Source organism: Dendropsophus ebraccatus, chromosome 7, assembly GCF_027789765.1.
Source record: "Dendropsophus ebraccatus isolate aDenEbr1 chromosome 7, aDenEbr1.pat, whole genome shotgun sequence".
NCBI lineage: Eukaryota > Metazoa > Chordata > Amphibia > Anura > Hylidae > Dendropsophus > Dendropsophus ebraccatus.
Window position 1 is genome coordinate 35313470 of NC_091460.1, and position 144179 is coordinate 35457648.

Genomic DNA, 144179 nt, shown 5'->3' on the forward strand with positions numbered 1-144179 from the left:
AGGCGGCCGATTTTCATGTTTTAAAAACATCCGTTTTTGAAGCGATTTAACTGACTGCAAAGGCAATGCATTGAAGTCAATGGGAAGACGGACGTCCAATGCACACAGTGTATTAAATAACGGATGTTATTGCCGGGGACATCAAAATAATGAACATGATCATTATTTTCGGACGTTTTTTGCAAACAGCGGACGGTTTTTATTAGTAGTTCACACACAGTTTTTCTTTTGTCACCGTTCTTTCTCCGTTTTTACTCTTAAAGGACAACTCCGGCGGGACCCCCCCCCAAAAAAAAAACACAGACACACACAGACACCATACTCACCATCCCTCCGGTGACGATCGCCACTCCATTCGCCCGCCATCCGCCTCACCGTCACCTGCCTCCGCCGTCCAGCGATGTCTCTTGCTTCCGGGTCCATGAGAGAGAAAAGGCTGCCAGTGCGCTTGCGCACCGGCAGCCTTTTCATTGGCTGGAGCGCATCACATGGCTTCCAGCAAGCTCAGCCAATCAGGGCTGAGCAAGCTGGAAGCCATGTGATGCGCTCCAGCCAATGAAAAGGCTGCTGGTGCGCATGTGCACCAGCAGCCTTTTCTCTCCTATTCACTCTCAATGAAGACGCCGAAGAGGAAGGAGACCCGGACCGCCCCCCAGCTCTGACGTCACCCGACACCAGAGAAGAGGACCGTGACGACCGTAATAGGTAATGTATACATTCTTTAACTTCCGGGGTCGGGGGTTGGAAAGTGGGGGAAGGGGGCCAGACCGGGTATTTAACCACATTACAAAGTTATATAACTTTGTAATGTGTGTTAAATAAGCCAAAAAAAAAATTCGCCGGAGTTGTCCTTTAAATTCAATGGACTTTTCAATTAAGACACACCCAAAGTCCAATTACTAATCCCAAACTAAAATAATGTGCAAACACCAGTCATTGCACTAAGGGGAGGCCAGACAGGCCGTCATTTTAAACGGAGCTGTAAAAACGTTGTGTGAACATAGCCTAACAGTGACAGCTACAGGACCCCCAATAACAGTAACATCCACAGGACCTCCAGCAATTGTAACACCTGCGATAGCAACAGCCAGAGAACCTAGTAAAAGCAGCAAGGCTCCAAGTAACAGTAACAGCAACAACCACAGTACCCAAATAATGGCATCAGTAGCAGGACCCAAATACCAGCAACAGCCACAGTACCCCTAATAATGGCATCAGCAGCAGGACCCAAATACCAGCAACAGCCACAGTACCTCTAATAATGGCACCAGTAACAGCTACAGTACTCCAAATAATGCCATCAGCAGCAGGACCCAAATACCAGCAACAGCCACAGTACCACAAAAAATGTTATCATCAGCAGGACTAAATAACAACAACAGCCACAGTACACAGTGCTCTTATATCAGAATTTACTTGTAGGGAATTTGAAATGTTTCTTCCCCCCCCCCCACTAAACTCCTTTAAGATATATATATATATATATATATATATATATATATATATATATATATATATATTTCCCCCTGTGACAAAGTACTGGGAGGTATAGTTTCTCCTTAGGGAGATACAATGTATTACAACAATGCTCCATGGGAAAAAAATATGCAAATTAGCTCCTCTCCAGATTAAAGAAAAATTGGCTTTCTAGTGTCACCTATTGGAGGTAGCTACCTTGAAGTTGATGTAACATGATTAGGAAGATAAGCCAAGCAGGAAGCCCATCTGTAGGCAACTGTTTTGTAATTATTGACCCTTATCAGTACAGAAGTGGACTAAAGTGTGGATATCATCCCTTTTGCTGGTAATATTGTTCATCAGATATGCTCTCTGGTACAAAATTTTATTATACAACATTAAACTAATAAATAAGTCAGTCCAATGCGTATAGAGCAAAACTATATAACCGAACTCAGTATTAAGAAGGAGCAACAAACCCCAAGCAGTGTTGCCTACAAATTGTTGTCTCTGGTTGGTCTGATGGCCCAAGTCATGTTTGAAAACTTTCCAAGTACCCACCTTTTAGTGACACAACTTCCTTGTTGAAGCTACACTTCACTACGTTGAAATTGCAACACCAAGAAGGAAAAGTTGTGGAATTATGGAAATGACTGGGTTGCCATTAATGATATGCAAATGGAAAAAAAGGAAACAAAATATTCAAAACATCTCAATTTATTCAGTATCAAGTAGAAGCACCATGTGCAGACATACACACCTCGGCCTTTAACCGATAAGGTTATTATTGGTTGTCTGAGGAATGTTCTGCCACGCTGAATGCACATAGACATGAAAATCATCAAGCTTCTGGCAGCTCCGTATGTAATTGCCGACCAATGACATGTCCGATAGGCTCCATGGGAGACAAATCTAGAGATGCTGAGGGCCAGGGTAGCATGTTTAGGGCACCCAGGCTGCTCACAGTAGCACTAGCAACATACGGCCTGGCATTGACATGTTGAAAAATGACTTTGCAAAATGGCTGCACCACTGTTTCCATGACCAAATCAATGTAGCACAGAGCTGTTAGTGTACCTGGAAAAAGGACTAGAGGGATCTGGTTACTATGCCATCCTACGACATAATCCTAAAAGTAGGACTGGTGTAACATTCCCTCATAAAAGCATCTTCATGGCGTTGCCCACATGGTTTCTGGACCAATCTTTGGCTCTCATTGTGCCCGAGAAAAAAAACAGATACATCGCGAAGAGGACAGACCTCCATTGCTATCTTGCTCTGCACCACAATAACCTGTGAGAGTGATGTTACAAGGTCAATGAAACACATGTACTGTAGCTGGATGTGTGGCCCGTAACTCAGTGCCTTCTGATGGCTTGTACCGACGCTACTCGATGTTCTTGGCTTCGTATGTGGCGTCCAATTTCACTTGCAGTACAGAATGGATCACTATGCGCCATTGTTCTAATCTGGTGGTCTGTCAGTACAGAGGTTCTCCTCTGAATCAGTAACTTTCTTGTCATTCACGTGACCATCTTCCGAACAGTAATGTCATAGCTATTGGCACTCCATGTTCCATTGATGCATGTCATATGAATGCGGTCTACTCTGAGATAGTATGAGAAACTTTATATGGTGCCGCAAAGACGGGAAGGGCCCACGGCTAAGAAGCCAAAAACGAACTGATATGTTTATTGCGAGTTCCAAGATGGAACACAAGCGGCTCATTATTCTGGATGTCTTACTTTTCTTGAGAAAGAAATCAAGAGCTTCAAGTTATTAAAGATGTGGCCGCCATCAATAAACATGCACATTGTAGTCATGTTAAGACAAACATAGTACTGTTACATGGAAACAAGGAAAACAAGTTAACGTGGTGAGAGTCTGAACAATGTCTCCTCTTATTATTGAGGAACTTGGAATGTTCTTCAAAGAACGTGCAATTAGTAGAAAGGCAATATTTCTTAAGTAGATGCAGATTGTGAGACTTGTTATAGAACATACAACTCATTGGGTTGTGATACTTATCTTTTGTATTTTTCTCTCTTTTTGATATCACCCTAACATTTCCTTTAGATCAAAACCACTATACGAACTGTATCCGCTCAACAGCTTGTACAGTACAAAATGTGCCACCCTTATTCCTAACAGGAAGTGAATGCACATATAGTGCTCCACAGACTTCCTAAGTTCTAAAAGGGGCTGTGCAGGGAGCACAGTGCCAAGGCCATTACATGATGGACACCAACAAACCCAATGGACACCATTGACTTATAATAGGGACTGTCAAGTTCTGGTATGGTGTCCATTGCTTTGATTCAAAAAATCTGATGGCAACCTCCATTTATACTGACCATGAGCACAACTAGTTTCTACTACATTGTAAACTTTGTTGCTAAGATATTACCGATAGGATCTAATGGGTTATTAGGGAATCATCCCGTAAGAAATAGACTATAATAGCAAGAGATTGGCACCAGAGTCACCTCCAAATAGGGTTGCCTTCTAACGTAGGAGCCTGGGCTCACTGAAGGGCTTTCTGGTGGGACAATCCATCCCATGTCTGCCTGCTATATTTGTTTTCATCATCTCATCCTAGTTGTAAGTCATAAAGAATATATTCTAGTCTTAGGGCTTATTCCCACGTCCCATATTTTACAGATGCTACGGACGGGGAAGCCCTGTAGTGGAGTGTTTCCCCGCTCGGCATAATGTATCAATATCCTGCCGGGAGTGGGGAAACTATTTGAATCTCTGTGTCACTGTGTCACTACAGTGCTGCAGGTAGTCAAACAGTTTCCCCACTCCCGACATGATATTGATACATTATGCCGAGCGGGGAAACACTCCACTACAGGGCTTCCCCGTCCGTAGCATCTGTAAAATATGGGACGTGGGAATAAGCCCTAAGATAGATGTTGTAGGAGTACAAATATTTTGGTTCTTATAAGCTTTAGCCAGTGGTGTCCACTAAACTAGGTGGTCAGTTGAGATTTTCTTAGAAGGAAAAAGTTGCCACATACTGTATAAGGAACTGAAAATTTAAAGAAAAAACTTTGGATTTGCCCCAGAAACATATCAAAAGTTTTTGTCAGTCTGGGCCTGAGTGTTTAGACCAAAACCGATCAGGAGAACGAGCCGGGAGAAGTACACGTTTAGTGCGTTCACTCCCAGCTCTGTGCCACATGACATGGACGGACCCCCTGCAAATCGGCAAATCTATGGGGCTGTTTAGGTCTCAAAGATACAGAGCACGTGGCAGAACAATTGTGTCCTGTGATCAAGAGATGGTGGATTGTCCCAATGATTCGGAGCCCTGTTTGTGATTGCATTTACACTATAGACCTATAGACTGAATATTATTGTGATATGGGTACCTGGCAGTGTTTTTATCTGCTTGTGGTTAACGGCAGCATCCAACTAGTGTCATGTAAATGTGCCACCTAGTGTGAATGTAACTACTAAGCAGGTCTTTCTTAAATGAGATTTACAACTACTAAGCATACTATGGCACTGTATGTGAGAAAGTTCAGTAAACTTGTTTGTCTGGATTACATTGGTCCTCACGTGTCCAATTTTAAAGGGAGCCAAGAGTGAAGATGGAGACCAGGACTCAGATTCAAGCAAACTATAGCTGTTATATTACTGATGAGCTACAGTGTACTATCAATGTCACTGTTACTCAAGGGAAACCCTAACTGGACCTCCTATCCCTATAGACGTATGCCTGGTAGATGGAGATGAGAAAATCTAAAACATGCTTGGGTCCGTCCGAACCCAACCGTGTGGCATTTGATTACCAGTGGCTGCAGAAGTTGGATGCAGCTCTAGGTAGTCCTAAAAAACATGGATACAGACTATGGCCTATGACTATCCATTTTTGCCTGGCAGCCTTAAGGCTGCATCCAGCTTCATCAGTCACCAGTAATCAAATGCAGTTCGATCAGATTAGGATGGATGAGCGTGTTTGAGGTTTGCTCATCTCTAATGGTAGACGTTAACTTCAACAGTACAAAAAAGTACTGCAGTACCGGCTAGATGATCTTCATGTCTGATGAATTTGGATGCGGGCGCATCTGTGTGCGACTGCATCCCAATTCGCCGTGGCACACAATGGAGTGTGCGGCCAGAGCCGCACGCTCCATTGTGTGAACTGACAGGTTCTCTGCCGCTATTCAATGAATAGCGGACACAGAAAACGGACAGATGGTCAGTTTTTCCTGCGGCTGGATTGGAATCTTAGCCGGAGCGTATACTATGGGGGAGATTTATCAAACATGGTGTGAAGTGAAACTGGCTCAGTTGCCCCTAGCAACCAATAAGATTCCACCTTTCATTCCTCACAGACTCTTCGGAAAATAATAGGTGGAATCTGATTGGTTGCTAGGGGCAACTGAGCCAGTTTCACTTTACACCATGTTTGATAAATCTCCCCCTATGTGTATACTCTCCGGCCAGGATTCCATTTATTCACATACAACGTATCTGTTGTATAAATCACGGCCGTTGTATGAACATGGCCTTAAGGTGCAGTAGTTTCTCCCTGTAGCACATATACATGACCGACTTCTATGACGGAAAGGAAAATTAAATTTGCTGAACACCATAGAGCTTGACTTGTGTGACGAAACAAGTAAAGACGCCAGATGTTGCCATTTCAAATGCTGGAGGGAGTTTGCATGGGGGAAGAGAGACGCCATTTACATAGCTACTTATGTAGAAAAAATGCAAACACAAAGAGGCAGCAGTTCTCTCCGGGAGCGGAGATATTTGCAAACAGCATTAACAACATTTTTACTGTACGTTAAACAAGAGGATTATGAGAGTCCACCCAGACAATATAGCAACTTTACCCAGAGCCAATGAGGCCCCATTCAAATCAATGGGCAACCATGTCATACATTGGCAGGCCGGCTGCACCAGAACTAAAGTGACTCTACGATATGGGTCTTGGTGGACTTTTGCTCTGGTGGATGCTTCCTCTGGCATTTAGGGGAGCAGGAGATTTCCCCTATAGGGTACTTTAATGGAGCATATGGAAAAAGCTGGTTTAGAGGAGTAGTCCCCTTCTCGTAATTTACTTGTCAGCTTTTGATAAATGCTTTCATACTATATTTTTTCTGTAAGCGCCTGAAGCACAGATGCAATTTTTTTTAGAATGGACATGTGTTTTTTTGACACGTCCACCCACCCACGTTCCTTAGATATGTACATAACTCTTGCTACTGCCTGGGACTGTCACAGGCAGCTTCTCCATTAGTAATGCCTATGGCTTAACCATTAGATGCTGAATAACAAGATATGGATGTGACTTTTAGAGGTTCACATACTTCAAATGGTATTGATGACCCTGCCTATATAAATTATCATTGGACTGGATAGAATTCTATACCTTAGGGATCATGCATATTACCGCATATATGGGCCTTGTATGGAGGCCCATGGAGATCCTAAGGGCCCCTATTATAGGTATGTAAAGCACGAGAGAGGGAAAGGGTTCAGAATGGCGCGAACAGGATGGCAGGTTGATAAATGGTAGAACATACTGTAAGTCATGAAAAAGCACTATATATGCCTTTTAAAAAAGGCTTAACATACTGTACCCCAATAGAAAAAAAATTGCTGCGCCCCCTAAAAAACAATATTATCCAATGTGTCACCTGCGATACTATATACTGTGCACCAGTACAAAAAAATCATTTAAAAAAATTGTTCCTAACAGAACGTCGCAGAATCCGGTGTCTGCTCCCGCGACGCCGATCATCTCCATGAGGACGACAGAGCTGTGATTGAGCCTTAAGAGGACTTTTCCGTCTCTCACACAGCATCGGAACTTTATGAGCACGAGTGTTGGGTGATACACCTTATGTGCATTGTTATCCTGAAATAATTTTGGATAAAGAAACTGGAAAGAATTCTTGCTGTGTATCTTCTATTTTCTTGGACCCTAACTATATAATACACTCTTCCCCCTGACTATATAATACACTGTGCTCCCTTGAATATACATAATACCGTGTGCCCCTAAGCTGTATAATACCCTGTGCCCCCTTTTGCCTGCATCCCAGGAAAAGCACCGAATGGCCTGCTGGTAGACACCTAAACGTTCAAGCGTATTTATGTCCTAAGGACAAAGATACAAGTGAATCCAGAGGTAACCGGGTTGGGATTCTGCTTCCTCCTGGTCCCAACCATCTGTCAATCACTATACTTCCTATTATGATGTTTTTTTTGACGTTTGATCATTGTTCGGTCAGGCTATGATCTATGACTGACCGCCTTGTCTATGGGGAGGCTGAATGACTTTTATGTTGCGATTCTGCCATGCTTTACACTGCAGCTCTACTTCTTCAGATTGGCTTCTATGTTTAAGTACAAGAACATAAAACCTGCTTCTTTACAACATTCTAGGCAATTTGCAGTAGAGGAAGGCTTTGATGCTGTGCTTGTCACAGAAGGGACGTGTCCACTTGTTACAACATAGCAGATAGTAAATAGACATAGTCTTGTGACACCTAAGGTGGTGTTTGCTTTCACCCACATATGATGTGTAGGTATGCACACACCTTTCTCCGGCATCAACTACCTCCTGTGTCTGCTGCCTACCGCAAGTCTTACATTGCCCTAATAAGCCACATTCCGCACTCTGAGGTTTAGCATAGAGGTGGCTGTCGTATGGACAACAACTGATACAGAGAAATTCAAGGGCGTGTATATGTTGGCAACCATTTTTTTTTTTTATCTAGATAAAAATTAAATCTTAACAAACTTAGCAAATGCTCTTGATTTAAAATATCCTACCGTTTTAAGTACACAGCACCATTGCATTGTAATGCATAGAAAAACATCAACATGGTGTGTTAAAGGGGCACTCAGCGGCCACTAACATTGATGTTGGGACCTGCTATGATCAAGCACTGCTGCACAGCACTATGGATACAAAGCAGTCCCCCCTCCCGTGTACTATATATTCTTTGATGGAGAACATATGAGGATCCAAATCATCAAATGGATCATAAAATGGATTAAAATGAGAATTTCCGCAATTTAGAAAATCCTGCAGCCGGCAGGGGCAAGGGGGAATTTGATCAGGAGTAGAAACTTACCTCTCCCTGTGAGTGGCTAGACCAGCTCCGGGACCCCCACCGGAAGGCACTCTCCACCAAATTGTGATGATGTCACAACACGAGGAAAGTGCCTGTCCCGGCTGATGGACTGGCCGCTAAGCCAATCAGTCACTGGAGCGGCGTTGCACTCCAGTTCATCAACCGGGTCCCACCCCAGTCTCTAACTGGCTCAGCAGCCAGTCCATCAGCCGGGTCATGACGTGTCAGCACTGGAGATCCCAGAGCCAGCGGGTTCCTGAGGCTAGTCCCGCCGCTTACCATGGACACGGGGAGAGGTAAGCGCCTACTCAATTTCCCTCCTACCCCTGCCGGCTGCTGTATTTTTTAAATTTCCGGACTTCTCCTTTAAGCCAGGCAGGATGTACATATTGATGTAGATCAGGGATTGGGAACCTTTGGCCCCTTCAGAAATGAAGAAAATTTTAGTTTTTCAGCAGCTGGAGGGGCTAAAGGTTCCCCATCCCTCATGTTAGATGGTGATTTGGTGTATATCCCATTAATCTCCACCTCTTGGCCCCATCTGGACATACAAGAAAGGAAATACCTGCACAGTTAAAGGGGTGATCCAGCGCTACAGAAACATGACCCCTTTTGCCAACTCTTGTCTCCAGGTCAGGTGTGGTTTGCAATTAAGCTCCATTTACTTCAATGGAACTGAGTATCAAACCCCACCCAATCTGGAGACAAGAGTGGTGCAAAAGTGGCCATGTTTTTGTAGCGCTGGATAACCCTTTAATGACTGATCAGAGCAGTGATCGACACCTCAGCCAATGACTGATTAAGCAGATATTTCCTGTGTGTTCAGAAATTGGAAGTCAATGGCGGCACAATGACCAATAACTAGAGATGAGCGAACCTCTAGCATGCTCGAGTCCATCCGAACCCGAACTTTCGGCATTTGATTAGCGGTGGCTGCTGAAGTTGGATAAAGCCCTAAGGCTATGTGGAAAACATGGATATAGTCATTGGCTGTATCCATGTTTTCCAGACAACCTTAGAGCTTTATCCAACTTCAGCCGCCCCCGCTAATCAAATACCGAACGTTCGGGTTCGAATGGACTCTAACCCGAACCCGGTTCGCTCATCTCTACCAATAACCCAAAGAAGACTCTAGCAGACGATTGAGCTGGTAACAACGATCCCTTTAAAAAATAAAATAATCCCCTCAGTCACCTTTAATGTGCAGTATAGGGCATGTTAAAATGTCATTCTAAATCAAAATTCTATACTACTTCAAGCAACATAATCAATAAAGAAGTTCTTCACTTTGGACAATAGTAGAAAGTACCTTAAAATAATGAAGTCTGTTCCGGGTAGGCCCTGCTGTGATCAGCTGTAAACTGTGTTGAAATCTGGATTTAAAGGGGTTTTCCAGGCAAAACATACTAATGATCTATCTACACAAGAGGTCATCAATCACTGATCGGTGGGGGTGCCGACACTCGGCACCCCTAACAATCAGCTGTTCCATGAATGCACTGCAGAGTGAACGGGCCCGGAAGCCTTTGGCTCTGTTCACCGTGTAGTGGTGGCCACTCATAACTGCTCCCGTTCAAGTGAATGGCAGCTGAGCTGAACTAATCAGGTCCATCCACTACACAGTCAATGGAGGCCACTGCTTTTGGCCCCAATCACTATGTCATGCCAGCACCCAACAACTGATTGGCAGGGGTGCCAGGTGCCAGATCATCAGTAGGTTTTGCCTGGAAAACCCCTTTAAGTCTTCTATTTCCATGCAGTGCTGCCCCTAGGAAACATGAAGCATTGCACAATGTCAATAGTCAAAATATGGGAATTCTGAACAGGGGATTCCTTTCACCCCAATATTAAAACCATAAAACAGCGTATGACTATGAGTTATTGAAACTGGAAAGCCTTCTTACTGACAGTCCCTTTAAGTGAGTACAATGGCATGTTGTATAGAGACAACCATAGCTATAGTTGGTGCCTGGGCTATAGACAGTCCCTGCTTTACAATGCAGCTTTGCTTTTTGTATATAAGCTACAATACATAGCTAGAAACTACAATCACCTTCTAGGCTTTCACCAAGGAGGGGGCCTAGATATGAGATCACAGGTTGTCACACACAAAAAACTACACATAGAAACACTTGTAATGTAATCCATTCATAGTATAGTTTACCCTACCGTGGGTCTCCTTCCCCACACCCCTGTACACAATGAATGTCAGTCAGCAGGCATTTCAGTAGGTATCCGTAGGCATCTTATAAGCTTGTAGACCATTGAACTGCGTGTGATGTAATGAGTCTGCCTTGTAAAGTATACTGTAAAACTACCTCCTATATTATCATCGGAGTAAAATACACCGGGAAGTGGGTTTTATTACAAGGCATGCATGTTACTGTCTGTAAACAACATAGTTTTATAGTTATATTCTCAACTCTCAAGAAGACATCTACAAAAGCAGCAAAGAACAGTAAAAAAGTTAAGTATACAGTTAAGGAAGTGTCGCTGACATAGTTGTCAACAATCCTATAATGCCTGGGAGACTCCTAGAGAAAGAGGCCTCCCGAAAGGGTAGGAAAGATTCCCAGGTGACTAAATACTCACCTCTGTGGTCTTCCTCATCCCTGGGTATCACTAGAGCTGGTGTCAGGATGTTGAGCACTGTGTCAAATTGTAGTCACAAAACTGCAACCTTTAAATTACTATAGAGTGCCCTAAGTCAATCTGTATTACTCCCCCTCCCCCCCCAAACTCTATGTACCTCTGCGTAGCTTGCATGAATCCATGTCCTATCGTGGGGTCCAAATCACTACAGGTGCCAGTAATTCTGTAAAAAAAATATATATATATATATTTTTTTCTGTAGAGTGGGGTCAAAGAGGCGGGACCCAGAGCTGCCATGCCCTAGGCCTAAAAGGTCTCTCGGTCCTTCTTCCCTGCCTTTCTTCATAGTAGCTACACCCTACAACCGATCCTGTGCATACATGTTTGCAATGGCGCTAAAGATAGAAATCCAGCCCAGGGACATATCTACTATAAAGAAAGGTGGGGAAGAAGAACAGAGAAGGTGCCATGCTCTAGGCCCCACTTCCTTGACCTCGCTCTGTGTTTTTGTAACAAAATATTAGCACCGGCAGCAAGTTGGCTCCCAGGACAGGACAAGGATTCATGCAAGCTACACCATGGTACCTGAGGATGGGGGTTCAGATTCCCTTTAAACTTTTTAAACTTTTTGAGGGACCGTAATTTTGTAGCTTTTAGCTACAATTTGATAAAGTGCTTCTTCAGTCCCCCCTTTTAAGCTTTGACTTTCGACCCCAGCTACCTCTTTCTGCAGATGTTTTGCTTGTTCTTGCTTACTGAAATGTGTTGACGTCGACAGAACCATTAACTCAGTAGTTCGGGTCACTGATAACCTACCAGGCTTGCACTAACAGTCCCCTTCCCATTTGATATCTTTGCGAGGACAATAACGCCTCCTTTTAGGTATTTAGGCAATAATTTCAAAATGGAAGTACAAACTCAAAAAGGACCATTAAGCACAAGGCTGCATGATAGTCACTGTTCAAAAAACTACAGGTGCATGTTAAATGGTTTGGATATTTGATTTCTGAAAATAACCCTCAAGCATCTACCCCTTTCTAAACCTCAGACTGGCCCAACCCCAGCCTGACCCAACACTTGCCAACTTGCCAACCCCCTATCCTGAGACCAACCATCCTAACAACCGCACCACCTCCCACCTTGACCCCAGACTGGTTACCCTGTCCCCTTCACCCTAGACTGGACAAGCAGCTAAAAAGGTAAGGGGATTAGATGAGAGTCAAAATGAAATGGGTCGTCTGATCCCAGACAAGTTTGGTGCCCAACATCCCTGGTAAACAAGTCATGTTACCATGACTTTTCACGTTTCCTGCAGTGAACACTATAGGAGAAAGGTAGTTTAGTGTAGGCCCTCCAGATGGCTAGCTGTCGATGTAGTACTTAGTCGGAGCTGGTTTACCAAAACACTTGTCCAAAACCTGGGTAATAAAGGGGAGTATAAAGTGATTAAAAAAATATTCTACATCTAACACATAGATAATTATTGTTTGATGACCACCATAGTGACAGTTTTTAAGGGGCAGGAAACACCTTATCATACCACAGTGTTGTATTGAAATGTTTTGGACCCACCAAAAAGTGTCCCCTGGTGACAACAGCCGATTGCCTTATACACATCCATAGAGCACCTCTTCTCGATGACCCTAGACCTGCAGAGCCCCTCTTCTTGAGGACCCCAGAAGACCTACAGAGCCCCTCTTCTCAAGGACCCCAGACCTGCAGAGCCCCTCTTCTTGAGGACCCCAGACCTGCAGAGCCCCTCTTCTCAAGGACCCCAGACCTACAGAGCCCCTCTTCTTGAGGACCCCAGACCTGCAGAGCCCCTATTCTCAAGGACCCCAGACCTGCAGAGCCCCTCTTCTTGAGGACCTACAGAGCCCCTCTTCTCAAGGACCCCAGACCTGCAGAGCCCCTCTTCTTGAGGACCAAAGACCTGCAGAGCGCCTCTTCTCGAGGACCCCAGAAGATCTGCTGAGCCCTCTTTTCAAGGACCCCAGACTTGCAGAGCCCCTCTTCTTGAGGAGCCCAGAAGACCTGCAGAGCCCCTTTTTTGAAGGACCCCAGAAGATCTAGTGAGCCCCTCTTCTCGAGGACCCCAGAACACCTCCATTGGCTGGCTCTATGGAACGTACACCTCAGACCACCAATGGTGAAAGCATGCAGAGTCTCATAACGCCAGTCAATCGCCGGCTTCTCTAAATCAAGCCCTGAGGGTCAATAATTTTAGTAATTAATCTCCTCTATAAATGTAATAAATGATTTTATATCTTCCATGTTGTACTTGACCTTTGAAGAGCTTATAACCTCATTGGACAGAGTGACAGCTGCAGAGTCCTTGGATCGTATTGCATGGGAACCCCCTGGAACAATTCTGAGAAGTTGTTTGTAAGAAGATTTATGGGTAAGTTTACAGTATGGCACAGAGAACTATAGGAGGCCCTACTCTCTAGTCATTGTCTGCCTGTAATACCTGCAAGTCTGTTGGGACATGCTATTCTCGTCTTAGAGTCTATCCTCAGTAGGCTAACTATGCCTTTCATCATACAGGGGCTTGTTATAATATAATCCTTTAATTCACTGTTTCTCAACTCTTCCCTTTAGCATTGATGTGTGGAGCTTTTTATGAGATTGTTTGAGGTAACACCTAATACCAGAGGGGCCCGCAGACCCACATATGGTGTCATTCATTCAATTATAGGTGAATTTGTTTTCACTACGGTGCTACTTACATCCTGTAACTCCCTAGGATAGAAGCATATCTACTATTGCAAGGGTCATTGAAATATTGGGGTTGTACCCTAGAGCCCATGGCCAGAGATGATCCATATAGTTAAAGGAGAAGGAGAAGAATGGCAGTGAGGAAAATTGATTGCAAGTATGGACTTACCTGTCCCCGTGCCCGTAGTAAGTGTCAGGATCGGTCTTGGGACCCCCCTGCTCGGCTATGGGATCTCCGCCACTGACATGTCACGACCCGGCTGATGGACTAGCCACTGAGCCAGGCAGTAAGTGGGGTGGGACGCCGCTCCAGTCACTGATTGGTTGAGCGGCCTGTCCATCAGCCGGGACAGGCATTTTTCCCCTGAGTCGTGACGTCATTAAATCTCTGGGGAGAATGCCTTCTGGAGGGGGTCCTGGGGCCAGTCCCACCGCTCATCCTGCACACGGGGTGAGGTAAGTCCGCACTTGTAATCTAATGCTGGGCTTATATTTAGGGAATAAAGGGTCCATTATAACCCAACATGCCAGACCCTTCTTTTATCAACATCATTTATCGGGAGAGATTTGAGAGGCCCAGATAAATATTACAGAAATGGAATAACCTTCTAAAGCCAGCAAATTTGGCCAGTTGTTGACGAAGGTGCATCTTTAAGGGGTTATCCAAGATTTGAGAAAAACATGGCTGCTTTATTCAAAACACTACTTCTGTCTCAGAACGACCGGGGTCAGAGAAGATCATCCCGGCCTGTACTGCAGTACCAGACGGATAATCTTCATTTCTGATGAATTCACCCATGCACACAATAGAGCGTGCTACCGGAGCCGCATGCTACATTGTGTGAACTGACATGTTCTGTGCGGGCACTATTCAATGAATAGCGGCTGCACAAAACTGACATGTCAGTTTTTCGTCTGGCCGGGATTCTATTTATGCAAATTGCAACAACGGCCGTGATTTATACAAAAGATACGTTGTGTGAGCACGGCCTTAAGCTGTAAGTGGTATTACAACTCCAATGGAACTGAACTGCAATACAACTGATGGTAAAAGTGTAGCTGTTTTTGGAAAAAAGCAGCCATGTTTTTTGAATTCTCGATAACCCTTTTAAAATACGGCCACACACACCTGTGGCAGTGATTTATCTCTATGGACAATAAAAGTGTAAGTTTATGGGGGCCTTCTGATTCTCACCTGACAGATGATATCGGGGTCCCATACAAATAAGTCAACAACTGACAGCTATGGCAGTTAGAAGACATTCGCAGGGCAGTAGTGGGAATCTGTGGAAGCCCCCTTAACTCCATCTGAGGTAACATGTTCACCATGTTACCAATGGGGCCCATCGTATGGTATCAGTCCTGAGCTGAACCTACCCCACCTAAGACTGGACATGACACAACACTATTTATGTGCAGTAGTGTACGTTTCCTTATGGCTGAACTTTGCAAGTTCAATGCTACGTGTGTCATGAGCATAGAAGCGATAAGGACCATCAGCTCTGGGGAAAGGTGATAAGAACGGCCAGTCTGTCTGAACGCTGGAGATTTTTTTTTTCTCACGTTAGAAAGCGTGTTTTTTTCATCATAAGGTGACTGTGTGAAAGTAACTTATATAACTATCCTAGCACGCATTGCATTAATCTATGTATGCAATCCAATGATTGCTCATATTAGGCCCTAGGGTGCAGGGGTGATTCTAGCCTCCCTGCTGCCCGAGGCGAACTATAGGATGACGCCCCCCCCCCCCCCCCCCCCGTCAATCCGCCCACATTATAATCCAATACTGCCCCCCCCCAATGCTGTCCCCAGTAAACATAACGTTTGGTCCCTTGCTGCACAGAGGATGTCAGGAGAGGAGAGGGCTGATACTATAGGGGAGGACACAGCAGCACAGAGGAGGTCAGGAGAGGAGGGAGCTGATCTTATAGGGGAGGTCACAGCAGCACAGAGGATGTCAGGAGAGGAGGGTGCTGATGTTATAGGGGGGGGCCCCGGAAGCACAGAGGAGGTCAGGAGAGGAGGGTGCTAATCCTATAGGAGAGGTCCCCGCAGCACAGAGGATGTCAGGAGAGGAGGGTGCTAATCCTATAGGAGACGTCCCAGCAGCACAGAGGATGTCAGGAGAGGAGGGTGCTGATCTTTTAGGAGATGGTCCCCCTCTTCCCCCCTTATAGATGGTCCCCCTCTTCCCCCCCTTATAGATGGTCCCCCTCCCCCCCCCTCCCTTATAGATGGTCCCCCTTTCCCCCCTCTCTTATAGATGGTCCCCCCTCTCCCCCCTCCCTTATAGATGGTCCCCCTCTCCCCCCTCCCTTATAGATGGTCCTCCTCTCCCCCCTCCCTTATAGATGGTCCTCCTCTCCCCCCTCCCTTATAGATGGTCCCCCTCTCCCCCCTCCCTTATAGAAGGTCCCCATCTCCCCCCTCCCTTATAGATGGTCCCCCTCTCCCCCCCTCCCTTATAGATGGTCCCCCTCTCCCCCCTCCCTTATAGATGGTCCCCCTCTCCCCCTCCCTTATATATGGCCCCCCTCTTCCCTCTCCCCCCTTATAGATGGTCCCCCTTTCCCCCCTCTCTTATAGATGGTCCCCCCTCTCCCGCCTCCCTTATAGATGGTCCCCCAATAAAAATGGAATACAAAGTGATCAAAAAGTCACATCTTCGCAAATGTGGTACGGACAAAAACTACATATCATGGCACAAAACAAAGAGTTCTCACATGTTAAAATGTTACAGCAGTCACAACACGGCAACAGAATTGTTTTTTTTTTTTCCTAATTTTTTTTATAGTAAAAAAAACAAAACAAATAAAAAATACCCAGGTTTAAATTTTGTCCAAATAATCTTTTTTTTTTGCTTTTTAATACTTCATATGGTAAAAAAAGGAGTACAACTTGTCCCACAAAGAATAAGGCCAGAAAAATAACAACATTAGGGGTATTAAAAGGAGAGGAGGGAAAAAACATATGCCATAAAATCGAAATCCGTGGGTCAGGAAAAGGATAAACTCAGCCCCACTGATCACCCGTTTTAGTAGATGTACCCCCACAGGAGATGATCACATGGTGTTTAATCTCTATAGCGCCGCCACAGGTGAGATGAAGAATTACACAGTTCACTTTGAAATCAGAGTGTTGTATAGGCATAGGAGTGGTTGGTCACTCTCTAGCACTCTCTTTGTAGCCGCAGTGCTCTGGATAATGTAAGAAACCTACAATACGTGTTATCAATAGATTAATGCGCTGACACTTCTCATATAAGAGTTTCTCATTAAACTCAACAAGTAATCCATTTTATTACTAATAACTGAGACCGGAGTCTGGAAGAGAACAATTTACCTTCAGAAGTGGCCAGTAATAGTGAAAGGGTTAAACTTGAACTGTCCAGTAACTGCACGGCCTGTCCTCCCTTCACACATTCCTGATAACCACAGCACAAACCTCTTTCCAGTCATCCGAACCAAATGAACTACTTTCGGTCTAACATTACACCCATGTTCTGTGCAGGGTCAGGAGTCAGTCAGCCGCAAACGTATGTTGTATGTTTATGATCTGCAATCCCCAGTTTCTGTGATGTAACAACACCTAGCATACCAAGATACCTAGAGATTTTTTTTTTCTGGAACATTTCAGCATACCACGTGGTATATTTTTTCTGGAATATTTCATACGAAAATCTTTTGATGGTTACAAATTTTGAATAAGACAAAGAAGTTTGGTGGCTATGGTTCTTTCTACATACTTTCTACAGTCCTTAAAGTGTACCTGTCGTTATAACTTTAAAAATCCAAATCAACAGTAGATGTGATATAAGGCAAGTTTGCAATTTACATTCATTATTTTTTTTTTTTTTAGTTATCATGAAAAACACAGCACTTCCTGTTTTCTGACTGTTTTTTTTTCTTAAAACAACAGGAAACAGTCAGAAAACAGGAAGTCCTGTGTATCCCAGGTTATCTGAGCACTCACAGAGAGAAGGCAGTTATGTGATTGATTGACACATTGAGCCTGGATTTCTGGTAAGTTCAGCTTTGTTTTACAGCATGATATCATTATGTCAGCGATTGTTTGCTCGTCGTTCCCCGCTTGCTGCCAGCGCTATTACACTCAGTGACAGCAAGCGGGTGAGAGCCGGGGGGGAGGGAGGATGGCGCAGAGAGGTGCGGGGGGGCTGCCCAGGTGATTGCTAGATCGTACAGGCAGCCCATAGCACATAGCAGTGGTCTGCTGCCACCGCTCCTATTCCGCGGAGTGACGGCAGCAGATCGTTGCTATCTAAGTCGTTTGTCCTTCAACATGTTGAAAGATAAACGACTGCAACAAGCAGCCGACACCGTTCATGTCGGCTGATCGTTGCCTTCTATTCCACAAGACGATTATCTGCCGTAACGGCCGATAATTGTTTTGTGTAATAGGGCCTTTAGATTTTGAAAGTTATAACGACAGGTACACGTTAAAATAAATTTATAGTTCTATCAGTGGCTATTGTTGACTTCACATGGGCCTTAGGCCTCTGTTAACTTCCCACAGCTTTCCAGGACCTGGCACAGTTAATTAGTAACTCACAGTTCAACTACAACTTTGTGGGTAGAAACCGGATGGTCACTCTTTCTAGCAATATTCCTTTTGGAGGCTAACTGAGTATATTTGATTGTAAGCTTTCGAGAGTCTAGCTCCCTTCGTCAGACAAGATGTTAACAAGATGTTAAGATGATAGCATCTTGTCTGACGAAGGGAGCTAGACTCTCGAAAGCTTACAATCAAATATACTCAGTAAGCCTCCAAAAGGTATCGCCTGATTTCTTCTCTATTCTACTAAATTCTATGGCTAACACGGTACAACAATACTCTACTAGCAATATTCCTGACAGCCTGTTCCACAACCAACCCCTCCTAACATGCATACATTCAATCTACTCTACCTCAAGACAAGGCCAAACTACAGGCATTTCTCTTCTACAGACTTCTCACCAGTGCCACTCCTATCCCACATAGTACCTATCATGACTTAGCTGTACCTCCCCCAGGTAAAACGGAAAAATGAGCAAGAAACAGCAGGGCATGTCGGCATGTAGCACTTCTCCAACCGCTTTAGATGCGTCCATGATTGTCCAAAACTTGAGTAGGACAATCCCCCTCATGTCTGGTTCCCTTGCCTGTGGTAGTTAATCCCTCTTTGCAGGCCATAGCTTAGCTTTCTGGTAAAAAAGGGCTCAGCAGTATGGACTTCTCACTGAACTACTCTCTTGTCTACACTACACTGTTCTGAGCTGTTCTAACCTGGAACTGAACACATGGCCCTCTCTACCTGACTTATATATTAAGACCGGGACTAGTTTACTATTGGTGGAACAGGCTCTGAGGTACCTTGGCACCTTATAGTCCAGAAATGGAGGGAAATTTTACAGGGCTGTGATAGGCCCATGGGTAGGGAGGTAGCTGACAAACTTCCTCACAAGCACCTACAGACTGGCACATATACGCTTCACCCCTGCAGCTCCTTCAGTATGTGCTTGCTATGGAATAAAAGAGATAGTGACATCTTGTGACCAAAATTGAGTATAGCAACTTCATCCACAGATTACATTGTAATACACACAGCATCACTTTCGACCTACAGATGTGTATACTCAGCAGTGGCAGATGGGTTCTGGGACACTGCAAAGAGAACAAGGTTAAAAAGAACCCTGGAATGAGTAAAGTGGAGCAGGAAGCTGTCCACTAATGTTGTGTGTGTGTGTGTGTGGGGGGGGGGGGGGGGGGGGGCAACGCATTCTAATACATATCAAGGCTTTTACAGATGTATTTTAATTTGACTCCATTTTATGTAGTTGGGGTCTCTGTGTTTTCCGCTATATGCAGTCTCAGTACATCACCATATCAGTTACCAATGCTCATAGAGAGGACTATCCCTCCATATGTCACTGTAATAAAACAGAGGCTTATGGAGGTTCACTATTAGCTGCTATGCAATATTACTGCTTCATATAACTTGTAAATGGGATTATAATCCCATAGAAGAGTGACACCCTATACAGTCCTATTTATATTCGAACATGAGGGTTTGTTACCATTGCATATCGCTTAGACAGTCCTATGTGGACTACATACATCAGCAGCACAAATCTCTCTCCTGTCTAGTTTGTCACAGTGTATCAGTGCATGTTATAAGAGTCCAGAATGTTTAGTTCACAGGCTAAATATAATAGTAGCAAACCCTCAGCTGTGAAAGGTATGAGGTCTGTACAGGTCTACAGCCTCTGGATGTAAACAAGAATGTTTCCATTTTATGATAGAAGGCAGAGATCCTGGAGATAGTGCTGTATGGCGGTAAAGATTATATTACACAATTGGTGGTATGACGGTAATGATTATATTACAGGATTGCAGAACTTGTTGTATTATACAACAAAAAAGCTTAAAGGGATATTCCAAGAAAAAAAGTCCCTTATCCATGACCTCCACACCCCATGGCAATCTCCATATCGGCCCATAGCGCCTTTGTTTTAAATAGAGACATGGGTACAGCACGTGACCCACGTCTCTATTCATTCTCTATGGAGCCGGAGACAAGAGCCAAGTGCTGTACTCAGCTTTCTTCGGCGGCTACATAGAGAATGAATGGAGCCGCCGGAGGGAGCCGACTACAGCATTCTACTCAAAACAAAGATGCCGTGGGCTGATGTGAAGAGCCCCGGTGGGCATGGAGGTTGGACCCACCGCAATCTCTTACTTATCCCCTATCCTGTAGATAGGGGACAAGTTAGTTTTTCTTGGAATACCCCTGGTTCTCCAGGATTAAAAATACACGCGCTTTCTTCCAGAAACAGCACCTCTCCTGTCCTCAGTTTGGGTGTGGGCTTTGCAGTTCAATTCTATAGAAGTGAATGAAGCTTAGTTGTAATACCACACACAACCTGTAGATAGGGGCGGCGCTGTTTGTGCAAGAACGAAGCTGTGGTTTTTCTAATCCTGGAAAACCCCTTTAATTTAGAAGGAACTTCACGGTGATAAAGCATGGGACGGTTTGAATACTTTCCATCCGTAATGCATATTTACTGTCAATGCGGCTTAATCTTAGATGGAAATATAATAAAGGATCGGCTTTCAAGGTAAGAAAATTATATTTGTGCTTTCCAAACAAACCTGCAGAACATGAATGAGTCCCGGGTGACCTCTCCCATATGCAAAATGTTCTTGTTCTCACAGTAGACGTTCATAGGTAGATGTGCGGCTATACCAGCATGCAAATGTCGCAGAGACGCCACCTCAAGAGAGAGAATAGATGATCCCTATGATGATGTTCAGGTTATTCAACCTTGGATGTAATACTAGCAAAACAGTGACATAATATACTTGTATTAAACTTGCTAGCAGGTGTAGGCAACCTTGGCTCTCTAGCTGCTGCAAAACTACAACTCCCATCATGCCTGGACAGCGGGCATAATATGGCACCAACACAAGTGTGTCGTGCTCTACTTTACCGCCATATGCCTCCCCATCTGGTATAAATCCATAGCATATTCAGTTTTCCGTCATCTTACCCCTAAAAGGGAAAATATTTTTTGAATAACAGACTCATACAAGGCACATAAATAATATCTCCAAACGGTGTACAGAAAATACTACCGCTGTATTGTATATTCAGTGGGGATTTGTAGTAGTTATAAAAAATTAAAGGGGTTATCTAGGATGAGAAAAAGCACCATTCACTTGAATGGAACTGGGCTGTAAAACCCCACATCGAAACTGAGGTCAGGAGAGGAGCTGTTTCTGGAAGAAAGGAGCCACGTTTTTCTAAGCTTGGATAACCCCACACTTGTATTTGTAAAATAATATTCTCATATGACCTGGTTGGCACTGGTGCATGGGTCCTGGTGGCTTGGTCCATTTTTCAAGTTCCCTGCGCAGATCGTGGTAACTGGGCAGTGGTTTGAAAAATGGACGGAGCCACCGCACCGGTGCCGACCAGGTCGAATGAGAATATTATTTTACTAATGGTGCACTCCCAGGTCGTCCAAATAGCTCTTTCTCTTTACAGACTGTTATGAAACTAAGGAATTGAATTTGATTGACAGCCCGGGAGAGATGCAGCGAGACCTGGTGTGATCAGTAAATTTGCCAAAATGTGGTGTACCCCCGGGGTGATGTTACATCGGAGGAGCGGCCGGTCACTTGCAAGATGGTCAGGTGTGACTCCACTCCGGTGGTGGTTGGCCGAGATACAGCCGGACTTTGAAGTGTTAACTCGTGACGCCAGTGCCTGGAGGGCACACAGGTGTGATGGCACGCCTGCTTTTATTTTTTAAGGCCGGTTGTGCCTTTTCCCCCTGTGGTCAGTGTCCTGCCAGGTTGCTACTGGGTCCCTTGGGATAAGGCGATCACGGAGGGCCAGAGTGGTGTAGTGACCCTCCCGGACTATAGGAACCACCACCCACAGAAGGGGGAAATGTCCCAAGGTTGCGGTGTGTGCTGTGTAGGTGGACTGCGAGAAATCACAGAGTCTCTTGGGTGTAGTTAAGCCGGTTTACTATTTGCAAATGTGCAGCAGGTAATACAGGATCAACACTCTGAAGTTTCTCTGGATAAAACACTTGAAAACACACTTGACAATAGTTCCAAATAAATACTTGACAATACAACAACCAGATCTGTAGGGAAAGTGCAGTGTAGGATATAGTCGTGTTGACTGAGTAGTGCTGAGTAGTACGTAGTAACAGAGTAGCAGAGAGGAGGATGCCATGCGAGTCTCAACCCAAGTAGTACTGTGCTCTGCCGGGATGTTGGAGGATGAGGTAGAATACCTAGAAGAAGGAGAAGAAGAACACCTGTGCCCGTGTATTGACTTTGACTTCACACCACCTTATGCCCACTAGACTCGGCTGAACCTTCCTAATGAGTGACACAGGCCCCAGACCCTGTTACCTGGGATGAGCGAATGCTGAGGGTTCCCTGCTGACAGACCCGCGCTGCGAGATAGAGCTCCTAGGCATAGGGCAACTTTGCTCTATCCACGTAGGTTCCTAGCTCTTTGGCTTTTGTGGATACTGTCGAGGTTGAGGTTGTTACTAGTGAAAAGTGGTTAGAGGTGCACTGTCTTGCGTCCTGCCCATGCGGGGTTCTGACTAAGACTGAACTTGTGGTACGGGCACCTAACAGAGGGCCAGGGCCGAGATAGGATCACTGTGGAGAGCTATCTGGCTTGTGTCCTTCCTCCACAATGTCCAACACGAAAAGACCTTGCTCCTCCTCCACCCATGTGATTTACTTCCTCCCAGCATGTAAGGTGCACTGTGAGTGGGTGAAGAGTGCAACAGAAGAAACAAGAGGAGAGGTAATAGGAGAGAAGAAAACAACATCCTACTGGTCTACAGATTCTGGTGACAAACAAGGAAATTAAAGGAAAGTAACCTTTACATTCTTCAGCTTTGAGGCTTCCAAATACACATACATAATACTGCGACATCTAGTGGCGAAACTTAGTACTGCTTTCATCACCATAATAATACAATAAGTACAGACTTTTGCGAGGGGTGTATATAAACGTAACACCTGTGGTAGGATACCACAAAAAGTTAGTCCAAATGACAATTACTATCATGCCAAAAGGTTTGATCACTTGGGGTCTTAGTGCTAGGACCCAACCCCCCCCCCCCCCCCAACCGATTGCTGGATATAGCCAGCGTGTCACTATGCGCTTTATTCTCTCATCGCAGGGAACGGGCTCCATTATATGTCTATAGAGCCTGCCTCCTGCAATTAAGCAGATCAAGTGGCGAGTCGGGGAGTGAAGTGCACAGACATGGTGGCTCTCCCGGCTGTATTCAGCGATCTGTGGCACGGGTATCAGCACTGAGTCCGCAACCGATTAAAGGGGTTATCAAGCGTTAGAAAAACATCGCCACTTTCTTCCAGAGACAGCAGCACTCGTCTCCAGTTCAGGTGTGGTTTGCAATTAAGTTCCATTCACTTCAATTGAACTGAGTTATGGTCTGTTTAGGGTCCATTTACACAGAAGCCAAAGCCAGAAATAGACTATAAACAGAGACCAGGTTATAAAGGAAAGACTGAGATTTTTCCTCTTTTCAAATCCATTCCTGGCTTTGGCTTCAAATCTTTGGCAGATAATCTGTGGGATAATCTTTCTGTGTAAATGGACCCTGACACGGAGCAATAATTTGCTCAATCAAACGATTAACGATTTTGAAGTAAGGATGTGTTTTTTATAATGATCAGCGCTTAGACGTAACGATATGTCGTTTGGAAAAATTGTTATTGCAATAGTTTTAAGATCGCTTAAGCCCATCTCACACAAAGACTGTTTACACGAAGCGTTCTACGAATTTTTAGCAAGTGACCAACGATGATTTGACATATTGAAAGATCAAAATGAACGATTTTTCGCTCGTCGCTTGATCGTTCGCTGTGTTTAGCCAATTATTGCTCCAATGCGATCGTTATTGCGAAAATTCAACCGATAATCGTTCCGTGTAAACGCACCCTTACAAAACCTGCACCCATATAATCCCTTTTTAAAGGGATAATCCCTTTAAAACTTGTAAGAAATCAAAAGTTTTTTTTTCTTAAATGACAATGTCGCTTTAAGAACATAGCCATTTTTCATCTTCTTCTACTAAGGCCCATAACTCTGGCTGCGTTCACACTATGTATATTTCAGTCAGTATATTTCAGTCAGTATTGCAACCAAAACCAGGAGTGGATTGAAAACACAGAAAGGATCTGTTCACACAATGATGAAATTGAGTGGATGGCCGCCATATAATGGCAAATATTTGCTGTTATTTTAAAACAACGGCTGTTATATTGAAATAATGGCCGTTATTTACTGTTATATGGCGGCCATCCACTCAATTTCACCATTGTGTGAACAGATCCTTTCTGTGTTTTTAATCCACTCCTGGTTGTGGTTGCAATATGAGGACCACAATACTGACTGAAATATACTGACTGAAATATACGTAGTGTGAACATAGCCTTATGGTGCGTTTACACGAAACGATAATTGCCCTGATCGTACGATTACCGATGTCGGAGTAACGATTTTTTTTCATAATGATCGTTTAGACGGTACGATACATCGTACGGAAAATTTGTTTTGCGATCGCTTAAGCCTATCTCACACATTGGTTAAATCGGCGAACGACTGTTTACACGGAACGATCTGCGAATTTTTTGTGAACAATGAACAACGATTTGAGAACATGTTGAAAGATCAAAATGAACGATTTCTCGTTCGTCGCTTGATCGTTCGCTGCTTTTACACGTACGATTATCGTTCGAATTCTATCGTTATGTGTAAACGCACCTTTATTTCTTAATTCTTCAATCTACATGCCCTCGTATAAAGCCTTGTTTTTTGCAAGATCAATTGTTCCCCACATTTTACCATGAAATATACTGTGAAATTTATTTATTGGTAAATTAGCAGATCTGTTAGTGTTAAAGGGGTTATCCAGCGCTACAAAAACATGGCCACTTTCTTTCAGAGACAGCACCACTCTTGTCTCCAGCTTGGGCGGGGTTTTGCTGCTCAGTTCCATTGAAGTGAATGGAGCTTAATTGCAAACCGCACCTGACCTGGAGACAAGAGTCATGTTGTTTCTGAAAGAAAGTGGCCATGTTTTTGTAGCACTGGATAACCCCTTTAAGTGCCGCACAGATTTATCAAGCATGGTGTAAAGGGAAACTGGCTCAGTCGCCCCTAGAAACCAATCAGATTCCACCTTTCATTCCTCACAGACTCTTTGGAAAATGAAAGGCGGAATCTGATTGGTTGCTAGGGGCAACTGAGCCAGTTTTACTTTACACCATGTTTGATAAATTCCATTCACTGACAACAAGCGGAGATCCTGACAGTGGTGAGAAACAGGACAAATGGCCAAAGTCTGCAGCAGGATTCTCCACGTCTTCCGGGATGAGGGGAGAATATACACAGTTACATGGAATAATGTGACACATAAACATGTCCCGGACACTAGTATATATATCCTGGGTTTAAGTGCGCGGGCTGTAAAGTGTCGTCTCAGGTCAAAATATTTGCAGATTGTGATATACAGGAGTCCCAGCTATTCTGCTTATAGAAAGGTTGTTATGAAGGTCATAAAGCCTGGAATGTTCTACTCTAAGAAAATTCAGGAAGACTCCTAAAAACATTGCTCATGGGAAGAGCTTCTACTGCCCCCTGCAGGTCCTCTGGGGAATCAGCATGTAGACAATAGGGGGGATTGTAATAAACCATTGCTAGGTGTAGATGCCTGAATAGCAGTTCCTCACTATAAGGCTATGTTCACACAGCGTATGAGACCGGCCGTTTCGTGATCCCGCCGGGTCACGAAATGGCCGGTCTCTGAAAAGATCTTTCCGGCCGCAGTGTTCTGATGCGGGCGCATCAGCGCGCGCCCGCATAAGAACTCTCATAGCACACAATGAAGCCGCTTGCTTCATTGTGTGAACTAACAGGTCTTTCTGTGGTCGCAATTCACTGAATTGTAGCCGCAGAAAACTGACAAGTGAGTTCTTTGCGGCCCCGCATCCCATAGAAGAATAGGCAGTGTTCCACACCGTACAAAGGACGGCCGTACTTTTACGCTGTGTGAACATAGCCTAATGGTGTAATGCAAGGGATTCACATCCATGTTACAGCAGGCGGGATACAGTCCTATTCCTTACAGCAGGGATGGGGAATCTCCGGCCCTCCAGCTGTTGCAACTACAACCTTGTCAGGGATTGATGGGAGTTGTAGTTTTGCAACAGCTGGAGAGCCACAGATTCGGGAACATTGGTTTATACCAGGGGTAGGGAACTTTGGCTCTCCAGCTGCTGCAAAACTACAACTCCCATCATGCCTGGACAGCTTTGGCTGTCCAGGCATGATGGGAGTTGTAGTTTTGCAGCGGCTGGTAAGCCAAGGTTCCCTACCTCTGGTTTACACGATTTCCTTATATGAATAAAACCAAAGTTAAATGTAAAAAAATAGGCAAGACTAATGGTGTGTTTACATCAAGAGATTTATCTGACAGATTTGTGAAGCCAAAGCCAGGAACAGCCTATATACAGAGAACAGGTCATAACAGAAATACTGATATTTCACCTCTTTTCAAATCTATTCCTGGCTTTGGCTTCCAAAATCTGTCAGATAAATCTCTCTGTGTTAATACACCATCAGGGACAACAACATTAAAGAGCTCTCTGGACTTTGTAGTTGTCTGAAAATGACATCTTTACATACAACATTCCGGAATGAATGGACAACTAGGTGTTACCATTTGAAGTGTCAAAGGGATGTGTCCCTATGAAATCTATCACTATCATTGGTAACGCCCAATTGTCAATTTGTACCTAAATTTCTAGAGAATTTTTATATTAACGGGAATACAATGATTTACTAATCTGAGATGTCAGGAGAGGAGAGAGGTCCGGCTTAGTACTGTGCAGGTCCCTTGACCCATCAAGATCTAGACCTCTAAAGGTGTTCTGTGGTATCTGGCCCTAGGCCACAAGCCGTAGATCCTGTAAATCCTGTAGGGTGTGAGGTGTGGCCTCTATGGATCAGAGCATCACATGACCTCCGCCATCTTGTCTTCTTCCCATGGTGCCATCTCCTCAAGAAAATGAGATCATCAGGCCAGGTCGTCTTCTTCCATTGATCCATGGCCCAGTTTTATAGCTCATCCATGTGTCCATTGTAGGCAGTGAACATAGGTCAGCACAGGCGCTCTGATCACTATGCGGCCACACTGCCCCTATATACAGCAAGCAGTGGTGATATTCTGTCTGATCTGACACCTATCTATAAAAGCCAGCAGGAACTTGTTCAGCTATTTGCTTTACAGAAACTTACTGGAGGAATCAGACCGGACAGGCTAGCGTCCACACCCCATACACACCAATGAGCCTAGGGCACCCATGACCCTGTCACTGGTTAGTCATCTGTCCTTCCCTGGAGCACAATAGGTAGGTACTAACTTGTGCATACTAGGAGCATCCCACAAGACTGGCCATTTCTGCCATATTTCGACTCCACCACCACCACCATCACAATTTGGCCCATGTCCTTTCAATACGGCACTATGTTCTTTCCCAGGAACATTCATTCCCCATGGTAAAACAGAGTGGGTAGCATGTATGGCCACAGCAGTATGGCTCTCTACAATACAGACTCATAAATGTCTGCATGCATGAGCTCTTAAAGGGGTTATCCATGCTTAGAAAAACATGGCAACTTTTTTTTCCCCAGACACAGCACCACTATTGTCCTCAGTTTGGATGCGGCTTTTGCAATTGAGTTCCATTGAAGCGAATGGAGCCGAATTGTAAGACCACACACATCCTGAGGAACGGGGTGGCACCGTTTTTGCAATAAAGTAACTGTGCTTTCTCCAATCCTGGATAACCCCTTTATGTAAATTTCTTACTGACAGACTTTAATGAAGTTGAAAATGCGCAATTTCCCTTTTTACCAGCAGAGGTCAGCATTGCACCACAATTTGTACAAGTTTTGCATGAATGTAAGGCCTATACTAGCAGTGTTCCTCCGACCTCTCACCAAGGTGGTAAATGTAATACATACATTGTAAAAATACATCGAACTATACAATCAGTTATTGCACAACCAGAAAGGTGCAAGGTCTAGTGTAGAAGCACAGTGCAGTTACAGAACTACAACTTCCAGCATGAAGAGACAACAAGAGGCAGTCAGGCCATGCTGGTCAGTAAGCTGAGCTCTCAGTTATACAGTTATATATGGCCACCCATTCCCACTTATATTACATTTACAGAGAGATTTGACAGATCTTTGAAGCCAAAGCCAGGAACAGACTATAAACAGAGATCAGGTCATAAAGGAAAGACTGGGATCTATCCTCTTTTCAAATCCATTCCTGGTTTTGACTTCCAAAATCTGTCAGATAAATCTCTCTGTGTAAACGCACCCTTACAGGAAGATGTGCAGGTGACTAGTGGTTTAATGGCAGCACAAAAAAATGCTGTCAGATAATTACTGCAATTATCATGTGGATGCGTTAAAGGGGTTGTCCAGTAAAAATCTTTTTCTTTCAAATCAACTGGTGTCAGAAAGTTATATAGATTTGTAATTTATTTCTATTAAAAAAATCTCAAGTCTTCCCATACTTATTAGCTGCTGTATGTCCTGCAGGAAATGTTTTATTTTCAGTCTGAGGGTATGTGCACACTGCTTAAAACAGACGGGGAAACTCCGTTGTGCAATCTGTCGCTTGCGGACAGCGGCGGGCGCGTGTGTCTCCGCCCGTGTCATAGACTTCATTCTGTGCAAAGAATGAACTTGATCCTTCTTTGGACGGAGGAAAAAATCCGCCCGTGCATAGAATGGAGTCTATGACACGGGCGGAGAGACACGCGCCCGCCGCTGTCCTCAGGTGCCAGCGACTGATTACGCGATGGCGTTTCCGTCTGTTTTAGGCAGTGTCCACATACCCTGAGACAGTGCTCTCTGCTGACATCTCTGGCCAAGACAGGAACTGTCCAGAGCAGGAGAGGTTTACTATGGGGATTCCTAGAAAACCGAGACACAGTACCAGCCAGAGATGTCATCAGAGAAAACAGTGTCAGACTGAAAATAAAATTTCCTGCAGGACATACAGCGGCTAATAAGTACTGGAAGACTTGAGATTTTTTTTAATAGAAGTAAATTACAAATCTATATAACTTTCTGACACCAGTTGATTTGAAAGAAAAAGATTCTCACTGGACAACCCCTTTAAAGGAGTTATCCAGGGTTAGAAAACCATAGCCCCGTACTGCCAGACACCACCCCTCTCCTGTCCTCAGTTTGGTTCTTGTTCTGCAGCTCAGTTCCATTGAAGTGAATGACGTAGAGATGCAATACACTGTATGGAGGTTCCCAAGTGTATTATAATGCAGGTCTAACCACAGGCTATGGAGAAGCTTAATTGTGTATCTTGTTAAGGCGGCAGAATGATCAATACCCACTCACAAATATAATGCATCCTATCATTTCTGCAATGGGTCTAATTTACTGTTTTTCCTTAAGTGTCACGGTCATTATAACTTTCAAAATCTAAATCAACATTAGATGTGAAAAAAAAGTAAGGTTGCAATATTCATTCATTATTTTGTTGTTATCATGCTGTAAAACAAAGCTGTACTTACCAGAAATCTAGGTCCAGCCTCCTGAAGGCAGATTTTCGGACTTGTGCTGGTTGAAAAAAAAACAGTAAACACAGGAATTCTGGCCAGTAAAGAGTCACGGCTCAGTGTGTCCATCAGTCACATGACTGCCTTCTCTCTGTGAGTGCTCGGATGGCCTGGGATACAATAGGACTTCCTGTTTTCTGACTTTTTTTTCTCAGTTAGAAAATAGGAAGTGCTGTGTTTTTCATGATAACGAAAAGAAAAAAAATCTATGTTGCAAACTTTCTTTATATCACGTCTACTAATGATTTTGATTTTATAAGTTATAAAGGACAGGTACACTTTAAAGCACAACTATAAAATATTTTGACGTTTTAGTTAGCTTGGGTCATAAGAATTTTGGCAATATACATTAATAAGCTAAATTGAACTTTGTTTAAAGGGGTTGTCCAGTGAAAATGTTTTTCTTTCAAATCAGCTATTAAAAAAGTTTTCCCATACTTATCAGCTGCTGTATGTCATGCAGGAAATGTTTTATTTTCAGTCTGACACACTGCTCTCTGCTGACATCTCTGGCCAAGACAGGAACTGTCCAGAGCAGAAGAGGTTTTCTATGGGGATTTATAGAAAACAGACAGTTTCGGTCTCGGACAGAGATGTCAGCAGAGAGCAGTGTGTCAGACTGAAAATAATACATTTCCTGCAGGACATACAGCAGCTAATAAGTATGGAAAGACTTGAGATTTTTTTTTTTTTTAATAGAAGTAAATTAAAAATCTATATAACTTATGTTGATTTGAGAAAAAAAAAAAAAAAAAAAAAGATTTTCGCTGGACAACCCCTTTAATACAGCAATGGAGGTGCTGAACTGGTGCAGGTCACTGCTGACTGGAAGGTGACGTTCCCGGACATCTGTCAGGCAGTGTGCTGAGTGCTTCATTCAACCAGGAGGAACATACAGGCATTGACTTCAATGTTTACTGCATCCAGGCCAGGCGGTGGTAGGACTACAACTCCCAGCACAACACAGCTGTAGTGCTTCCATATTAGCACTCACCATCAGTCTGCAGAAGCCGCCCCCCCCCCAATCCTGCAGTGTTATAAAAGCGGGCTATTGTCACTGCATTAGGTCACTACAACTTGGACTACAACTCCCAGCACCACACTCACTGTTCACATAGTACTGCAGCAGGTGACCACCACCCCCCTTAAGTGACAGTGTAGGAGACTATCTGCTGGAGCTGTGTATCTAATCCCAATGTGTGCGATACCATCTGCTAAAGTGCTGTCAGCGGTGAGTGGATGGAGGGCCTCAGCAATGGAGATAGTAGGGGAGGCTGAGTAGATCTCAGCAAACACTCAAGCTAGGGCTCTTTTTAAAGGGTAACTTTTTACATTTTTATTTTTTTGCCACTTAAATTATAGTTGCGGTAAGATCCACCACATCTGAATCTGTTAACGCCCTCCCTAGACTTCACTCTAAGGGAACCATTGACAGATTGGAAAATGCAAAAACACCATTCCACAAAATAGGGAATGACCACACGAGGCCTGATTAGGTGCAGGGTCTTACCACAAGAGGGCGCAAATTGCTTCCCCCACTGCAGACATCTTTTGGGTAGTGTGCTGCTTAGAGAAGTTAGTGACTCAGACATGACTCTGTACAACACTCATTTTCCAATGGACTTGGGGTACTATTACACACCGAATCGGGCCGATTAGCGTTCCGTGTAATAAGTACAACGATCAGCTGGTGATCGTTGTCATCGGCTGATGGCTGATATAGGTTAGAACCTATATTTGTCGGGCGGCGACCGCGCACAGCTACGTGTAATACACTATCCACACTCCAGGGCTGCTCCTGCTGTCCGCTTCTCCCCGGATCCTGTGTGCTCTAGCTTCAGAGCGGCCTGTCAGCTGACAGGCCGCGGCGGTCCCAGCCTGTGATTGGCTGAGCGGCCGGTCAGCTGAAAAGCCGCTCTGAAGCCAGAGCACACGGGACCCGGGGAGAAGCGGACCGCAGGAGCAGCCCTGGAGCGTGGATAGGTAATGTATATAGTTTAAGCAAGGGCTGCAAGGACATTGGTAACGATGTCCTTGCAGCCCTTGTTCAACGATCAGGCCGTGTAATAGGCCCAGTAATCTAGCGGATCGGCACTCGTTTACAGGTATTATCGGGCCCCCATCGGCCCGTGTAATACCACCCTTACTCAGATGTGGATAGGCATTTCAATGAACTGCTCACTATATAGACAGTTCTGACTAGGCTACTAGGAGCAGCAGTCAGCAGGATACGCAGATCACCCATAGAGATAACAGATCAGCCGATAGCAGCAGTTTCCTGAAATCTGAACCACTTTAGACTGGAATTTTATAGCAGGGAATAAGCTTTTACCAACAGAGATCCAGTGTAGAGAAGCCTCCGCCACCTGCCTAATGTGATGGAAGTGTACCCCCCCCCAGGCCAGAACCCATCATTACACCACCTCAAGATTTTGTAAGACCAAAAAGGACAGCAATTGTTTTATTTAGAAAAAAACATTTGTTACAGATGGTTATTAATAGTAATACAACTGCATGTACACACAACATTTACAAGATTTATACAGAGTAGATTAAAATTCAAGTTTGTACCTGCATCATATGACAAAAGCCTATGTACAATGCTGCAGACTGGAGTGTCCTTACACAGGCCATTGTAACAGTGTCCACTAGAGTGTCACGTGTGCGGTCTGGACAAGTCCCGGCCTAACCACAGGTATGACCGCTGTCAGGTCACAACCCATAGCCAGGCCTCCTACACATGTAACCCTTGTGTGAGGACAGTCTTTTATACGATGGGAGTAAAGTGGTGTTGTATCAGGTGGAAAGACACGATGCATCATCAATGCAAAAAAAAAAAGATAACATGAACAGGTTTTTAAAGCAATTAGGAAAGCAACAGGTGTATATATCCAGGTGTTACGCACATCGCTGACCAGATACAGAGGTGTTGCTACAACTACACCTGTCTATTCTCAGCTGCTCGGCCTTACAAATATGGGTCATTCAAATATGGGTCATTTGTAGTAGGTCAGTGCCATATACATTACATACAGTCAGCACATACACAACCCATTTCCATCAGAATATAATGGTGTCATACTTACAGTAGATGCCATGCAGGCCTCACTGGGGTCACTGTATACAAGGCTGATGACTAAGCCTACAGTCCTTTGTAAGATTTTTTTTTTTTCTACTGCTTTGTATGGAACAATGGGCCAGAGCATTTGCCCTCTCAGGGTACGTGCACACTGCAGAATTTCTGCAGAGACTTCAAGCTGATTCCCCCAGCTGGCTTCCATCTGTTCAATAGACTCAATATTTGCCGGCGAATTAAGCCGTCCACCAGACGACTTGTCACATCAAATCTTTAGGTGGACGGAGGAATTCGCCAGCAAATGTCTGAGAGTATGGAAGGGGCGGAACTTCAGACGGCTCCCGCTTGAAGTCTCTGCGGAAATTCCATAGTGTGCACGTACCCTTAGGGTGCCTTAACACAGATTTGACATTTTTGAAGACAAAGCAAGGAACAGGTCATATAGAAAAGACTGAGATTTCTCGTTTCAAATCCAATCCTGGCTTTGGCTTCAAAAATCTGTCCGATAAATCTGTAAAGGCACCCCCTTAGGCTCTGTGCCAATTGCAGAATGCATAAACTACCTCTGCCAGATTAAAGGCCACACAACCAACCAAGCACTATTTAATGGGGAGCAAGAGGAGTAGATTGTGCTAAACCACAGGTGTCAAAACTCAGGCCCCCCTGCTACTGCAAAACTACAATTCCCATCATGGTAATGTGGCATGAGGAGAATTGTAGTTTGGCAACAGCTGAGGGACAGACGTTCCCCATCCCTGTGCTTGACTGTAACAGAATAAAAGAGAAACTTAATATCCTGTACTGTTAAAGGGATGGTATCTATCCGAAGATAGCTGCCAAGGGACCCACAGCTGGGAAGCCACGGGTATCATAGAAACCTACTCATGGAAAGCCACCCGAACCTCCGTTACTATAGCTGCAGGCAGGTGTCCTTTCACAGATCTGACCCAATGTTCAAGTTACCAGCTTCTTGCAAGATGTCAGTCACTACCTTCTCTTGCGCACTAAAGCGGACAGACAGCTTGACCTAAAAGGGTTATCAGGGCCAATATCAGTGGAGGTATAAACAAGTCCCTGCAGCCTCTTCAATGCTTACCTTGTACTTGCAATTGCCTTATTGGTAGCAGTGGTGTAAGGTAATGTAGCGCCGTCCTGTTTACTTGAATGACACGACACTGCGGTACATTACCACTAAGAAAATGCAAGCACCTGTAAATGTTAGAGGCAGAATGCATTCACACCATGGCTACATCAGACTAGCAGGTGTGTCACGAGTTGTACCCCCACAATTATGGCCTATATCCTTAGAATAGGCCAACATTTAAAACCCAGATAACCCCTTTTACGTGGGATCTGTCAGAAGCCCAGAGGACTAACTTTTACATTACTAAGCTGAGTTGCCTGCAATGCATGTTTGTATCCAGCAGGGGTCACTGCTGTGCAGTCTGAATTCACCATAGTCTTAGAGTTCAGACTGCAAGTGTCAACCAACATCCAGACCACCACCAAGAAAAGCCAAACTTTAAACTACTATGGCTGCCATTAAGTCATGACAAGCCTTCAGCTGTAACAATAAAAGGGTTTTCTGGGACTGAGGCCTATACCTCGGATTGGTGCAGACATCCGACTACCCTGCCAGCCAGCAACACTGAGCCTGGGACGCACACAATGAATGGAGATGGAAGCAGATGGCTCAGTCCATTGTGAAGAGGTCATGCTGGGTTGCTGCAGCTCAGATTCCATCAACGTGAATAGAAGCAGAGCTGTAGTAGCCTATAAACTATAAAAATAATTGGAGACAAACACTTCAGACTGTATAACTGGGTGCCACGGCTCTGCACAACAGATCAGCAAAAGTGCTGGGTGTCAGCCAGCGATCCTAAGTATGGGCCATCACTATAACGCATGTCTATTCACACATACAGGATCTGCAGATATCAATGTAACTAACCACTGAATCTGCTGCAGATCCCATGTGTGTGAATGGACTCTAAACAAGCAGCTTGGATCATGCACAGTTTTGTGCCTTATCGATATTGTATGTTTGCAGGAGAAGGTCAGAAACCACGCCAATTCTTTGTCAAATGTGAAAGCAGGGGTCCAGAATTATTTCCTTAATAAATTAAGTATCCAGCAGTAACGTTCAGGTCAAGATGATCATAAAATATCAAATCATCCAAATACATATATAAAAACAGGATATAGGGGAACAGAAAAGAGAACTTGCATTTTCTCATATGACTAGAGCAGAGTGAATGCTTCTCATTGGCCAGTGTCTAGATGAGCCTGTATAAATAAGCGGTATGCATGCCTTTGGTTCCCTGCAGCTGGCCACCATTTGTTTTTCACTTTAAGAGCAAGTGGCAATTACAGAATAGGCATGAAAAGCAAGGTATGACTGTATTCAGAGTCTGTACAATGGGTTACCTGAGATTAAAGTACACCAAGTATATAACCAAAGCATGAACACAAAAAGGTATAATCCCCAGAGACGAGAGGCATCCACTCCATGTTGACAAATCATAGTCAGCATAGTTGTTCCAGTATCAAGTGCTCCATCCAAAAATATATGTATAGCTGCCGGCACCATTCGCATACACTTTACTCAGGCATAAAAGTTTATCTCAGGCTGCAAAATAAGCAGCAAGGTGATCCAACCCAGTATAAGGATGAAATATACCGAGCACGTAGGGAGAGGGTCTCCATCAGCTGACACTTAGCTGAGCAAACTCAGAGCCATCGTCTTCATTTAAGCAGGCGGCTAAGTCAAATCCTCCTGCTGCCTCCACTTTTCTGACTTTGGTTGGAGTGCCTGCAAACTAAGCAAAGAATAACTGGGTTATAACAGAGTACTGCACAATGCATTAACATTGAGGCAAGAGCTATTATATGGAGCTGTGGAGATCTTTGCACGCTGCCAATTTGCCATTGCTTTAGGTATGGCTTACCTCCAAGTGAATGGAGCTAAACCAGCATGCATTACCCATAGCACTAAAGGAGTAACTCTGCAGTTTTCTTTCAAATCAACTGGCATTAGAAGTTAGACAGATTTGTAATTTACTTCTATATAAAAATCTCCAGTCTTCCAGTACTTATCTGCTGCTGTATGTCCTGCAGAAAGTGGTGTATTCTTTCCAGTCTGACACATTGCTCTCTGCTGCTACCGCTGTCCATGTCAGGAACTGTCCAGAGTAGGAGAAAATCCCTGTAGACAACCCTTTGACAGTGCCTGACATAGACAGAGGTGGCAGCAGAGAGCACTGTGTCAGACTGGAAAGAATGCACCACTTCCTGCAGGACATACAGCAGCTTATAAGTACTGTAAGGCATGATTTGTTTTTAAATAGAATTTACAAATCTGTAAAACTGAGTTTATTTTAAAAAAATATATATTTATATAATATAATTATTAATATATATATATTTACATTTATATGATATATTATTATATTTACATTTATATGATATATTATTATATTTACATTTATATGATATATTATTATATTTACATTTATATAATATATTATTATATTTACATTTATATAATATATTTATATATATATATCCCCAAGTGCCCCTTGCAATCACTCGATAATGGGATGTTTTTGCCATGTGAATCAGCCATCTGTGTTTAAGTAATTTCACTTACAAGGTTATCTTCGGACTCCACTTTAGAAGGCGAGCAGATCATATCTTCACAACTGCAAAAAAAAAAGTTTTACATGCTATTATGAACAGATATCCTGACTTAAATCAGAATTAATAATTCAAGGATTTTATGCACTACAGCAGGGTCTACCAAGCATTTGTTTGGAAACCACATGCAACTTTAGTGGATGAATATTGCAATTACAACTGTGTTGAGATTTACCATCTTCACTAAACCTGGAAACCTCATTGCTGGTCATACCTGTGTTTTCTCATCCGATCCATGTGCAGCTGCAGAAAGTTTGAGTTAATATGGATACCACGCCAGGTCAGTTCCATGCATAAGCTCTATTCTGATCCAATAGGGCTCCTGCATGGAACGTATCTCGTGTGGGCAAATCCACAGCCATCCATGCTTCTAGCGGTAGGGGCAGCTGCTCGGCATTCGGGTGAAGAAACCTCATGACAATTTAAAGGGTTAGTCATCTTGTAAAGTGATGGCATATCACCACCCACATAAGAGGTCCAGCCAAAACAAAAACTCTGCTGCAGGCAGGGGACGTTCAAAAATAACGTATGCTTGCCAGTCCCCCGCAGCACCACATCACAAGCTCCTGACGGCTGGGGCTTCATTCTCTCCCAGCTTCCTACTACACCACAACCCAGCAGGAAGGGCTTGTTCAGCCAGTGACTGCAGTGGTGTCTCATCCCAATCACTTGATTCATCAAGCTAGTCAAATCATGTGACATTGCAGGAGCAGAAGATCCAGGAGCAGTAAAGCATCGCTGCAGGGGTACAGGGATGGGCAAGTAAACATTAAGTTCCCGCACCCAACTGCAGATTTTGTTTTGGTCAGACTTCTTTAATGGTGGGGACCAACCTCTGGGATTCCAAGAATGAGGTGCCTCCAGTATGAGTGATTTTTTTTATTTCATAGGAACAGCAATGAAGCTATGTAGATCCAGGGCACTCTTAACTTATGGCTTCAGTATGCATGGGCACAGATGCGTATAATGCTGGGCAAGTGTGGCAAGAACTAGCTATTGGATCTACAAAATCACTTGTGCAGAACAAAGGCATTAAAGCTACTCACAATGGTTGCAGGTCATCAGTTTCCTCTTTCGGGGGGTCCCATTCATGGAGGGCAATGCGCCAACGTTTAATCTGCTGGTCCCAAGACCTGCGGCTGTATTTCTTAAACTTATTTGGGGTTCGTGGATGAACTTTTTGCTGCCTTGTATGTCTGGGTAAATAAAGAAAATTGGAAGATTGAAGTGTAAATACAAGCTATACAGTGTGACTAAACTTGTTGCACAGAAAATACTTCAATTGTGTATGACCCAACAGAATGGATAACCCAGAACCATAACCAACAATCCAATGTAACTATAGTGTTGGGTACAAGATAATACCTTGGCACAGCTTTTATGTATCTGTCATATGCAATTGTGTTCTTTCCATAGTTTATTTGCTTCTGTCTTCTGGCAAGAACCGCTGGGTCACTTTCTATTTCTCCTTGATTTGAAGAATCCTTGGAATCCTTTGAATCAGAGCTGGAAAATAAATAAATAAAGCTTGGAAAATGAATGGGTGGATCCATGCACAAAATGGAGTTTTGTTTGGGACGCAATGCTTTTATAATGATCCCCCATGGCTCCTAGAGACCAGGGGTGTCAAACATCTGACAATCCAACTGTTTTAAAACTACAACTTAGCACACTTGGACAGAAAAAGCTTAAGCTTTGGCTGTCCATGCATGATGAGAATTTTTGTTTGCAAACAGCTGGATCCAGTCCCCGCATGTCACAGCTTCCTACTGTATACGAGGTATCACCATCTCAGCAGGAGCTGCACATACAGTAGGGACTGGCTGTGTATACATTTCCTGATGTGAAGTGTCTATGTCAAAAGCAGATAGAAGCATGCCACGATGGGATCGGCGGGGGACTGGGTAGGAGTGTATGACTGACTCACATCAGACGACATTCAATGGACATAATCACTTTACAAAAGGGAATAAGACACAAATTAGTCAGCTGGGCAGCTACAGTAGTAAGGGGATATAGAGGGCAGACATGGAGGTAGATTGCTGTTCTTGCAGCTTTTCTAAACCAATAATCTCCAAGCTGCAACTTCACAGTCGATGCAAAGCTATAACCCCCCAAAGCATAATGAGCCTTTGGCTGGAGGGAACCATAGCACAAAAACTAGAGAACATAATAGCAGTGGTGTCACCTTCTGTCTGCAACTCTCCAGCTGTTTGACAGTCGTGACCAATCTACAAGGAGAACTTAACCTATAACACAAAAAGAAAACCCCATACCTTCCAGATGAGGATTTCCGCTCTCTTGGACCAAGGTCATGAACAAGCAGTTTTCTCCTATACCTGTCAAAGGCAAACAAATCTTAATGTTTGACATACATAGCTTTGCTAAAGTAATGCTAAAGTACATGTTATATGAAGCAGCTTCCACAGTAGTTGGAGCAGCATGTGCAAAGTTAATCATTCACTTAAAAGTTTGGGGATTCAATAGGCAAACCCACCGTTTTGCTGCAAACCCCTATCGTGCCAACGTTTATTGGTGGGTTTTGGAGGTCTCCTTACAGGAGTCCCCCGTCCCCTTTGCTAGGTCCTTCCTTGGCGGGATATCTGGTTAGTGGCATGTTTCAAGACTCTCAAATGAGGCTCTATTTTTATTTTCCAGGGGCGATGCACCTAGGTTCACAAGAGTTGAGTGCTTTAAGTAGCAGCCTACAGTGTCTTCTTTAGCCGGTCTCTCCGAGGTCAGTGATTGCTTTGATCTACGAGGCATTGCTTCTGCCTAGCCAGAATCCTACTCCACACTGATAAGGGGCAACACCTCGAAAAAGCTGTCTGAATGGATACCTGGCTTTCTTATTTCCCTCATAACTGTTTACACATTTTTAAAGCCAAAGCCAGGAACAGATTATAAAGACAGATTTCTCCTATTCTCAAATGCATTCCTAGCTTTGTCAGATAAATCGTGTAAACACACCATTAGACTGGTAATTGAGGTGGATATTGACTGAAAGACTTTATATACTGGTTTCCTTACTGGAGCCACTCCTTTTCTAGGTGCTTCCCTGGAGGGCAATCTGGCTAGTCCTGTATTTCAAGACTCTTAAAGGGGTAGTGCGGTGCTCAGAAATTATTCACAGAACACACATTACAAAGTTATACAACTTTGTAATGTATGTAATGTCTGTGAATGGCCCCCTTCCCCATGTCCCACCACCCCCACCCGTGTACCCGGAAGTGTGGTGCGCTATACATACCTGTCACGTGCTGACACCAGTCTTCTATCTTCATTCAGCGACGTCTTCTTTGGGCGGACGGCGAACAGCCGCGATTGGCTGAGCATAACTGTGCTCAGCCAATCGCGGCTGAGCACAGTTGTGACGCGGCGGAGGGGGGACGGGCGGCAGCGACTTGGCCGTCCGTCCGAAGATGACGTTTGGCAAAAGATGGCGGACGGCCCTCAACACGGATGAGGTAATTTATAATGCACCACACTTCCGGGTACACGGGTGGGAGTGGGGGGACACGGGGAAGGGGGCGATTCACAGACATAACATACATTACAAAGTTGTATAACTTTGTAATGTGTGTTATTCTGTAAATAATTTCTGAGCGCCGCACTACCCCTTTAAATGAGGCTCCTCAGACTCTTTTGCAAAGTTTCCTTTTAACATGTTTTTGTACAGAGAAGGAACCAAGACGTAAGGGAAAGGTGGACTGGCCAAAAAATGCAAAAGGAAACCAACATAAGTACTTGGCTCTTACCTTGCTAAATCTTTCTCAACAGTTTCCATTAAGTTCTCTTCCTCTTCAACAGCCGATCCCCAGTCTTTACATCTGGACACTGGTTTGTGGCTCTCCGGTGTGGTGAAACTGGTAGGAAAGGAACGCCGAGAGGTCAGCCTAGCAGATCAATGACAAAACTGAGTAATACCGCCCATATCATATATGCCAGGCAAAGTAACCAAAGCTATAGAAGCTGTAATGGCCGTATAGCAAATACTTTCTAGAATACAGGCAGTTGTCAGCACATTACAGTTACTAGAAAAGTGCCCCTTACCTAGGGCTGGGCGATAATGGCCAAAATCAATATCGCGGTTTATTGCACATGTAACTGCGGTAATGATAATTGAACGATAATTATGACACCCCTTTGTAAGCCACACCCACTTGCCCGTGGCAAACTGGGGATATTTTATTTTTAAAAAAGTAGCATTACACAGCTAAGTACACACAGGAGGGGATAGGTCTCTATATATACACTATGTACAGACAGGAGGAAGGGGGACAGGTCTCTATATATACACTATGTACAGACAGGAGGAAGGGGGACGGGTCCCTATATATAATATATATATATATATATATATATATATATATATATATACACTATGTACAGACAGGAGGAAGGGGGGACGGGTCCCTATATATACACACTATGTACAGACAGGAGGAAGGGGGGACGGGTCCCTATATATACACTATGTACAGACAGGAGGAAGGGGGACGAGTCCCTATATATACACTATGTACAGACAGGAGGAAGGGGGGACGGGTCCCTATATATACACTATGTACAGACAGGAGGAAGGGGGGACGGGTCCCTATATATACACTATGTACAGACAGGAGGAAGGGGGACGGGTCCCTATATATACACTATGTACAGACAGGAGGAAGGGGGGACGGGTCCCTATATATACACTATGTACAGACAGGAGGAAGGGGGGACGGGTCCCTGTATATACACTATGCACAGACAGGAGGAAAAGGGGACGGGTCCCTGTATATACACTAAGTACAGACAGGAGGAAGGGGGGACGGGTCCCTGTATATACACTATGTACACACAGGAGTGTGTGCATATAGCCTATAGAGACCTGTCCCCTCCTGTGTGACAGCTCTGCTATGCCAGGCACAGCCAGAGCTACATGTGGTGTGCAGGAACTGAGACAGCTCTGCTATGCCAGGAAGCCGCTTTCTCCTTTAGCCTCAGGTGTCAGTGATAAGATGCAGAGCACTGCAGTGAAATTAAACAAGAAAGCGTTATCTGGCCGGGGACCTCCTTGAGATCTGTCCCGGCTGTGAGTTATGGGGGAGGGGAGGCAGGACAGTAGGTTACCTCCTGTAGGCTGCTGGCTGTTACAGCCTGCCTGCAGTCCTCAGCCTGCAGACGTCTGCCCTGTGCTTCCCGGGCAGAGAGATCCAGGCAGGGACTGCAGGACACTCCAGGACACTCCGAGGCTGCACTCCGGCTCCACAGGCTCAGTGTCTGCATTTTGGGGCAGGGGGAGATAACCCGGATTCCCGGACTGTAATCTTGGAGCTCAGTGATCCCCCTCCTGTCTCGGGCCTGAGATAAGACGCCCCTCATCCGATCTGCTGCCCGTCCTGTCTGGCCCTCCCTACACATACAAAATCAGTGAAATACCGCAGATACCGTCCTGGCAAAGTTGAGTTGGGTTAACCAACGCCAGAGACTATAGGTATTTTCACAGTATACCGCCCAGCCCTACCCTTAACCATACTTTTAGGGTACATGGACATCACAGGTGGGTGCCCACTATGAGCACATTGTCTACCTAGTAACCTGCTCAGGTCTTCAGCACAGGGCAGAACAATAAAGCCAGAGCAGATGGATATATGATGCATGGAGCCTTAGTAGGACTCTTCGTCTACCTTGGTCAGAATCTTGTTAGATTGCTAGTAAACCGTAATCAGGGAAAACAGCAAAGAATCGGTGTCCCTGCACAATCCCTTATGGGAAGTGCCCATCCATATAAAACCACCCTAATAGAGGGCCCCCGACTAAGAACCCTTCCAAGTCATTATTGCCAAACATAGTACCTGAAACCAGAGACTAGAGAGAAAGAACATGGGGAGAATTCAGCCCATTAGGAAACACAAAAGCTTGAGAATGGAGACTGCCATACAGGACTATTACCTTGATGTACTGCAAAATCCAGCTGATGCTATGTGGAACACAGCATATCCTTGTATTACAGCTGCCGCATGATCCATTTCCCCTAAGGAGGCATGTACATAGGTGCAGCGGTCATGCATAAGAGACAGCCAAGCATATTTTGCAGTCTACTTCTGCCTCACAGAGCACTAACTTCACTGCAGCTCTATTTAAGAAGGTGAACCAGAAGACCTCAAGGAAGCCTATGACTCCAACCTGTGGATAGGTGGTGAGCGCCTACTAATGAATGGAGCACTCCCATTTGCCTGCACAGCCACCACTCCATTCATTGCTAAACGATCTCCGGATCGGTGGCGGTCAGACCCTATTGAATAGCTCATACGAAGACCCCATTAAACCACTTTACAGGCAGTACCTGGCTGAGGAGACCCAAAGGTGTATTCTATCACCATCACATGACGACCAATCCACAACCATCTCACCTGTCAGGACGTCGGTCACAACTCTGGGAAGGCTTTTCTTCATCATAGATGGTGTCCTCTTCATCGTGTCGTCGTCTAAAATTTCCATCTGAGTGACGCTTCCGTCCCTGAGACCAGCGAGTGGGTGGTTGAGATCTACAAAAAACATTCATAGTAAATCACAAGCTGGAGTCAGGACACCGCTAATACGTACAGGTCAGGTCCAATCGACACTTAGGGTAGTATTACATGGGCCGATGGGGGCCCGATAATTACTAAACAAGCGGTGATCTGCTAGATCGGCGCTCACTTACTGGGCCTATTACACAGCCCGATTATCGTTTAACAAGGGCTGCAGGGACATTGTTACTGATGTCCTTGCAGCCCTTGCTTAAACTTAATACATTACCTGTCCAGGCTGCAGGGCTCCTCTCGCGGTCTTCTTCTCCCCGAGTCCTGCGCGCTGCAGCTTCAGAGCGGCCTGTCTCAGCTAACAGGCCACTCAGCCAATCACTGACCGCAGCGGTCCCGGTCTGTGATTGGCTTAGCAGCCAGTCTGCTCAGACAGGCCGCTCTGAAGCTGCAGCGCGCAGGACTCGGGGAGAAGAAGACCGCAAAAGGAGCCCTGCAGCCTGGACAGGTAATGTATACCGTCAGTCGCGCACCACTATTACACGCAGCAACGCGCGGTCGGCACCTGACAATTATAGGTTCAAACCTATAACAATCAGCCAATGATCGTTGTCATCGGCTGATCGTTGTATTTATTACATGGAGCGGTAATCGGCCATTCATCGTTCTGTGTAATAGTACCTTTGGGCCCTCTTACAGGACCCCATTAAAAGGGACAGTCCATATTGAAAAACTAATACATACAAAATGCAGCTCATGTAGTACAACATAGAATCAAATACTAGATGGGGCTTCATGGTATCGGACAGCACATGGCTGGGTGGGGGAGGGGCTTTACCTGATCACCACCTCTAACCCTTCATTTCACCCTCCCACCCTACAACACAAAGCATGTGAGGATAGGCCTGAGCCACCAGAGGATGCTGGGAGTTGTAGCTCCAATATCGCTTCAACACTACAAGCTGATGAACATTCCCCTCTTACAAATAATCAGTGGCCATAAGTTAACCTTGTTAATAAAGTTATTTGAAAAAAAAAAAAAAAAGGAAACAAAACCTATTTGGTTCAAGATGACAAACACAACCCGAATGAAGCCGCAAACCGGACGGCCGTTCCTCACAGAGCACAACTTACCGGCGCTCATCAGTGCGGTTGTCTCGGTGTCTGTACATGATTGATATTGACCGGTAGAAGCCTCTGGACCCGCTGCTCACCTCCTACTGACCGAAGCGCGCCAGAAACGAAACCTTTAACCAAAGCACAACATCGGACTGTACCACTGCTAAGCAATAGGGGAGTATGAATCAAACCGTAATGCCTGTATCACTGCTTCCGACCGCCAACAGTATGACTATATTACAGTTACTTAAAATTTTTTATACCTAATGGGAATATGCAGAAATATCTGAAGGTTTATGGTAAAGATTTGTTTTTTTATTTTTATAGGCGAAACTAAACTCCCCTCACAGATAAATAATTTTGGAACGTTCCAAGAGCCTCGTGACGTTAAGGTCGCGTCAGGGAATAGCTGAAAGGCCATTGGTTCATTCTTCATGTCAATCAACGAGCGGGCGGGGTCGGAAGCGACCGATTCATTGATCTGATTGGCTGTGGTGAGGTAGGGTTTGAAGAGATTCCCCGCCAAGTGCTAGAAGTGTTTTGGCGCTAAAATGAAGGGAGTAAGAGAGGGAAAGGATAAACAATGGTTAATACGGGGTCACTAGTAGGGGTGCGGTTGTTTTACAGTCTATATGGGTCAGGACCTCATCCCTATAAAATATAATAATAATATGTCCTTATTATAAGTAAGTCATAATACATTATAAGGTGGATTACAGCTCTACACGAGTGTGTCTGCTTAACCAGTGACCCAACTGCTGCAAAACTACATATCCCAGCATGCCTGTACAGCCAGTCTATATGGGTCAGGACCTCATCCCTATAAAAATAATAATATATCCTCATTATAAGTAAGTCATAATACATTATAAGGTGGATTACAGCGCTGTATCCTACTCATGTGTGTCTGCCTAACCAGTGACCCTCCACATGCTTCAAAACTACAACTCCCAGCATGCCTGGACAGCCAGTGACCCTCTGCTGCAAAACTACAACTCCCAGCATGCCTGGACAGCCAATGACTCTCCAACTGCTGCAAAACTACAACTCCCAGCATGCCTGGACAGCCAGTGACCCTCTGCTGCAAAACTACAACTCCCAGCATGCCTGGACAGCCAGTGACCCTCTGCTGCAAAACTACAACTCCCAGCATGCCTGGACAGCCAGTGACTCTCCAACTGCTGCAAAACTACAACTCCCAGCATGCCTGGACAGCCAGTGACTCTCCAACTGCTGCAAAACTACAACTCCCAGCATGCCTGGACAGCCAGTGACTCTCCAACTGCTGCAAAACTACAACTCCCAGCATGCCTGGACAGTCATTGACTCTCCAACCGCTGCAAAACTACAACTCCCAGCATGCCTGGACAGCCAGTGACTCTCCAACTGCTGCAAAACTACAACTCCCAGCATGCCTGGACAGCCAGTGATCCACCAATTGCTTCAAAACTACAACTCCCAGCATGCCTGGACAGCCAGTGACCCTCTAAATGCTGCAAAACTACAACTCCCAGTATGCCTTGACAGCCAGTGACCCTCCTACTGTTGCAAAACTACAACTCCCAGTATGCCTTGACAGCCAGTGACCCTCCTACTGTTGCAAAACTACAACTCCCAGCATGCTGGGAGTTGCAGTTTTGCAACAGCTGGAGAGGCTTTTGTTAGGGAATGTTAAAAATCCATCATAGACTCATTATGGTCTTTTACGGCAGCCATGTTGTGAATGAGGCCACCCCATGTGATCGTGACTGATCCATTCACTGCTATTGTATGTTCCCAATAGTTATGGCTCACAAAATGGCTGACTTAGGTGTGGTAGAGCTCCCAAGATGGCCACCCATCACCTGCATTATGTGTGTAAGGGCTTTACAAAATGGCTGCCCAATGTCTGAATTATGGGGGAGATTTATCAAACATGGTGTAAAGTGAAACTGGCTCAGTTGTCCCTAGCAACCAATCAGATTCCACCTTTCATTCCTCACAGGCTCTTTGAAAAATGAAAGTTGGAATCTGATTGGTTGCTAGGGGCGACTGAGCCAGTTTCACTTTATACTATGTTTATACCAATCTCCCCCTATGTGTGGTAGAGCTGACAAAATGGCTTCCCATTTCCTGGATTATGTGTGGTAAGGTTCACAAAATGGCTGCCTCGTGGTAACACTGTGTACAGTTTAAAGGAACATTTTAAGGGGATTTTAAATCAAAACTCGAGCACCCGAATTGTGTACGACTTTAATGTGATAGAGCTCACAAGATGGCTGCCTCATGCATGCCAATACTGTGCGCAGATTAAGGGAACGTTTCAAAATTATTTTTAATCTAAATGCAAGCATTGTTGTTTTTTTTTAGCCATTTTTAGGAAGATTAGATAACAACACGACCGCCATCGCTGCTCAGCACTCGCACTTACCTACCTATGTGGCAATCCAGAATAAGGGAACGGAGTAACAAATTATGTAATAGGTTTGCCATTCAGGCCCATGGAAAAGCTGGGTGGCCACCCCTGAGGGTATTGTAATATTACATTGCATCTTTGTGTTATGACATTGATAGTAAATAAATTGTATCCGTTCATGTCTACATGTTTTGCTCATCTCCAGCTTCCCAGATATTATGGGGGGAAAGGTCAGACATTGGATTTCTACTGCCTGACATTGATGTTCTTAGAGAAATAAGCCACCTACGCAGCTGTCTGGCAGCTCCTCTTCTCTTCATAGGGAACACATGAACATTCTATAGTGCCTAATGAGTACATGTATAGGGAAAGATGTCGGCACATCACTATTAAAAGTGCGTGAACCACCTTAGGTACTTTTTTTTTTGTTAGTGTCTCTATCAAAACTTGTAATGTGTCACATAAACATGTCAATCTAAAGGCTGGTGATCAACACTTCTGACATAGCAAAAGTTTTTTTTAAAGTGACAGGGACACTTTAAGGACCCTGATGAGAACCAGCAGACAGGTTACCCTTTGTCTCCATTGTCGTGTATGTAAATCCTTTCACAGTGGTCTCACGGCAGCTGTGAGCCCTACACCTTACACCTCCCCCGCCCATAGCACAGGAAATCCCTGCCATATAAATCTATGCCATCTACGTGCCAGAAATTGAAGTATTCCTCTTCCCCCAGAAAGAGACGTGTATGATACATCACTGATGTAGCGCTGCAGTCCTTCTCCCTCTTGCTCATAGGTATAAGGCGGCATAGAGTCATACAGCAACATTGGCCATTGCATAGCGCCCACATCATATTGTAGTAATATGCTCAGGGAATGTCAAGTACCTTTATAATATGGCATGTGATGGAGCACGACATGACCCATGGAGGTACAGCAATGTCTCATGTGCCCGTATGGGTGCTGTAACATGACTGTATATTATATTTTTCAGATATATGCCAGTTTACAGTTAGGTAAACTCTACGGGAGAGATTTATCAAACATGGTGTAAAGTAAAACTGGCTCAGTTGCCCCTAGCAACCAATCAGATTTCACCTTTCATTTTCCAAAGAGTCATGTGTTCAACCTGAGGAAGCCGTAAACAGGAAACCCGTTGTGACTTTCTCACTAAAACCCACATACCTCTGTAATCAACCTACAGATCCTGGAACCCAGAGGATTAGATATCACTTTATGTATGTAGAGTAACTCACCATTACCAATAGGACCTCATACAATAAGCATGAAGGCCACTTATGCGGTTTATACATGAGGACTACAATCTTTTATTGCCCATTTTAGTTGACCCTATTCATTTTAAGGGTGCGTTCACACCTACAGGATCTGCAGCAGATCTGCAGCAGATTTGATGCTGTGTTCAGTTATTTAAATGAAATCTGCTGCAGAAAATCAGCTGCAGATCCTGTAGGTGTGAACGCACCATAAACCAGTTTTCCATTTGGTCATTATCTTACATTGTTATTCACATGCAAAAAGTACAACCTCCCCCCCCCCCCCCCAAAGGACAACATCCACGGCCCCACAGAAGCCCCTATTAGATCTAGTGCAGGCTGCACAATGACTGCTCAGCAACCCCCTCATGCTGGCTAGAGTTTATGGAGGAAGCCATTAGTGCTTCATGTTGACAAAACAGGTGCAGACTAATACCCCAGGGGGTTCTTACTCTTGTGGATACCAAAGGTGAAAATGTTATGTACAAAGGAGACCCCCAGACATGTAAATGATGTTTTGCAAGATGGTGACAGATCTGACCTGCTTGGTGAGCCATAAGCAGACCTCTACTTGCATCCTATATCATATAATCAGACCGGACAAATCGAATTCACAACATGAAACGCCTCGTCTTTTTCATCATCATCAGTCTACACCAGGGGTAGGGAACTTTGGCTCTCCAGCTGTTGCAAAACTACAACTCCCATCATGCCTCGAGAGCCAAATCTTGATGGGAGTTGTAGTTTTGCAACAGCTAGATAGCAAGGTTCCCTACCCCTGGTGTACACACATGTGCATCAGTAATGGAATGAGTGTGTAATGTGCTGCTGGTTACTGTAGTCCTTTACGGTTTGTTTCATAAATCCGCCACACACTGAACACTATAGGAGCCAATGAGGGGCTTTGTATTCCTCCAGTATAGACAACAGCAGTGGAATGGACAGGAGGAAGTAGTCAATTACTATAACAATGGAAGCGTTAGGATCAGAGAACAATACCGGTAGAGTGTTCGCGGTGTAAGCATGTGTGATATGGTAGAGTGCACATTCACAACCACATGCACAATGCATAAAAAGACCATGGCCTTAAAGAGGTAGTTCAGCAAAAAAAATAAAAAGTCTTTGAAATCAACTAGTGCCAGAAATTTGTAATTGATTTTATTAAAAAACTCAAGTCTTTCAGTACTTATCAGCTGCTGTATGTCCTGCAGGAAGTGATATATTTTCTCCAGTCTGACAAAGTGCTCTCTGTTGCCACTTCTGTCAATGACAGGACCTGTCCAGAGCAGTAGAAAATCCCCATACAAAAACCTCTCCTGCTCTCCATATTGGAAAGAATACACCACTTCCTGCAGGACATACAGCAGCTGATAAGTACTGGAAGACTTGGGATTTTTAATACATTTAATTTACAAAATTTTTTTTGTACTGAACTTAAAGGGGTTACCCAGAATGGATTTTTATTTCTATAAATGGTGCCTCAGGTTGTGCGTAGTATTGAAGTTCTGTTCTAATACACTAAATGGAGCAGAGCTGTAATAAAAAAACAACATGAGGCAATAGTAACAATATATGGAAATCACTTTATTATTAAAATGCATATACTGTAATAAAATCAGCAGTAACACCTTCAATCGGTCAGTCTCCTATACATTAACACCCCATCACACCAAGGATTTAGATATGTCTGTCACTTCATAACCCACTTTAGATTTGCTACATCCCATATAAGCTGCACACTAATGTGACATGCTGGGACATGTAGTTTGACAATGGCTGGAAAGGCCTAGGTGGCAGATTTTCAGGACATAAATAATTGGAGAAAATATGCTGATATACATACTATATGGTCATTGCTGCAGCCGTGTAGCGTCACACCAGTCCTTCTTCAATACCAAGATCTCAATATTAACACTTGGGGCCTCTCTAAAAAGGGATCTATATAAATCTACAGAAAGGAATAAATGATAGAAAATGCTCAAATGACCCCCCCCCCCCCCCCCCCCACATTGGGTGATCACCCCCCTCCTCCCGAATACTATCTTGTTTTACAGCAGCAATAAATCTGATCATCTTCCCTTCATTCAGTCACACAGTTCAGTTCTAGAATCGGATCTAACAACTTCTTAGGGACTGATAACGCTGTTAGTTTATGTCACTAGACTCACAATCGTACCAGGATTTGTGGCTGTATTCTTCTCATGTGAAATGCGATGTGTGGTATACATTATGAGAATACCCCAACGTATAACTCCAATGGAAGCCTGGAACATATGTAACTGTATGCGCATACAGTGGCATATGTGGATTAAAAAAAATAATATACAACGTGCAGTATATGCATGTGAGAGGGTTGTAGACTACATTGTCCTCTATAGCGCAAAAAAGGTATGTCAACACTTAGCAATCCACTATATGCCATACATTGGGCATATGGCTGCACTGGAGCACACTTCAAGTGTTACTTGTGATGTATCCCTTCAATGGAGCCAACAACAAGATATGAACAGTGCCCCAGACCAGCGGTCCTGCAGCTACTGCAGAACTACCTGGACGGGCAAACATGATTGTTTTGCAACAGCTTAGGCCGCAGGTTTCCTTTTCGGTGCTGACTTTAGTATTTATATATTTTTTTGCATTGACATTAATGGGGTATAATGCCAGGACAGGATTGACAGGAGTTTCTTTAAAGGGAACCAATCAGCCCAATTGGGCTAATATGGTTCCCTGAACCGCTGTATACAGCTCCTGCAGCAGCCGTGGCATGTATCGGCCACTGCTGCAGCAGGAGCTGTATAACCGATAAAAAGCACTTTAATCCCCCGGGCGCGTGACAGGCAGAGGCGGGGAGGTAGTCATCTGGGCTGCTCCCCGCCTGTATCTGGTCACTGCTCTCTGCCTGTCAACGCGCTCCGAGGGGATGAATGACAGGCAGAAAGGTCCCTACTGGCCTCTCTGCCTGTCAATCATCCCCTCCGAGCTCGGTGACTAGATACAGGCGGGGAGCCGCTCAGATGACTACTTCCCCGACTCTGCCTGTCACGGCCCGGGGGATTAAACTGCTTTTTTTTTCGGGTATACAGCTACTGCTGCAGCTGTGGCTGGTACGTGCTACGGCTGCTGCAGGAACTGTGTACAGCAGTTCAGGGAACCATATTAGCCCGATTGGGCAAAGAAAAAGATACAACTTACAGAAAGTAACTGAATAGTGTTGAGTGAACTTCCCAAACTGTTCAGGAACGTTCTCCATACTCCTGGTGGCTGGAAAATCTGGATGCCGCCCTAGGGAGTCCTGGAAAGCATGGATACAGCCATAGGCCATAGTCAAGTGCCTAACATTCGGGTGGGGAGAAAGTTGACAAACCCCAACAGTTTGACAAGTTTACTCAACACTATGAATGAAGAATTAAGAGAAATCTGACTTCAAAAGACCAGACCAAGCCGCACTGCTGTGAGGTTCCACAGATTTTAGCAGTTTTTTTTTCCCCCTTCCCACTCAGGTCATGGTGTAAGTAATGAAAATGGCGACTCCTGGGTAATGCAGCCCGGCCGTGGAAACGTCTAGCCTTATATGCATTTACTACTGGCGGGCAGATATTCTCTACCACCGTTCTGCTCAGTGGAATATACACAATTTACAGGAATTCTTCCATTGGACGACCTGTCTTGTCCCAGTGTTGCGAATGGATGCAGTGTAATACTTGGTTTCCCCTGTGGTGGCGCTGCAGGAAAAGTGAACAGTTACCCCCACAGCTGACTGCTGGGAGTTACTTTGGGATCAACCCCTCTATGGACCAACATGATCTCCTTTTTCCACTGTCAAGGTTTAAGACTCCTAGCTGCAGCAGGTATTCTGCAGACAGCGCTGAGGAGAGTGGGATTGGGGACTTCAGTTTTGTTTTAGAAGGCAAATTGTTCCATTACACTCCCCCAATTCAATGCCTCACAGACCGGACTATAAGGCGACCTATGTGACCGCTCAGGGCTCCTCGTGTAATACATCCAGGAACATATTAGAACACTGCAGAAGATAGAAAAAGTCCAGGATATAAAACCGTAAAAACAACCTAAAGGGGAGTTCACCGTATAATGCATACATCAACTATACAGAATCTGGCTCGGCAGGTGGGGCAAGGCACTTGGCTGGACAACCAGGTCTCTGGATGCTGCTGGTCCTGACGGCTTGCGAACCACTTGCCCATACAGGTCAGACACCACATGGGCCGGCAGTAGCATTGCTGACACTCTCCTTCGTTGGGCTCGTGGCAGTACTTCACCAGCTTGATGTTGGCATTGGTCTGCATGCAGCCAATACAGGGCTCTATTTCCTGCAATGACAAGTAACAGTAAAGACATGGACCACAAGGAGAGGTGGACGCAATGTGTACTGAAACAGCTAGGATGGTAGCACAACCAATACCAAAGTCTGGTTAACATCAAGGCCTACAGTGCTATACAATGAACAGTGCAGGGCTTCCGGCCTGAACAACCTATCGGTCACTGATCAGCAACTGATGGCCTGCCCTGTGAATAAACCATCAGTTTTATAAGCCCCTGTAACAGTCAATAGTGTTATGGCATGCATTAAAGGGGTTATCCAGAGGGCATGTTTCCCTGCCCCCACCTCAAAAGTTATCATCCACAATGGTTAGAGTGTAGATGTGCAGTGCTGGAGAGAAGAACAGGTAGGACCTGCGCTAATCTCTGGTTAACCCTTTCCAGTGTGTTTTTTTTTTTTTATAAAGATGTAGGATTAACCCTGCGTTGGTATCTTGTGCTCGGTGGAGCTGGTACCCAGCCTAGTTGCTGCTCTTACAGACATGACTGGAGGAATCCCTGATCCTGACACTTTTAGATGTCATAGTGAATATTGTGGCTCCTAAGTGTTTTACAGAGTGAAAGGGCATCCTTTATACATTCCCCTGTGCCCCCACTTATTGAGGACATGATCATTGAGGTTACTAACAAAGGCCCCCAAGCCATGGCCATCAGTCTATGAGACCCTACCTAAGGCAGGACCTGGCAGGTTTCTTATAAGTATATGACCAATGAGCATGAAACAATGCAATACAAAAGTATATTATAGATCGCATGGTGAAATCACATAGTGGTGATAAGAAGAAAAAAATAAATAAATTTGGTGCATAGACGCCAATGCAAAAATCTATGTGGGGCAGACACCTTCACTAACTTAAAAAGTACTCTAGTACGGTAAACACCATCTCTAATGTTGATGAGTTTTGCTTTGTTACAATACAAAGCAGAGAGGTGTAGAGCAGTATAGTGATGAGTGACAGCCCCCTTCACCACAGGGCTTACCTGGTTGCTTGGCAGCTGGTAGACATTATTGGCTTCTACCAGAGAGCGGAACGTATCCAAGAACATGTCACTCAGGGTCTGATGTATGACAACGTTGGCTGCGTTTCGGATTGGGGCGTGAAGCTTCTCCCTCAGCTCTCCATATTCTGTCGAGTTCAATCTGCAAATAGATCAACCATGAAGATCAATGAAAAACTGGGCATAATGTCAGTACTGTCACTTCTCAGCCCCGGCATCGATACAGTACCTGATTTCAAAAGGCTTCACATTGGGGTTGATGCTTGCCACCTGTATGGTAATAAACTGCACGGGGGTATTGGAGTCCGGCGACAGCTCGTGTTGTCTGGACTCTGTCACAGTCAGGTGGATGTCTTGCTGCTGTGCTACATACACCTTGTAGGTAGTGACCTTCATCACCCAGGTGTCGGTGACAATGACCCGGGCCCCAGGAACTCCAGTTGCAAACTTATCAATTCTTCTGAACTCTGTGTTGATAGAAGAGGCCACGACCCTCCAGTCTGACTGGGGCAGGGCATGATGGGACAGGGTCCTCGCCAAGGGGTGATTCCTCCATCTCTTCTGAGACCAGTACAGGGCAAGGAGGCCAGTAAAGGTGGGAAGAGCGACAGCAAACAGAGCACAGAGCTTCCAGCCCTCAGGTGCAGTGTAGACGTAATACAGCTGCTTCTCAGGAGCCGCAAAGCACATTCCTATGTAATAACCTGTAAGTAAGGAGAGATACGAGTTACATCCATTGTAGCTATACAGTGTACTAGAGAGGTAGCTAACTCCATCAAGGGGTACAGGTAGTATAGTGGAAGCTGGGCAAGAGGGAGTGACAGGAGGTACAGGTAGTGTATAAAGTCAGGCAGGCAGTGATCGGGGGTACAGATAGTGTAGTGACAGGGAGTACAGGTAGTATAGTGACAGCTAGGCAGGCAGTGACAGGTGGTACAGGTAGTGTAGTGAAAGGCAGTGTCAGGGGGTACAGGTAGTGTAGTGACATTCAGGCAGTTAGTGACAGGGGGTACAGGTAGTGTAGTGGCAGTCAGGCAGTTAGTGACGGGGGTACAGGTAGTGTAGTGGCAGTCAGGCAGTTAGTAACAGGTAGTGTAGTGACAGGCAGTGTCAGGGGGTACAGGTAGTGTAGTGATAGTCAGGCAGTTAGTGACAGGGGGTATAGGTAGTGTAATGGCAGTCAGGCAGGCAGTGTCAGGGAGTACAGGTAGTGTAGTGACAGTGAAGCAGGCAGTGTCAGGGGGTAAAGGTAGTGTAGTGACAAGCAGGCAGGGAGTGACAGCTGGGCAGGCAGTGGCAGGAGTTAGAGGTAGTGCAGTGATGAGGCTATAGGTAGTATAGTGACAGTCGGGCAGGGACCGATAGGGAGTACAGGTAGTGTAGTGACAGCCGGGCAGGGACCGATAGGGAGTACAGGTAGTGTAGTGACAGCCGGGCAGGGACCGATAGGGAGTACAGGTAGTGTAGTGACAGCCGGGCAGGGACCGATAGGGAGTACAGGTAGTGTAGTGACAGCCGGGCAGGGACCGATAGGGACTACAGGTAGTGTAGTGACAGCCGGGCAGGGACCGATAGGGACTACAGGTAGTGTAGTGACAGCCGGGCAGGGACCGATAGGGACTACAGGTAGTGTAGTGACAGCCGGGCAGGGACCGATAGGGACTACAGGTAGTGTAGTGACAGCCGGGCAGGGACCGATAGGGACTACAGGTAGTGTAGTGACAGCCGGGCAGGGACCGATAGGGACTACAGGTAGTGTAGTGACAGCCGGGCAGGGACCGATAGGGACTACAGGTAGTGTAGTGACAGCCGGGCAGGGACCGATAGGGGCTACAGGTAGTGTAGTGACAGCCGGGCAGGGACCGATAGGGGCTACAGGTAGTGTAGTGACAGCCGGGCAGGGACCGATAGGGGCTACAGGTAGTGTAGTGACAGCCGGGCAGGGACCGATAGGGACTACAGGTAGTGTAGTGACAGCCGGGCAGGGAGAAGTAGTGTAGTGACAGCCGGGCAGGGACTGATAGGGGCGTACAGGCAGTGTAGTGACAGCCGGGCAGGGAGAAGTAGTGTAGTGACAGCCGGGCAGGGAGTAGTAGTGTAGTGACAGCCGGGCAGGGAGAAGTAGTGTAGTGACAGCCGGGCAGGGACTGATAGGGGCGTACAGGCAGTGTAGTGACAGCCGGGCAGGGAGTAGTAGTGTAGTGACAGCCGGGCAGGGAGTAGTAGTGTAGTGACAGCCGGGCAGGGAGTAGTAGTGTAGTGACAGCCGGGCAGGGAGTAGTAGTGTAGTGACAGCCGGGCAGGGAGTAGTAGTGTAGTGACAGCCGGGCAGGGAGTAGTAGTGTAGTGACAGCCGGGCAGGGAGTAGTAGTGTAGTGACAGCCGGGCAGGGAGTAGTAGTGTAGTGACAGCCGGGCAGGGAGGAGTAGTGTAGTGACAGCCGGGCAGGGAGTAGTAGTGTAGTGACAGCCGGGCAGGGAGTAGTAGTGTAGTGACAGCCGGGCAGGGAGTAGTAGTGTAGTGACAGCCGGGCAGGGAGTAGTAGTGTAGTGACAGCCGGGCAGGGAGTAGTAGTGTAGTGACAGCCGGGCAGGGAGTAGTAGTGTAGTGACAGCCGGGCAGGGAGAAGTAGTGTAGTGACAGCCGGGCAGGGAGTAGTAGTGTAGTGACAGCCGGGCAGGGAGTAGTAGTGTAGTGACAGCAGGGCAGGGAGAAGTAGTGTAGTGACAGCCGGGCAGAGAGTAGTAGTGTAGTGACAGCCGGGCAGGGAGTAGTAGTGTAGTGACAGCCGGGCAGGGAGTAGTAGTGTAGTGACAGCCGGGCAGGGAGTAGTAGTGTAGTGACAGCCGGGCAGGGACTGATAGGGGCGTACAGGCAGTGTAGTGACAGCAGGGCAGGGAGTAGTAGTGTAGTGACAGCAGGGCAGGGAGTAGTAGTGTAGTGACAGCCGGGCAGGGAGTAGTAGTGTAGTGACAGCCGGGCAGGGAGTAGTAGTGTAGTGACAGCCGGGCAGGGAGTAGTAGTGTAGTGACAGCCGGGCAGGGAGTAGTAGTGTAGTGACAGCCGGGCAGGGAGTAGTAGTGTAGTGACAGCAGGGCAGGGAGTAGTAGTGTAGTGACAGCCGGGCAGGGACTGATAGGGGCGTACAGGCAGTGTAGTGACAGCCGGGCAGGGAGTAGTAGTGTAGTGACAGCCGGGCAGGGAGTAGTAGTGTAGTGACAGCCGGGCAGGGAGTAGTAGTGTAGTGACAGCCGGGCAGGGACTGATAGGGGCTACAGGTAGTGTAGTGACAGTCGGGCAGGGACTGATAGGGACTACAGGTAGTGTAGTGACAGCCGGGCAGGAACTGATAGGGACTACAGGTAGTGTAGTGACAGCCGGGCAGGGAGTAGTAGTGTAGTGACAGCCGGGCAGGGACTGATAGGGGCGTACAGGCAGTGTAGTGACAGCCGGGCAGGGAGTAGTAGTGTAGTGACAGCCGGGCAGGGAGTAGTAGTGTAGTGACAGCCGGGCAGGGAGGAGTAGTGTAGTGACAGCCGGGCAGGGAGAAGTAGTGTAGTGACAGCCGGGCAGGGAGTAGTAGTGTAGTGACAGCCGGGCAGGGAGTAGTAGTGTAGTGACAGCCGGGCAGGGAGGAGTAGTGTAGTGACAGCCGGGCAGGGAGAAGTAGTGTAGTGACAGCCGGGCAGGGAGTAGTAGTGTAGTGACAGCAGGGCAGGGAGTAGTAGTGTAGTGACAGCCGGGCAGGCAGTAGTAGTGTAGTGACAGCCGGGCAGGGAGAAGTAGTGTAGTGACAGCCGGGCAGGGAGTAGTAGTGTAGTGACAGCCGGGCAGGGACTGATAGGGGCGTACAGGCAGTGTAGTGACAGCCGGGCAGGGAGTAGTAGTGTAGTGACAGCCGGGCAGGGAGTAGTAGTGTAGTGACAGCCGGGCAGGCAGTAGTAGTGTAGTGACAGCCGGCAGGGACGGATAAGAAGTACAGTATTTGGGCGGTATTGGGGCTATAGGTCGTACAGTATCAGCACGGTAGGGGGCGCACTCACCCAGGGGCAGCAGGGAGTGCACCAGCAGGGTGGCCGTGGTCCTCCTGACATGGTAGTGTATGAACGCCACGTCCTCGCTCCCCAGCCAGCCGGACAGCAGGTTCTGCACGGTGATCCCGGCCGAGTGGAACTCATTGGGGGTGAAGACAAAACACACAGCGAACACCACGTAAGCTAAAGTAAATGTCACCGCCGGGCTCTCCATGGCGGCGGGAGGGGGGAACCGAGAGAACAGCACACACTTCCGGCCAACTGGGCAGCAGGGAATGCTGGGAGACGTAGTCTTTACCAGAACACGTGACTGGTTGTGTACAGCGTGATACTGGCCGAGGATGACAGTGATAGACAACCACCATGTATGGAGTGGAAGCAGCACGTGATCAGCGAGTATACGCCGCTATTCACACTGTGTGTGATATCACTACCGCATGTAGGGGGAGAGTTATCAAACGTGCTGAGGAGTGGTTGCCCATAGCAACCAATCATATTCCAGCTTTCCTTTTCCACAGAGTTGATACATCTCCCCATAGTGGCTAAAGTAGGAAATACACATTCAGTTTTTACGACTGGATCGGAAAGTAAGAATATAGAAAGGCTAAACAGTCTCTATTTTGTATACACTCCTTTTCTTGGCTCAAACAACCGCATCATAAACTGGAAGTGTAATTTAGATCCAGAATCCTCTGCGGTGTATAAGAAATGACATCATTCACTCATGACAACAATCTACAGACTTGGCTCCATAATACAAGCAACACGCATGCGCGAAACTCTGGGCGCGTTCCAGAGGTAACCGCGGCGCTACGTCAGCCTAAGCGCGTTCACGGCCTCTGCTGATTTCTGATTGGCGGGTTTGTAAATGCGTCATGACGTTGTCAGGTTCTCCGGTTTCTGATTGGACAGTCCTTGCGAACTACCGAAATTCAAATAGAAGCAGCCTCAGTGCGGAGTACGGCGGCCGAGAGCGAGACGTAGGGTTATATAGCGACACGAGAGACGGCAGGTAACGTGGTACGGCGTGCTGCTGTGAGTGGCCGGTGGTAACGGGGGCTGCAGCATGGTGGCTAGTGTGTGAGCGGTGTGTAGTGATGGTGGTGTAGCAGGGCGGCTCTTGTGTGGACGTGCACAGTGTATGTTGTGGGTGTATATGCACTCCTATATCTATATAGTGATACTGTTATGTAGTAGTCTGTGTATCATCCTGTATTATACTCCAGAGCTGCACTCACTATTCTGCTGGTGGGGTCACTGTGTACATACATTACATTACTGATTCTGTATTATCCTCCAGAGCTGCACTCACTATTCTGCTGGTGGGGTCACTGTGTACATACATTACATTACTGATTCTGTACTAATCCTGAGTTACATCCTGTATTATACCCCAGAGCTGCACTCACTATTCTGCTGGTGGGGTCACTGTGTACATACATTACATTACTGATTCTGTACTAATCCTGAGTTACATCCTGTATTATACTCCAGAGCTGAACTCACTATTCTGCTGGAGGGGTCACTGTGTACATTGACTACTTATCCTGTACTGATCCTGAGTTACATCCTGTATTATACTCCAGAGCTGCACTCACTATTCTGCTGGTGGAGTCACTGTTATGCCTTTATGAGTAGGTCTTTGGTTTGTGGCCCCTTGTTCTCCCTGTTTGCCACTTAACTGAGGTTTTCTTAAAGGGGACCTGTCTCCCTGGCTGCTGGGGTGAAGCCCATTATACTAACCCTCCTCTTGAGGTCCTGGACCCCGTCTGACCGCTGAGAAATCCCTGTTGGAAGCCGTGTGCGCGCTCACCAGAGATGAGTATGACTGGGAGCAGTCATTCTCTATGGGTGTTGGCCTCATCTCTGGAGAGTGCGCGCATGTCTTCCAACAGGGATTTTTTGGCGGTGGGATGGGGTCTAGGACTTTGAGGAAGGGGTAAGTAAAAGGGCTTCACCCCGTTAGCCAGGGTGACAGGCTTCCTTTAAAGAGGATGTACCACCAGGTACATCGTCTTTAAGCTGAACCCACGGATTGAACGGCGCCATCACGGGGAAGCTGGTGCCGCGGTCTGTTTTTCAGACCACGGCGCCGTTCTGTGCACTGGAACTGGTCGGTGCTCAAGCACTGGGTCCCCCGGTGCCTGTATCCCGGCCGCTTCCGGGTGTCTGATGCGGGCCCGCCTTCGGGTGTCTGATGCGGGCCCGCCTTCGGGTGTCTGATGCGGGCCCGCTTCCGGGTGTCTGATGCGGGCCCGCTTCCGGGTGTCTGATGCGGGCCCGCTTCCGGGTGTCTGATGCGGGCCCGCTTCCGGGTGTCTGATGCGATCCTGCCTCGGTGAAGGAGGCGGGATCCGTTTCAAGTCCGCTCAGATCCCTTCTCCCGTGATGCGGGACCTGCTGCTGGAATTGGGGAGGTGGGTGGACGTCTTTTTTTTTTTTTTTTTTTTTTTTTTTTTTTTTTTTAAGCCACCTCCTCCCCGGCCAGATCCAAAAATAGCCCCCACGCTGGAGTACCCCTTTAATCTCTGCTCCCTTGTAGATATGGCAATGAATGGCAATGGCAGGAGCTGCTTTGGCTGTCCAGGTATGTTGGGATTTGTAGTTGTGCATCAGTTGCACAACAGTCAGCTGCAGTCTGACACCCCTGCTGTAGGCCTTAGTGTATATAATCATGATGCTGGGTGGGTGTTAGGGTATGTGATGAGTAGGGATTTGGTACTTCTGTATATCAGATGTTCCCCAGAGCTGCAGCCTCCTCACATGCTGAAAACAGCAGGAAGCAGATGGCGCCATACATTGTTACAGAGGCAGTGCTGGGTTACTGCATGTCTCTTCCCATTCCGGTGGCTTGTAGATGCGCAGTAACTCAGTACAACCAGTTCACAATGTGTGGAGCTATTGGCTTTTCACTAATGGTTATATATGAAGGTGATGACTCCTCCCCAATCACGCATTAATACCCTATAGGAAAGACAGGCCATTGATTTTAAAATGATAAAACTACAAGAGAGGCGCTCATTTCTGATAATCATCCAGGTGACCAGTCACGTAATGGGGTGATGCTAATGTGTCTGCATTGGTCCTGTGTAAATGGCCAGCGATGACAGTCCTGTGATTGGTCAGCGTTTATCGTTTCCCAGTTGGCCATTGCACCTGGCTCTTCAGTCATGCTGCTCCCACCTCTTGGCTGTGTATATATTTGTTGACCTGACAGGTCCGCTTCATTACAGAACAGATTCAGACTACTGCTCATCACAGCTGGGCTGAAACATTATTGCCCAAAAGCACTTGCCAATCAGTGACTGTTCAGATGCGGCTTTTAGGGTTTTGAGGCTGTGGCTGCTTGGTAAATATATCGACTGACAGCACAGATATGTATGTATTGGGTTCTGGGATATGTATATATCTTTGCTGTCAGATTATATTTGGTATGCTGGGGTGTATAGCTAGAGGCATAACCAGTAGGAAAAGGGAGATTGTGATCCTGCTGTATAGAGCTCTTGTGACGTCACATCTGGAATACTGTGTCCAGTTCTGGAGACCTCACCTACAAAGATGTTGGAGGGTGTCAGACATAAACCGTATTGGGAAAGTCTCATTGATTTAAATCTATATAGTTGATTCCAATCTTTTAAAGGGAATCAGTCAGCCCAGTTGGGTGGATATGGTTCCCTGGAGCAATGTATAAATCTCCTGCAGCAGCCGCGGCACGTACCAGCCACAGCAGGAGCTTTTTACCGGGGCCAAATGACTTTTATTCCCCCGGCTTGTGGCAAACACGGGCGGGGAAGTAGTCATCTGGAGGCTCCGTGCCTGTGTCTAGTCACAGCCCTCTGCCTGTCAGTGTGCTCAGCGGGATGATAGAGAGGCCAGCAACAGACCTCTCTGCCTGTCAATCATTCCTGCGGAGCACACTGACAGGCAGAGGGCTGTGACTAGACACAGGCACGGAGCCTCCAGATGACTACTTCCCAGCCTGTGTCTGTCATAAGCCGGGGGAAGAAGTCATTTTTCCCCGGTAAAAAGCTCCTGCTGCAGCCACGGCTTTATACACCAGGGATTGGTTCCCTTTTAAGGACACCTGTCACCCCCCGTACTGGGGTGACTGGCTCCCGACCCCCGTTACAGCCCCCTATACTCACCGGGTCCCGCTTCCTGATCCGGTCGGGTCACGGAGATATGAGCGCCCGAAGCCCGGCGCGCGCGCGCTCACAGGAGAGTCCGACGCTCATAGAGAATGAATGGGGAGTCCGATGCTCCGTCATTCTCTATGGGCATCGGACTCTTCTGTGAGCGCGCGCTTCGGGCGCTCATATATCCGTGACCAGATCAGGAAGCGGGACCCAGCGTGATGAGGTGAATATAGGGGGATCTAACGGGGGGTCAGGAGCCTGTGACCTGGGCAGGGGGGGGTGACAGGTCCTCTTTTAAAGGTTAAGTCTGGTGAAATTTTTTTTTACAGTATTTTATTGCCCCTCAAAAGTTATACTAATCCCCAATATACACTTATTTCGGGAAATGCACGTATTGTTTTTTTTCCCTGTGCCTACTACTGCACCAAGGCTTCACTTCCTGGATAAAATGATGTCACGACCCGACTCCCAGAGCTGTGCGGGCTGTGGCTGCTGGAGAGGATGATGGCAGGGGGATGCTCAGTTCCCCATCCAGTGCCCTGTGTCCCCCTACCATCATCCTCTCCAGCAGCCACAGCCTGCACAGCTCCGGGAGTCGGGTCGTGACATCACCATGTTATCCAGGAAGTGACATCACCATGTTATCCAGGAAGTGACATCACCATGTTATCCACCAGTAGTAAGTGCAGGGAAAAAAGCACTTTATAAGAACTTCCCGTAATAAGTGTATATTGGTGATTTGTATAACTTTTGGTCGGCAATACAATACTTTTTATTAAAAAAAGTGAATGTAATCCTGTCTGGGATACACATATATCTATCTATATTTATATCGATGATAGGAAGAGAAGTACTTAAAGGGGTTATCCAGCGCTACAAAAACATGGCCACTTTTCCCCCTACTGTTGTCTCCAGTTCAGGTGCAGTTTGCAATTAAGCTCCATTTGCTTCAATGGAACTGAGTTTCAAAACCCCACCCAATCTGGAGACAACAGTAGGGGGAAAGTGGCCATGTTTTTGTAGCGCTGGATAACCCCTTTAAAGTCACTCTGTACCCACAATCTTACCCCCCCCCCCCCCTAACTAAACCACTTGTACCTTTTGGGTAGCTGCTTTTAATCCAAGATCTGTCCTGCGGTCCACAATGTATAGAGAAAAGAAAGTTGCACTCGCCCACGAAGTCTTCTTAAAAACTTTTATTTTTGAATTGAGTGGTGACAAGCCTGTTTCACGCTCTACGGCGCTTCTACGGACCGGTCCGTAGCACCCCCCTGTCTTGGCTATCTCGGCCAGCCCTCGCTAGTGGTTGCACATACAATAATCTCCACCTGTAGTGCCGCCCGTAATTCTTTGTTGTAGCAGTGGATCTGTCTTGCGGTCCGTTCGGCAGGTGTTTTAGTTATTGTCCTAAACAACTTTTAAACTGGCAGCCCTGTGCCCAACGGCCGGGGCCTTGATTGTGTATGCATTAGGCTGGCACAACCTCTCTGTCCCTCCTCCCCGCCCTCCTCATCATTAGGAACGCCCCAGGCAGATTGTCTCCTATTCCTCACCTGTGTGAATACTGAACATGGGCTGGATTGTTAAGGCACCTGTGTAATGTGCAGACAGGAGAAAATGTTCCAGTGGCATTCCTAATGATGAAGAGGGTGGGGAGGAGGGACTGAGGGGTGGTGCAAGGTTAGGGCACAGATACTGTAAACCACGGCCGTTTGGCACAGGGCTGCAAGTTTTATTTTTTTAAGACAATAACTGCATCACCTGCCAAGCGGACCCCAGGACAGATCTTGGATTAAAAGCAGCTATCTGAAGGTACAAGTGGTTTGGTGGGGGGGGGGGTTCAGACTGTGGGTACAAAGTCACTTTAAAGGACAGACTAGATGGACCCAGTGGTCTTTCTCTTCCGGCATTCTATGCCTACTTACATCTCTGCTTGTGATCCGGTATCTGGGTCTTCTGGCTGCATCTTCAAGCCCCCAACTGTCAGTCATTCTGGAGGTGGCGGGCTCTGTAGATACAGCAGTGGCTGGAGGACTTGAAATCTGGCTGCTGGATCGCAAATAGTGTGGATGTAAGTATACACTGCTGCTTGTGATCTGGAAACTGCCAGCACAGATGTGCATATTCCAGAACCCAATACATGCATATCTATGCTGCCAGTTTCCCTTTATCTGTGTCAGATCCCTTGTTTACACATGGGATGTGTGCCTGACAACAATAAATTTCTCCCGTCTTCAGCCGATCGCTGTCCCTTTGCCATCCAGGAGCATTACTAGCTATCAGGTCCATTTAAAAGTGACAGCGATTGGGGGGGAAAACGGGAAAGTCAGCTCTTTTGAATTTATCGTTTCTCGAAGATTTTTCACATCTTCCTGTGTAAAAGGCCCTTTAGTCTCACTTTTCACTTTTTTTGTGTCTGGCCTCATTGACACGTTCAGTGACTTTCCAAGTATGCAATTTTTACTCCGTAATTGTGTCCGTATCCACATCAGCAGAAATGTTGAACTGGTAAAAAAAAAATTGCTTTAATTTGACGTGATGGTTGTGATGTTTGCAGAAAACATGGATCCTGTAGACATCTATTGGTAATCCATACCGCTATCACAATCTGCCCTAGGACATGTTGGTCTTTATTTATTTTTTGCAGTACAGATTCCAGAATGGACTGTATGGCCTAATAGAAATCATTGGGCAATAAGTTGGATATATTGTACAGGGAGATTCACTTGAAAGAGGCGACGAATAGTCTGTAATAACTCTGATCTGATGCTCTGCCCAAGCCGAGATGCCCCTTCATCAGGGCAATGAGATGGGTGCCAGATGAACATCATGGTTGGCCTCAGTTTGCAGCTTCTGGGTGTATACCCTTATCAGTCAGCATGGTGGTGAACTGGTAAACAAAAAAGATGGTACGGAAAGTGGAAACAATGGGATCATTGATCCCTTCTCATAACGGAGGCAGTGTGAAAATGTTGCAGGACGCAACTGATAATAGGCAATGTTGTCTGGAGCAGTCGTCTATGAAATCTTAGATGCTTATTGCTGGAGACTGTGAGATCTTACGGTGTCAGAGGTGCGAAAAAGACAAAACTGCAGAGTATTGTCCGAGCGCGTGGTGTGGAGAAGATCCTGGTACACCCACTAGTTCCAGGGGTTTGTGCGACAGTGAAGGAATTGGATATGACTTGGGTCTCAGATGAGCTGTGGTTATAACTCCCAGCATGTGTATCTGGGGCGCGGAGTATTCCTTAGCTGCGCTGTGTGGTTTGCAACGTCTCCATTAGACATAATTTTGACGCCACCACGTTACAAACACCGATGTGTACCTGGACGTTTCTGAACAATTTGTGAATCAACTGGATGATGGGGAATTAAAAGGAATCTGTCAGCTGTTTATGCTCCAATCTGCTGGTCAGGGAGACACATGGTGCCATTCATATATCTGTCTGTGCTTCCAGAATGCAGAAAGTTTCTTTTCTGTAGTATAAAGAGGCTTTCTGGATGCCGCTTGGACTCTTTGGCCAGAGAATAAAAGCCCTATTCTAGAGCTGGAAGGTACCGTGTGTCTCCTTGAACTAACAGTTTGTAACATGAATTATGACTGACCTTCCCTTTGAGGCTATGTTCACACAACTTATAAAAAATTAAAAAAAAAAAAAAAAAAAACACAGCCGTTTTGAGCATCGAACAATAGTGAACAGTGAAGTCTATGGACAACGCCTGGAAGTGATTTGACATGATCCATTGACGGCCAATGCAAACAGCGGCTGTTATATACATGTGTGAAGCGACGGTTGCTGTTTGCATTGACATCAATGCACATTGTTGCATTGTGAAAAGAACGGTTGTTTTAATTGAAAACGGGCATTGTCTTAAAAAGTATGTGTGAACGCAGTTTAAGGCTATGTTCACACTACTTAAAAAAAAAAACAAAAAAACACTGCCGTATTTGCGTGAACGGCCGATATTTGCGCAAATATGGCCGTTATGAAATACGGCCTCGTTTTTTACGTAGTGTGTACCTGGCCTAAAGGTGTATTCCCATTTCAGCTAATGGATAAAGAAGCACTCCGGAAATATTTTATTTGTCCCTGCGCTGGCGTGTATACTCACCAGGCATGATCGGTGTCCCGGTGGTTTCCTTCTGGTCCTGCGGCGCAGTTCAAACCCTGGGTGCCTTCATGCCACTGCTCTTCTCTCTCCATATCGATTGAAGGCCGGAAGTCTCGCTCTCCCATAGAGAATGCATTGGATAGTGTGAACTCCGGCTTTCAATGGACATGGAGACGGTGGCGTGAACGGTGCTGCGGGACACTGATCATCGCTGTTGATAATATGTGCCGGTCCCCGGGGGGGGGGGGGGGGGGTCTCCTCCAGATATGCTGTTCTTTGCTTCCCCTTGTCTAGGTTACTGACCACCATCCTGCTCTAATAGCAGTGGTCTGGCTGGTGTGTGTAGTGTACACATATATAATAGTTACTAGAGATTATCCCTGTAGTTATGACTAGGAGTGACAACTTTTTTGCGCTCTATACATAGTTGTCACACTTATCACACTGTCTAGACACACGGGTGCTTCTGCGCGCTCTGATTCTGGAAGAACCAAGGTGCCATAGGTATAATGCTTTTCGTTCTAATCAATGTTTAAATAGACTGGGAATATATTGGTGTATTGTGCAGTATATCATCGGATGACCTGTATGTTTAATACACAAGACAGATTGCTTGTTGTGGAGGGGTCCGGCTCGCATTGTCTAGTGCTGAGTGACATTGTTAGAGGAAATGTCGGTGTGACCACCTTGGCCCTGGAGCTGCTGGGGGAAATCTACCGCCTGATGCTTTGTACAGATGGGACATGTCAGTATAATGCATTATAACATAGCGCCCCCTGCCTGACACTCCAGGAGCAGCGGTGATGTGTCAGGCGGCGTCCATGGCAGATCACTACTCTGTATATCCTAGCACTTTCTTTCTTTTTCTGCTTCATGACCTTTGGTTACAATCAATGAACGGAAACCTGAAGGCTTTTATAGTTTCCTTTATAATTTCTTACCAAAACCTCATGACTAAATCCTGTGATAACTCTCCAAGAAGAGATGGCTTACAATGTGCTGTGCAGCCTGTAGTGTTACTACAAAGTAACTTCTGGCTTCCTCTACCGGAGGTCCAGGAAGTGCTTTCATAGGGTTTCCACATGATATGGTGTAGTCTTTGGTGCGAGTCCTCTCCTCTGTATACAGCGTGTATATATGTATGTTGTCTCAACTTCTCACTATGTCTCCTCTCTCTTAGAATGAGTCTGCAAATATTCAATGATGAAAACTTTGGCAGCGACATAACAGCTGAGACGTGTGACTTCCTGTTCACTCCTCCGGGCACCGGCAGACCCTCCATCCTGCGCCCCTCACAGAAGGATAATCTGCCTCCCAAGAGTGCGGTGAAGAGCATGAAGGTATCTGGGGACAGGGCCGGGCTGTAATTCATGGTTGGGCTATGAAAAGTTCTCATCTACTTTCATAATAAGTGGTTTTCAGCCCGTCTGGCGTACACAGGAAGCGCTATATATAGCCACATGTGTTTCTCATAGTGAACCGATTGTGATTTTAGGTGACTTTTCAGACACCAATGAGGGATCCTCAGACCCGAAGGATTGTAACTCCCAGCGTGGCGGACAAACAGGAGAGCGTGTTCACACTGGATGACTGTGCTCAGGCGCTGGAGCAGCTGCACCTCTCCTCCACATGGTGAGTCTCCAATATCTTATGCCATCCTGTTTTGTATGAATGTGCTCTTAAAGGGACACTGCACCTACAAACTAAAAGGGACTGTCATGATGTTAGGACACATGGACTCATTGTTTGCCTGGCATGTAGTATATTCATGGTTAGCTGCAACATCCTCTGCTTAGTTGTAGAGGTCTAAAGCGGGATGTGTTGATCAGCTGATCTACATGACTAATTCATTGTAGAAGGGCGTTGACTAAACAGCTGGACAAACATAATGCAGCTTTTGCTGGTAGGATCTGCTGGCATTACTGGTCTGTATTGACCATAAGACCCCTTTTACCCCTTCTGGCCTTGTCAAAAACGAACATCAGCAGGTTAGTGTACATCCTGTCTAGTGGTATCCCAAATGTCAGGCGCTGCCTATGCCCACTGCTGCAATAAATTACATGCCTACTCAGGCAAAGTCAAACCAGTCTCTATCTAGTGATAACTCTGCAATGCGTATAACTATTAACAATGTAATTTTGGTTAGGAGGAGAGAGCACAGCTCTCCTCTGGGCAGTGGCAGCAAGAGGAGGCTGTGTGAGACAGCCTTCTCCCGCTGCCCGATTGCCACTAGGGAGAGCGCGGGGGAGGCAGGGACAACATGGCGTTGCTGGAACGTCATGTTGCGGCAAGGGGTTAAGGCCTATGAGCAAAGTATTCAAAAATTTGCGTACCAAACAGTACTAAAATAGTGAACCAATTGTTTTGGTGCAATACTTGCCTGTCTGCGCTCCCCTCGCTGTCCTCTTCTTTGCCACCTCCAGCTCTCTCAACCAATTACTGACTAATGGTGTGTTTACACAGATTTATCTGACAGATTTTTAAAGCCAAAGCCTGGAATGGATTAGAAAAGAGGAGAAATCTTAGTGTTTCCTTTATGATCTGTTCTATGTTTGTAGTCTGTTCCTGGCTTTGACTTCAAAAATCTGTCAGATAAATCTGTCTGTAAACGCACCATTAGACTTGGACTAGTGATGTCACGATACCAGAATTTTTGATACTCTGTACCATTCTGATAACATTTGATATGCTGGCCTATTTTGCCCGCTAAGGATGGTCCTCTACCACTCAACAGCCAGGTGCCTGCTCCTCAAAAAAGGGCTACTAAGGGCCCTATTCCGCCGGACGATTATCGTTAAATCGTTCGAATCTAAACGATAGTCGTTGGTTGAAATGCCCTTAACGATTAAGGACAGAACTAGAAATCGTTGATCGTTTTATAAGACCTGGACCTATTTTTATCGTTGCTCGTTCGCAAAACTTTCACCAATCGTTCGCATTGAATAAGACGTTTGCAGTCTTAAAAAAAACAATCGCAAATACGATCATAAGTAACGATTATTGTTCCATGGAGATGAGTGAACGTTTTCAGGTCTTTTGCAATAGCGGTCGTTTGAGATCGTTAATCGTTAATGATTATGCGTACAATCGTCCGGTGGAATAGCGCCCTAATGAATACTGAGCTGCTCTATGCCGTGGCCTCAGTAAGGGAGACGCAGGTGGGCAGCAATTCCAGTGTACCAAATGGGCTGACTTATCGGTGGAGCCTCTATTACATGGTAGGAGTACCTTGTACCTCGAATTTAAAATGCCCTTTTAAAGAGAGTTGCATCAAGTATGTAATTTAAGGATATGACACTTGTACATGTGCATCACAGCTTGTTATGAAAAAACACCCCCAAAATTTGACAAAAATGGTGCAAAACTGGAGATTAAACTCTTAAGTAAGTAGTGCGTGTTTTTTTTTTTTTTGTTTTTTTTGCTGTAACTTTAGTAATGCCTGGTCTGACTGCTGGTACTGCAATTATGACTGGATAGCGTGTTATGGTGAATTCAAGGGGCTAGATTCATGACTTACTAAAATGAGTCACACAACACTTCGTGTTGCTTTCTATGTAGTTGTCATACTTGATGTGTCCCAGGTCACACTGTTACGGCACTGTTATGTTCTGTCAGTGTGATAGAGTATTTCTGTGGGTGCGGCAGGAAATGCAGGAGGCAAAGATGCTTCATTTTTGTCTGAGTGTCTAGAATTGAACTATAAGTATATATATATGCTGCATGTTTAGCACCTTATCAAGAGGCAATCTGACCCAAAATCTCTGCATTTGGAGAAGTATTGGTGGCCTTTTTTTTTTTTTTTTTTTTTTTTTTAAATACTATTCTGTGTTACTATTACTAGTGCTGATCACTATTTCTGTCCCCCATCGCTGCCCGTGTATCTGTCATACTATCGTATTTTTGTACTTTCATACTTAGGTTATGTAATTTTATTTTTTTTTTCCCCCACCCCAGTTTGTTGACAGAGGAGCCGAATGTTATGAGTGATCCCACGAGCCTTCCTGAGGATGAAATCCCACTAAAGAGCATGGGGGCGTACACAATTGATTTTGACAATCTGGATGAAGTCAATCCCTTCAAAAGTACAAATAAAATGATGAATTCGCCGGTGAAACCTGAGCCTTCATCATGTGATTTGTCTGAACCTACGTGTGACATGTCTGAACCTCCTTGTGACGTCACTGAGCCATCGCCCAACTTGGAGGTGAAAAGCTTGTTAGAGGTGAATGATGATGCCCCTCTGGATCAGACTGTGGCTATACTGAGGGCTAGCTTGTCAAATCCGGACTCCCCTGTCACTGTACAGCTTGGCCCTGCAAGTAACGACCCGTCCAGTAAAGTGTCTTTAGATGACACCGTTCCTCTAGTGGAGGAAACTAATCCTGCACCCGTGGTGGCATCAAACATGGCTGCCAATGAAAGTGTAGACCAGAGTAGTCCCCCAATGGAGGTGCAGGTTGTCAGTGTGGACGCCTCTGGGGCTGACGCGGTACCGAACTCTACTAACCTAGAAGCTGATGCATTACTGGCTGATGTCTCAAGTTCACCTCCACTCCCAAAGTCCTCTTACAAATTTGACCCTGACCAGATCGACTGCATTGATCCATTTAACACTGGAGGTTCCAAGCTGCAAAATTCTCCAAAGCCAATTTCTGAAAATGGGGAGGATCACAAAGGCGAGCCATTAAAACTGGAGTTTGACTTTGGTGGAGGCGATGCCCCTGCCAAAAAACCACCACCTAAGAAGCTGGGCAAGCGCCTTGGTGTCAAACCGGTGCCCAAGAAACCAGCTGTACCCAAGGAAGCTGCAGCAGAGAAACCTAAGGAACAAGAGCCTCCCAAACCCTCAGAACCCGAAGATGATGTCATTGTTCCCAAAGCCTCATACAACTTTGACTGGGATAAGTTTGATGATCCCAACTTTAATCCTTTTGGAAGTGGAGGGTCGAAAATTGCTGGTTCCCCGAAAGTGGTGAAGCCGCTTTCTGATACGCCATGTGTGAAGAAAGAGGACGGCACACCAACCACAGATGCTGGAGAACCTGTGGAAGAATTGCGTGGAAAAGCTGATGGCTCCTCAGAGGACACTGAAAAGTAAGGACATGCTAACAATAAAGAGTTTGTAGTATTGATTATACAGTGACCCCCTGTCTCTCCTGCTACTGACCAGGTCATGTGGGGTGGTGGTGAATGTTAGGAGATGTAGTCAAAGGCCATGCTATTAATTCTCAGTTGGGTCTTCCTCCTATCTAGCAGCAAGCAAATGTCTCTAAAGAAACTAACGTGTCCGTTAAGCACAGATCCGTTTTGATACTTTGATTTTTTTTTTATTTTTTTAGTTAAAGTCAATGGAAAAACAGTTCAAAACGGATGCACATATAGGCATACTTTTTTTTGTAAAAAAAAATGAATAGGAAATTTTTTTTTTTTTTTTAGTGCAAACCCAGCCTTACTGGAAATTACTATATTACGATTTCCCTTATTCATAAGGTTTCTTTCCACAGTTTTCATGTTTGAGAATATCCTGTATTTTGCTACCCGTTGAATTCAGTGGGCTCACAATGAATCCTCCACTACTGCAAACCTATTAAAGTCAATGGATAGCGAAATCTGCTGCAGATCCTGTAGATCTGTATGTGTCCTTACTGGGAATTCTGTCCACTTTCTTCCAGAAGCCGCACCTCTCCTGTCTTCAGTTGGGGTGTGCGGTTTTGCAGCTCTGTTCCATTGAAGTGAATGGAGTTGTCATACCTCGCATAACCTGAGGACTGGGTGGTGTTGTGTTTTTGTCTAACTTTGTTGGAGTGTCACTGTTTAATTTATTTTTATTTATTTTTTTGCAGCAATCAATAGTACAGGCAATTTTTTAAGAAACTCTGTAATTGTTTGTTTTTTTTTTTTCTTTTTTTTAATCATGAAAAATCAGTTTAAAGCTCTCCCCCCTGTCTTCGTGGTTTTCTATAAAGAGGGGAGGTGTGGAGGGAGATGAGGCACCAAAACAGGACAACAAAGTTAATTTACAGCTACATCACTGGACTTTCTCCTCTGACTCAGCACTGACCTGTGAATACTGGCTTTCACACATGTCTCGCTGTGTAATCCTTTGTTCTCTGCTGCCGACTAATCTCCCTCCTCCCCCTCCCATCTCCATAGGTTATACAGGGCTCAACTGATGTAAAAGGTTATACAGGGCTCAACTGATGTAAAAGAGTCAAGCTTTCCTGATAATGAGCAGTGAATGAGAGAGGAGGGGGGGGGAGGGCTGGGAAAAGTCTTTTTGAATGCAGATTATGGCATATTTGCCTAATAAACCCAGTTACAAAGTTTCTATCGCCTGGACTATTGATTTCTGCAAAAAAGTGACACTTTAACCCCAACTCAAAACCTCTTGTCATGAACATGTATATATTAAGTAGTATACAGAAGGTGTTTGAGATGCCTCAGATTTTAAAGAAGTCAGACGAAAATTTTTATTAAAGCATTGCATTGCCCCCCAAAAGTTATAAATTACCAACATACACTTATTACGGGAAATGCTTATAAAGTGCTTTTTCCCTGCACTTACTACTACATCAAGGCTTCACTTCCTGGATAAAATGGTGATGTCACGACCCGACTCCCAGAGCTGTGCAGGCTGTGGCTGCTGGAGAGGATGATGGCAGAGGGATGCTCAGTGTCCCTCCAGTGCCCTGTGTCCCTCAGTGTCCCCCTGCCATCATCCTCTCCAGCAGCCACAGCCCGCACAGCTCTGGGAGTCGGGTCGTGACATCACCATGTTATCCAGGAAGTGAAGCCTTGATGCAGTAGTAAGTGCAGGGGAAAAAAGCACTTTATAAGCATTTTCTGTAATAAGTGGATATTAGGGAATTGTATATCTTTTGGGGGGCAATACAATACTGTAATAAAAATTTTCGCCTGACTTTTCCTTTAATGCATTTTAGCATTAAAGGACAACTCCGGCGGGAACCCCCCCCCCCCCCCCCCCCCAAAAAAAAAAAAACACACAGACACCATACTCACCATCCCTTCGGTGACGATCGCCACTCCATTCGCCCGCCGTCCAGCGATGTCTCTGACTTCTGGGTCCTGGGGATGGAAAAGGCTGCCAGTGCGCTTGCGCACCGGCAGCCTTTTCATTGGCTGGAGCGCATCACATGGCTTCCAGCAACCTCAGCCAATCAGGGCTGAGCAAGCTGGAAGCCATGTGATGCGCTCCAGCCAATGAAAAGGCTGCTGGTGCGCATGTGCACCAGCAGCCTTTTCCGTCCCATTCACTCTCTATGAAGACGCCTAGGAGGAAGAAGACCCGGCCCGCCCCCCGGCCCTGATGTCGTCGTCGTCACCAGATGCCGCCCGGGAGAAGAGGACCGTGACGATCGTAATAGGTAATGTATACATTCTTTAACTTCCGGGCGTGGGGGTCGGGGGTCCGAAAGTGGGAGAAGGGGGCCAGACCGGGTATTTAACCACATTACAAAGTTATATAACTTTGTAACGTGTGTTAAATAAGCTAAAAAAAAATTTTTTCCGCCGGAGTTGTCCTTTAAATCAGTCAATGAGCAGGACTTGGGCCCAAAACTTGCTACATGTTCTACAGTCATCCTGCTTTGTTGGAGCAGCATGTGCAAAAGTATGTACTTTAATACAAGCTATTAGGGTGGGTTCACATTGAGGTATTTTTGCGGATAAACTCCGGAATTCTGCCGGCTGTACGCGCTCAGACGCGCGCCTTTCCGCTGGCTCCATACACACCATTCTATGGGCCGGCTGATTCCGGATTCCGCTGAAAGAATTGACGTGTCAGTTCTTTCGGCAGAATCAGCCGGCCCATAGAATGATGTCTATGGAGCCGGCGGAAAGGCGCGCTTACAGCTGGCGGGAGTTTATCCGCGAGAATTGCTCAATGTGAACCCGCCCTAAATAGGGGTGGGGTCATTTCATGATCTGTGACAGGTTCCCATCAGTTAAAGGGAACCTGTCACCCCCCCCCCCCCCCCCCCCCCCCCGTGCCGGGGTGACAGGCTCCCGACCCTCCGCTACAGCCCCCTATACTCACCTGATCCCGCCGGGTCCCGCTTCTGGATCCGGTCGGGTCAGGGAGATATCAGCCGCTGCAGGCCGGCGCGCGCACGCTGACAGATGAGTCCAACGCTCATAGAGAATGACAGGAGAGTCCAGCGCTCCATCATTCTCTGAGCGTTTGAGTCATCTCTCTGCAGCGGCTGAGATCTCCGTGACCCGACCGGATCCGGAAGCGGGATCAGGTTAGTATAGGGGGCTGTAGCGGGGGGTCGGGAGCCTGTCACCCCGCCACTGGGGGGGTGACAGGTTCCCTTTAAAGGGCGAGATGTTGGTCTTCGGGGTTTATGGGGAAGGTGTGATGGACAAATATTCAATTTGTTATGCAACCTAGACTGTAAATGAGTCTTATTAGAACCCTTCTATCTGTTTCTATAGATCCCTTGAGCAGCCCAGCATGGCTGACACAGAACCTCAGGCTGTAAGCACAGTAGACATTACCCAGGAGAACAAGGTAGGGAATCTTTCATTCGCTTTGTGTTCCTTATCACTCTCTACTATGGATAATCTGCAGAATTTTATTATTGCTGAAAATATTCCATAATTTGTCTGACATAAAACACCTGTGGATGCTTTTCCCTATAAAATAACCTTAATAACCTGCCTTAACTTTTACTTGCTCCTGTATTTGGCAGGTGCTGACCAGTTTGTCTACATTAGTCAAATAGATCTCAGTGGGTGTTTGGTAGATTTCCCCAGCGTTAAAGGGGTTGTTCAGGCTTAGAAAAACATGGGTGTCTGTCTTCGAGCTCATCTCCATTGAAGGGAATGGCGCTCGGTTGTAATACCACACACACCCTGATAACATGGTAGTGCTGTTTTGTCACAGCCTTTTCTAATACTGGATAATGCCTTTAATGGCTCTTACTGGGGCGGTGTGATTTTGTGGGATAACATGGTAGAGTTCCTTATTGGGGTTATTTGAAGGGAACTGCTAAACCCCCTATAACCTGATGTAAATAGCCTGGAAAGTTGTGTCCCAATTAGAGATGAGTGCACCGTGTTCGGGTTCGAGTCGATCCGGACCCGAACGTTCGGTATTTGATTAGCTGGGGCTGCTGAACTTGGATAAAGCTCTAAGGTTGTCTGGAAAACATGGATACAGCCAATGACTATATCCATAATTTCCACATAGCCTTAGGGCTTTATCCAACTTCAGCAGCCACCGCTAATCACATGCCGAAAGTTCGGATTGACTCGAGTATGCTCCAGGTTCGCTCATCTCTAGTCCTAATGCAATCACATGCTCTCTCCTTAGGTTGAAGATGCTGTGAAGACTGTCCCAGAGGAAATTCCCACTGTACAGACTGAAGACAAGCCCCTAGAAGAGCCTGCAGTCTCCGAGTCTAATGCACTACCCGATTATGGGGGATTACCAGATATAGAATTTGGAGATGCCCTCCAGACTGACTTCACATCAGCCAATGAGTTTGACTTTAAGCCTGCTACTGAATGTAAGAAGATGGTTTTATATGTGGGGGGATAACTAAACCATTCTGCAGCTTATCTTGGTAACTGGTTTGTTGGTCTTCTGCAGTTGAGGGATTCGGACAACCAATAGAAATTGACTACTTGGAGAACTTTGGCTCCTCTTCAGTAAGTATTGTCCCTGAATTATTTACGTCCTGTGCCGCCTATTGTCTGACCACCATGACATACGGAACTTAGGAATTTAGTAGGTACCTCCACTCCTCCCTGTTCTTTTGTCCTTTCAGTTTAAAGAATCTGCTCTCCGAAAGCAGTCCCTGTACCTGAAATTTGACCCTCTGCTGCGAGACTCACCCAAGAAGTCTGCTCCAGCGGGCACAAACCTAGCCAGCCATGTACCACCACTGTTCAACGGGTAAGGAGTGGCACAAGATGGGGGATCATCAGCACCTGTTGTGTGATTCCTTATTTAATCCTGCTTTCCTCTTTCAGCCCTGAGCTCTTTGGACCTTTACCCGAACCAGCTTTTCCCATAATTCTGAGCCTTGAAAACGAGGAAAAGCCCAAAGGACTCGATCTCCTGGGGACTTTCACTGTCTCTGTAAGTATTATCATGGTACTTCTTGGGTGTGGACAACTTTTTTTTTTTTTTTTGCTGCTGCCTGCAGATGTAACACTGACTTCTGTTATCCAATATCAACCAAATAAACAAGTTTTGTTACACTTTGTTCACATGTTCGGGGATGTTTCAGTTGTACGTAACGTGGCTGCGGAGCACCAGTGTTCTGCATGTTACCTGACTACATGGGAAGGAACCTCTTCTCTTCGTGTTAGCGGATCTTACCTGTAGGCGAGACTCTTCCTCCTGGCTGCAGCAGGGACTCCTTGTCTATCACCATAGCAGCGCTGGGTTGTTTAGGAAGCATTCGCTTCACAAGGGTGTCCGGTTACAAGCACAACTGACTAAGTAGATTCTTCTTATTCCACAGGACAATGTTCCCCTAATTCCAGACCCCACAAACATAGTGCCGGCTCCTGACCCCTTCCTTCTGCCGCCTGATGTGGGGGCAATCGTCGAGGTTCTTAAATACAGCCAGAAAGATATGGATGCGGCTATAGAGCAAGTCAGGCTGGAGGTGAGTGACTGAGTGTGATTATAGAGGGATGCAATGCTGGGCAAGAAACTCTGCTGCAGTGTTGTATTAAAGTACTAGAGTGATTATATATATATATATATATATATATATATATATATATTATATATATATTAAAACTGCGGGGCTAGTTTTTTTTAGCCATCTGACCATTCTATCTGTGTATCCTGTTAATTTTATTTTTTGTCTTCTATTTCTGTCTGCAGTGTTTTGCACCATCTTTAGGTGGTTTATTGTGCTTGTTTCTGGCACTCATGTTCCTCTTTCCCACCTGTCTAGGTTACAGATCACCCCTCTGTTGTAAAAGCAGTGGTCTGGCTGATGTGTAAATGGATCATTACTTTTTTGGGCAGCCCAGTAAATCTGCACAGGGATCATCCTTGTGGTGTATTCCTATGCAGATAACTCTTTGAGATTTCTGCAATGGTCTCATTCATTAGAACAGGACATGCGTTTCTGGAATCTGAATGTCACTTAGTTCTGCAAACAAATCTTCCACATGTGAATATACCCTAAACTGCTTATTCCCTTGCATATAAAGTTGGTTAACATTCTTGCACTGTTATAATTATTATTATTTTTTTTCCCTCTTACAAAAAGGTTCAAGATAAAGAGTTGGAAGTTCTGGAGTGGAAAAATAAACATGAAAGACTTTACCTGGAATATGTTGAGATGGGGTAAGCCTAGAAAAAGGGAGGGAAGGCTTGGGGTCCTATTAGACGAAGCGGTTTCTAACGATAAACAATTGCAAATGAGATTGTTTATCGTTTTCAATATTACACAATGATAGTCGGTTACAGTCATTACTACAGTAACTTACTCCATCTGATCCCAGCAAAAGAATGAAGGATGTGCAATTACACTAAACTATTAGTGAACAAATGTGGAAATACAGCGTAAGATTTTAAAAGTCAGATCTAAATCAACTATCAAGTGACACAAAAATTTTTTTGATCGTTGCCTGCAGCTAGACTTTTTTATTTTTTAATTCCAGAGATTTAACGATTTTCCACACTATAATTGTCCCGTGTAGGGCCCTTTAGAAACTAACCAAAAGATTACATGTGGAATTGGGGTGCATGCACACTGCGGAATACATGCGTAAAGGCCGCTGCGGATTCCGACGCTGGCCCCTGCTCACGGGCATATGCATCTCCGCCTGTGCCATAGACTTCATTCTAGGCACAGTCTGATTCCGCCATCCCCAAAATAATTCACATGTCAATTTTTAGCGGACAGAGGAATCAGCCAGGCCATAGAATGAAGTCTATGGCACAGACTGAGATGAGCGACGGAATCCACAATGGCTTTTCCGTGTGGATTCCGTAGTGTGCATGCACCCTTAAAGATGAAATGCAGCACAATGTGAAGTCTTCTGCAGTAATAAAAAAATTTTTTACAGGTTCTTTGCTTTCAACAGTCCATTAAAGCGACTCTGTACCCACAATCTGTCGACCGCCACCCCCCCCAAACCACTTTTACCTTTTGGATAGCAGCTTTTAATCCAAGATGTGTCCTGGGGTCCGTTCGGCAGGTGATGCAGTTATTGTCCTAAAAAACAGCCCTGTGTCAAACTGTCATGGCCTAGAGTGTCTATGCCCTAACCTTGCACCATCCCTCCTCCCCACCCTCCTCCTCATAAGGAATGCCACTGGCAGGATTTTGTCCTATTCCTCTGCAGTGAACACTACACAGGTGCCTTAACGATCCAGCCCATGTGCCGTGCTCACACAGCTGATGAATAGCAAAATAACTGCCTGGAGCATTCCTAATGATGAAGAGGGCAGGGAGGAGGAACAGAGGTTGTGCCAGCCTAATGCACAGATACTCTAGGCAGTTGGGCACAGGGCTGCAAGTTTAAAAGTTATTTTTAGGACAATAACTGCATCACCTGCCGAACGGACCGCAGGACTGATCCTGGATTAAAAGCAGCTATCCGAAGGTGCAAGTGGTTGGGGGGGGGGGGGGGGGAGAGGTACAGAGTGGCTTTAACCCTTTCACCAGCGCACGAACCATGATTGCCGGCAGCATGTCACATGTCTAAAATTATTTTCTTAATTTCAGGAAAATTGTTGCAGAGTTTGAGAGCACTATCACACAAATGCTGGGTAAGTTTGTGTCAGTTTCGTTGGTTTCTTCGGTCAACAGTACAGTATTAATGTGTAATATCTCTGTGGAGGGGTGTAGTCTGTGCCTTGTTGAACTATATTCGGATTAAGCATCAGTGATGGTCCAAATGGTTGGCATGTTGAAGAGACTGCAAAGCTTCACCTAGCATGGCAATGCGTGTACATGGGGCTGTGGCTTGGCTTTTTTTTTTTTTTTTTAACACTTACTTCTGATATTCAGAACAGATGCCCACCAGTCATATATTCATGTTTAAAAAAAATAAAAAAATTAAAAAAGTGTGTGTAATAAAAAAAGTGTGTGTAATAAAAAAGTGTGTGTGTGTGTATATATATATGTATATATATATATGTATATATATATATGTATATATATGTATATATATATATATATATATATATATATATATATATATATATATATATATATATATATATATAATATATAATATATGTGTGTCAACGTGTTCTTTTGGATTAATTTGAGTCTCACATGTCACTTGCTCATATACAATACAATGTAAAGTAAAAGTGATTTTGCTTCCCATAATCCCTAATAGTGTGGATCTCCCAGCCTGGAGGATATAATAGTGGCCAGTCATTGCTGGTTAGAAACACATCTACTCTGGAGCCTTGTAACATTACATGACTCCCCACATCTTTCTTTGTATACTTATGCATATCTCTGTTCTCTTTTGTGAAGAGGACTCCAAAAGACAGAAGGAACTGAGCAGATTAGAACTGCAGAAGGAGATCCAGGAGAAGCAGCAGGTGCAGATGGACCTCAACTCTATGGAGAAATCTTTCTCTGAGATGTTCAAGAGGTTTGAGAAGCAGAAGGAGGTCTTGGAAGGATATCGTAAGGTAAGGAGGATGAATGACAGCATTTTGTATGACTGGATAGTTGGTTATGTCTGCCTAGTCAGGAATTGCATGGATAAGAGACCATGTGAATCGTTAGCTAAGGTGCCCATACACCATCTATAGGCTCTGCATGTATATAACAAATCATTAGACAACTTTACTGCAATCTGTATGGGGGCTTTTACTTTCTGTCCTTGTCCATGTGTGCTCAAACAATAAGCAATTCTTACATGTGGCTTACCACAAAGTGTGAACACAGCCAGAGACAATTCCAGTTTCAAATGGGGCAAGTGTTAGACAGGTTTTCCAGACAAAAACCACATGTGACCTGTCTGCAGGATAGGCCATCAATAGTTTATTGGTGCGTCACCCCTACTGATCTGCTGCTTGGCATGTACAGGAAGCCTCAGCTGCTTACTGTCTGTATACATGGCCTTTGGTTTCTGTAGACCAGCTCCCAGCTGTGTCAAATCCTATAGGAAAGCCCTGTCTCAGTGTCAAGATCTATACATAATGCTACCAGGGTCTATGTATGTCAGTCTTAAATTTTCAGCATTTCTGCATTTTTAGAACGAAGAGGCCCTGAAGAAATGCGTTGAAGATTATCTTGCAAGGATAAAGAAAGAAGAGCAGCGCTATCAGGCCCTTAAGGCTCATGCAGAGGAGAAGCTGAACAAGTATGTTAAATAGCCCTAAAATGTGGTCTGCTAAGTAGTGTCTTGATGTCTGCCACCTTCCTGACAAACTTCACACCTCCGTTTTGCTAAAAAGTTAAAAGAAGAAAAACCAGCCCTATTTCTAAATACAAGATGCTAAAAACAAGTCTCCTCTGGTCCATGTGTATCGCCTGTTCTAGGACCAGACACCCATTTTATGTCCTGATATGCCCAAAATGCCTTCTGCTGTGATCAGTCTTCAGAGAAATCCCTGCTATTGGGAACTTTGCAGTAATTGTAGCTGTACAAGGCCCAGCAATGTCACATGATGCCCCCTCTGAGTGGGGTTGGGACTTTATGACCCACCCTTGAACTTTTTTTTTTTGTTCTTGCACTAAACAAATATGTGTACTAATGCTGTGTTTTAACTGCATTTACCCTTGTCTCTCTCCTCCACAGGGCCAATGAGGAAATCGCCCAAGTACGAAGCAAAGCCAAGTCAGAATCAGCAGCTCTACAGGCCACACTACGTAAAGAGCAGATGAAAATCCAGTCACTAGAACGTACCCTAGAACAGAAGGTGAGTTTGTGGTGACATCTTGTAGTTTGTCCTCTTTTCCCCACCCAGAATTTGCTTCTGACAATAACTTCAAGCAGTCTATTCCACAGCTAGGCTAGAAGCTAGTGCAGGTGCGATGGATGGGAGTAACACTGCCTGGTTTTGTTCTCCATATGCTGACAGGGGCAGAGCTTGGTGTCTGCATAATTTGACACATTCTTATTGTGATGCTTCAAAAACTTTGGCTTCAATAATCTCAGATAAATCGGTCGGTGTAAAAGGGTTCTCTCATCAAATTGCTGGTACCGGCGGTTTGGGGAGGTGGGTTGGTAGATACCTTTTAAAGAATATTAAGTAAATTGTCCTGCGGACATGTCAGACGATCTGATCACTGTCCAAATCCCCATATTGGCAAAAATGAGCCAGGTAAGACGCCCCTGTGTCACTGTGTAGTCAGGAATTAGAGCCTGTTGCCAAAATGGCTTATGCTGTCAGTGTGGGATGGCACTGCATCCATAGGCTTCCGTAGTGGTCTCTTATCTGTGGCGTTTGGCTTTACCTTCCATACCTCTTGTGGCTGTGATCAGAGTCCTCTCTGCTCAGTTGTCTTTGTTACTTGTACTGGTTCTTTTTTATATGTAACGTCTACTGCATTAATGGTTCTCTAATCTTATTTCAGACAAAGGAAAACGATGAGCTGACCAAAATATGCGATGACCTGATCCTAAAGATGGAGAAGATCTGATCTGCGGCTATAGCACTTTGTATATTTCATTTTTTTTTTTTTTTAATTGTCACTGTCTTTTTATATGTTTGATAGGAACTAATAAATAGAACTTTATTTAACTCATGATGGTGTTATTGAATGACGTCCTTACATCACACACTGTTGGTCTAAAAAAGAGATGGCTGCTGGGGAGATGGACTGTAATATCTGCATTACTCTGCTGTCAGTACAGTAGCACAAACACTCAAACTGATTCAGAGCTCCCAGCATCAAAATCATGATCCGGTCGGCAGGATATTGTCTGCACACACACTTGTGTAGATGTATAAATGCCACCTTCTTTTAATGGAACTGACCTGTGAAACCACCCCCTAAACTGAAGATGAGAGCGGTGCTGTTTCTTGAAGAAAGCGGCTGTGTTTCTTTCTAAGCCTGGACATTCCCTTTTGAAATGGTTAATGGAGATTATACCCAGCAGCTAACGGCCAGCACTGGGCAGAAAGAGCTTGGCTCTTGCGCCTGCTTGCAATATTCTTCATACAAAAAAACATAGTAAATATTTTTATATAAGGTGTTAAAGGTTTTTAACCCCTTAAGGACCCATGATGTACCTGTGGGTCTGGCCATGCTATGAAGTGAGCTTAGCTGAGCTCCCTTCATAGCAAGTGGGGACCAGCTGCTATATGCAGCCAGGTCCTCGCTGTAAATGACGGGCCGCCGTTGACGCGCCATTAACCCCTGCTGCACTTAACACATTGACAGGAGAAGCAGTGATACGGGGGTTCCGATCCTTTTATCTGACTGCCCGAGGTCCCTTACCTTCCTCCGGGCAGTCAGATCGGCAATCCATGTATAGAGTCTGCCACAGGCTGGCTCTATGCATTGTTCACAGATAATATTGATCTATGTTATGGCATAGCAATGATCAGTGTTAAAAAATACAGTTTTTAAAAGTGTAAAGTTGTTAAAAACACACCTAAGCCCCTCCCCCAATAAATTACCCCCCTTTTAAAAAATTTTTTATAATTAAAACACAAATATATACCATAGCGTGCGTAATCATCTCATCTATTAAAATAAAATGTTCCCGCACAGTAAACAGCGTAAACAAAAAGCGGTAAATGATTTTTATTTAATAAAAATTGATAGATGCGTCTGATCTACACAAATATGGTACTAATAAAAGTTAGAGATCATAGCCCAAAAAGTGACTCCCCGAATGTGCAAAAAAATAAAAGCGCTATAAGTCACAATAGGGCCATTGTAATCACACGTATTTGCAAAAAAGTTTTGCTCTTAGCAAAAATAGTAAAACATTACAAAAGCTATATAAAGTGCATATCGCTGTGTTTAGATTGACCTATAGAATAAATAGTGACTACTTGCCGTGGCTCACCGTCCAGATGACTACTTGGGGGCAATTCACATACAGGGCGCCAAGTTTGTAAAGTAAGTTTTCAGGTTGTACATTCCAGGGACGGGGTGTAAAAGCATGTTTGGGAAGTGTGCTGGGTGCTGCTACAGCACATTCCCATAGCGTTACAGGCGTTTTTAGGTGATTGGTTCCCTTTTTAAGGTCCTTTCTTTAAAGGGAACAATCTCCAGTAGATGGCACTGCAGCACAGCATTTTCTTTTCCTTCTGGAGGGGAGCTACTTGCCCATGGAGCATTGTACAGATTGTGAGCCTGCATATGGCAGTCTACAAAATGACCAACCTTGGGGTGACCTTACAGTACAGCAATAATGGGCATGGGTCTGTACTGGAACAGATATGACTGCCCCTTGTGTTGTCAGAGCCCTGAGATACAGTAATGATGCATGAATGTGTTTTTCTTTGATAGAATAGACTGGGCATTTGTAGGTACACATTGGGGGAGATTTATCAAACATGGTGTAAAGTGAAACTGGCTCAGTTGCCCCTAGCAACCAATCAGATTCCACCTTTCATTTTGCAAAGAGTCTGTGAGGAATAAAAAGTGGAATCTGATTGGTTGCTAGGGGCAACTGAGCCAGTTTCACTTTACACCATGTTTGAAAAATCTCCCCCATTGTCTTTATAATTTTTGATTTATTCTAGTGTTTAATTTACAGCTTTGTCAGAATGGCTGTATAATGTTCTTCAGGCTGCTGTTTTTTTTGCATCAGGTGCAGTCACATGTGATGTCATTTTACACCACTGCAAATCCACCTCCAAAATTTTAATGTGGATATACCACTGACTTGAAATGCAGATCTGCAATGGATTTCGTTAAAGTAACATTACATGCCGGGGGAAATTTATCAAGAGCTTTGCGCCAATTTTAAGGTAAATTGGATTTTAAGTTTTAATTATGAACAGGTTTCCGACAGGTGAGTAATGAGCGAATTTACAGTACAAATAGTGAATTGCTTTGTTAGCGCGGCAATTTGCTTATCAGCCCGCTGCCTGCTTTGTACTGTAAACTCGCTCATCCCTGCGTTCACACCTACAGGATCTGCAGCAGAATTGATGCTACGTTCAGTCATTTTGTTAGGTTAATATCAGTAGTATCAAATCTACTGTGGATTCTGTATGTGTGAACGCACCCTTAATCTGCCTGTTTTCAGTATTCACTCAAAAATTCACAATCCCAGATTTGTGCCCAATTTTATAATTTTGCAAAGTTGCAAAAACTGGTCCAGGCTTATCTGGTCAGTACCAGGTGAATTTGTTTGCAAATTTACGTAGCCAAATTTACTACAACAAAATTGTAGTGCAACACTTCCATAAATCACACAATATATTGGAACAAAATAAGCACCAAGACTAGAATAGTCACACACTAGACTCCTGAAAGTTATTTGTTTCCTGCACTTCTTACTTCCACCACTAGATGTCACAAGAGTACATAGAATGTAGAGGTGCCAGCGCCACCTGCAGCTAAGACTTGCCCTGAAATCATAGGTTTCAAGTAGTTTTCACCTATGTTCATGTTCAGTGAAATATATCATTCTAGTCAGACACAATGTTTGATGCACATATAAGACCAATGCACAAAATTCATGTTTAATTTTTTTATAGGGTTTAGAGAATCCCCATGTTAAGTATCCTCATCTCTTGATAAGAGTGGTTACATTCAAAATCTATCAGAAGGGCCTGTCCTGTATTGCACAGACCCATTGATCTGAATGTATGATGTGTAATGTTTATGTTCACCTTTGGGGGCGCTACAGTAAAAATAATCACTTATAGGTCTTTCCACATATTACAGTTAACCACTGAGTATTCTTTCCAGTGCTCTCTGCTGTCACCTCTGTCCATGTTAGGAACTGTCCAAAGCAGAAGAGTTTTTTTATGGCGATTTGCTACTGACATGGACAGAGGTGGCAGCCGAGAGCACTGTCAGACTGGAAAGAATCCTCTACTTCATGTAGGACCTACAGCAGCTGATAAGTACTGAAAGACTTGAGATTTTTTTTTTTATATAGAAGTAAATTACGAATCTGTATAACGTTCTGACATTGGTTGATTTGAAGATGATTTATTTTTGGCTGGAGTAACCCTTTCAAAGGGAATTTCTCAGCTGCAATTTATTTCAGGCTGCTGATACTGTTAGCTCATAGGTCAAGGACATATTAGAGCTGTAATGCCTCCTCTCTCCCCTCCCATCCCTGTTTGACAGTCACCTGTGCATGAATAAGATTTTGATAGGGGACTTGGCTTCCAGTTTGGAAAATGATAGGAGGGTGAGTGAGGAGGTGTTTTGAGTGGCAGCATATAAGGAGCTTGGCAATACACTTTGTAAGAAGAATTTCTATGTTCTTGAATCACAGACGAATATATTGACGGTACCATGTGTCTAACAGCGTCTTGTCTAACAGCGTTTTCCATGTGCCAGTGGCGTTATAGCTCCATGAGGCCTCTGCAGGTGAGATGCGGTATTACATCATCTATAGAAAAGGTTCTGTTATATCCCTGTATGCCTCCAATTTCATGGGCCAGTTATTTTAGTGAAATGAGTGTGCACAAGAAAAGCCTCCTCCAGGCACCATATCATGGTGGTGAGGTATTCTACGCTGGTAACACTGCAGGGAGACACCACACTTTCAGCGACTTCATAGAACCTTATGCCTAAGCCCCAGGTAATAGTTGGTCTATTTCAGGATAATTCATGACTGTATTACTGTATGTCATATACCCTGTAGTCAAGGTGCAACTGTAGCAGAAAGAAAACATATTGGAGTTAGACAACCTGCAGAGACCCTGGTTGAGCACCTGAGCTATTAAGCTTGACCCTCTGATGCTTACACTGCATCGGGGTCTCATTTCAATGACATTTAGCATATTATAACCTGTCCCTTTGGATATAATGTGTAATCTGCTGATCAGTACACTCAGAGTGTGACCCCAATTACACCAGGGCGCAGCAACACCATCAGCCTTGCAGTAAAGTGCTTCCCATCGTCCTCTGGTGCTGGCACTCTCCATATTTATGCAGCGTTCTTGCACAGTGGGGCGCTTATCTCCCAGCGAGACAGAGAGAACTATGAATACTATTATCTGTACGCAGCACGGACACCGTGATCTGCTGTAAAAATAGGACTGTGCCTGATTCCAGCAGACTGGATGGTTTATTCTCTAATGTAAGTCTGTGTATAATGCAGATTATAGAGGGGGCAAATGCGGCACATGCCCCAGGGCAACCCCCACCACCCGCCTAACCTGACCACCAAATTGTAAGTGCTGGTTGTCCAGTGGGTGCATGTAGTACATATACAGTTCATCATAGATGTGACATTACAGAAAACCCGACAGATTTGCTGAACCTGAATCGAATGAATCAGCCATTTATTCATTTAGTCTTGTAAATCTTCCTCCGCTTTCCAAGTGTTCTGATTCCCCAGAAAATAAGACCGTCCAGAGTCTCATTCCAGACTCCTCGGGGGAATTGGAACACTTGGAAAGTGAGTTGACTTTTACAAGACTTCATGAATAGATGGACGATTGATTATATTTGGGTTCTGCGAATCGAGCTCAACTCTAGCTGCCATGTCATTTACATAGACAGCCAAAGCAGCCCCTCTCACACTAGAGTAGATCAGTCCATGTGCATGTGTGGTGGGATGCCACTGTTTGATGGATGTTATCAGTGATATGATACAGCTCAGCCAGTGATGGTTTTGTCGTGACTCCAGTGCTAGTCCAGCACACGGGTATGATGTTGCTACCTGCTTTGTATAGTGGCTGGCTGTATTCCCCAGAAATGGTCGGTGAACTGCTGGGTAGTGGTGGGTCCCTTGGTCTCTTGTCATGGTAGTCTGGTGCGGAGGAAAGAATGACTGAGTCCCAGTGATGTAAAAATATAACAGCTTTACTGTACAGTCTCTTGATAATACAAAACACTTTGGCAGCAAATAGATAAATCTTTACACAGACTGTAGTGCTTGAACTTGCCGAGCTGTGCTGAGGAGATACTTGAAGAAGTAGAGGTAGTTGTAGCGGGGCTTGAAGAGTTGAACTTAGAGCAGCGTAAAGTAGAGGAATTTGTCAAGGGAGTCCCAACCCAATATAGTAATGTACTCTGCTGGAACTTGAGTGAGAGATACTTGTACCTGCGTATAGTCTGACCACCTTCTGCCGTACAGTGTCGAGGGACCCGTCCTAATCGGGTGATACAAGCCCCCAGCCTTGGTTATCTGGGTGAAGCTAAGCTTCCAAGCCTTCCTGGTTACCTGCTCTGCGAGAGGGGATACGCAGACCTTCTGGTAGCTTTGTCCTATCCAGGCTAGTTCCTCTTGTATATCAGGATACTGCCCTGTACCTTTTAGACTGGTTTATGGTGTGGGCTAGGATATTCCCAGACTCTTCTCCCTCTGTAGTGTCTAGCACTGCATAGTAGATATAGTAGAACTACTGAAAGAGGGGAGTGTCTCTAGTTGCATCTGCATACACACATGTCTTAGACTCGGCTCACTAAACACACTGTCTGAACTGACTTGTCCTGGCAGAGCCAGGACCTGGCTTGGCTACAGCAGGGACATCTGCTGTGTGTCCTTCTCCCACGAGGATCTGAGTCAGAACTGAGGCTACACCTCCTCCCACCAAGTAACTTCCTACAGGGGCTATGTAAGGTACCCTGTGAGTGGTTGAAAGGAATGTGTGCAAGGAAAAGAGTGATAGGCTAGAAGGAAAGAGTATCTCCTACAGGCTGGCAAAAGCATATGGTACACACAAAACAGTTACCCTTTCCTAGCTTCAGATGTGCAATACATAAGAGTATACATACAAAATACTGACATCTAGTGGTGGAACCTGAAAGTGCGCTACATCACCACTTAACCTGCAGGTTAAGGAGCTTATGCGACAGGTGTACATGAAAAAGAACATCTGTGGTGGAACACCATTTGTGCATGTCCTGGATATGGTTGTGTTAGTGTAGTGTCCCAGCGCAGATGTGCCACAACAAGTCGTCAGGTATTCTTGTATGTATCTATGCGCCCGGCTAAAGGTTGCTTTCCACTTCTTTGCCACTTGGTGCCTATTTTTCTATGCGCAGCTGAAGGTATCACAAAAGGTTTATGTTGCTCTTGTTTTCTGTTCACTGTTGTCCAATCCTTAGGCTGGGTACCACAACACTTGCAGCTATCAAACACACAGGTTCAGCTTGTTCCAGAAGCTTCCCCACCAATGAGAGTCAAGTCCTGTCCTCTACTATATAAGTTTTCTAAGTAGTACTTCATTGCTCTTTGCTCGGCCATCTCAGGGAACATTGAGCGGCTAGCTTTACCCGGTTCTACCAGACCTGACACTTTATGATCTCTTCTGGCAAAAGGTGGTATCCTCCTAAACCATGAATACAAGTATCTTCTATCAAGATTATCTACAAAGCCAAAACATCCCGACGGAGTACTGTTACTACTAAGACAAGGCCGCTTGGTAGCCCCCTAGCCTCTATTAAAAGTCAAGACCAAACTAGATCACTAACCTACTAGACCAAAGTACACAGAAGTTGCCTTATTCACACTATATACCTCAAGTACCCAGCCTAAGTATGTGTATTGTACTGAAGAGATGGTCAGTAAAGCTGTTAACTCTGCGCCTACACCTGTTCTGTGTCACTACACCCGAGGGGTGGGCATCCCACTCCTGACCACTGTGACAAGTGCCTAGTTGGTGCCCCAAACACCTAGCCCACTACTAAGCTAATCCCAACATCTAGCAACCCCCAGGTTTTGCATTAGGGCTCATAAAGAGGGATTATTTCCATTACTAAAATACTTTACCGGCCTTCAAAATTAACATGGCCAGACTTAAAATGTACCTGTTATGACATATTAAAAAAAAAATATATATATCGTATTTTCCGGCATATAAGATGACTTTTTAACCCCGAAAAATCTTCTTAGAAGTCAGGGGTCATTTTATACGCCAGGTATGGTTGCACCATACGGTGGGGGGGCTAAAAAATGGCCCCATCCCCATCGTATGGGGCGACCACTATAAAAAAAACAACTAACATTTAACTCACCTAGGGCCCGTTCCTGGCCTCCGCACACCTCCCGGGGCAGGCAGTGTGACGTACACTACCTGAGACGGAGATTGCCGAAACCTCTCCCGGACAGCCGAGCATCTCATCGGAGAGGCTCGGAAATGCTCGGATTCCGGGAGAGCTTTGGGAGAATGAGAGAGGTGTCGGGAGTTCCCGAAGCATTTCTCGTTCTCCCGAAGCTCTCCCGGCAGCCGAGCGTCTCCGAGCCTCTCCGATGAGGGGTTCGCCGGTCTCCGTCTTCGCGGCAGGTAGTGTACGTCACACTGCCTGCACCGGGAACGGTACTGGAGGCGAGCGGAGGCCGGGAACAGTCCCCAGGTGAGTTAAATGTTTTTTTTTTTATTTAGCTGCAGTTAATCCCTGCCTGACCACAGCAGGGGTTAACATTTTCCAGTGTATAAGGTGAACCCCTGACAATCTGCTTAAAAGTCAGGGGTCGTCTTATACGCCCAGTCGCCTTATATGCCGGAAAATACAGTAAGTATATATATATATATATATATATATATATATATATATATATATATATATATTACCGTTCAAAAGTTTGGGGTCTCATTGAAATGTCCTTTTTTAAGGAAAAGCACTGTACTTTTCAATGAAGATAACTTTAAACTAGTCTTAACGTTAAACAAATACACTCTATACATTGCTAATGTGGTAAATGACTATTCTAGCTGCAAATGTCTGGTTTTTGGTGCAATATCTACATAGGTGTATAGAGGCCCATTTCCAGCAACTATCACTCCAGTGTTCTAATGGTACAATGTGTTTGCTCATTGGCTCAGAAGGCTAATTGATGAATAGAAAACCCTTGTGCAATCATGTTCACACATCTGAAAACAGTCTAGCGCTTTACAGAAGCTACAAAACTGACCTTCCTTTGAGCAGATTGTGTTTCTGGAGCATCACATTTGTGGGGTCAATTAAACGCTCAAAATGGCCAGAAAAAGAGAACTTTCATCTGAAAATCAACAGTCTATTCTTGTTCCTATAAATGAAGGCTATTCCATGCGAGAAATTGCTAAGAAATTGAAGATTTCCTGTGTACTGTGTAGTGCAGGGGCGTAACTAGAAATGGCTGGGCCCCATAGCAAACTTTTGATTGGGGCCCCCCCCCCCCGCCCGCCCCCTCTCGATCGACCACTACGCCATCAACACACTCAGCTCTACACAGGTCCTGTACACCATATAAATTACAGTACAGTTATATCAGGTGACTTACAGGGGACGTCTTCTCTGATCGGAGTTCTTCCCTTTTCATTTTCTTCTCCATCTCCTTCTCCGAGCCACAAATCCACAGAATCTGCCAGAAAAACATATTAGTCTCCTCACACTGGCACCATCCTCATCTCTCTATACTGCACATCTGCATTGGCCCCTTTACACCCTCATTTAGTGGGTAGGCTGACTCTATGTGATCCCATTTTATTATATGGCCCTCCTCTCTGTCGCCCCTCCTTATAAATAGCCCCCTTATGTTGCCCCCCTTATAGAAGCCCCCCATGCTGTCCACCTTATAGATGCCCCCCATGTTGTCCCCTAATAGATGGTCCCCTATAGATGGCCCCTCCTATGTTGTCCTCTTATAGATGGCCCCCTCTCCCCCTATATTGTCCCTTTATAGATGTTCCCCTCTCCCCCAATGTTGTCCCTTTATAATATCCCTCTCCCCTATGTTGTGCTCCTCTCCCCTATGTTGTCCCCTTATAGATGGCCCCCTCTCCCCCTATGATGCCCCTCCTTATAGATTTCCCTCTCCCCCCTTCCTTATAGATGGCCCCCTCTCCCCCTATGTTGCCCCCCCTTATAGATGTTCCCCTCTCCCCCCCCTTCCTTATAGATGTCCCCCTCTCCCCCCTCCCTTATAGATGCCCTCCTCTCCCCCCTCCCTTATAGATGCCCCCTTCTCCCTCCCTTATAGATGTCCCCCTCTCCCCCCTTCCTTATAGATGCCCTCCTCTCCCCCCCTTCCTTATAGATGTCTCCCTTTCCCCCCCTTCCTTATAGATGGCCCTCTCTCCCCCCTCCCTTATAGATGCCCCCTTCTCCCTCCCTTATAGATGTCCCCCTCTCCCCCCTTCCTTATAGATGTCCCCCTCTCCCCCCCTTCCTTATAGATGCCCCCTTCTCCCTCCCTTATAGATGTCCCCCTCTCCCCCCTTCCTTATAGATGTCTCCCTCTCCCCCCTTCCTTATAGAGGGTCCCCCTCTCCCCCCCTTCCTTATAGATGCCCCCTTCTCCCTCCCTTATAGATGTCCCCCTCTCCCCCCTTCCTTATAGATGCCCTCCTCTCCCCCCCTTCCTTATAGATGGTCCCCCTCTCCCCCCTTCCTTATAGATGCCCCCTTTTTACCTCCCTTATAGATGTCCCCCTCTCCCCCCTTCCTTATAGATGTCCCCCTCTCCCCCCTTCCTTATAGATGCCCTCCTCTCCCCCCCTTCCTTATAGATGGTCCCCCTCTCCCCCCTTCCTTATAGATGCCCTCCTCTCCCCCCCCCTTCCTTATAGATGGTCCCCCTCTCCCCCCTTACTTATAGATGCCCTCCTCTCCCCCCCTTCCTTATAGATGCCCCCTTCTCCCTCCCTTATAGATGGTCCCCCTCTCCCCCCTTCCTTATAGATGCCCTCTCCCCCCCTTCCTTATAGATGTTCCCCTCTCCCCCCCTTCCTTATAGATGCCCTCCTCTCCCCCCCTTCCTTATAGATGTCCACCTCTCCCCCCTTCCTTATAGATGTCCCCCTCTCCCCCCTTCCTTATAGATGCCCTCCTCTCCCCCCCTTCCTTATAGATGGCCCTCTCTCCCCCCTCCCTTATAGATGCCCCCTTCTCCCTCCCTTATAGATGTCCCCCTCTCCCTCTTCCTTATAGATGCCCTCCTATCCCCCCCTTCCTTATAGATGCCCTCCTCTCCCCCCCTTCCTTATAGATGTCCCTCTCCCCCCCTTCCTTATAGATGCCCTCCTATCCCCCCCCTTCCTTATAGATGCCCTCCTCTCCCCCCCTTCCTTATAGATGTCCCCCTCTCCCCCCCTTCCTTATAGATGCCCTCTTCTCCCCATCCCCCTTCTCTCTCCTCCCCCCCCCCCCCCCCCCCCCCAGGAAAGCAGGTTTAAAAAAAACAAACAAACTCACCTTACAACGCGCTCCCCCGTCGAGCCTTTTTCCTGTCAGTCCCCCGTCTGATGCGCGGCTGCCGGGGGTGTCGCGTCCTATCCCCGACAGCGCGTGTATCATAGAGCTCTCTGTGGGCTTGTGCTGTGGCCGTGACTTCCGGCACACAGAGAGCTCTATGATACGCGCGCTGCCGGGGATAGGACACGACACCCCCGGCAGCCGCGCATCAGACGGGGGACTGACAGGAGCGCTGTCAGTCGGTCCCATGCTCCTCCTGGCCCAGTGACTCCTTTTCCCTATGGTTGGGGAAAGGAGTCGCCGGGTCAGGAGGAGCACGGGACCCGCGTCACGGGCCCCCTGATGTGGCGGGGCCCCGTAGCAGCCGCTATGGCTGCAACGGCGGTAGTTCCGCCAGTGGTGTAGTGTGTACTACTCCCTTCAGAGGACAACACAAACAGGCTCTAACCAGAGTAGAAAAAGAAGTGGGAGGCCGCGTTGCACAACTAAGCAAGAAGATAAGCACATTAGAGGCTCTAGTTTGAGAAACAGACGCCTCACAGGTCCCCAACTGGCATCTTCATTAAATAGTACCCGCAAAACACCAGTTTCAACATCTACAGTGAAGAGGCAGCTGCAGCATTTTGGGCTTCAGGGCAGAGTGGCAAAGAAAAAGCCATATCTGAGACTGGCCAATAAAAGAAAAAGATTAAGATGGGCAAAAGAACACAGACATTGGACAGAGGAAGATTCCCAGGGAGCCAAGAGGTCCCCAATGCAATCTCATACTTGTCCTCTATCCTGTGGATAGGGGACAAGTAAAATGACTTGGTAAACCCCTTTAGTATGGATAGACCCAAGGTAGGATAATGCAGTGGAAAAAGAGGTTGAAAGTGGCATAGAGGGTTTCAGCATGGTCAGAATAATCCATTCAGAGTAGCATCTTAGAAAAAAGAAAAGATTAAAACAAAGATGTACAGCAGTCAATTACATTACCATGGGACACAAGCTATCAAGGTCAGGGTCTGAAAGATACCCATACACCAGACACAGTACAAACTAATAGTATAGTCAAACAATCTGGGTCAGAAACATACAGTAATAGAGAAGTATTGGTTCTTTGCTGTAGTCATGTGGAATGGGAAAAGAAGACATAGAAAAGTAAAAAGACAGAAAGGAGATCTTAGGGTCAAATTATCGTTACATCGTTCGATCTAAACGATAATCGTTCGGTTGAATAGCAGTTAACGATTAAACAAGAAATCGTTGATCGTTTAATAAGACCTAAACCTATTTTTATAGTTGCTCGTTCGCAAATCGTTCGCATTGAATAAGACGTCGTTCGGTCGTTCGCAGTAGCAACAAACACAATAGCGATGACAAGACGAACGCAAGAACGATTTTAAGTAACGATTATCGTTCCATGTAAATGGGTGATTGATTTCAGGACGTTCGCAATAGCAGTCGTTTGAAATCGTTTATTGTTAACGATTATGCGAACGATAATCGTCCCGTGGAATAGGGCCCTTAGATCTTGATGCAAAATCTGTAATACAGCCTATGGCCAGGTGTGGTGATGTTACTGTATGACTGTATACTGTTTTTCTAGTTGGGCACTGCCCCTTTAAATACCTTTTCTTTTATTAGGATTTCCCTGGACAAAACATCCCTCGGTCTGCGCAGGACTTATTTCTGAACAAACATCGTTTCAGTTTTACAGCTGGAACCTGAATAGGGCCACTTGTGATATCACCCCGTCCTTGTTTGTGGAAAGCTGTGTACTGAGGCTATTTGCTGCAATGACATTTCATGACGCTGGAACTCCCCATATACCTGAATGGGTCACAAACAAAGAAGAACACACCGCCTCTTGTTGAACTGTCAAAATGTTTAGTCTCCTAAAAAATCTGGAAAATTTCATTGCTTGCTGCTGCACAAACCCCTTGTTGGAAAATGTTCCATGTCCTGTGTGCGTGCTTCTGTCCTGTCCAGAAAACTGAGACTGGAAGGATCGACTTCTAACTGTACAGTGATTATAGTTTACAGACTAGGGTTATGTTAAAGGGGAATTCTACTCAAGTATTTTAGTTTCTGTTTGAGTTTTCTATAAAAAATTTAAAGGGGTACTCCAGCAAAAAAAATTCTGGTATCAGTAAGTTATATAGATTTGTAATTTAAGGCTTTCAGTACTTATAAGCTGCTGTATGCCCTGCAGGAAGTGGTGTATTATTTCCAGTCTGACACAGTGCTCTCTGCTGCCACCACTGTCCATGTCAGAGAGGTTTTCTATGAGGATTTGCTACTGCTCTGGACAGTTCCTGACATGGACAGAGATGGCAGCAGAGAGCACTGTATCAGACTGGAAAGAATATACCACTTCCTGCAGGACATCCAGCAGCTGATAAGTACTAGAAGATGAGATTTTTTTTCAATAGACGTTTTCTGTTACTAAAATGCAGTGCATTGTGGGAGCTCATGTAAAAGAGAGGCATCAGTTCATTAATAAGTGTAACCCTGTGGTTGCTGTCTTGCTGCTGTAGCACCTAGCAAGGCCAGTGCACCAGTAACATTTCCTCTCTCTGCATGCCACCTATAGTGCTGTACTGTATATCATCCCCAGCCAGCTCAGTGCCAGCCTGTTCAGTTCTCACCAGCACTATGACATGACATGGCAGAAAGGAGTATGTGCTGTGTAGTGATCATCTATAGACGGCAGGGGTAAGGAAGTCCAGGTGTGAGCACTGCTGTCAAATAACCCAGGTGTAGAAACCCCTACCTTGAAATGGAGAGAATGGAAATAATTGTGTACCATGGAGGAGGTTTTTGAGGGGCACAATAATAGCACTAAAATCACCTTGTCATCACATTAAAGGGTTAATTTAACAAAATCGGGCATGTTTATAAAAATCTATTGGAATGATAGGTACACTTTAAGTATACATGTGGCTAAAAAAAAAATCATAGAGACTGGGGGAAGATTTATCAAAGGGAGGCAAAGTAGAACTGGCTCAGTTGCCCCCAGCAATCAATCAGATTCCACTTTTCATTCTTCATAGTGCTGCGGAACCTGTTGGGACTATATGTGTTATCCTACCACCGGTGTTGCTATTAGTTACACCCTTCGTAAAAGCCTCTACTTATTGTTAGTCGGTGGTGATTAAGGTAATGATAAAGTTTCGCCACTAGATGTCGCTGTATTATGTATATGTGCTCAGATGCTGCATGGATGAAGGATGTAAAGGGTTACTGTTTATTTGTGCACCACATGGATCTGTGAACCTATAGGAATCTTCTCTTCTTCTGTCCTATCATATCTCTCTTTAGTTCTTATATTGCACTCTTCACACTCTCAGGCTATGTGCACACCACGTACTTAAGTACCGACCGAAAAGATCATCAGAACTTTCCATAGCACACAATGAAGCAAGCGGCCGCTCGCTTCATTGTGTGAACTGACAGGTCAGTTCTTTGCTGCGCCGCATGGGATCCCGGCCAGAGCGTATGCTATGTGTATACGCTCCGGATGGGATTCCATACAAGAACAGGCAGTGTTCCACCCCGTACACTACTTTTATGTGGTGTGAACATAGCCTCACAGCACACTGTAGATATGCTGAAGAAGGAAGTAACGTGGGAGACAGGAAGAGCAGTTCAGTCTTAGGGTGGGTTCACCCTACGGAATTCTCGTGAATAAACTCGGCAGAATCCCGCCGGCTTTGCTCGCTCACGTACGTGCGCCTTTCCGCTAGCTCCATAGACACCATTCTATGGGCCGGCTGATTCCGCATTCCGCGTCCGTGAGCGAGTAAAGCCGGCGTAATTCCGCTGAGTTTATCCGCGAGAATTCCATAGTGTGAACCCACCCTAAGTCATAAACCCCGCATGGGTAGGAAGCAAGACAAGACTCAGCTCACAGTTTTCTGCTCAGGAACACTACATGACACTATCCGGTGTCAAACCCTCACAGGCGATGACAAATCAGAGACAACCTCAACCCACGCCGTGGACTAGGAGATAAGTGAATAAATTAAAAAAAGAAATTAAGGTACTCTGGGTTAGCGCTATCCACACAGAGAAGTGTCCGAAAGCTTTAAATGAATGAATTTAATATAATAAAAAAAATTATTTTAGTGTAGCACAAATATGACGCGTTTCGAAGACATACGTCCTCTTCATCAGATAAAACAAAGTGCACCATGCACTTCTCACATAATCCTTATCCTTTGTGTATTGAGGTATCACACGAGGCGCCTGTGCCCGCTTTTTTCTTCTTTTCTCCCTTGTGGACTAGGAGAGTCACAGAGCAGGACATCTAAAATAAAAGCAGGCGTGCCAGCACAACTGTGTGCCTACCCGGCACCAGTAGTGGATTATAATAGGGACGTTCCGGACGGCAGCCCGGGGCCCTGAGCTCCTGGGGGGCCCATGACCACCGAAAAAGACTTATACTTTCAGTGGTGTACTGTCTCCTGGCTACACTTCTGCCATGATTTGCAAAAAAAAAAAATCAGTTTTTTTACACAATTTTGCACAAATCAGGACATCATGACATTATCTATCCTGTACTATGAACACCATGCTAGTGCTGCCATAGTTACAGTGGGGTGGGGGGGCCCAGGCTTGGTGAACCGCCCGGGGCCTATGGTAAAGTTAATCCGCCCCTGCCCGGCACTGACATCATGAGATAACATCTTAAGGTCTCTCTCTCCTAGGGGAGAGATACTGCAGCTGCATCCCCCTCCTCTCTCTCTTCTATACTATTTGTAATGCAGATAGACCTCTTTATGGCTTTACAGTTTACAAAACGACTGGCATTTGGGGAGAATGCCATATAATCTTATTGTAGTAATAATAATGAAGAATCTAATATTGTTGTATACAAATAAGTTATAATAATACATAAGCCTTTAGGTATTACAAACATTCTATGTATTCAAACAAACCTTGCGGGGGTAAAATACTAGAAGCAATTGGGGCCAGTAAGACATGTAGAGTACATCCAAGTTGTGATCTCTTTTGCCTTCTTTGCTGGCTGCGGGTCCCCAGTGTAATAGCGGGGTTACTATGTGCACCCTTGGAATGATTTGTTTAGCATATGTGACCACTTATCTGTGCATTAGCAGAGTTCTTACACCCTGATTATGACCCATTCACTTCATGCTGTCTGACTTAATATGTCAATCCTGCAAGTAAAATATACATCTGTTGTGAAATAAAAGACAATCCTGCGTGTTCATTGCCAGGAACCCAGACACCACGCACGATACCACCACGATGAGATGATAATGGGAGGTGACACCAGCTTGGCTTTAGAATCAGTTTGTTATAAGTTTTGGATTCTACACTGGAATGGGTTTCAATTAAAAGATCATTTTGTGCACTTTATAGAGCGGCTCCAGCTCCGCTTTCTGCTCATTATCTCTTTTACCCTTTTACTTTATTTTCATCTAATTAACATTTACTATTTTTTTTTTTTACACAGTTCCCAAACAAAGCCATGGATTTTCCTTCTTAAAGGGAAACTATCAGCATACTGTGACCCGGGTTTCTGGTCCTGACGTTGGGCCTGCTGGTGAGTTCTGGTGTTTTGGAGGCTACTTGTCATGGCGGCCAGGTGCGGTAACACCCACCCCCGGACACACGGTAACCGGACCTTGGTTAGGACAGGTTTGAGTTGCAAGGTGTTGGTGCTGGTGCGACGGTAGACATGACCCACTTTAACTCCTATACGACCTAGGATGTACCGATACGCCTTGGGTGCCTGTCCTCCGATGACCCTGGGCGTATAGGTACGTCCTGTGTTATGAAGCGTGCTCCAGAGCGGAGTGTGCTTCATAGCAGGTGGGGGCCGGCTGCAATTAGTAGCCGGGCCCTCACCATTAATGGCAGGCTGTAAGTGACAGGGGAAGTCCCCTGTCACTTACCAATCGGGAGCCCCGCAGTGTAACTGCGGGGGTCCCAATCACTGTGTCAGACCGCCAGAGGTCTCTTACCTTCCTCTGTGCGGTCCGATCGGTGATCTGCTCATTGAGTCTATCATAGGCAGGCTCAATGAGCAGAGCGCCTATTACACTGATCAATGCTATGCCTATGGATTAGCAGTGATCAGTGTATGCAATCTAATGATTGCATGTAAAAGTCCCCCAAAAAGTAAAAATGTTTTTATAAGTACCCAAAGTAAAAATCACCCGCCTTTCCAATAATATAAATAAAACATATAAAAATAAATAAACATATAATATACCGTAGCATGTGTAATTGTCCGATCTATTAAAATATAACAAGCGTCATCACGAACAGCGTAAACAAAAAGAGGGAAAAAAGTGCCAGGATTACCGATTTTTGTTACATTATATATATATAAAAAAATGAATAAAAAGTGATCAAAACGTCCGATCTACACATAAATGGTATTAATAAAAAGTAGAGATCATGGTGAAGAAAATGACCCCCCCCCCCCCCATACAGCACCGTAGGTGTTATAAGAGTCACAATAGGGCCGGTTTATTAATACTTAATTGCAACAAAAAGATATTTAATTAAAAAAATTAAAACATTAGAAAATCTGTGTAAACCTGCATATGGTTATGTTCGGACTGTCCTATAAAATAATGGTATCATGTCGCTTTTACCATATAGTGCATTACGTAGACACAGGAGCCCCCAAACGTTACTATATTGCATTCTTTTTTCCAATTTCATTAGTTTATATTTTCATAAATAATATATTTTTGGGTTCCATCATACATGTTATGGTAGAATGAAAGACGCCATTACAAAGTACAACTATTCCTGAAAAAAACATCCCCTTACATGGCCTTGTAGATAGACAATTTTAAGTGCTGGAGCTGGAGAAGGGGAGGAGGAAAAAACAAAAAACGCAAAAATGAAAATTGGCGTGGTCCACTGGGTCATTTTGGGCTTGGTCCTCAAAGGGTTAAACTTTACTTGAAAAAGGTATCTTAGTGCAAACAGTTATAAACAGTGCTCAGTCATTAACAATATTCCAACAGGTAGATAGGTGAAGTTGATAGTTGATAGAAGAACAGGAGATAGGGACCGGACAGGAGGGCCCTTGTTTAATGTACTTTGTACTCAGCCAAGATGAGTGCTGAAGTGTTGAAAAATGTTTGAAGAAATCCTTGTACTCCCGTATAGATGAGTCTAGTTATCTCACCTAACCGCCTTCTGCCCCACAGTGCCAGGGTACCCATCTTCTGGGATAGTACAAGTTCCAGGTCCCTGCTCTGGGTGGAGCTGGCTTGTAGTGTCCTTTCTACAAAGCTGAACTTGCACTGTGCTCTACTGTAGGATCAGTCTTGAGCTTGTCCGTCCCTTTTGTAAGATGGTCGACTGTCCTTTTCTGTTAGTATGTCATTGGCATATGCAACGCTCAGATCTCCCTTGGCTCCGGTGTTCCGAGGAGTCTAGTCTAGCAGTCCATAGAGGTTGGACAACTAATGTAAGGCACTAACTGACTGACTAAAGGATGTAGTTACTAAAGAGAGAGAAGTGTATATGTAGCTAGACCTAAGTGTAATCTTCAGCTGTGCTGTGTGAGTGAGACATCTAGTGGTTGGAGTAAGAAACAAAGGCCAACCTGTCCTAACCTGTGACAATAGAGTGATACAGTTTTACCACAGTTACAGTGTGATACAGTTTTTCTCAAGAAGAGAAAAAAACTGTGGGACACTACAAGCAGGTTATATGAATCTAACCTGCTGATATGACCCTTTTGAGCATGGGGTGCTGAGGATGAAGGTATGTCTCTTACCTTTATCCTCTGCGCTGTTTCCATAGTTTGTAGTTATATCGACAGGCTAATATGGCGGTCTGGAGCACCAATACGGCCCACTCCATTGATAGTCATTAGGAGGAGTGGGTCGGCTGCGGGCGGATCGGTGCTCTGGATGCAGTATCTAGGTTCCCACTTGTAGGTAGGATCCTCATTAGCCAGCTCTCCTCTAGGTAATTTTCTCAGTAGCCAGGTACTCAGTAGGTAATAACCCAAATAGACCTAAAAAAGCCCCAGCACTACCAACACTCCCTATGGCATCAGACTATGCAGTCTGTGCTGTAACTAGGTCCCATGCTATTCTGGTGGTGCTCAACATCAGAGAAGTAAACAAACTGGTCCTGGCATAAAGACCCGTGAATGGGCTTATCCCCAGCATACACTAAAGGGTAATGTCAGTACTTATCAGCTGCTGTATGACCTGCAGGAAGTGGTGTATTCTCTCCAGTCTGACACAGTGCTCTCTGCTGCCACCTCTGTCCATGTCAGGAACTGTGCAGAGCAGGAGAGGTTTTCTATGGGGATTCTCTACTGCGCTGGACAGTTCCTGACATGGACAGAGGTGGCAGCAGAGAGCACTGTGTCAGACTGGAAAGAATACACCACTTCCTGCTGGACATACAGCAGCTGATAAGTACTGGAAGACTTGAGATTTTTCAATAGAAGTAATTGACAAACCTGTGTAATTGACACCAGTTGATCTGAAAGCATTTTTTTCTCCAGAGTACCTCTTTTACTGCATCTCAGATTAAGTATCTATTCACATTTGACTTTCACAGCCTGTGCTTTTCCCAGCCAAACACAAGCGCCTAGTGCACTGGCACACTACACATGTACATGTCGTATATCTTAGACCTGCCTATAAAGGGCTCCTGCCTGATGTACAGGTTCATTACAATTATCATAAGGGTCAGTGGCACTACCGGTTTTCACTATCTATCTTGGCTGCGGATCCCAGTCTGTCCATAAACATCTTAGGTTTCTGACAACTACTTGGAGTCCTTGCACTCTTCGCCTGCCTGTGATCTTGGCGGAAACCTCTTCCAGGCAATTATTCGTCTTAGAAATCACAACACACAAGGCGTTGGGCTTTAGTTTACAAGCCAGCAATGGAGGGCAGAGGGTTCAGTGAGTGCTGTGAAATTGGAAGCAGGTGCGGCCGATGCAGGACAGCTGCAGACCATTTATTTACTTAAGGTTGGATTTAGATGTGATTTAACGTGTATCGTGGAGGATGGTAATAAATTATACACATGGGGTATGTTTACATGTACAGTGAGTCCAAGAAGTATTTGATCCCTTGCTGATTTTCTTTGTTTGCCCACTAATAAAGACATGATCATTCTATACTTTTAATGGTAGATGTATTCTTAAATGGAGAGACAGAATATTAAAAAGAAAATCCAGAAAATAAATCTAGGGAATATATATTAATTGATTTGTATTTCATGGAGTGAAATAAGTATTTGATCCCTTAGTATTCATTAGCAGTTCTGGCTTTTACAGACCAGTTAGACACTCCCAATCAACTTGTTACCTGACCTGAAGCCACCTATTCTCACTAATCACTTGTGTGAAAAACAACTGTCCATAGAATCAGACAGATCACACAGATTTCAAGTCTCCAACATGGGTAAAAACAATGAGCTGTCACAGGACCTCAGAGTCAGAATTGTTGACCTTCACAAAGCTGGAATGGGCTACAAAAAGATTAGTAAGGTGTTGGATGTGAAAGTAACAACTATTGGTGCAATTATCAGAAAGTTTAAAGAGTATAACATGACAATCAACAGACCTCGGCCCGGTGCTCCAAAGAAGATTTCACCTCGTGGGGTGGCAATGATGCTGAGAACAATCAGAAATCGTCCTGCAACCACTCGGCAGGAGTTAGCAAATGACCTGAAGGCAGCTGGGACCACAGTTTGCAAGGAAACAATTGGCAACACTTTGCGCAACAATGGATTCACATCCTGCAGTGCCCTAAAGGTACCCCTGCTGAAGAGAGCACATGTGGAGGCGCGCCTCAAGTATGCCAATGATCATTTGAAAGATGAACCAAGTTATTTGGAGAAGGTTTTGTGGTCAGATGAGACCAAAATTGAACTTTTTGGCCTCAACTCCACCCGCCATGTGTGGAGGAAGAAAAATGCTGCCTATGGCCCCAAGAACACTGTGCCCACCGTCAAGCATGGAGGTGGAAGCATAATGTTTTGGGGGTGTTTCTCTGCCAAGGGTACAGGGCTACTTCACCGCATCACTGGGAAGATGGATGGAGCCATGTACCGCACAATCCTGAGGGACAACCTCCTCCCCTCTGCCAGGGTTCTGAAAATGGGCCGTGGTTGGGTCTTCCAACATGATAACGACCCTAAACATACAGCAAAGGCAACAAAGGATTGGCTCAAGAAAAATCACATTAAGGTCATGGAGTGGCCCAGCCAGTCGCCAGACCTCTATCCAATCGAAAATCTATGGAGGGAGCTGAAGGTCAGAGTTGTGAAGCGACAGCCCACCAACCTTCATGATTTAGAGAGAATCTGCAAAGAAGAGTGGTCCAAAATTCCCCCTGGTGTGTGTGCTAAACTTGTGGTTAACTACAACAAACGTCTCACCGCTGTGCTTGCAAACAAAGGCTTTGCCACTAAGTATTGAGTGTGTTTGGCAAGAGGGATCAAATACTTATTTTCCTCATTGAAATACAAATTAATTAAAATATATTCTTTAAAATTATATTCTGGATTTTTTTCTTGATATTCTGTCTCTCCATGTTAGAATATATCTACCATTAAAAGTGCTGAAGGATAGTGTCTTTATTAGTGGGCAAACAAAGAAAATCAGCAAGGGATCAAATACTTCTTGGACTCACTGTATGTTTGGGCCATGTCGTTCATCACTGCATATACTCTTGTTGTACAGTACAGTATAATGTGATTGTCATGGTGGACACCACTAGCTGTCACAAGCAGTTACTTATGTTTTATTTCTGTATTTAAAGGGGGTTATCAGTTGGCAAAATGTAAAAAGAGGTAGACTGGAAAAAAAAAATAGAGTTACTCACCTCACCAATCCTCCCGCAATAACATCCTGACACTCACCAAGTACCCAATAAGTCCCCACTTTCTGCTACTATCTGAACTCATAGGAAATGTGAACTCAGCCAATCACTAGCCGCAACTTTCCCTGATTGTCCATAAGCCCAATTAACATTTAAAAGGGGCTAATTATATGTTTATTGGAATTGATACATGGTTACACTTACAGAACTTACTGAGTATATGTGTTTGGGTTACTTTTCCCTCATTGAGTAATCAGTGTGGGATTTTGAATAGGATAAAAAATATCTATTTATGGCCCCCTATAGATGTGCTAATTTTAATGTTTGCTAAATAAAAATTAAGTTTTAGTTGGGTCTATGGTTCTTTAATATTTATTTTGTTGACATGCCTATGTATCATACTTGGGCATCCTCTATACATTTCAGTGGGTTTGCCCACACAGGACCATTAAAGCGTTTACCACCACCAATGTCCTTTTTTGAACCGTGGCCTGGTTCTCTGTGACGCGGCTCAGTTCATTCTAATGGAGCCGGGTCACAGAGGGGAGGTGGTTTCTTCACACTGGAGGCCGACAGGCCTGCCCCAGTGCTTTATGCTGGGCTGGTGCTCGGTAATAGACTGGCGCTATGCGCGAGAATCGGGCCGCAGTTCAAAAAAGGCCTGCAGCACTGGCATCCCTGTGCTGGCACCAGTCTATTCATGTAAAAAACAAAAAAACTGTACCGCTTTAAGTGAAAAGCAGTGGAGAGCTGTTAAGGGTCAGAATGGCTGTAGAAATGCTTTTGCCTATTATATCTGTTTAGAATTTATCTTCAGTAAATCTCTATAGACCCCTAAATAAATACAGACCCTAGATTAGACCCTAACATAAGTTTATGCCACAGTCCAGACCCCTAAGTAAATTCAACCCTTAAAAGGGAACCTGTCACCAGGGCAATTCAGTCTGATCTACTGATCTAAATCCTAGATTTCTTAAAGTTTACCTGTCATTATAACTTTCAAAATCTAAATCAAAAGTAGATGTGATGTAAAGCAACTTACAATATACAACTTGCAATATACATTTATTATTATTATTATTATTATTATTATTATTTTAGTTATCATGGAGAACACAGCACTTCCTGTTTTCTGACTTTTTTTTTCTCAAAGGGCTCGTTCACACTGAGCAAAAGCAGCAGAATTTCTGCCGTTAAAATAGGTGCAGAGCTAATTTCCATTGTGTTGAATGGAAATTCTGCTCTGCGGTTCACACGGTGGAATTTCTGCACTGAACGTTCCGCAGCTAATCCGCTGTCCGCCAGAAGAATGAACATGTTCATTCTTCCGCTAGCGGAAGCCTATACAAACCAATGGGGCTCTGATTTTCAGTTTCAGCGCGGAATGCGCGTGTATTCAGCGCGGAATACAAGCGTACTACAAGCGGAAATTACGCATTGAATCAGCGCGGAAATGGGGAAAAAAGGGGGGGGGGAGGAGGATTCTAGTATATATTCTGGTATAGTCTAGTTTACTCGCTGAATTTCAGCACTGAATGCATGCGGAATCAGCGCGGATTCCCCGAGTATTCTGCGCTGAATTTGTCAAGAGCTGATTACGAGCTGAACACTTTCCTAGCGGAATACGCAGGGATTCTGCTTATATTCTGCTCGGAATTCAGCGTCAGTTGATTTCAGGCGGAAATATTTCCTTGCGTAATCCGCCCCTTTTGCTCTGTGTGAACGTAGCCAAAGAGTCAGAAAACAGGAAGTCCAGTGTATCCCAGGCCATCTAAGCACTCACAGAGAGAAGGCAGTCATGTGACATGTGACACTCTGTACTGGCCGGATTTCCTTTGTTTAGTCTGTTTTTTTTCAACCAGCACAAGTCAGAAAATCTGCCTTCAGTAGACTGGACCTGGATTTCTGGTAAGTACAGTTTTGTTTTACAGCATGATAATAACAAAGAAATAATGAATGTATATTGCAAACTTGCTTAATTTCACATCTAGTGTTAATTTAGATTTTTAAAGTTATAACGACAGGTACACTAAGATTTCTGTGCATACTAATGGCCTGTCCTATACAGCTAGTTTCTGGTTTTCTAGTTTCTTTTTGGTTTTCTAAGTACTGAGTCTGACTGCCTTTATTCTCGCTGTAGTATGTCCTATATAAAATGGCCAAACCCTGGCTCCATGGCCAACACACTTGATGACAGATGTAGTTTATCGAGGCCCCATAAAGTCAAATCATTAAGTTCTATATATAGCATGAGTCTCTCCGAATACAAGTCTCTCCTCTCTTCTACGGGAACCATCAGACGTCTTCTATAGGATATTTGTACAGCAGTCACAGTTAATTAGGATTCAACAAAAATCTGGCAATGCCAGAGCCGTAAAATCCCCCGACGGCAAGGTGTATAAAATCCATTGTTGACTTAGTATTTGGGGGGCACTTTATGACCAGTTTTTTCCCACCAGTTGGTGGTAAATCCAGAATGTACGCCTGTACCCTAGAAATGTACCTAATGGGGACACAAGAGATTATTGTGATAGGTGCCACCGGGTGCAGCCAAGTCATGAAAACTTGCGTTGTAGAGCGTGTCTGGTGTATGGAGGTGTGACGGACGCTGCCTGATCCCTTCACATACCGATAGCTTTTCTAACATGTCCGCTTGTCTGTTCTCTATAAAGAATGGAAGCTGTGTCTGTTGTTCTGTATAGTTACTGCTGTCTGTTCCCATAGGACTAAATACTGGTCTGTAGGCATGCAAGTTACACCTCTGACAGGCACAATGGTTGGCTCTCTTCTAAAATATCCAGTGATTTTATGGCTGACTATAGAACATTCTTTTTTGAGAGATTGAATAGTTCTATTGGCATATATTTTTATTTTTTAAGCAGCTACTATAGAGCAGCCATAATGGAGCCATTACTTAGTCACAGAGTCACCTAAACTTTATAGAAGTCTTCTTAAAGCTCATCAGTTGTCACCTATCCACAGGATCAATTCAAGCACTTGATAGGTAGTGTGTAGAGATGATTAAATCTTGTGCACAATCTCGTCCGAACCCGAGCGGGCGGCATTAAATTACAGTTGGATGCAGCCTTAGGGAGTCTTGGAAAACATGGATACAGCCTATGGCCTATGGCTGTGTCCATGTTTTCCAAGGAGCCTTAGGGCTGCATCCATTTTTTCCAGTCGCCAGTAATCAAATGCTGCATGCTCGGGTAGGGGGCATGAGATAACAACAATGGGGGATTCTTTTCCCCTAAGTTAATGACTCATGCCTGCCCACCTCTTCATTTAGTCACTAGTGCAATAGTTTAAATAGAACAATAGAAGAAGGCCTGTAGCAATGTTAAGACTTGTAGCCTTCACACAGGTCACAAACTGGATTAATATGGACAGAAGACCTCCTCAGCGACTTCTTACCACCTAACCAGGGGTCTTGCTAGCACAGAGTGACCTGGTGGGGTTGGATACATTTTACTGGGGGTGGCTAAGTATTATGGGACTAACTTAAAGGTACAAGCCTATACAGGGCTGTTTCTTGCGGCAGGCGGGCCAGGCAACCACACAGAGCGTTGACAGCTAGGGGTGTTTTGGGGTGCTCTTGGTGGTCATGTGCAGATAGAAATGCCAGACAAGGTATAACTTGACATAACTTTTAGAACACACATCAGTTCTGCAATTTCTATTGGTGAGGTACAGATCTATCCCATTACTCTCGCCTGCTCTCAGATTAGGAATAGGTTAGGATTGGAAAGAGAAGCTGCTCTGAAGCTCTAAACATTTCCTCCCACAAGGAAAAGATGTACTTGACCAATCTATTTCTCTCAGTAGAGAGGCTGGCCCAAAGCAAGCAGACACACTGGCATAAGGCATTTACCAGACAACACCCAACCACAGGGGACACTGTATTAGGGAACTTCTGTACATAACCATCAATGATGGTCCCAGCACCAATCAGATAAATATTACCTGTCTTGTGGATAAGTGATAAGTTGTAGCCTTGGGATAACCCCTTTTAAGCCTTGAGTACATAGTACCTGTCAGGAGCTGACGGCTGAGCCAGTCACACTACAGTTTGGTTCTGGGGTCGGAGTCTCAGCCCCAATCACACCATGGGCTGGGACTCCAGGCCCCATAACTATCCTTCCCTGTCTACCATTTCCTGCCTGGGATAGAGCCTTATACCCTGAATAACCTCTTGACCTAGTATTTGTAATGACTGGTATCTTTGACTTTGTGACTACTTTTTGGATTACATTTTTGTACCTTGCTATTCCTGTTTTTTATTTGTCTTGTCCGTGTTCTGTGTCTCACCTGCATAGTTTAAGGACTGTCGACCAGTTGTCTGCTGCCACCTAGGCCAGTCGAGGCAATTAGGCAGGTACAGCGGGGCGGGTGTCAGTGCCAGTGTATGACCTGTCTCGTTTCGTCTAGTTCTCTAGTCCTAACAGCACCTTATAGGTAGACAAACGTTCCATGTAAAAACCTAGGAATCCAGGGTGCCAACCTTGCACAGTGACCGCATCAGTTGCCACCCAGCTTTCCTATGAGCAGATATAAGTAAAAAAACAAACAAACAACTGAATATAATGGTTTCCATCTACTAATTTAAGGGGTAGAATTGTCTTGAATGATTTAAGATGGGACCAAATAGCCGTGGAATTGCTTTATATGAGCAAATCTCATAAATGAGATAGAAAGTTTAGTCTGGAATGAGATAAGGAGAACTTTAGATGGGAATTCTGATATTCTTCACTTTACAACGCAGTAAAACGTTTGCAGCAATTTATGGAGCACTTAGAATATTTTGCAAGCGAAATAATAAAAGCAGACGCTGGGTGTAGTGTTACCGCGTTTCACGTTATGTCTTGTCTTCAGGTTTATTGCTTCTGTGCCGTGAATTAAAGCAGGCCTCCAGTTATTGCTATAAACATCATGGGGATGCTAGGTCGAGACATGCCACATCCAACATATTAGTTATACATATGAGATGAGATCAGTGACTGTGATGGTGACCGGTGACTCTGTGCTGCACACAAGATCTCTTTGGTGTTAGTGACCCCTTGTTCTTCCATTGCATAGACTCATGGTCTCAGGATCATAGTGGTGGATCCATGTTTCATCATCCGTAACAATTTGAAACTAGGAGTCTCCTGGATTGTTTAAATTCTTAGAGCTAAATTGCTGGTGAAATGTTTTTTGCTCAGGCATCAATATACGTGGCACCCACTGGGAATGGACCTTTGACCTCAAAACTTCATGAACGATACTGGAAACTGTTCCAGGAGCTATAATACTGACTTTGACCCAACAATCTTCCAAAATCATGGCCTCCACTTTAGGGCACATTTCCTCTGAAGATGCTTGGACAGGTCGTCCTGGATGGGTGTCATCTTCAGTTGATTCCCCAACCCATTTAAATGGCTTTGGCCAAAACTAAGCATAGTGCTCACTCGACACTAAAGAGGAGGTTGGGGGCATAACTTGCTTACATAGGAAGAAAATAGTGATAGAGCAAGAAGAGTTCTTAGAGCAGCTAAAGAGAGCAGAGAAAGCAGAGACTATGAAATTCTATAAATCCTGGGTTGTCCCCGTGACTATATAATAGCTCCATATATGTCACAAATGGCTAATAGTTTACCCACATATAGGAGGAAGAGAAGATTGGGCTAATAACTGGCTGACATGTAAAGTTGGGTTGACCCCGTGACTATATAATAGTTCCATAGCCAAAAAAGATGGCTGCGTTAATATAGCTACTTCCTGGACCTAGCACCAAGAGTAAGTATTGTCAGACATATACAGTGCTAAGACAATGAGAGTTTTAGTACAGTAAAGTGAGGTGCGCTTTAGTGTCACTGACAGGTGAAAAAGATGCGTATACATATGGCACCGAGTTACGAATGGCGTGCGCTACAAATGAGCTATCATACTCCATTCTGTATAATAATTGCTTCTCATTACGTTTCTTCATGCAACACGGAGAACGCTAATGAAAAGCTCTGGGGTATTGGGCATCTGTTTAATTATTTAGGCCTCATTTACGGACTGTAAAAAAATCAAGAGGTGCAATGTTCATTTTACACAAAAACACCAATTTATCAGATACGTGCGCCAAAGAGGGCAAACTCCTGTTCAGCACAGCATGTTCATCATCTCAGGTCCTTTTCAGATCACAACACGACTAGATGCAAAGTCAGAACTACTTTCCAATATACACTATATACTTCCAAGTATTGGGTTCAGGGACGTACAGCTGCATAATATCAAGCATGTAGAACAATGCCTGCTGGTCACTACATGGCAGAACAGAGCTTCACCTATAGCAGTCACCTTTCCTGAGTCTCAACTGTGGCTTCCAGTTCTAAGATACCCCCAGGACTTACAGTAAAGCCAAACAGCCTACTGTGGTGGTTGGTCGAGGTATAGCTCAGCCAGATGTTGTACTGTCGTGACGCCAGTGCCAGGTGGGCACACAGGTATGAAGGCACACCTGCTTTTATTTTAAAGTGGCGAGCTATACCCTTTCCCCTGTGGTCGGTAACCTGCCGGGCTGTGAGGGGGTCCCTTGGGTACTTATCACGGTGGTCCGGAGTGGAGTTGTGACCCACCCGGACTATTGGTACCGCCACCGACAGAAAGGGGAGATGACCCAAGGAAGGTGCAATTACTGTGTCAGTGTTTAAGTAATAATCGCTAAGTCCTGTTACCATAAATTAACTCTTCTTTAATTTAGAAATTCTTCATACAGTAGACTTGTGACTTAGCAATATACTCTGGACTTGACTGACAAGACTTGATTTTTTATTCTGAATAACATGTAAAACAGACGAAACTGAGATTTAGAAACAGCTGAATATGTTATATTATAAGTTACTGTGCAGTATAGCAATCAGCATGTGGTGTATAATGTATAGTAACGGCATAAACCTGAAAAAATATCAGCTGTTTGTAGATACAAGATGCAACTGCATATGCCTATAATGAGTGTGAGCGCAGGCACATTATAGCAGCAGTGTGTATAGCTGAGTGTGAGTGCAGGCACATTATAGCAGGAATGGAGAGGATGGGAAACACAAGGGCTGACAGAGACTGCAGGGAGCATGAAGGAATGAGCAGGACATATGTGGGCACAGTATAGCAGCACTCTCTGTCCGGGAAGAAAGGGGTTACAACTATGAAGAGATTACCTCCACAGTCCTGTCCTCTGATGTAAGCCACAGCCTGAAGTGCATCTGCTATGATTTGGAAGGTGAGGGAGACTTCCTGGGTCATAGTACAGTGCTGTAGACCACCCTGTTCAGGCCATGCCCCTCCCCCACTCCCCCTCCCATCCAGTACAGGGATCTCTTAAACCAAAGCAATGCTCTTTAACCAAGTCACAATTTTGAAAAACTGTGAGCTCTTAAACCAAAACACTCTTAATCCAAGTTACTCTTAAACCAAGGTACCACTGTAGTAATGTGCTCTGCCGGAACTTTAGAAGTAGAATAAGTAGAATACTTGTGCCCGTGTTTTGACATTTTGTCTTTGCACCACCTATTCCCCCCAGTGTCGGGTGACTGGGGTGACACAAGCCCCAGACCTTGTTACCTGGGTTGAGCAGAGTGGCCAAGGTTTCCTGGTTACACCCGCGCTGCGAGATAGAGTACGTAGGCTTCTAGCAACTTTGCTCTATCTGGATCAGTTCCCCTTGCTTCAGGATACTGTCCTGCATCTTTAGACTTTTTCACGGCGTGGGCTGGGATGATCCCTGTCCTCTCTGTGAGCGTTTAGCACTGCATAGTGTGTGGAAGTGCTGGTTTCATGTAGAAGGTGTCTCATGTTTTTCATGTGCGTCTGCTCATTACCACACTTCAGACTACACTGGACTGTCCTCTAACAGGGGACCTGGCATAAGCCATGGCCCAACGTGACTGCTGTAGGGACCGTTCTGGCTTGCGTCCTCTCTGTACAGGAACCAGACTAAGACTAACTAAGTGCGTGACTACAATTCCTCTCCCCATGTGACAACTTCCTAACAGGTATGTAATACCTGCTGTGAGTGGGTGAGAAGAGAGTGCACAAGAAGCAGAATAGAGATGGTAGAAAAGAGCTCTCATTGGTGCTCAAATCACAAACAACAATAACCCCTTGAGTACTACAGTTGTGCAATACATAGGTACAAGATATACATACTAGCGACATCTAGTGGCAAAACTTAGGTACTACTTCATCACCACTTTTACGAGTACAGCCTTTTGCGAGGGGTGTGACTAAAGGCAACACCCGTGGTGAGACACCACAGTACCAAGGAATGTGGGACGAACCTGCAGCAGGCTGTGGAGGTGGTGACTGACAGTGATGGCGCCTCCAGCCCAGGGCCGGATCCCCAGGCAAGAGCCATATTGGATATAGAAAGGCTTTTAGAAAAACTTGTAACTCAGGAACTGTGTCAGCTAGAAAGAAGGGAGACGGCTTAAAATACTGAGGGTTTTCTCATCCACCCTCAGCTTGGTACTGGCGCACTCCACTCTCACTTTCTGCTTTAAGGGGAGCGAGGACAGGAAGAAGCAGTGCTAAGCTGAATCACCTCGGCATTGCTGTGTCTCCCTTTGACATGACACATACTTTCAGGCAGACTTGTGGGATGTCAGAGAGGGAAACATAGAATAAGTAAAAATATACTTACCAGTTCCCAACCACCCGAGTGCCTCACTGCCCGGCCACTGCTCTCAGAGCTAAAAGCAGTGGTCAAGGAACCTAGGCAACTGCTGTCATCAGTATGGAAGGAGAAAGGGGAGCAAGAAAGTAATATTGCTAACGCAAAGCACTTTAAGGTGAAAATTTTCTTTTTTGTCATTTGCCTTCCTGCTGTTTTCTGACTTTTTTATGTTCTATATGGTGAAAGCAGAACTGAAAGTATTCTCTGGCAATTCGTCCCATGGGAATGGTTGCTGGTAATCTCCATACATTTCCATGGAAACCGCGTTACTGATGCTGACTGTTCACACAAATATTACGGCACTTACCGGAGAAGACATTATCATAATCACACGAGGAGACGCTGTTTATATTATCTTTCTTTCCACACCAAGTTCATATATATTCAGAGGTTCTGTATAATAGAAGATTACATATGGAAATGAGCGCACGTCTCCATGGCCGTAAGTCACATAACAATGCGCTGTCTCTCGGCAGGAAATAATCTCACATTGAGGGTTACAGAGCAAAAGTTTTGTTACTTTGTATTATTAGAATGGATGACGATTTCCTTATCTATCAGACTACATGGCCAGTGAAAGGTTAGTGTCAAAACGGTGTGCCAACCATCGGTCGGTAAATGTGTGATGTAAAATATATATATCGTTGCCTATTGGGGCAGACACTCTGTAAACTTCTACACTCTCTCTTTCCTACTTGCCTATCTCACGACCCTACTTAAGGTAGGGGCTTTCTGTTCAGAGTTAGTTCATGAAAGTTGGGAGTTCTGCTCCAGTCAGGAGTCAGAGTAGTTCTTTACAGTTAGTTTCCAGTTCAGTGAAAGCATGAACTGTAGAGGTGGGGTAACCGGATAATAGGACCACCCTGTCTACACCGTGGATTCTTCAGAAAGGACAGTCACCCCCTAAGGAAAGGCAGAGGGACTGATGCCCAGTAAGCCAGGGAAGCTAAAGAACCGAGACACCTTCCTGACAAATGCTCGTCCACTCGGGGATAGTCTTCAGGGGGAGCTCAACCTAGAGACAAAAGTCCTAGGACTTGTTCTACCTCACAGGCAGTCACCAATACTTTGCAGGCAAGAAGGCGGTCAGATATCAGTTATATATCTAAACGTGAGTACAAGAAGTTTTCTACAAGACAAGACAAGGGCTCCTGCCCAGCCCTTATACCACTCTCTCAACACAAGCATTCACCTTCTTCTATTGTCTGCTCAGGTCTACCTCTGAGTTTCTCTTAAAGCAAATCTGTACCCACAATCTGACCCCCCCAAACCACTTGTACCTTTGAATAGCTGCTTTTAATCCAAGATATGTCTTGGGGTCCATTTGGCAGTTAATGCAGTTATTGTCCTAAAAAACAACTTTTAAACTTGCAGCCCTGTGTCAAACGGACGTGGCTTAGAATATCTGTGCCCTATTTGTGCACAACCCCTCCGTCCCTCCTCCCATCCCTCTTCATCATTAGGGATGCCACTGGAACATTTTCTCCATGCTAACCATTGCATAGGTGCCTTAACGATCCAGCCCATGTTCCGTGCTGACACAGGTGAGGAATAATAGAAAATCTGCCTGAAGCATTTCTAATGATGAGGAGGGCGGGGAAGAGGGACAGAGAGAGTGTGTGAGCCTAATGCATATACAATCTAGGCCACACCCATTGGGCATGGGATTGCAAGTTTAAAAGTTGTTTTTTAGGACAATAACTGCATCACCTGCCAAACGGACCCCAGGACAGATCTTGGATTAAAAGCAGCTATCTGAAGGAACAAGCGGTTTGGGGGAGTCAGATTTTGGGTACAGAGTCGCTTTAAAGAAGTATTACCAAATATTTTTTGCACTGGCATTTGTGACCAGTATTGGTCTTCTATTTTGTATTGCACGGAAACTATATTTTTCCAGTAAAGTTGAAACCCTGGTTAAGTCTGGTCTCTGTCATCCTTGTCACACTTGCACCCTCACACTAGTTCTACCAAGGTCCGATGCTTGTGTTTCCAGGGGTGGGTACTACCACTCCTGGCTAGCGTGACAAGTTGCCATGGCTTAACCACCCCCCACCTATCATACCCCCCTCACCTCCAATCATTATCCCCCAGACCCCTATCACTACCCCCTAAAACCTACCCCCACTAGCTTTACCCTTCCTTCTCCTACAATCCTTGTAGCCCCTTACAACCAGGCCTAGTCACGCACGCCTCCTCTTAGGGGCCTTGGACCACTTTGAACAGCCTAACTAAACCTATGTCACTTGAGGAAGGTCCTTTTAGAGTCCACGTATGGATCATTGTCTCTCAAGAGTACTTCTGCCTTTTCAAAGAGCCTACAAGAGTACCTAGGACTCCATTGTCTCCATCACTGACCATTTTGGTCTGCACAATTTTCTCTCCTGGTAGCCACACCAAACATAAAGACGGCTCTTTACATTAATAGCAATATACATGTTATGGTTGCAAAATACATTTGGTGGTACAGTACACTTGGAGGTTGTAGTTAAACCTTTTTAATCATTGTATAATGATAAGCTGTATAATTCTACTACACTCACCTTTCACAAAACATTTGCTTAGATTGGTAAGATTCTCGCCTACATTAGGTCGCAGATTTCTTGCTCCCTCAGTTCTCTATGCGTCCACTACATCACATGGCCAGTGTGAGGAGCTCTCGTTCTACAGAAATGGCTATAATTCCCGTGAAAACAATTATAATATGTCACTTGAAGGCCTACAGCAGCGGCGCTCCAGAAGGAAACATCCAGGATACCTTACTAGGTAAATCCTCTAATTGGTCACAGTTCTTGTCTTATCAAGTCATTTAGCTTGTTACATGCAGCAAGATGGATCTATGGAATAATCCAGGTTATCCAATATCACTCCAAGCAGCTGTTGCTAAGTTTTTGTCAAAAATAATTCTTCAGATTGGCAAGGATTTATGATCACACAACCAACAAGGCCGTACAGAGAAATCCTTATTCTTCTCAGTGTTCTTGCAGTGTATTGATTTCACCACCAATATGACTTTTCCTATTTTAGGACTATAAGAACAGTACACTATGGAACTGTCTGACCCAGCGTAAAGCTTTAGATATAGATCACTGATACATAATGTTTTACTGCTGTATACCTGCTCCACTGTGGTGGCCACAAATGGAGGCTGGAGAACACAGTCCTGAATAGGTGGTACATCGGTGAACCCTTGGCACAAAGTAGGTGGCACAGTGTTCACAACACAGAGAGGGATTGTCCAGTTTCCTGGAACCAGATGGATCCCACTATGGATTGTACAACAATGAGCAATATTCTTGGTCAAAAAGTCCAATGTTTTTTTTTAATTTGTCTTTATAGTGGTCAAAGCTGTTTCTCTGATATAGAGCTCCAAATCTCATTCATAAAGTTTAAGGAGTTATTTCATGAAGACAACTATTCTTTATATGACCAAAAAGAAGAAAAAGAAAAAGAAACAGGAACTGTCCAGAGCAGTAGCAAATTCCCATAGAAAACCACTTCTACTCTGGACAGTTCCTGACATGGACAGAAGTGGCAGCAAAGAGCACTGTGTCAGGCTGGAAACCCCTTCCTGCAGGACATTCAGCAGTTGATAAGTACTAGAAGAATTCTGAAACCATTTGCAAGCAGTTGATATATATATATATATATATATATATATATATATATTTTTTTTTTTTTTTAAGGGATAATCCAGCGAAAAATATTTTCTTTCTAAGTTATATAGATTTGTAATTTACTTCGGTTGAAAAATCTCAAGCCTTTCAGTTGCTGTATGCCCTGTACAAAGTGGTGTATTGTTTCAAGTCTGGCACATAGGGCCAATAGCCCATAGGGCCCTGGGGTGATTTAGGACCCTTTGGGCTATTGGCCTATGTGCCAGTGTGTATTTGTATAAATTAGCCCTGGATCCCAGGGCACTTTTTCCGTTTTTGTTTCGAGTCTGACACAGTTCTCTGTGGTGCCACCTCTGTCCATGACAGGAACTGTCCAGATCAATAGCAAATCCGCATAGAAAACCTCTCCTGCATGCACAGTTCCTGTCACAGACAGAGGTGGCAGCAGAGAGCACTGTGTCACACTGGAAAGAGTACACCACTTCCTGCAAAACAGGCGGAATCTTGCGGCGGAATCCCGTCTGCCATGATGTCACATAGAGTATCTATGGGATGGCTTCCATACCTCCGCTCCTCTCCACTCAGAGAATTTAAATGTCATGAATTCCACTTGTTTTGCTCAGTGTGAATGGGCCCTAAATGTAACCCCTTGCTGTGCTGATGCTGTTTCTTGCATTTCTGTTCTCATAGCACCTTGCAAACTCAGTGCATCAGGAACCCCTTCTCCCTTCACATGGCATCTATAGTACTGCACTTTGTACCCACTTTCACCCAGCACTTTTACCTGTGCACTTTTACTAGCATTATGCCATAAAATAGCACAGAGGAGTATGTGTTATGCTGTGATTTGCCAGAGAAATCCGGAAAAGGAAGTACCTCTATGTGTACTACTAGCATACAACTAAGCCGTGGTTCCATACCCTGAAATGGAGACAGTTATGTCTATGTATCACAGTATAGCTATGTAATGAGGTATATGGAGTGTTTGACTTCAGCCGTCTCCACATCCCCCATTAAACCATTACAATTTCGGAGGCTTTCATTGTGTCTTTCATTAGGGACGGCTTCAATTATAATAATAAACATAAAGTAGAAAAATCCAAAGGAAGATTGAACTATTTCCATCTGTGGATCTAGGTTGCAGGTATTTGTGCCGTGTTGTGATGTTCAGCCAAGTTCTCCCATGGAATACACTGGTTGTTATTCTTCGCCTCCGTGTGAAAATCCAACTTCAAACAACGCAGGGAAAATGAAAGGCCGGGACTATGAGGCTCAGCAATGGAGACCAACATCAGGGCGGCAAAAATACCTCCAGTCATCTGCAGAGGCCCCAAAAATCTATAAGCAAATATAATCAACGCTGGTGGGATCAGGGAACGTTCCTCTAATTTCTACTTACTGCAATGCAGCTTGATGGCTAAACGGGTCGATATATATATATATATATATATATATATATATATATATATATATACAGTATATATATATGTATGTGTATATATATATATATATATATATATAACCTTTGTCCTCTGTTATCAGCCATTATCTCAGTCTCTATAGAAATCCAAACACATAAGTACATGGGGTGTCTGCGAAGGTTTCCATAAGGGTCCCGACCCTGCCCAATGTACACAGCACTCACTCACTGTTGTTCCCTGTTATCAGCCATTATTACAGTCTGTCTTTTATAGACATCCCAAAAACTGTTTGACTCCAAATTTGGCACATCGGTACATCAGGTTCCAGGAAGGTTTTCACAATAGATCTTTACCTTGCTGGACATATACGGCACTAGCTCACTATTCTCTGTTGTCATTCATTTCTACAGCCAAAGCTGGAACTGTTTTATCCCAAATTTGGCAATGTTTTCTTTTAAATCCTAGCATATACAACACTTGCTCTCTGTTATCACCCCCTTATCACATGATTTTTTTTCTAGAGGATATATATATATATATATATATATACCCCGTTGTTCTCTGAACCCCCTTCCGAGATGACTCATGTGAACCCTGGCCGGCTATCTCTGCCCTCTGTGATGCTGGGAGGATTAATTTGAGGTCAAGTTGCTGGTGACATCACTGTGATTATCCCTCCTGGCATTACAGAGTGCAGAGACAGACGGTCAGCCGGACCACTGTTTACATGAGCCATCTCTAAAGGCGGGAGGTGGGGAGATCAGAGCAAGACAGAGTGAACAGCTCACACACAGTTTTCTGTGTGTTCAGTAGAAAGCAGCAGCTCAGAACTGGGAAAAAGAGACTGAAAAGATAATAAAAAGTATGGAATGAATTGGGGGGGGGGGGTGATTCAACACATTTTACCTGAGCAGAATACCCCTTTAAGTAACAGTTGCAAATATTTCTATACAGCTGCCTCTGAATTTGAGAATGTTTTGGCGAGTAGGACTCTCTAGCAGAGATGTCTAATCTTCCCTAGGTGTCAATGTGAGTAATATTGGTGTTTTCTCATGTGGGCCCTCTCAGGCTTCAGGGCCTGGCGTGATGACTCTGTACATGTTGGTGTCTGACTTCACAGGGGTCTTGATGCGAGGTTACGGCCATAATCCCTACTGAACTGGATGTGACCTGCCGGTGGATTTGCTGCACCTCTTCAGAGCAGATGGTGGTTTTCCTGTTCTCACACTAATCATGAGCGGATAATAGCCGAGATTTTCTGTTCACTTTTACTAGCAGAAATATGTTTATAATACAGTTTATAGATCAAGCTTTGCTTAAGGGGAGCAGGATTAGCTTAGATTTAGAGCACGCCCTGAGACAGAGCGAGGAGGTGGGTGATTATTTTCATATGAGAGTCATGGGTAGGCTATGCAATAAAAATTCTACCTTTTTATGATTTTTTTTTTTATGGGCCATTGTTTTATTACGCTGTTTTTAATGTCACCATGTTAAATTCTTCACATGACAAAAATACCATGAACTATAGCAGGTTTCATTCTGGACACGGAATCCTCACAATGGGCTAATAATGTCTATCACTTTTCAGCATGTGCTGCGTACACTTGGAGCAGGGTCAGCGGTCGTCTTATTATCATTACCATTAGAGATCAGTGCACCTCCAGCATGCTCCAGTATGATTGTTCGCTATTTGAATAGTGGCGGCTAAAGAAGTCGGATGCACATAGGCTGTATCCATGTTTTCCCGAACTCCTAGGGCTGTATCTAATTTCTTTAGTCACCAGTATTTAAAAGCTGAAAAATTGGACTCGAGCATTCACCACCACAGGTTAGATTACAATGAAGGTAACAGTTTATAGTTTATAGGTACAGCTTTTCCTCCCTCTCAGTGTAGTCATTGCTGCACATTCTCACTATACTATCCCATAAAGGTCCCAATACACCTAATACTTTTTTCAGCCCTCGATATTCCCTACCGACCACCAACAGATAATGTCAGTGGAGAAAAGGGTTGAGCATAATGGAAAATCACCACCTGACTTCTTTGTTCTGGGAGAGATAAGCTGTAGCCAGAGCTTTCTGGATGCAGCTTACCCCTCTTCTCCCCATAAAGCACACAGGATCGCCTAACGTTCTTGCTTATGGGGAGGACAGGTGCCGGACGGGAGAGCCAATTAACAGCTGAATGATCATTTGGCCTTTAAAGTGACTCTGTACCCACAATCTGACCCCCCCAAACCGCTTGTACCTTCGGATAGCTGCCTTTAATCCAAGATCTGCCCTGGGGTCCGTTCGGCAGGTCATGCAGTTATTGTCCTAAAAAACAACTTTTAAACTTGCAGCCCCGTGCCCAACGGAAGTGGCCTAGATTGTGTGCATTAGGCTGGCACAACCTCTCTGTCCCTCCTCCCCGCCCTCCTCATCATTAGGAATGCTCCAGGCAGATTGCCTCCTATTCCCCACCTGTGTCAGCCTGGCACATGGGCTGGATCATTAAGGCACCTGTGCAATGTTCAGACAGGAGAAAATGTTCCAGTGTCATTCCTAATGATGAAGAGGTGGGGAGGAGGGACGGAGGGGTGGTGCAAAGTTAGGGCACAGATATTCTAAGCCATGCCCGTTGGGCACGGGGCTGCAAGTTTAAAAGTTGTTTTTTAGGACAATAACTGCATCACCTGCCGAACAGACCCCAGGACAGATCTTGCATTAAAAGCAGCTATCCGAAGGTACAAGTGGTTTGGGGGGGGGGTCAGATTGTGGGTACAGAGTCGCTTTAATTATTGAAGGTGTATGGCCACCTTTAATGGGGCATTTACACAGAGAGATTATCCGACAGATTTTTGAAGCCAAAGTCCGGAATGGATTTGAAAAGAGGATAGATCCCTGTATCTCCTTTATGACCTGTTCTCTGTTTATAGTCTGTTCCTGGCTTTGGCTTCAGAGATCTGCCAGATAAATCTTTCTTTGTAAATGCAACATGAAGGAGATCCATCAGCAGGTTAGATTCCTTAGATAGCTCCTCAGTGGGCATGGGGCTCTGAGGATAAAGGTATGTCTGTTACCTTCATCCTCTCCACCGTTCCCGTGCTGTTATTGAGCTGGATTGGTGCTGGGAGGGGACAGTAGCCCCACCCCCAGTGCTTCTTATGGCTTACTGAGTAGAAGATTTCACAGATAACAGCACAGGAATGGTTTCGAGGATGAAGGTAAAAGACATACCTTCATCCCCAGCTCCCCGTTCACACTAGGGAGCTGTCAGCAAGTTAAATTTTTCTAACCTGCTGATAGGTTCCCCTTTAAAGTCAAATATACTTGCAGGGGCGTAGCTAGGATTTATGGAGCCCGATAGCAAAAAAACTTCCACCCCACATGCTCCCCTAGCTGGGCACAGTCCCCCAGCATTACTTTGTTTTTCCAGCCGGGAAAGAAGGAATGCCGGGGGACTATGCCGGGACAGGTGAGTATTATTATGCTGGCCGTTGGGGTGCTACTGCGTGCTGGTCCAAGCCAAAGCTAGTAACATGGATTTTTTTGTTTGAACACTTTAAAACACCATAAAATGGAAGCAAAGGCTCAATTTGCATTTCCCGCCCCCAAAAGCCTTGAAAAAACACCACCCAAAATTATATTTTTAAACTTCAAAATACACAATGTGTGAACGAAACCGAAAAGATAGGAAACTCAAGAGTAAACATAAATCTTCTAACATCCTTCAAGTCATCACTACAGAAACCATAGCTTTCTAGAATGGTAAATGTCATATCTATTGTATTTTGTATATATATTTTTGTGGTTATTGACCTCTATGGGTGAATAAATCTTACAGGCTACATTACATTTGTTGGCCTGTAGAGTATTATACTCATTAGTTGTTCTTTTTTGTTTCTGCACGGAGGGAATTTTTGCCCGGATTATGATTTTCGCTTTTAGGACGCTATAATGAGGGCTTTTGCCTTCTGCTCTCGCTGCCTACTGATACTGTAAATACTGACCCCGACACCAACCCAGCACAAAGACCTTGTGAGCAGAGTTAATAATCCGGGCTGCCCCAGGGAATAAGTCTTTGTTATTGTGTAAGTGCTGGAAATTATTAAATTAGCAGCTTTTTCACGAGGACTATTTACTGAATGGTCGGGAATTGTTTCTTGTCTCTTGGGTAGAGGCTTTAAACCAATAATGTCTTGGGGACAGATATTAAAAATTAGAAATTTAGAAATAATCAAAAAAATATAATGTTTTCTCAGTTTAAGGGAATTTGCTTTTTGATATGTGTATACAGCATTATAGTCATTATATTAACTATGTATACAGTTTGGTTTTATAGTAAACAAGAAAATGTACCCAGCGCTGCCTTTATTATTGTGTGTGTGAAATTTCCACTGTGTGCACAGCCAGACAGAATTCCCATTTTGCTCTATAGAAAGAAGCAATGTTGCATTTAAACGAGTGGAATTCCGCTCGTATTCCGAGCGTATTTTCTGGCGGAATCCGCAAGAATTGCTCAGTGTGCACATACCCTCACTGAGTACCTTCAATGCTGCAATCGCTATAGATTGCGGCGTTTAAGGGGTTAATGACAGGCAACTGCAGGATCGCAGCTGCCTGTCACTTCGCTGGACACTGATGTGTGTGGGACCACTCTCACTGCAGCGGTCCCGCACACATCAAACCCCTCTCACAGTCAGGAACATACATATGCGTTCCTGCTGCACGGGGTATGTGCAGCAGGAACGTATATGTACTTATTGCTGACGTAAAGGGGTAAATTAATGAAATAAATAATCATACCATACTTGATATTGTAGCGTGCGTAATTGTCGGATCTATTAAAATATAACAGTAATGTTCCCACAGAGCGAGTAGCATAAACGAAAAGAGGAATAAAATGCCAGGATTGCTGATTTTTGTTGATATATATATATATATATATTAATAAAAAAGATCAAAACATCTAATCTACACAAATGTAACACCAAAAAAACTAGAGATCATGGCGCAAAAAAAAAAAAAAAAAAAATGACACCCCAAAATGCTCCATAGATGAAAAAATAAACCTGCTATCAGAGTTACAATAGAGCAATTATAATTATTTGCAAGAAAAAAGTTTTACTGTTAAAAAATAGTAAAACCTAAGAAAAGCTATGTAAACATGCCTATCGCTGTACTCAGACTGACGTATAGAATAAATACAACCTGTCAGTTTTACTGTAAAGTTCATTAGGTAAAGACGGAAACCCCCAAAATTTACAAATTTTTTTCTTTTTTTTTTTTAAATTTCTCCCCATAGATATTATTTTTGGTGTTTCCCCATACATTTAAGGGTGCCTTCACACCTACTGGATCCACAGCGGATCTCACTTCTGCGGATGCGAAGCGAGAACCGCTGCGGATCCGGTACCATTGACCCCCTATGATAGCACATATTCGCAGCGGGATTGACATCCCGCTGTCAGTATGTGCTTTGACCCCCCGCTGCCCGCAGCCCCGCTGCCCGAATCTACTATCCCCGGCTGCATCAGTCTATCCCCGGCGCATACCCCCCATCTCCGGCCACATCCTTCAGCCTGCCGCTGCCCGCATCTCCGATCCCCGGCGCGTCGGGGATCGGAGATGCGGGTGGCGGCGGGATGCGGCCGGGGATGGGAGGATGCGCCGGGGATCGGAGGATGTGCCGGGGATCGGAGATGCGGGCAGCGGCGGGATGCGGCCGGGGATGGGAGGATGCCCCGGGGATAGACTGATGCGGCCGGGGATGGGGGATGCAGACGGCGGTGGGCTGCTAGATGCGGCCGGGGATGGGCTAATGCGGCCGAGTATGGACTGATGCGGCCGAGGATGGTAGATTCGGGCGGCAGGGCTGCGGGAAGTGGGGGGTTAAAGCACATACTGACAGCGGGATGTCATTCCCGCTGCAAGTATGTGCTATCACAGGGGGTCAATGGTACCGGATCCGCAGCTGATCTCGCTACGAATCCGCAGAAGTGAGATCCGCTGTGGATCCGGTAGGTGTGAAGGCACCCTTATGGTAGATTGAAAGGCTCTATAACGAAGTACACCTGTTCATATAAAAGAAACAAGCCCTTATATGGCCCTGTAGATAGGGAAATAAAAGCGATAAAGCTCTTAGAAGGCAAAGACAGATAAAAATACAAAAAATGAAAATTGGCCTGGTCATCAAGGCCGAAATCCACTGTGTCCTTAAATCGACTCTGTACCCACAATCTCTCTCCCCCCCCCCCCCCCCAAACCACTTGTACCGTCTGATAGCTGCTTTTAATCCAAGATCTGTCCTGGAGTCCGTTCGGCAGGTGATGCAGTTATTGTCCTGAAAACAACTTGCAGCCCAAATTGGCGTGGCCTAGAGTACCCAGGCTCTAGCATTGCCACACCCCTCTGTCCCTCATCGCAGCCCTTTTCATCATTAGGAACGCCCCTAGAACAATTTCTCCTATTCATCACCTTTCTGAACACTGCACATGTGCTGGATGGTTAAGGCACCTGTGCGCTATTCAGACATTTGATGAATAGGAAAAATCCTGCCCAGGGGCGTTCCTAGTGATGAGGTGGGCAGGGAGGAGGGACAGAGGGGCGTTGCAATCCTAGGGCATGCGTACTCTAGTCCATGCCAATTTGACACAGGGCTGCAAGTTTAAAAGTTGTTTTTTTAGGACAATAATGGCATCACCTGCCAAACGGCCCCCAGGACGGATCTTGGATTAAAAGCAGCTATCTGACGGTACAAGCTGTTTGGGGGGAGACAGATTGTGGGTACAGAGTCGCTTAAAGGGGTTAATCTAATCAAGCATCTGTGGAATGTGCTGGAAACGTAAGGAAAGAAGGCTGGGATATGACATAAAGAGAAGGAAACCACGTTACTTCTAATATCAAGAGTTATAGATTACAGTCTGTAAGGACAATATCACTAATGGTCCTGAAATGTATTTTCTTTCTTCTTCTGGTCTACAATAGTCTCTTGCGATGTAAGCCTATTCATTTACAGTATAATAGTCTCTTAGAAAATGTAGGCCAGTTCTTTCAACAAATAATAGTCTCTTGGAATATAGGCTCCAGCACAGAGCGCTCTCTGAAAAATGTAGGCCAATCACTTTAACGTATCATAGTATCTAAAAATATAAGTGTCAGCAGATAGTAATCCCTGAAAACAAAAGTAAAGGCCATGTGCTTTATAAATAGAATAATTATGCAATGGTTTCTAAAGCTGATTGGTGGCTGTCCTACAGCCGGGACCCTGAATAAAAAGCTGGGGAGAAGGTGGCTGAACATAACAACATGCACCTACCTTCCTGGCTCCAGTGCTGGAGTTCTCTTTCTTCCACCACGGTTTCCGGTCCCCCGGCCACTTCCTGGTCTGAGCTTGGACAGGTTGTGATGCGTCAGGCCCGCTCAGACAGTCAGCACTCTGCACCATAATTACAAAGGTAAAAAACCCTAAAACTCTGTCTACATATGGGTAACTGCTCCTTCTGACTTGGCTTAAATTCCCAGTCAAATTCTAGATCTTCTTGAAGGGAAAGCTTCCTCTGAAAGATGCAGTTAGTTAGTTTGCATATGCTTCTACGGGAGATGTGAGGATACCCATAGATACTGCTAAAGGCCTGATTCTTCCTGTAAGAGAGCAGATCTGCTTGATTGGCGCTCGCTTAATGAGCCTATTAGACGACTTGAAAATTGTTAGTCAAATCCGTGCAACCCTTGCTTTAAAGGGGTAAAATAACAATGATGTGTTGTGCTTACCTCTCCACGCTGATTCACTCCCCTTCGTTGAAGGGGTATTCCCCTCAAAACTTTTGTTGGTTAATCAAATGTAAACGCATACTTACTTGCATTCTGTAATATGCTTTTATTTTCATTTTTACACCATTCTTCAGCTTGCCACACCAGCACCAACCTGAAGAAACCCCTCTTGCACCTCACCAGCCAACGACTGCCCGTCAGCACCCCTAACCTCCCCCATCTCTCCAGCGCTGACCACCAACAACCCCACTCCTGTTCATTATCTCACCAGCGCTGACCACCAGCTCCACCCCCCCCCCCCACCACCAGCACCCCACATACCTCACCAGTGCTGGCCACCATCTCCCTCCCCGCACCTCACCAACGACAGCTGACAGCCCCCCTAAACCCCCTCGCCCCACAACACACACCAGCACTGGCCTGCAGGACCCCTACCTCAAACCATACACACACACACCCTCACCGGCAGGTGCCTGCAGGACCCCAGCACTGTCAGCACACCACCCTGCCACTGGCTTGCAGCATCCCGGCTGAATCAAAGGCGCTGCTACATCATCATCGGCTCTACTACATCAGCAGCAGCAGCTCTGCTACATCTTCATCAGCTCTGCTACATCATCATCATCATCATCGGCTCTGCTACATTATCATCGGCTCTGCTCCATCATCATTGGCACTACTACATCATTATCAGCTCATCAGGGGAAGCACTGCAAATTTAGTTTCCCAGCTGGCGCCATCTTTGATATAGATCAGCTTTTAGAAAAAGTTGTAATTCAGGAACAGGGTCAGCTAGAAATACCCAAGATGGCTTAAAATACTCAGGATGACTTGATGAGTAAGAACAACTCTAACAACTACAACAACATCCATGACCCATTCTCATGACATCTGGCTCAAGTGGATACTATACCTATAGTCATAATGGGCTTGAGTACTTGAGGTGTCTTTGTCTTTCCCCAGGATTCTATCTACATCACTCACTCCCCAGGCAACAATATAATTTAACTATAAACCTATATGTCGCACATCAGCACTTACCAACCTGAACTAAATATAATTGCAATAGTCTTTCGTAGGAATCTTGACCCAGTGCTAAAGCCGACACTATGGATACTGACATAGGTTGCCTCGAACGTGATCTGAAATGAAACAATGTGATATAGCGCAATGGTTTTATTATAAGAGCTGTGCACGAATGAATCTCCTGATAATCACAGGCTGATGGACAGCTCCCCGCTGTCTCTCTCTTTCTTTACTTCTTTCTATTTCCACGTGTCTTCAAGCTCTGAATGACAATCACATAGTTCAGGCACTTACTTCAATAAAAAAAAAAAAAAAACTTAAAATTTTGACGTTTTTGTGAATGATGTGGCCGGAGGCTGTAATCTGCTCTAAGTGACAGAATTGTCTTGTATCATCTTGGCTCTTCCTCTACAAATTATAATGTAACTGGCTTGCTATCAACGATTGTATGTGGTTATATGCCACTAAGGGGATAAGATCCTTCTTGGGTGATATAAACTTTAGCGAACACCCAGAGGACTAACTTCAAGCTCTATGGCCCCTGTGTGGTTTAAGGGGTTATCTGGGTAACAAAAAACATATTCTAAACAATCCCCCTTCCTAATACCACCCTTTGCCTAATATACATGTATAACCTATCTTGCACCCTTTCCTTGTTTTTCTTATACTTATCTGCTCTAGATGTCTCAAATCATCTTCTCTGTGTCCTCTCTGACAACATGCTGCTCTCTCTTCCCCCCTCCCTTTGTAGACACAGGAAATGTCATCTCCTCTCTGGGGGCTGGGTTAGCTGTCTATTGACTTGGAGACATCATCTGCATCATCTCCATGCACCTGTGCTTCTTCCATAGACTTACATGTGACCCTGAGCCTAGGTTTTTGTAATATGAAAAGGTATAGTTCTAGCTCTGCTTGCTGTCAGTGAATGCAGGCATATGTACCTGTCTTTGTGTCACAACTCTGTATATTGTAAGTGTTATGGATGTTCTTAGAATCTGGATCACAGTCAGCAAGCAGAGATCTAAACCTACACGACACCCCCCACCCCCGGTAAACAGATGTCTGTTACGCAGAAAATAGCTACACCATGCATGTGTCAGCTCTGCTATATCGTCAGCTAGTATGGAATACATATTGATGTGATGCAAAATCAGTGAAAAAAACATTCCTGTGTTTACTGTGCAATAGTAATGACAGCAGTGGGCAGGAAAAAGGGGGTGAGAATGCAAAAACAGTCAGGGAGATGCATGATGGGAAATGTAGTTTCCTGGCCAGTGCCATCTTGGAACTTGGAACTCAGGAATGGCAGCAGCTAGAAAGACACGAGATGGCTCAAAATACTCAGGATGACTTAGTGAGTAAAACCAGCTAGCATTTAATTTTTTAGCTCTTAGTTGGATAACTCCTTTAAAGCATAGCTGTCATTTAGAGTGAAGCTCCTATTACATTGGGCGATCAGCGCTCACTTGCTTCTCATTCCCCGCTTGCTGCCAGCATTATAAGACACGCCGACAGTGAGGGCAAAAGTGCGGGGAGGGGGGCACGGGGAGCTGCGAGAGGGGCGAGCTGTCTCGTACTCTTCTTGGTCATTCTGTGGCAGCCTAGCTGAAAATATACATCTAAAAGTGCAATGTTAATAAATAGAAGTTGGTGACAGAAGAGTTGGGGATTTTCTATCATAACAGACTGAATATTGGGATACATTGGGGGAGATTTATCAAACATGGTGTAAAGTGAAACTGGCTCAGTTGCCCCTAGCAACCAATCAGATTCCACCTTTCATTCCTCACAGACTCTTTGGAAAATGAAAAGTGGAATCTGATTGGTTGCCAGGGGGAACTGAGCCAGCTTTACACCATGTTTGATAAATTTCCTCCATTGGCTCTATGCCTACCTAGCCAAAACCCAAAATCATTATATGTGCCCCTCATTCCAATAGTATGTTCTATTATACCCAACAACCAATGGGGAAAGCCCTGGTCATTGTCGGCTTTATTTGACTCCTTGGTTGTTATCTTGAGTACATTTCTGATATGAAGTGGAATCGGGTTCTCCTATCGGTTTCTGTGCTCAATCTATCTGACTTCTGCAGCTATATACGTTGTTTACACTTGAAGGTGTCGTAGTTCCACGACGTGACACGTCCCTCTTGCTTGTTCTGGCACCTTTCGAGTTGTTTGCACAGTGTACACACACGGTGATGAATTGTTGTTGCTTATTCTGACAGGTGTTTCTTACCGAACATGACACTGTACGTGATGTATTATATTATGTAGCTCTTATCTTCACACCTTGTGCACATTTCATACAACTTGTTGTAATGTCATCTTTTCTTACTTTGTCGGGTCTAGCCGTTTGTCTTAAAGGCATGTTTTCTTACAGAAGGAATGGATCCTGATAACGGAGGTATGTCTGCAATGTATGCTTTATGAATAGACAAATAGAGGAAATAATAGTATTTAGAAGCGTTTGGGCTCCAATCTGTAACCAGCCCCCTACTGCATTGTACCCTTTATAATACTGGTACCTTCCTATAAGTTGCCTTGGGGCCCCCTCAACACCTTAGTCCTGGCACAGTTGCTGCATCTGCACCTTCTATAGATTCACTCCTGTTTTTAAAATCCAGCAGCTGGCAGGGCAGAGGGAAAATTTGATAACAAGTACAAACTTACCTCTTCCCGTGCCTGCGGTGAGCGGTGGGACTGGCCTCAGGACCCCCATCGGGCTCCGGGATCTCCAGAGCATGCAAGTCACGATCCAGCTGATGGACTGGCCACTAAGCCAGTCAATGAGTGGGGCAGAACTCCGCTCCAGTCATTGATTGGCTGAGCAGCCAGTCCATCAGCCGACACAGGCATTTTCGTCGTCATCACAACTCGGGGGAAAATTACTTCCGGCAGGGGTCCCGAGGTCGGGGAGAGTTAAGTGCCTACTCGTTAACAAATTCCCCCCTGCCCCTGCCAGCCCCTTTTAAAATTCCTGGACTTCTCCTTTAAGCTAACTAGGTATACTGAGAATATAACAAACATGTCAGAGAGGTTGCATTGGTTGGAACCCCTTAAGAAGAGACCTCTACCCATGTTGAGAAGATGGAGAGGTGACCATGTGGCCATACATACAATAATGTTTTCATTTAAATCAATTGGAGTAATCAAAAGTTACATGGAAGTCTGAATCTTTGATGCACACTTGAATGGGTTGAGGGTGGTAAATGGAGTGACAATTATCTCATGTGTCAAAAAGGGTGCGCTACTACCCATTATCGTGTAGGTCAGACAATGGATAACCCAATGGATCATGGGCAGAGTAAAAACTCTTTTCAATTAATTTGGGTGCAGTAGCCTTAAAGGGGTACTACAGAGATTTTTTTTCTTAAAATCAACTGGTATCAGAAAGTTATACAGATTTATAAATTACTTTTTAAACTATATTGCACCACCCATAAAACTCATGGCTTGTGTAACTACCAGTGTACTTACTGGTGTACAGTATGTCTACAGTGCTGCAATGTAACACCCCCTTAAAGGAGAAGTCCAGCCGGGAAGTAAAAAATTATTATGGACAGGGGGTAGGGGGAAATTAAAAAACAAGTTATAGTCACCTGTCTCTGTGCCCAGGGCCATGTCCCACTCATGGACCCTGCCAGCTGTCTTCTAAGCTCCTCGCTACGTCACGACCCGGTTGACGGATGCCCCACTCAGCCAGTCAGTGACACCACTGAAGTCACTGTTTGGCTGAGCGGGCTAAATCCCACCAGTCTGTTACATGGATCGCGGGGCTGTAACGTCACTGGGAGAAGATGACAGCTGGCAGGGTCTGGGAGCTTCATGATACAGCACAGCACTTTTTTAAATCCCCCCACCCTCTGCCCGTAATGATTTTTTATCCCCCCCCCCTCTTTTAGTGTATCCCTTTCCTTGCTGTGATTTTTCTCCTGCTGTTTCTTTCTTTTCTGCTCACTTAGCACCTTGCAAACCTAGTGCATCAGTAACCCCTTCTCTCTCTGCAATCCATCTAGTACTGTACTGGGTAAAGTCCAGTGTACTTTCTCCAGCACTATGTTATGGCATAGAGAACAGTATCTTTGTGTGTACTCCTGGCAAACAGCCAAGCTCTGCTCCCGTCCTCCGAAGCAAATTGGAAATAGCTGTGCACTATAAACAGGGGCCAATAACAGCACAAATACCACCACATCACCACAATAGGTTTCTTAACACTATAAGGCTATGTTCATACTACGTAAGTTTCCGGACGTAGCGCGCTCCGTGAGTAAGCGGACGGAGATTTAAGTAGTTTGCGTACAATGGAAAGTATACGATCTACGGCTGCACAGTTCACACTACGTAAGAACTTACGCCCGGATCGTATGCGGCGCCATAAAAAATGAACCAGACCATTGTTTCAGGACGGAAATGCTGTAATTTACGCCCGTAGCGTAACATGCGGTCCCGTACGTAGTGGTGATTTCTTCATTTTTGCACTTTGATTTGCCGATCCAAAAGGTTCTGTGGGGTGTCCGGGGCTAGCCGAAGATTTCCAAGTAAAAGACCGCTGTCAGATCGCTACGTAGGGCGCTTGGGAAGCGTAAGTAGACTACGGGCGTAAGTTCGCGGACCGTACGTAGCCGTCTGCAACTTACGTAAATCCCCGGCCGGAGTTTCACACGTAGTGTGAACATAGCCTGTGGCAGTATTCTAGAGGCTATTTGGATTCTGGTGTATTGCTCTCTATGGTACTGTGTTTTGAGACTCTGCAAGGGTACAGCCTGGAAAATGGAAAAGTAACAAAGTGGCATCAAGTATGTTATGCCTCACATTTTTTTACTTTTTTTCACATGAAATAAATGTCTGCAATTATCTTGTATTTCATTCAGGTCTTCAGGAGAAAAATCTCCTTCATCATCATGACTTGACACATTTTACTCTAAACCTCAGACCTGAAGAAAAAGAAAATCAGGAAACCTGAATAGCACAATTCTTCCTGAATCAAAGTTAAGACTGACAGCAAGTTTTTGTATATTTTTGCAAGGAAAATTTGTGGTTGCGTGAACCCGAGACTGTTATGCATGGTGGAAGTCCTATAGGTGCTTTGTACAGTTTAGAAACTTCTTCCTGAGCTGCTACGTTTTAGAGGAAGCACAATAGCCGCTGGTGATTGATACATGACCATAGTGTGGGAAAATTCTCTAGAGAAGACAATCTTTTTTATATGCTGTATTATGTACTGTATATGGCTTATGTCTGATAATGGCATTTATGTAACATATATAAAGTCACCATTCAGCTTGTGTTGAAGGGGGTGTATGTGTCAAGGCTACTCTATATAACTTGGTTTCTTAGAGGTTATGTAGTATCGGTATGGTACCTGCACTACATTCCTCAACTGGTGAATCTCATACCATTTTGTATATACAGCTTTTATGCCGAGCAATATCTACATAGAACTATGTGTAGTCTTATTCAGCAGTCTTGCTCCCTTCCATCTGCTGCCTACTTCTGTCTGATTTTTAGAATGTAATAAGTAGGGTACATATGAAAGGTGGAAGTATCAGACTACACAAAGGGGTTGTTTGTAGTCTGTTACCATGGAAATGTATAGAGCTCTCTACGCAAATTCTACATTTGTAGTCAAGGTTATTAGCAAAGTAGCTTAATTTTATAATAGTAAATACCCTCATGGGTAACTAAAACCAGTTTCTTAGGTTGGGTTTTAAACCCTTTGAATACAAAAAAATGTATATGTTAATGGTTGGTAAAATTATTTGCTGCTGCAGCAGAATCTGTCTACCATTGACTTATATTTACAAAGGGGGAAATAACACTTAAAGAGCCTCTGTACCGCTGCTTTTAATCCAAGATCTGTCTTGGGGTCCGTTCGGCAGGTGATGCAGTTATTGTCCTAAAAAACAACTTTTAAACTTGCAGCCCTGTCTCAAATTGGCGTGGCCTAGAGTGACCGAGCCCTAGGCCTGCACCGCCTCTCCGTCCCTCCTCCCCGCCCTCCTCATCATTAGAAATGCCCCCTCCTAATCATCACTTGTCTGAACACTTTACATGTGCTGGATTGTTAAAGCACATATGCAATGTTTAGAGAAGTGACAAATGGGAAATCCTGCCTGCGGGCATTCCTAATGATGAGTAGGGCGAAAGGAGGGATGGAGAGGCGGTGCAGGCCTAGGGCACAGACACTCTAGGCCATGCCAATTTGACACAGTGCTGCAAGTTTAAAAGTTTTTTTTTTTTTTAGGACAATAACTGCATCACCTGCCGAACGGACCCCAGGACAGATCTTGGATTAAAAGCAGCTATCCAACGGTACAAGCGGTTTGAGGGGGGGCTTAGATTGTGGGTACAGAGTCCCCTTAAAATGGATCTATTTAGCAAAAGAGACTGATTAAAAAGTCCTGAAGATCCTGGTTTTATATACCCCTCCCTCTTTTTTAATGGAATTGTGCTCCTAAAGGAACAATATAGATGAATTATCAATCCAAATTATGTTTGACACATACTTCACAGACAATTTTATTTCATTGAGGCTTATGGGAGAGGACCCTCCACTGTCTTACTACAACCATTTTGTATAATCCAGTAGAGATAAGAGAACCTTCAGCACACTCGAGTTAATCCAAACCTGAGCACCCAGCATTTGATTACCGGTGGCTGAAGAAGTTGCATGCAGCCATAAAGCACTTAGGGCTATAATCCCACAATGTCTTTTTTTGGCCGTTTTTTGGGCATTTTTTTTTTTTTAAAACACGGCCGTTGTGGGAACATAGCCTATGGCTCTATTAATATTTTCCAGGCAGCCTTAGGGCTGTATTCAACTTCTTCAGCCACCGTTAATCAAATGCCATATGTTGGGTTCGAACAAACCTGATCATGCTCGAGGTTCACTTATCTCTAGAATCCAGTAGCCTGCTCATATTCTGCTTATATTGTATTGTTTTCTATATACAAATTTTCAATTCCATTTTGGCATGAAGCCAAGGAAACACCATGTTGCCGTTTTTCTTGCTTCTGCATGGAGTCTTCAGAAGCCAACTAAGTCTAAGCTGTTGAGATATTTCTACAACAATTTAAAGGTACCCATTCACTTTAGAGGAAAGTTGGTCAAATCCGCTGCCATTGGTGGGATTGATCAATTCTCTATGGTGTATGTTGGCCTCCCAACTCTCCTCCAACAGCTAAGGCGGGAAGAGAGACAGGTCAGCCATGTTGGATTTTTAACAGCCCAACCTTTTTGTTCTGGGAGGGATAAACCGACTTACCCATCCCCTCCATATGCCTATCATTCATTTGTATGGGGTTGTCGGGAGACATAACAGTCCATCTGACAATTATGGAAAATATATGGTGACCTTAATACAGAACATGATCAATGCATGCTGACATGAAGACAAAGCAATGTCCATTCTCGCTAGCATCTCTACAAATCTACCATCTTCTTCTAATTCTTCCGAGACTATGAACTCCGGTCTGAGACCACAGACGGATATTAAATAGTAGAAATCAGATAGGTCTCAAGTCTATGAATCAGAGAAGGGGCTGGGTAATTATTAACAAAGATGATTTCCCTTATTTCCTTATCAGAAGCCGACATTTGATGAAGTCAACACAATGGGTATTGTTTCTAAAATGACAATGTAATGATGGACAATATGCCTTTTGCCAGCCCAAAGTCCACATCCAGTGTATATTGTAACTATGTATGTATCTTATAAGATTATTTCAGTCTGCAGAGAACAAGCGTTGAAATGATCTGTTTTTCTGCTAGTAGATAGATATATTTATCTATTTTACTGTAAGTTATTTTAAAAAAAAGTATAGATATAAATATTTTTTTACATTGTAACATTGAGTGGCCGAGGGAAACACAGGGATGACACAGCCCCTCTGCTGCCCCTAATGGCCACATCGGGAACTGCAGGGCTGCTCAAGCCCTTGTACTCACACAGTTACATCATGAGAACTGCTGCATGCAGCACTAATGATACTGAGCCACCCGTTATGTCTTTTCTAATGTATGTTAGACATTAGGCAGGGTTTACACTGCGTTTTTGCGATCCCTTTAAAGTACACGTTTTATGAAAAAACTGATGTAAAAATGGATGCAATTGTGTGTCATCCGTTTGGATCCGTATCTTCAATTTAAAAAAAAAAAAAAAAAAAAACGGATTGAAACGGATGCGTTTTTTTTAACGGGCACAAAAGTAGTGTTGACTATGTTTTTCTGTCCGTTAAAAGTAACCAATTAAAAATGGATGCGTTGAATGAATTGCAAAAACGCAGTGTGAACCCTGCCTTACACTTGGGGTAGCTGCCTATGTCACTAGAGCTGAAGCCACAACACGGGGGAGCGGGGACTGACAATTACCTTTGCGTAGGGCCCTATTACATGGAACGATAATCGGCCTAATCGGCCCTATCCGGCCGATTATCGCTCTGTGTAATAAACACAACGATCAGCCGATGACAACGATCATTGGCTGATTGTCGATATACTGTAGGTTTGGACCTATAATTGTCGGACACCGACCGCGAATCGCTACGTGTAATAGCGGTGAGCGGCTGGTGGCTGTTGATTTCCAAACTGTATACATTACCTATCCAGGCTGCAGGGCTCCTCTTGCTCTCTGCTTCTCCCCAGGTCCCACGCGCTCCAGCTTCAGAGTGGCCTGTCTGAGCTGACAGACCGCTCAGCCAATCACAGGCTAGGACAGCGAGGCTGGGCGGCCTGTTAGCTGGGACAGGCCGTTCTGGAGCTGCGGGGCGCGGGACCCGGTGAGAAGCAGACAGCAAAAGCAGTCCTGCAGCCTGGATAGGTAAGGTATACAGTTTAAGCAAGGGCTGCAAGGACATCGGTAACGATGTTCATGCAGCCCTTGTTAAACGATTATCGGGCAGTGTAATAGGCCCAGTAAACGAGCAGTGATCTAGCAGATCAGCGCTCGTTTACAGTTATTATTGGGCCCCCATCGGCCCGTGTAATAGGACCCTTAGTTTGCTACATTGTGCTAAGTCCAATGTCCTCTCTAAGGGTTCAAACCCACTTGCCGGATCTGCAGCTCCCAGCCCAGACTCGCTGCAGATCCCGGCCCTATACTTTCAATAGCAGAGAAACTCGCAGCAAGGATGTACATCCCTGCTGCGATTTAGTCTGCAGCCCGCCCCATTAACCGCCCAGCCGCCGGAGATTATACATTACCGGGTCCCCGCTCCTGCTTGCTTCGAGGCAGGAGCGGGGACCAGGTAATGTATAGCCTGGCCGCCCCCCTGCTGCCCCGATCGTATCCTCAGCAGCACTGATCGCCCCCCGCAGCCCCCGGCCACACGATCGGAGCTGCAGGGGAGCGATCAGTGCTGGGGGGAGCGATCAGTGCTGGGGGGGGGGGGGGCAATCGTGCGGCCGGGGGCTGCGGGGGATCGTGCAGCCGGGGGCTGCGGGGGATTGTGCGGCCGGGGGCTGCGGGATATCGTGCAGCCGGGGGCTGGGGGATATATGGTGCAGCCGGGGGCTGCGAGGGATCATGCGGCCGGGGGATATCGTGCGGCGGGGGGCTGGGGGATATCGTGCGGCCGGGGCTGGGGGATATCGTGCGGCCGGGGCGGGGCGATCAGTGCTGCTGAGGATACGATCGGGGCAGCAGGGGGGCGGCCAGGCTATACATTACCAGGTCCCTGCTCCCGCCCCAAAGCAAGCAGGAGCGGGGACCCGGTAATGTATAATCTTCCGCGGCTGGGCGGTTAATGGGGCGGGCTGCAGACAAAATCGCAGCAGGGATGTACATCCCTGCTGCGAGTTTCTCTGCTATTGAAAGTATAGAGCCGGGATCTGCAGCGAGCCTCACTGCAAAAACACAGCGAGGAGACTCGCTGCAGATCCGTCAAGTGGGTTTAAACCCTAATACTAACATAAATTAGAATAAAGATCAAAGGCAACCTTGCCTACAGAGTGCCAACAGTTTATTACTGTGTCGACACAAGGCTAGAGCAGCCCTGCAGTCCCTGGAATATCCCTTTAACAATAGTAAATCAATACAGTATTTGTACACTTAAATGGTGCTAATGAACAATACAACTCAGAAACAAGCATCCATGTAACTAAATAGGTTCAGTTTGCGAAAATAAATAAGTGTAGTGTTGATCTTTAGGGGTTAAACCTGCTACCTGTCATTAGTGTTACAACTTCAGCATACATGATAACTGGATGAAGTACAGTCTCACAGATAGGATAAAAATGTTAAGCGTCCTCCCAGTGAGCTAGGAGCATATCTAAGCACCTCAGTAATCCTCGCCGTGCCCTTTTCCTAACCCTCGTTCTATAAGATATCTTTCATTGCTCAGCCCAACGTACTATTGTGAGATCATGAATTTCTTACCAGGAAACATATCCGGTATTATGTCAAACATCATGTAGGCAAAGCGAAAACATGTGGGCATTAAATAGACTACGTGAGGATGAGAAGACAGATGAAGTGCCAGAGAGAAAGTCCCCTACACACTCCATTGAGTCTCTTCCAGTGGAAAATATTACACAAATGTAAAAAAACAATATAAACCTCCAAACAAGAGAAAGTATTCTGGATAATGTAGTACTAGTATCATTCGGTTGGCTTTGCCGGTATTTTAACCATGATAAACAGGAATGGGCTCACAAGGATCATAAATGGAAAGGAAGCGCCTACCCGATGTGAATTTTACTTTATTCTCTATATAAAGAACTATATGATTGTGCTGTATGGTAAGAAGGAAACCTTTTTGTGGTCTGAATCAGCAGGAAAGTTGAGGTTGTGGTCTACAGGGAACTCAGTTGAGGTCAACAAATTTGTACTAAGCAATGGTTCTGGTCTACTAGGAGAGTGATCTGAAGTCTATATAGATCAGGGGTGTCAAACTTTTGGCCCTCGAGCTATTGCAAAACTACAATTCCCATCACGCTTGGACAGCAGAAGCTTTAGTATAATCGTGGTATCATAAAGTTTTATTATGTAGGCTGAAATTTTTAGAAAATATTTTAAAAAGGCAGGATACGGGGACCTACATGTTTGCTTTACTGTTCTAGTTCAATTTAATGTTAAAATGGCTCTGGACGGTGTTATATACAAAATAACTACCCTTGGTGATATAGTGCAATTTATATATATATATATATATATATATATATATATATATATATATATATATATAATGCCTATTGTCTAAATTATATATTCTGTGCCCACGAGTGTTTAGAGAACCAATTCATCAATGCTATAAATGGCCCCACATGAATTATCTTGCACAATCCAAAAGACGGAATTCTAACATGTTCCAAAAACAAGCAAAAACGTTGACATGTTTGTACAGAAACAGCGATAGATTCAGAAAGGTTCACAACCTGCTCGGTTGTTTTTATAGCAAGCCGTGTAGATCGGTCCAATCTATAGAGATGAATCCTAGCAAAAACATTCTGGAGAAATGAAGGTGTAAACAAATGAGATGCATGATGGTGCCAGATGCACTAACACTACTGGAATGTATATCTTACTGTCAGGTTACTGGAGGGAGATGACGTATATGTCAAGATTGTGGTTTCTCAGTGATAAGAGTTCGTCAGAAACAGAGGTATGTACAGTCCCCCAATTGTTTGTGCCAACTAATAATAGCAAAAATGGTGCAAAAACTTGTAAAAAGGCAGCAGATACACCCTAGTTAGGGTAAGTTTACCAATGCTTTTATAGTGGGTATCCATAAAAAGCCCCAAAGTGAACCTAGAAGTTTAATTTGATGGTGGTTAGATACAGTATGTCAAAATTTCAGTTCGGCAAGGCCACCGAATTGTAACATAAAGTTCAGGTTCATCCAAAGTGAATGTTAAACGAGTAGCATTAAAATAGCTAAACGATTGCAGACATTTAGCTGTTTTAGTGGGGTTCAAACAATTTGTTCATCTATACTTACCTGTCTGCATTCCCCTGATGCCCTTCTTCTCCGGTGTCTGGTGTCCCCAGCAGCAACCAAAATCCGGTTCAACCAATCAATGATTGAGACAGACAGCACCCGAGCAGCCTGTCACTCTTGTCTCAAGAGTGACAGCCGGCTCATCCAGTCACAGGTCGCGATGCTGTCTTGTCTCAGTCCCGTCTAAGCAGGCTGTCACTAGCTCCGGCACTGTCCTGTCTCAGTAAATAATTGACTGAAGGCTGGTGGCTCCAGGCTGGAGCAGCTTTAGATCCAGAGGAGGACACAGGGGGAGCACAGACAGGTGAGAAAAAAAAATTCAAGATATACGTCTGCCATCTTTCTGAACTTCGGTTCGCTCATCTCTAGTAGTGATTATGGCGCAAGAACTGTGCTTCATCCAACCTCATCCAGTGCCCAGCTGTTTTCTAGTCCATCTTGGTCCAATTTCACATCAGCAAACAAGGTCCACCAACCACTTGGTTTGACTTGGCTTGAGAAAAAATGCAAACAATAGAACCACATGCACACATAAGCCACATTAGTTGACAGGAAAATGGAAGAATCTAATTCCTGATAGACCCAAAAATAAATATAGACTCCAGCCCAAACCCCATAATAAATTCAGAGCTTAGGACAGACCCCTTGAACTAACAAAAACCTCAAATGAATTCCAATTTTATACTCGATCAATAAAAAATCAGACCCCAGATCAAGCTGTGTATATGTAGTGACCCACCAGGCACTACAAAGTTTTATCTGCAATATGACATGTGCTCTGTATAAAGTAACTGTATAATGCTTTATCATTGGGATCCAGCAGGTGGCAGTGCATTGCCAACATGTTGACAGTGAGCATTGGGACTCGGCGGCCTTCCACCTCAAGTGTGTTGCCTAGGCAACAGTAGGAGGTCTGACAGGTCCTGAGAGGAGTTGAGTCGATGTAGTCGGTGAGGAGGAGCAGACACGTGCTCTCCATCATAGTCAGATATAAGCAGTCGTGTGCTGACTAAAAACTTCAAGTAAGTGAAGTAACCTGCTGAGTGCAGAGCAGGTAAAGCAAGGAGAGAGAGAGAGATTCTAACCAGCCAGATAAAGGCTATAACCACTAAGGCAGAGGGAACCCAATGCTCACTTCATGCAGCCTGACTGGAGAGTGACTGAACACCATTCCAATGTGCTGTATTACTGTGTAAACCAGAAAGTAAAGTCCCTCAGTTATATCACCGTCTATTCATTGTCTCTAAACACTGAAAACCAACCACCTCATTGCTGTGACGACCGCCCGGGGCCTAAGGAGAGCCAGGACCGCTAAGGTAGGAGTAAAGCACCGTGACACTATTGCCCCTGACAACACCACCGGCACCCTATCTGGTCCTAATAGAGCCTCCAGTCCACCGTGCGGACGTTGCAAAATGGCGTCACGAAACAGGATCGAGACTTCTGCGCCTTGATCCATCAGTACCCTACTAATATCCAGGGGTGCCCCCCTGACAGAGACTGAGATTAAAAACCCCAAAAGTGACTTTTACCTGCTTAAAACAGCTGAATACTGCATTCACTAATTCACACTGGCAGAAGATGGGTTAATCAGCCATTTTAAGAGATTAGACTGCCCTCCTGCTGCCCATATATGGAGAGAGGCTGTGTGCTGGACTGTGGTATTACATACTGTGTCTGTGTGGATTGCTTACAAGTCTCCCTGTGAATAAAATCTATGCTAAAGCCCCCTCTATAAGTGTCTCTTACAGAAATAAGAGTTCAGCAAGCTGCTTGACCAGAGGAGCCAACCTTCTTCAAGGGGGAGCACAAAAATACAGCCATCATTGTGTGAAAGGAACCCAGCTAGGCTGTACACTAAGCAAGCTCCTAAGTCCCTGGAGTCCAGGATTTCATGCTGTGGACACATGAGTGAGTACTATTGGGGGAATAAAGCAGGGAAAAGTCTGTTTGAAGTATTAGCTATCTCCCTGAGTGGCCACATTTTCCAAAAACAAGTTGCTGCATTTATTCTTAAAGGAGCCACGTCCCAATTTCCTGCCCGTTGCCCATAGCAACGCTCCCAAAAAAATATAAGTTAGCTCAATTTCAATCTGCTAGGCTGGTGCAGAATGTTGAGGACAATGTCGGACAGCGAAGACAACACCCAAGTGGGCCACAGCAGTTCTTCAGCTCCCATTACACCCAGCTGCATTATGCAAATAAGTATGCCATACTATCCAGGCGCATCATGGTATCCTCATTATGATGGAACACCTGGTACCCTTCAAGAATTTAGAGAAAAAATGCAAAGTCATTTTAAACTGTGCTCTGTTACTGAAGAACAGAAAGCTGAAATTTTGATCAACCAATTACAAAGACCTGCACTCCGTGAGGTCAAGTCCTGGCCTGGACATGAGCGCCAAAACAGTAAACAGATCCTAGACCGACTGAGTGTTACATTTGAGTCTAGAACTGCTTCTGAGCTAAAGAAGCGTTTCTTTGGGATGACACAACGTCCCAAGGAGTCGCTTAGAAACTATTCCCTGACCCTGCAGGAAGCATGGCGAGCTGTTATTTGGGTCGATCCTCATGAAGCAGTAAGTCAAGATCAAACCCTTCGTGAACAGTTTATTGAAGGTGTGTTAGACAAGACTCACAGGAGCCAGTTGAAAATGTTGTCTGTACAACATCCAAATGCTTCTTTCCTAGAATTTAAAGAACTAGCCATAGAAATACTTGAGGAGAAATCTCTGCCAGAATGGCAAGAAGATAACAGAAGTGTGACGACTCCCATACCAGCACCTGTAAGTCTGATGGTTGAACAGAGTGCTCAGTCCCCGACTGCTCAAGTCTCACATTGCGCTAAAGCTATGGAAAAAGTAGAGAATGAAGCAACACTGGCTAACCAAATATCACACCTCACCAAAGCAATGGAAAGAATGATGAAGCGGATGGATCGACTAGAAAACCCCTCTAGACAAGGAAGAGAAAGTCCTGCCATACGGAACCGAGAGCGACCACCACCGCCTACAAGAGAAAGACAGTGGCAACCACCGGTTAGACGCTCAGATACCTGGTATCAGAGTACCAGAGGATTACAGTGTAAATATTGTCACCGCAAAGGGCACCGTGAGGAAGATTGCTGGCAGTTAAACGACAATCCCCTGAGGCTGCGGGACACCCCTCAGGTGGAGAGGCGATAGGTCCCAGAGATGCTACATGGATGCCAAAGTATGTGGGTTCTAGGCCTACAGTCAAAGTCAGCATTAACGGTGTGAGCTTCCCTGTCTTGATTGACACTGGATCTCAAGTGACCACTATAAGGGCCGCAGCATTTGAAAAGTGTAGTAATGGGGCACAGTTAACAAAAACTCCAGAAGCCTTGCTCCACATCATCGCTACTAATGGAAAATCTGTACCCATACACGGGTATTGGGAGCCAACCTTGCAGATTGGCGACACAGAACTTCCCCGACAAGGAGTGATTGTGATTCAGGTCCCTGAGGATGAAAACTTCTCAGTGATCTTGGGCACCAACGTACTCCGCCATTGCTATACTGAAGTGCTGGAAGCCCTACGAAAGACTTTACTAAATGTGCCTAGAGGCTCTCAGAAGGCCATCTATAAAACTATGAAAGTGCTGGCAGCTCAGCAGAGGTTCACTAATATCAAAGGAGAAATATGCCGTACTCGCATCAAAGACTCTCAACCAATCCGGCTGCAACCTGGCACTGAGACTATGGTGTGGTGTAGAGCTTCCATGGGACTACAAGGACAAGATTACCCGACATTGATAGAACCGACCCTAATAGGAGATGACATACCTGTCATGGCGGCTAGAAGTCTTGTGACAGTATCTCGTGGCCAAGTACCCATTTGTTTGTTGAACCTTAGCAACCAGCCAGTGGACTTGAGAAAGTATCAGGCAGTGGCTAGCTTGTACAGTATTCATCAGGAAGATCTGCTTGAAACGTCTGTTACTGCTGCCCAACAAACTTCAGCAGGCAATTCAACTGAAGATCCAGATTCACAATCCTGGCTGTCCGAACTAAGTATCGGTGATGACACCACCTCCACTGAACAGATTCAAGGTGTGCTGGAGGTAGCCAAGCAACATCATCAAGTCTTCAGCAAACATCCTATGGACTATGGACAGACCAGTTTAATCCAGCATACCATACCAACCGGTACGCATCCTCCTATCAGGGAGAGATACCGGCCTGTGCCTCCTGCCATGTACCAACAAGTGAAGAAAATGGTCCAAGATATGAAAACCACCAACATTGTCCAGGATAGCCACAGTCCCTGGGCTGCTCCCCTAGTCCTAGTAAGGAAGAAGGACGGAACAATCCGCTTCTGTGTGGACTATCGTAAGGTCAACAACATAACGCATAAGGACGCCTATCCATTGCCTCGGATAGAGGAGTCACTTGCAGCTTTAGGCTCTGCAGCCTTCTTCTCAACTCTGGATCTGACCAGTGGCTACTGGCAAGTTCCCATGGCACCAGAGGACAAAGAGAAAACCGCCTTTACTACCCCGATGGGCCTCTTTGAATTCAACTACATGCCATTCGGGCTCTGCAATGCTCCCGGAACTTTTCAGAGATTGATGGAGAGATGTCTAGGACATTGGAACTTTGAGACAGTCCTATTGTACTTGGATGACGTAATAGTGTACTCCAAAACCTATGAAGAACACCTACAGCATCTGGCGGAAGTGCTTAAAAATCTTGCGCAGCATGGGTTGAAAGTTAAGCCTTCAAAGTGTTACTTGTTGAAACCACAAGTGAAATACCTTGGTCATGTTGTGAGTGCCGCTGGCGTGCAACCTGACCCAGACAAGATAGCTCCTGTGAAGAATTGGCCTGCACCTAGAACAGTCAAGGAAGTTAAGAGTTTCCTTGGGTTCGCTAGCTATTACAGAAGATTCATTCCAAAATTTGCCCAGATAGCTAGTCCTCTCCAAGAGCTCCTCAAAGGGAATCCTAAAGATCGTCAGAATTCACGAATATTTGTGGAATGGACTAGTGAGAGAGAAGCTGCATTCCAGCAATTAAAAGGCAAGCTTACTGAACCACCGATACTGGGATATCCGGACTATAGCCTGCCCTTCTGTCTATACACTGATGCCAGTAAGAAAGGCCTTGGAGCAGTGCTCTCCCAGACACAGAATGGAACCGAAAAAGTAATCGCTTATCGATCATTGAGAGAACCTGAGCAAAATGATCAAAACTATAGCTCCTTTAAGTTAGAGCTTCTTGCTTTGGTATGGACAGTGACTGAAAAATTCAAAGACTTCTACATTCACTGCCTACACGGACAATAACCCATTGGCGCACTTGAACTCAGCTCGCTTGGGAGCCCTAGAACAAAGGTGGGCTTCTCGACTAGCTAGTTTCAACTTTACCATCAAATACCGGTCTGGTAAGGCCAATGACAATGCCGATGCTTTGTCCAGATTACCCGCAGAGAAGGAACTTATATCCATTGATGAGCTGTGGGAAGATGTGGAAATGCCCGCTTTCTATGCTCAATTTGCACGGCAAGAGGCTCAGCAGATGAAGCATAACGCTCTCAGTAGTCCCCAGCAGAGTGATCTTGTTCCTCCAGTTGAAAAAGAATGCTGGCTAAAGCTTCAGGCGGAAAGCAGAGTAATCGGTGAACTATTGGATTACTTCTCCAGTGGGCGAGTTCCAGAGAGAATCCGAAAACACAGAGCCGACACAGAACTGACACGGCTTTGGCGACTGAGAAAATCCCTCTTCCTGTTGAGAGGTTTGCTTTATCGCAGAATTCTAGACCCAGTCACTTATGAACGAGTATTCCAAGTGGTGATACCCAGAAGAGATGCCAAAATCGTCCTGGACATGTATCATGACCAATCTGGCCACTTTGGAGTTCAAAAGACAGAAACTACCATCCGAAAAAGATTCTTTTGGGTCAATATGAGAGCTGACATTGAGGATTGGTGTCGTAAGTGCCCCACTTGTGTAGTGAACAAGAGTGAAAGACAGGATCAGCGTGCACCACTCCATCCAATTGTGAGTAAAAGTCCCCTTGAAATTCTAGCCATTGACCATGTGAAAATTGGACCAAGCCGATCTGGACACACCCATGTCTTAACCATGGTTGATCATTACACCAAATTTGTTGTAGCTGTTCCTGTAAAAGATCTCACTGGCAAAACTACAGCTGCCACCTTGTGGAAAAGCTTCATCCTACCCTATGGCAGCCCTGACAAGATTCTCACTGACAAAGGATCTGCTTTTGAGTCTGAGCTGTTCCAAGAGTTGTGTGTTCTGTACAGTTGCAAAAAACTGAGGACAACAGCATACCACCCTCAAGGAAACGGATTATGTGAGAAACAGATTAACAGAGTCAAAACCCTCTCCACAGAGAAGAAGGCAGATTGGCCAAAGTTTCTTTCAGAACTAGTGTTCCTTTACAACAATATTTTCCATTGTTCCACAGGATACACTCCTTACTATCTAATGTTTGGAAGACATGGAAAACTACCTGTAGACGTTGCTCAGGACATCTCCATGCCAGATTCAGAATCTCTTCTTCCTCAAAGATGCCAAAGAAATTGTTGACTATAGAATTGAGAAAGCTCAACAAAAACAGAAGCAGGATTATGATCTACATGCCTGTGCTGAACCCTTTCAAACAGGAGATTCCGTATGGTTGAAAAACAATCATCCTACTAGTAAGATAGATAGCCATTGGAAGCGTGAACCGTACATTGTGCAAAATATTCTTTCTCCAGAAGTGTACGAAATTTATAGTGAAAATCACGGTACTCAGCGAGTACATCGCAACAGGCTAAAGAAATGTTTGAGGGAACCTGATCCTCAACCGCATTCAAGTAAAGAGCCTGAACCTTTTGCACAAGCA

At 45.0% G+C, this 144179-nt stretch overlaps 3 protein-coding genes and 1 long non-coding RNA gene across 8 annotated transcripts; 2 read left to right on the forward strand and 2 right to left on the reverse strand.

Moving 5' to 3' along the window:
• Nucleotides 1–32522: 32522 nt before the first annotated feature.
• Nucleotides 32523–44617, reverse strand: SLBP (stem-loop histone mRNA binding protein). Of its 2 annotated transcripts, none has more exons than XM_069977281.1 (8): nucleotides 44508–44617; nucleotides 43263–43397; nucleotides 40623–40730; nucleotides 39141–39203; nucleotides 38230–38370; nucleotides 37911–38060; nucleotides 36818–36869; nucleotides 32523–35987 (listed from the first exon to the last, which is right to left on the reverse strand). In XM_069977281.1, exons 1-8 carry the CDS (start codon nucleotides 44543–44545, stop codon nucleotides 35874–35876), a joined length of 801 nt encoding a protein of 266 aa, XP_069833382.1. In that variant the 5' UTR covers nucleotides 44546–44617; the 3' UTR covers nucleotides 32523–35873. The 2 variants fall into 2 exon arrangements, with proteins under 2 accessions (XP_069833382.1, XP_069833381.1); XM_069977280.1 differs by having other exon boundaries at nucleotides 40623–40760.
• A 6632-nt stretch (nucleotides 44618–51249) lies between these two features.
• On the reverse strand, nucleotides 51250–58266 carry TMEM129 (transmembrane protein 129, E3 ubiquitin ligase). The gene is made up of 4 exons (XM_069977287.1): nucleotides 57542–58266; nucleotides 53728–54202; nucleotides 53481–53640; nucleotides 51250–52489 (listed from the first exon to the last, which is right to left on the reverse strand). The coding sequence occupies exons 1-4, from the start codon at nucleotides 57744–57746 to the stop codon at nucleotides 52241–52243; spliced, it is 1089 nt and encodes a 362-aa protein (XP_069833388.1). The 5' UTR covers nucleotides 57747–58266; the 3' UTR covers nucleotides 51250–52240.
• On the forward strand, nucleotides 57863–81497 carry TACC3 (transforming acidic coiled-coil containing protein 3). 4 transcript variants are annotated; one of them, XM_069977286.1, is made up of 16 exons: nucleotides 57863–58119; nucleotides 66962–67121; nucleotides 67277–67413; nucleotides 69736–70875; nucleotides 74239–74314; nucleotides 75119–75314; nucleotides 75398–75456; nucleotides 75576–75703; nucleotides 75781–75889; nucleotides 76278–76424; nucleotides 77043–77119; nucleotides 78507–78550; nucleotides 79272–79432; nucleotides 80003–80109; nucleotides 80548–80668; nucleotides 81327–81497. In XM_069977286.1, the coding sequence occupies exons 2-16, from the start codon at nucleotides 66963–66965 to the stop codon at nucleotides 81390–81392; spliced, it is 2727 nt and encodes a 908-aa protein (XP_069833387.1). In that variant the 5' UTR covers nucleotides 57863–58119; nucleotide 66962; the 3' UTR covers nucleotides 81393–81497. The 4 variants fall into 4 exon arrangements, with proteins under 4 accessions (XP_069833387.1, XP_069833384.1, XP_069833385.1 ...); XM_069977283.1 differs by lacking the exon at nucleotides 57863–58119 and adding an exon at nucleotides 58427–58544; XM_069977284.1 differs by lacking the exon at nucleotides 57863–58119 and adding an exon at nucleotides 58584–58671.
• A 46139-nt stretch (nucleotides 81498–127636) lies between these two features.
• On the forward strand, nucleotides 127637–130658 carry LOC138796733 (uncharacterized). The gene is made up of 2 exons (XR_011363807.1): nucleotides 127637–127770; nucleotides 130238–130658. It is a non-coding gene; the product is annotated as an uncharacterized lncRNA (long non-coding RNA).
• Nucleotides 130659–144179: the final 13521 nt, after the last annotated feature.

Bases quoted from the DNA above. Each gene is read 5' to 3' on its own strand.
- SLBP (XM_069977280.1), bottom strand. From the start codon at position 44,545: ATGTACAGACACCGAGACAACCGCACTGATGAGCGCCG. The intron at 38,371-39,140 runs GTATGGGGTTTT...TTTATTTTCCAG, and splicing joins CGGAAATCCTCATCTGGAAG to CTCTGATTCAAAGGATTCCA. The intron at 38,061-38,229 runs GTATTATCTTGT...TTATTTACCCAG, and splicing joins TACATAAAAGCTGTGCCAAG to ACATACAAGGCAGCAAAAAG.
- TMEM129 (XM_069977287.1), bottom strand. From the start codon at position 57,746: ATGGAGAGCCCGGCGGTGACATTTACTTTAGCTTACGTGGTGTTCGCT. The intron at 53,641-53,727 runs GTACTGTATCGA...ATCTATTTGCAG, and splicing joins GTGAAGCCTTTTGAAATCAG to ATTGAACTCGACAGAATATG. The intron at 52,490-53,480 runs GTAAGCCCTGTG...TTGTCATTGCAG, and splicing joins ACCAGCTGCCAAGCAACCAG to GAAATAGAGCCCTGTATTGG.
- TACC3 (XM_069977286.1), top strand. From the start codon at position 66,963: ATGAGTCTGCAAATATTCAATGATGAAAACTTTGGCAGCGACATAACA. The intron at 75,890-76,277 runs GTAAGTATTATC...CTTATTCCACAG, and splicing joins TGGGGACTTTCACTGTCTCT to GACAATGTTCCCCTAATTCC. The intron at 80,110-80,547 runs GTATGTTAAATA...TCTCCTCCACAG, and splicing joins GCAGAGGAGAAGCTGAACAA to GGCCAATGAGGAAATCGCCC.